General features: G+C 39.1%; 3 protein-coding genes across 3 annotated transcripts; 2 read left to right on the top strand and 1 right to left on the bottom strand.

Moving 5' to 3' along the window:
- Positions 1 to 40622: 40622 nt before the first annotated feature.
- On the top strand, positions 40623 to 63519 carry VPS26C (VPS26 endosomal protein sorting factor C; the record flags this gene model as incomplete). The annotated part of the gene is made up of 8 exons (XM_082014330.1): positions 40623 to 40679; positions 48053 to 48196; positions 49744 to 49893; positions 53558 to 53638; positions 57190 to 57264; positions 61154 to 61304; positions 61633 to 61785; positions 63437 to 63519. The coding sequence occupies 8 exons, from the start codon at positions 40623 to 40625 to the stop codon at positions 63517 to 63519; spliced, it is 894 nt and encodes a 297-aa protein (XP_081870456.1).
- A 3192-nt stretch (positions 63520 to 66711) lies between these two features.
- On the bottom strand, positions 66712 to 133432 carry TTC3 (tetratricopeptide repeat domain 3; the record flags this gene model as incomplete). The annotated part of the gene is made up of 44 exons (XM_082004742.1): positions 66712 to 66901; positions 67465 to 67554; positions 67758 to 67985; positions 68149 to 68269; positions 68731 to 69152; positions 71210 to 71308; positions 71905 to 71998; positions 72655 to 72755; positions 73700 to 73796; positions 74519 to 74587; positions 75904 to 76043; positions 77319 to 77468; positions 80087 to 80987; positions 81342 to 81494; positions 82273 to 82349; positions 83746 to 83802; positions 85485 to 85531; positions 85955 to 86218; positions 87031 to 87345; positions 89603 to 89739; positions 91120 to 91184; positions 91904 to 91996; positions 92680 to 92781; positions 92962 to 93084; positions 94726 to 94852; positions 96546 to 96658; positions 97370 to 97450; positions 98535 to 98672; positions 101323 to 101389; positions 103788 to 103848; positions 108626 to 108680; positions 112234 to 112357; positions 113458 to 113506; positions 113640 to 113802; positions 114497 to 114551; positions 119175 to 119237; positions 121258 to 121352; positions 122138 to 122223; positions 123200 to 123323; positions 125857 to 125910; positions 127919 to 128006; positions 129003 to 129135; positions 130291 to 130336; positions 133358 to 133432. The coding sequence occupies 44 exons, from the start codon at positions 133430 to 133432 to the stop codon at positions 66791 to 66793; spliced, it is 5853 nt and encodes a 1950-aa protein (XP_081860868.1). The 3' UTR covers positions 66712 to 66790.
- A 1465-nt stretch (positions 133433 to 134897) lies between these two features.
- On the top strand, positions 134898 to 138466 carry PIGP (phosphatidylinositol glycan anchor biosynthesis class P; the record flags this gene model as incomplete). Its single annotated transcript, XM_082006832.1, has 4 exons — positions 134898 to 134988; positions 136221 to 136293; positions 136809 to 136927; positions 138336 to 138466. The coding sequence occupies exons 1-4, from the start codon at positions 134907 to 134909 to the stop codon at positions 138464 to 138466; spliced, it is 405 nt and encodes a 134-aa protein (XP_081862958.1). The 5' UTR covers positions 134898 to 134906.
- Between the last annotated feature and the right edge of the window lie 5713 nt (positions 138467 to 144179).

Here is a 144179-nt window from a genome sequence, read left to right as displayed (position 1 = left end):
TGACAGGAAGGGCAGCAGTTCTCCTCTGTCTTTCCCAACTCTCAGGTGCACAGTTGTGCCCCCTTTTCTTGGAAAGCTTCAGTGTTAACATTGACTCTACAGTAAAACAAATCAACTCAACAACCCAATTAAAAACTGTTCCCATCTTTGTCAGGTTCATTTCCTGCCAGTTCAGTAAACTGAACTGGCTCAGCAAATGGTAAGAAAAACTTAAAGCTAGAACAAAAACGCTAACAACGCCTTTTTGTGCCAAAAAAAAAGATGTTAGCTCAGTTTATGCCATATAACATAACTTTACACCAAGGCTATGCCTTCACAAGCTGACCAAACTCAGGGCTACTACTTAGAAGAAAAGAGCAAGTAACAGACGAGGCTCATCTTCCTGGCACTCTTCCATCTCGTGACAAAGCAGTTTAGGTAGCTAAATTGGCAGTAAAGTTTTTACCTTTACTTATATCATCAGGTTTTTGTGCTTAGCTTCTTAAGCTGACCCAGAGTGGAAAAACAAAGCAAAAATGCCAATGAAAAGAACTTGCAAGTATGCTTAACCAAGGGAGAAAGTGGACAGAGACAGTCTCTTGTGATCCAATTTTGGCTGCTGTCAAACATCCATGTCATATTCACCAGCGACATCCAGGCACCAAAGAGGTAGGGGCTGCAATGATGAGGGCTACAAGTCCATCTGTGGCACTAGCTTAATTCCTCTCTGTCTCATAAACCAACTTTGAAGGAGGAAACTACTGTAATTTTTGTATCATGCTCATGAAGTAATCTCCAATGCACACAACACCACAAGGCACTCAAAAACTACGGTTAACAAAAGTCTCCAAAGTAGATCAACAAAAAATGCACAAAATGGGTTTTCTCCTCCTTTGTTCCTTCAATGTAGTAAATAAATACATGAATAAATAAAGATTCCACATTTTCATCACATCATTCACTCCAGAACTACAGCCCTAACATTTCTCACAATATATATCACTGTCAGCTCTGAAAAATTTAACAAACTATGAATCATTCTAACATAATATTTAAGTTAACACAATTCAACATGGTTTTAAGTTCCATCTGTAGTTCATTTACCATGGCCTTATTCCCCAGTTAAGGAACCACTGACCTAGAAAACTCTCATTGAAGAAGGGGATAAATTAACAACCTTCAGTAAATTTTCATATAATCTAGTGATGAAGTCAAAATACGTTCATTTTTCAGATTTAAAATATGAGGTCTTCTTTTTATCACCTTGTTAGCCTCCACCCCTGCCATTAAGCATAACTTTAAAGCAAATCTTGGTATATCCCAAGATATACCAAGATACTACTCCAGAGGCAATACGCTGCAAAATTTTCATGAGTTTTAAATGGTATTATAATCCATTAAGAATTCAAACACCCTATTCAAGTCACATATGCATGTGAATGCATGCAGACACAGGGAGAAGAGCCAGTACAGACAGTGGGTACACATCAACCAACAAATGCTTTACTGGGGTACATTTATTATCACATTGAATAGATATTTCATCAAACATTCATGGCAGCTCTATCTACACCTCTACAAAATATGGTTACAGGTAGCTCATTGGAGAATCTAGAACACTTGTTCTGACAGATAAAATCATTGCCTTTTCTGCTACAAGTTTAAAAAAAAAAAAAAAGGACAAAAAAACCCCCGCAGCATTAAGCCCAGAGCATACTCATCATAATCTAATCTGACCTTCTACACAACTTTTTTAGAATTTCATCCAGTAATTCCTCATGAAGCCTTCATCAATGTACGGAATACCCCACAAAAAGATCTAATCATTTAAAAACCTTCAAAGATGAAGAAACCATGACACTCATCAAGTGGAATGGATTGCCAAGCACCATTAAAACTGTATTATTTCCTGCTTATCAATATAGCAGACAAGAACTTTCTGGTGTGGAAAATGTTTTATGAATCTACCAAGAGGTTGCAGATCCCCTGCCATAAGGTAACTCAACCCGAATTTGACAGCTAAGAGTTCAAATTCACAATCATGTTTACAACAAGTTACCTTTTGTCAGCTTATCCTCAGTAAGTGAACACATACATACCTACCTACACACAAACACCCACCCCCCCCCTTTAGCCCACAACAAACATGAGAGACTGCTTTTACTAAGACAACAGAAAAAGAAGGTTGAGGCTAAGGATGAAGTAGCACACAATTGCTAAACTAATCTAATAATTTGCTGCTACCAAAACAAAAAAAAAAAAAGAGCAGGGGGGGCTGTTCTGCCCCCACTCCTCCCTTTCCCAATCCTCACCGCTCTAGCACTAATTGACCCAAAAGAAAACCAACTATTTTTCAGGTTTGCTTACTGACTTTCTCACACACACAGACAATGCCAAACTATTTGAATAACATGTCATTTTTTAATGTACTAAAGGTTTTAAAGAACTCAGGACTTTTTTTTTTTTTTTTTAAATAACTGCATTATAATATGGTTCTGAATGTGTAGTTCAAGTTTAGTCTGTCAGCTTGGGAGAATGTTGTTTTGAATCGCTTTTTGAGTACAGTCACTATGGAGATGTATGGAATTCATTTTTCAAAATATTCTCTGATGGCAGTCATAAGACAAAAGTCTAAAAGACATCTCTCATCGAGAGAAAAGCCCAGGAAAATTCTCTCTAACAGAGTTCCTTCGGATTAATTTTGTCCAACTGGACTTTTATGAGGCCAAACAGAAAAAGTTGAACCTTTGGGAGAGTTTATATGAACTACACCAATTCCAGCACCCAAATATTGGGTATAAAGTGATCAATGTAATGCTGAGTTTTTTGTCATTTGTTCAAGAAACAGACATTGCACTAAAACTTTGACAATATTATCCATTTAAGTAATTCTAGGACATGCTGAGATCATACAACTTTCTGATTATTTAACAGTCTCTCTGCCAGCATCAGAGGTTGCTAGAGTTCTGATCAGAGGAGTTTGGTTTCTTGTAGCATTTTTTTTCCCTGATAAAAATTCCTAAAATGATTTTAATAAGGCAGATTGCAGGACAGAAATGAGGACAAATTAAAAAAAAAAAAAAAAGGCTTGTACATCCTGACCTTAAAGACCTCCAAACAGTACTGAAGATCACCACGTCTGAGGTATCCAGGAAATAAAATGGCAAGAAAATCTTCAGTGTCCCACTGAAGTCCTTGCAAACTACCAAGAATAGCTTGCTACATGGACAGTCTCCAAAACAAAGCTACTTTTCCAGCAGATTTTTTCTTTAATTTCCTACTAGTGTTACTGAACTAGTGCATTTCATGTAATGATGCGCTGTGCTTTTTAAGAAAGACTGACGTAAAAAGGTAACTTTTGATATAGACCTGGTCTTTTTCCCATTTTGTGAAAGAGCTCAACAAGAAGGTCACGAGTGTGATCTGACACACTCTATGGATGATGCCTGCAGAGGTATCCTTAGGAATAATACAATTTTTTCTAGACACATCTGAAACAGCAGAGAAACATATGAAATCACAGGGGCATAGCAAAAGGGGTAAGAAAAGCATGATTCAGAGTTCATACCAGGTGCACCAAATGGACCGACTGCAGTCTAATAGACTCATCTCTCTATAGCACTTCATATGAAGTTTCCAGTGCAAGGCAAAAAGGAAACAGTGAACATGACAATGTAGTCATCAAGTTGGTCACAATATAGAATTCTGTCCCAATTCATAATACGATATACTACACTAACATCCTCGTTTCCAGCGTAGGTTAGAAGCAAAGCCACATTTAATGGCTTCAAAACTGGAACTTCCGTCTTTCCAACACTCTTCTCTGTTGTTTTTTGTTTTTTTTAAAAAAAAAGAAAGCATCACCTTTGGAAATAAGCCAGAACTCCACGCTGCTAATTTGACACTTTACTTGAACTGAACATAAAGGAGACATAATAGCTTCAGATCTTAAGAGATCTCTATGGAGTTCAGTAGTGCTACACTGAAGCTATCTGAGGGAAGATGGATTCCCACATGGATCTAGCAGCCAAGACCTATTCTCCCTTTTTTGCTCAGAGATATTTTTATTCAAAATATTTCAAGTTAGCTTCATACTGGATTTACAGGAATTACTAGAAAGCATGGAAATATTCTGCATGGTGCCTCTGTGTTTAGGAAAGAGCAAGAGACATGCTAACCTATACAGATTATATCTGCCACAGACACTGCCTGAAAACACTGAGCAGTCTTCCTCCCTTTCCTGTAGAGGTCAAGGAGATGGGCGACAACCTGAAGGGCAACAAAGACAGCCAAAGTGGGAAGTTCTGAAATGCAGAATAGTCAATCCAAAGCAAGTTAGGGAAAAAGAGAAACAAGGTTTTATGAAAAGTGCAATGGAGTGCTGAAGAAAGGGATGGGACAGGGGGAAAGACAGGCACTAAACATCAAAGTAGCTAAACCATTATTTGACTAAGTAACCTCAACTACTCCTAGAAACTGAGCAATGCCATGTTGTTGCCAAGCTGAAAGTCTTTAGTTGCGAAAAAAACATGCATAAGACAAGAATGATGAACAAAGTTTACCGAAGAATAGACTGGAACAAGACTCAAAGCAAAAGAGAAGATGGATAGGATTAAAATCAGACAAGCCACTTAAGAGATACAGCATTTATGAGTAATACTTTTCTTTACTAACCAAGAAGGAACCAAATGGACATTTCCAAAGACAACTACTGTAATTCTGAATAGTGTTTGCCCTATTAGCATGTACACGCTGATAGGAGGCTGCTTGATAACCTGACCACCTGGCCTAACAAAACAAAAATCTGCAAGCTCAGAGAGTGATCTGTTTAAATGTGCTCTCATGTAAAAGTCAGATGTTGTCAATCACATTTTGCATGGAGAAAGCATGCCTTGCAAGGCACTTAAGGTGCTCCTGTCCTCAAGTCCACCCAAAAGCTTACAGAAGCAAAGCAGATGGGCAGAAAAATTCCATTGCTTTTTTGCTGCTATAAAGAGGAAGTGTATTGTCCAATTTTCCATATTTTTATTTGAAGTCGCTTTGAATTATTAAAATATGGATGGATTAATCTATTAAGGAATCAGCACCCCTGCCTACTTTCCCAACTAATGGGTAAATAGTTATCAACAAAATTTAAATAACTTGAACAAAAATATTAGGTATCTGAATACATGGAAGTGAAACAGCAGCATAATCCCAGCAGCTCTGGTCACTTATTTAAGAGGACAAGCAAGCACGGAATTTCCAAGAGTTGTTTGTTTGGTTGGTTTTTAGCATAACCGGTCCAGCCGGTGGCTATGTCAAAACCAGGCTATCAAGAGAAACATTTTTTCCTGTCTCCTTTGTATAGGAGGAACAAGAAAACTAAGCATCTTTACTCCACAATTTAGCTTCTGGTATCAATAAACTATGCCCACATCTTATAAAGACAGCTAAAAAACCACCTTTTATTAGAGTGTTAACTTTAGAAACTTCAATTCATGTTTCAATTTGTCCAATCAGGAACAATACATATTTTGTGTGCACATATCTACCTTAAGGCAATACAGAATTCAAATAAACATTTCAGAAGTGCATGAGATTGAGAAGAAATCCATACATTGTATTGTTTCGTGGTAACGTCTGGGGAGAAAAAAAGAAAACAGAAAATTAAAAACTTTGAGTTTCTTAAGAGGTTTTAGTCTTTAAAACGTGGATCATATTTTCTCCTCCAAAGCATTGTTCTTACAAGGGGGAACAGAAAGCACGAAAAAGTGAGAAAGAAGAAGTAGGAGAAAAAAAACTGAGCAAGCGACAAAAAAAGAGGTGCTTAAGAGAGTGAGCACTGGAAAGGACATGGGAGAAAAAGGGCATGAGCAGAAGTTAGAAAATTGTAAAAAAGAACAAGCGAGAGTGAGGAAGAACTAGAGGAAGAGCACAAGTGAAAAGAGCTCAAGAAAACAGATGCATCATGAGTAACCAGGAGAGTTAGCAAGCAGGAGAGTTGGAGAGAACTTGTTAATCAAGACTGTAGTAGTGCGTGTTAAGAGTGCACACAAGCAGGACAGCATCACAGTGGGAACATTAGAGAAGGAATAAGCATGGAAGATTGAGATAGCAAGCAAAAGTCTGAGAGAGGCAGAGCCAGGGGGGAAGACCGAGAGAGAGAGAGACTGACACAGGAGTGATTTACTACAGGAGGGGTGGCAAAAATTCCTCGGAATGATGTTTGCCATTAAGTAACAGTGCTATCAGAGCCAGTTAACCAAACCCTGCCTCTTCTAGGCACCCTGTTCCTGTCCACCCACACAACCCATTCCATTATCTTGTCAAATGTCTGAGTAGCAGCACAGTGTACTGGGTCTGGGAACCAATCTGACTGAAAAGTAACCCGATTCTCCACCCACACACACACCCAAATGTTATATATATAAAATTATATATTTCAGCCAACTCAGTTTCCAAGTCTGATTCACTGGTTGGTCTTACAAACAGCTGTGCCAACACAAAGCAGGTGGGAACAAGCAGCCAGAGTCTGAAGAGAAGGGTTGCTGCTTAAGTTGTAACTGCCTTCAAAGAACTCCTGTTGCACACTTCGCCTTAGAATGACTCTTTCAACAATTTCCCTCAAAGTGCTTCAGTGGTTCTGTATCTTGCAGTATGAACTTCACATGTTTGCTAATACTCTGTATAACAAACACATATAATGTCATCAGATAAAATACTGTGCATGTCCCACACCCCTCATAGATGAGATATGAAAACAAAGAATTGTTGCTTTTCATCATTTTGCTTCTTTTTTATCAATTATTTCAAGTTTGGCATAGGTACAGTTTTGAGGAGAGCAAGGTAATTTTCAGTAGTCCCAGGAAAACATATACAGATTTGGGCAGGTGGAAGGAAAAAACGGTTTAGGGTAGAAGGAAAGGGGAGAGAAAAATCAATGTTGCTTGCGTTTTTCTATGAATATATTCTTCTTTGCTGTGCTGCCCTTCAGCATTCTCTCAGCACTTAAATTACGTACCAGCCTACAGTCTTATCTCATGCTAGAAGATGGAATTGATCTGGATGAAAAAAGAGATAATGAAGTCTGCTCAAATTCCCCCCAAATTTAAGGAGGTATAGTAGCAGAAGACCAACAGTTTCAATCTTTACTCATCAACTTCTGTCAGTTTGTCTCCCTTCAGTGACACCACTACCAAGCAATGTCTCAAGACTCTGGTGTCAAGTTTGATCAGCTGAAACTAGAACACAGATTATTATTGTAGAAAAGTCATTATTTAAGCCAATTTTCCCTCATGAAAGCCAAGCAAACCCAAGCATACAGAAGCGTGGTTTACCATTCCCCTAACTGTTCACTCTCAAATGGTTGACCCATAAGATTGAGAACTCAGCCCTTCCAGATGAAGTAGGAGAGGCGGGAGCTTCTGTACAAGTAAGATAGAGATGTTTCAGTCATACAAACTAGGCACATACCATACACACCTCTTTCTCCTTCCATGTGAAAAGAAGTTTTATAAATGTCATACAATTACAGACTAAATTAAGAAATGTTTAAGGCAGGCCTGATACACAATTCTGTCTCTTACATATTTTGCAACACCATCTTTATTCACACAGTTAAATGCTATTTTATTCATTGAACAGATGATTATCATGTACATCAGGAGGACAGCACATGGAAAACACAGTTATACAGTAAATGCCAGCTATACCATAAATGATACTATTTACTGAAATACTTCATCAGTTCTTTCTGAAATTGAGGTACGTGTATCAAATAGGGCAAGAGACTGCAACTAAAACATGAACTTTTTTTAAAGACAAGCAAACTCCCTTTGGAAAAATGAGTTTGAACTCTTAATTCCCCCAGATTTCCAAGCAAATCCTAAATTCCTTGAGCAGACCTCTATCTGGACATGCTGAGTCACTCTCCAACCTTAAAGGACTGCTTCTCCAAGTTACAAAGCACTCAGAATATAAACTCAAGTCAAATGCAACTGCAAATACATAGCATCCTGCTATTAAGACATAATACACCTAAACCCTTAACCTCGGCTCCACCCATTGCGTCACTGTGTAACTTTGGGCAAGTGACTTTACCTTTTTTGCTTTCATTACCCCCGCTAAAAAGCAGCTTAGTAATATGTATTTGACTCCTGTTAGCCAGGCAAAAATTGCTTTGTCTATGGAAAGCAACGGGAAGTGCTATACAAAATGCCTAAACTCTCTTGAAACCCCTCTCCCCACCCCAAAAACCAGGAACTCAGTGCCTTAGGTTAGGCTGCCAATAAGCAAGATACATAAACATTTCTAGGTTTGGTGGGTGTTTTTTTCTGTACATTAGAAAAACATTCTGTACTCTGAAAAACATCTCTCTTCCACAAGATGATAAAAGAATCTGTTAGCATTTGCTAGATTCAGATACTAAAATGTTGCATCTGTGCACAAGCCTACAAGAAAGTCACAAATCTGAGACTAAGTACAAGGTCTGGACAGTGCAATTATTAACAACTTGTACCTAAAAAAAATCCCACCAAAAAAATGTATTTACTGCATGATGAAAGATAGTTCAGACAGCCAAAAGCAAGAGTTAATTCTCCCGTTTCTTTCAGTGTTTGACTGTTTGACTTTGGGAATGTTTATAGAAATAACTAACAAAGTCAAATGCAACTCTACAGAGGTACTCAAGATTAAAAAACAAGGAGAAAAAACATGCTTACAGCATATGGAATATAATGCATACCTGTTTCCTCAAATACATAAATAAACTGGCACTGTCAATCTGGGCGCTCATAAGTTTCAGAATATATATGACTAACACATAACTTAGAAATTGTATTCTGGGCCCATTGTACACTTGCTAAAAATGTATCTTGAGTTTCTTCCTCACCTCAAACCACAGATCTCAGATTGTTTTGTTTATGCAAAGAAAATTTTGCTTTAACATACAATGATTAAAATATTAAGATTTTTTTTTTAAGTAGCAGTAGCCCAGAGAAAGAGAATTAAAGCAAAGCATGTAAAGAAAATAACAAGGGAAAATTTTTCAAACATGGTAGTCTAAAAATTAAACTCTTCATCCCATATTCAAACTGTCATATAGAAATAATTGCATATTCTCATATTTCAATAAAATTAGGTAGGAACTAAAAGACCAGAATCTTAACAGAAAGAGTAAGGCCAACAGTATGACAAAATACTGGCTCAGGTATGTAGGCCTAAGATGACACTTTTGAAGTAAAAAAAAAAAGGTAGTGATAAAGACATACAAAATGATGAATGACACAGGGAAGAGAAGTTCCCCCTCTCTCGTAACAGATTTTGGAAACACATACTGAAGGGCCCCAAATGTAAACAAAGGCCAAGGAAATCTTTCACACACACAAAAATTATTTACTGATCTCAATCAGAACATGTTCCTGATGTAAAAAAAAAAAAAAAAAAAATTTTTCCTTTAAGAACTAGAGATTATCTTTATTACATCAGACAGAAGGAGGGAGTTCGACCACACCAAAACCCAAAAACTCCTATGCGTTAGAATGTAAGTCTGAACTTCCTCAGTACTAGGAAAATGTTTAATGACGTGAACTTCTCCAATATTTTCCTTTATCTTAAGATGTTTTTTTAATAAGCACCTAGAAAGCTTCTTGAAATTATTTTTTTTCTGGTATTAAATAAGAGCCCCACATCCTACAAATACTGATAGTCTATATGCACACTGATCATCTCTAATGTTTCCAAATGCAAAGCACCACATGCATACGCTGGCAGAGCTTCAGAAGACCTCCTTAAAATGTCAGTTTGTCACCTATGTACATTCCTTTGCTTCACACACAAAACACTGAGCTGAATGTCCCTGTGTATCACTACATAAATTTTAGCTTCACATTTTACTTCCACTAGAAATAAACAGTGGCTAAACTGAAACAAACATATGTTAAAATATGTTCAATTAGAGAAGTAGCATTTTTATAAATTGTGCACAAGAGAGAATGATTTCAAAACACAATACTTGAACCTTGTTTTCTCATTCCTTGAAATTTCTAGTAGAAAATCAGAATGATACACCTGCTTTATGCAGGTATACAACTATTTCCTTGCATTATAAGAAGAGGAAAAAAAAAAAAAATTTTTTTAAACTATGCTTTAAAACAGAGAACTTGAGATAACACACAACTTGGCCAACATGTTTTCCTTGCTTTATTAACTTTTGTAAGAAATTAAACAGAAATATTTTAGCAAAAATGTGTACTTCTGTTTACTGCAATAGTCTAGCAGTATGCAAATTAAGGGGCACTAGCTATTACCTTCAAATCCACCTTTAGAAATTGTCTCCAATTCTAATGGTTCCTTACACAAGAAAAGGATTACATAAGTTTCTAGTCCCCATCACATGAAGCAAAGCCAATCTTGATTTAAGAATGACAACAAAAGTTGTCAGTGTTATCATTAACCACTAAGACAAGGCAGACAAGTACTTGTACTCCAACAATCTGTTTCCACATGTGCAACTGGATTTCTCAAGGTTTCAAAACTAAGCTCATGAAGTTTTAAAATGTCAATGCTGTGAACATGACTCTGTTAATTTAACTCCATAGAGATACATAAATGAATATTTTGATGGGTAAAAAGGCTGAAAGTAGACTCATATGGAAACGTTGAACTGCACAGCATGACTGCACGCTGCGTAAAATACACAGGTGAAAATATCCCCAAACAAATCCTACAAAGACAGGAGATAAACCCTCTTCCAGGACATCAGATGTCATTAATGATTTCCATTCACGCCTCCAGATTATTAGTTTTTAGACTTTCTACCATTAAGCTTTTGTACAACAGACTATCAAATTACAGTAACTCACAACCCTTTTTATTTCACAGAAAAAAAACCAAACCACAAACACATATGCATTTACAGAATGCCGTAACAAAACTGCTACATAAGAGAACATTAGGAATGAACGGGTATGCATCCCAAAGTCAAGAAAACCTGACTAAATGGAGAAAAAAATAATATTCACTTCATGTTGTACGAGACAAAATGGAAATCAGATCCCAGCTAAAGTCTCTCAGTAGTACAACAATGCAAAACCAAACAATTTTTAACTATGTCCTTATAATACAAGTTTCCACTATAGTTTATAACACAGTATCATATACTCTTTCTACTCAGCCTTCAACATTAATGAATCATTTATGATGCTGTCTCTAGTAGACATTGTTCACAGAAGACATTAATTCACTTAGAAACTAAGCTTGTAAAACGCAGCATGTATTAAAAATAATAAACCATTAGGGAAAGTTTGGGGAGATATAAGGGTTATTCAAAATGAAGCTGTAGTAACTGCATAGTTAACTGACCTCTACGCAGAACTGCACGTACTAGTGCTTCTGATTTTGAGGGACTGTGTACCGTAAGTTTGTAGCCTTAGCATATATAGAACTTTCCCTCAGCAAAAATCTGATTTCAGTGGGAAGACACAGACAGATATGTGCGATCATGTACATGTTCAGCATTTACAGTAATGCTCATTTTCCTGCATAGGGCCTGCCATAAAAATCTCAACTTCTGAAGGCATACTATGACATTGACAGGAAATTCACCCTAAATACAAGAGCACAGAATTCTAAGCTTATGAACGTCTGATTGTGGTGAAAAATGTACATTCAGCTGTGTTATTCCACAACTATGACAATATTTTTTCCTCTTTTTACCCCTTCCTTCAGTTTGAACAGTAAGCTGATAGCACGGACACAAAACTATTTCCACTACAAAGGCAGTGGATGTGCTATGCTCCGATTGGCTCCTCAGCGACAGGTCCACTGGCAAAGTAAGTGAGAAGTTATTACCAATGTACATAGCTCACAGGAACACAAATTAAGATTTGAGCACATATAAGTAAAATACAATTTTGAATGAAGACAAACGCTAGGTACCTGCATTTGAAGCCAAAAACCAATGAATAGGTTTTCAGGACACTAGTTTCTAAAAGTTTCACTGGCAAGTTCAATTTAATTGCTAAAACATATTTAACTATGATTGTGTCAACTAGTCATTCTACTAGTTTGATTTTTTCCATAACTCATCAAAATTCACTCTAAATTATTTCAATTATATTTTGAAATAATAACTCTGCCATCAGAAATCAATCTGTACATTTCCATTCCTCTCTTATTTCACCATCCAAACAGTTATTAAAAAGAAAGAGGAAACTTTTCAACAGGTAGATGTATTAATATATTAACTATTCCTTTAACTGACTTAAAACACAGCCTATTTTTATTTGCTTCCAGGGGAAAAGGGGGGGGGGGGGGGAATAGAATGTTTTGGAACTTTATGTAACACAGAAATTGAAAGCTTAGTTTCTCACAGCTGGAACAAAACTGACACTTAAATGGACTTAACTTCACTTTCATTTACTCAGTTTCACTTTCAGGTATTTAGTGCTACTAAGACCCTGGAAACTTTGCAAGGAGTACGTTTACAAATAACTGTTAGTTTACATTATTTTAATTACAGAAACGTTTTCACTGCTTTTAAGAAATGCTATTTTCAGAGTTTAAATTATACCGGTTATGTCATCATAGAGGGCAAACTGAAATAGCTACTATCTAGACTTCAGAGGCTCTAGAGTATTCACGCACGTATGGACAGGAGCAGAGCTGACTGGGAACTATCTTCCCCACTTCCCTAGCCCTTCAGTGGGTATTCTCCCTGTAAATCGTATAGACAGGACATTTTGGAATGAATGAAGATATAACATCAGTACTTTTCATACTGAGCCATCCCATCTCTGTCCTTGAAAAACTTGCCTATCCTTTAGAGACTGGGGAGGGGAAAAAAGGGAGGGAGGGGAGCAAGAGAGGGGAAAGGAAACCTTATAGAGACAATGGGCTTTAGCCTGTACCATCACTGTGTGCTTGCCTTCCAGTTAAAGAGGACCTCCTTTTTCAATCTGTGCTCTCAGACAAGTAAGTCATAATTAAGCACCCGCAGATAATGGACGAGACTCATAGATGACTATTAGGAGAAATGGAGGTAAACTCTAAATAAAGTTGGAGTAGGTATGAACCAAAAACCTATTCTAAAGTCATGAAATACATTTGTACTAGCAAAACAAGTTGAGTTATTTTTTCAGTCGTGCTCAGATAAAACAGAATCCAACCCAGAATTTTACCTTCCTTCCACATAAGGGAAAAAGATAACCAATGGATATCAATTACAAACTGTTACATTAATTGTTACATGCAACTAATGATTAAGTCATTGCAATTCTATTGGTATATTGTCTCATCTCAAAGAGAGGGTACTAGATAACTGTACATTTAGAGTATGTCTTTCTGGAAGCAACAATTGTTTCTAATTATCAAAAGTTTCTCCAGTGTTTTTAATCCATCGATAGACTACAGTTCCCGTAACTCTCCTCTTGAAGGACCCATGGAAGTAAGGAAGGAAAAGGAGAGTATTCCCCTTCTCAGAATGTCTCGTTTACTTTTTTCCCCACTCATAAGCTTACAAGAAAGGCACGTTTGCCCAGAGAGGTTTTTTCAAAGAGTCTGAGAGCAAAGAAGACCTCTCACTGCATAAACCTATCAAGTCTTTTAGACTTTTTAAAAGTCTGACTAGCAAAAAAATTATTACATAAATTTAAAAAAAGTTTCTTACCAAACTCTTACTGAAAAGAACAGATGAAACTGTAAACTTAACAAATAATCTATTGTACTCAGTTATACAGACAAAAGCAGCAGTTCTCTGTAAATAATCCTATTTTACAACAACAGATCTATTTACAAAAGGGTTTCGGAAGTTATACAAGTCTCCCATGCTCCCATAAAACAGAGATACCAGAAAGTTTTTGACTTGACTTTGGAGAATAGTTCTCCAAATGGTACTAAAAATTACAACAGAAAGACGAAACATGCACCAGTCTTCAATTCTTACTCAAAAACATAAGCTGTAACAACGATTTTCAACCTACAGTCCCATCGCCAGGGTTAAAAACACCTGAAATAAAGAGATTTTAAGAGGAACACTAAGAAGAGAATCTAATTACAGCAACAAAATTGCTTCTTTGGTAAGAGTACATTTTAGTCTTCAAATCACCACCCATTTCAGTTCAGATGAAACTGCAAAATGCCATCATAGGAAATAAAGATACAGTTTTTTATGCATTTTATTAACTAGTCTTTTTGCACTACCATATGACCAGGTGGTTCAGTTTCAAACATGCTACCATAACCTAAAGAGACTTTTTCAATTTATGTTAAGGTCTTGACTAACTAATTTTAAAGTGACAAAAAATCTCACAGTAAGTCCATTAAAGCAAAGCCAAATAATACAGCTAACCCAGACACTTGTTTCTGCACAAGGCCCTATCATAACAAAGACCTTAAAATGTAGTATACATGTTAGCAAGTATGTCCTAATTAAATCTAACTTTAAAATCTTAGATGAGGCACATAGTTTTTACTAGATACCAGTCATGTTCTTCTACTTTGTTCAAACTATCAACCAGTTTGTTAGAAGCCATTTATGGTCATCACGTGTTAATTCCCAGTCTACACAAAACCCACATACTTCAAAAATTGGTAAATCCCTGATGACTACCTCATTATTTTACACAAGAGGATACTACCCATAAATTGACACTGAAATAGAGATGTCCTGGCTGCTATTAGGTAAAATTATCCTTGTTGCAGCTTCTCTATCACTGTCCAACATGGGGGAGGGGATTCCGATGACAAGTTCTAAATCCACCCAAGTATTGATTCAGGAACTGTAACATTGCTGGTCATGTAACAAACTATCTTTCTTACCTATCTGCCTGGAAACAATATTAAACTATTGTCATATGTAAAAGCGTACACAATAATTTAACAGAAGGAATTGCCCTCTTTTCTTGATTTAAGAAGACTGCACTCTTTATTTAATTTTGAACAAGATACACTTTCTTTACCCAAAGAATGTTCAAAAACCATGACTTAAACTCAATAAGCTTCATAAACTTTGACAGGATTTTTAATTCGCAGCAGAAAATATAAATTTACAACACATCACACATATATTCTACTTCAGACTGCAAATAAAAACACTCTAGTTCTAAATAATTCATATAAGCCAAAAACATAAAGTATAGCCTACGAAAGTAGTCTATATATATACACACACCAAGTTCACTAAATATATATAGATAATAGTTAACAAATACTAGCTCACACTCAGAGTTATTTTCAGTGTTGTTATTCTAATTCTACAAAGTATAATTGATTTTCCAAAAATATCCAACCTACAGAGGTTAGGGGAATAGGGGTGTGGAGAAAAAGAGAAACAAGTTTACCAAAACTTTTTAGGGTTGCAGACTATTCCAACAAGAGAAGTTAAATTCTGCTTGGTTACGTGCAGATAAATAAATACTACTACAAACAAAATGTTTTCTTATCTATCACCAGACGTCATCAACGTATTCTTTAGCTTTACACTCCTTTTCTTAAGGAAAGGAGAATGAAATACCAACACAATAATAAAACAAGTTGTTAACTTCTACTTATCTAGACCCCCCTATAATACTATACGCATGGAAGCGTGACTATATATACCTACTGGCAAAAGTTAACAGCACACTCTCATTCGGATTGAAATAGCAGGTTGTCAAAAACATGCTTGTTGATTAATTTTGTAGGCAGATATTCTGCTTTTGTTAGTTTTAAAGACCAACGAATGTTTATTTCCCCCAATGACTGTGGAGTAATAGGAGAACCAAGTAACAGCAGCGATCTAGACACACGATCAAAGAACCCCTACATAGTCTTTGGACAGACGAAACTGAAAACTTCAAAGCCGACTGAGATTCAAAAATACACCAATTTCGAAATTTCAAATTAAAGTATTTTTAATTGGGTTTTCTGATTTTGTGGCGGTGGGAGGGAATGCCACTCCAGAGAAGGAGCACCCTATGTATCAGATGAGGTCTCTGATTTCTTCAGCAAACACAAAGCTAAATTCCTAAAAGACTGCAGCCAGCTATTAAAATACAGAAGTGCCTGTGTGTCCCTGTGCCTATTCCCAACTGCTTCTCCCTCCTCTTCCCCACCCCACCGCCCACCCAGATGACAGTCATCTCACACAGGTACTCCTTCTACATCGGCCTCCAACTTCCCCACCTAACACCCAAGTCCCTCACACGGGTGGTGGCAGGGGCACCTAAAGCCTCCACCACAACAGGTGCCTGCTCAGCTGATGGTTCAACTCCTGACGCCCGCCTCGCCTCCCTCTCCCTGCTCCTAGACCGGGGCGAGACCTCGCACCCGCCCACCGCAGGGCGTTGCGCATAAGAACGAGAGGATCCAAGCGAGTTCCCTTCCTCCATCGCCGGTCCCACGGCCCTTCTTGCCGCTCCGCTTCCCAGCCTGGCAGCGACCGCCTCTCCCCGAATGCCGAGGGAAAAAGGGCCGCAGAGGCCGCGGCCGCCGCTGCCTCCCGGCCATGCTCGGCCTGCCCCAGAAGGGGGCGGCGGTAGAGAGGGCGGGGAAGAAGGCCGGGTCCAAAGCCCGGTACGGGTCCCGGCCTTGCCAGCTCCGGTCCGGGGCTCGGCGGGCCCCTATGGTCCCCCCACCTCCTCTCGCTAAGATGGCAGCGGAGCTGCCCCTGCGCTGCGCCCCCCTCGACCGCGCCGGACCGGGAGGTGGCACCAGCTCGTCCCGCTGCTCAGCTCCCCGCCACCGGCTGAGGCGTCTCACTTACCCGTGCGGGGGGTGGCGGGCCCTGTGCTCCGGCCCGGCTTCTCCCGGCTGAGGCCTCTCCGCTTGGGCGGCGGGAGCAGGCAGGGCGAGGAGTGAGCGCTTCCCCCGGCCTCGGCCAGGGGCCCCGGCGCGGCAGCGCCTCCCTCTTGTGCGCTCCGCAGTCCGGCCGCCCCGCCGCGCTCGGGCCCGCGCGGCTGGTCGGCGGTGCCGGTGCCGCTCGGGGCGCGGAGGGTACCGGCCCGCGGGGTCTGTCCGCTGCGCGCCTTCCTCTCTGGGCGGCGAAGAGGGGGGGCCCGGCCCGGCGGGCGGATCCGCGGCGCTTCCTGGCCGGGCTGGATTTTCTATCGCTCACAAAATGGCGCGCGTTCCAAACCTGCGCAGCGCCCGGCGGCGGCAACGGCAGGGCCCGGCCTCACCTCGGCTCGGCGCGGCGGCGACGGCGGCCTGTGCCCCGGCCAGGCAGCGCGGGGACAGCGGCGGGCGGGCGAGCGGGCGGGGGGAGGAGGAGGAGGAGATGATGGGGGGAAGCGCAGCGCCGTACCGAGCCCCCGGGAACTCCTCGCTCCCTCCCTCCCTCCTTCCCTCCCCCGCCTGCCAGCCTCTACCTCCTCCCTCCCCGCCCGCTCCTCCTTCCCCCTCCCTCGCGCCCTCCCTCCCTCGCTCGCTCCCTCCCAACCTCGCCAACCGACTTCGCCAGGGCGCCGCGCCGCCCCACTCTCCTCCCGCACCGCTGCAGCCGCCGCTGCCTCGAGCCTGTCCACGTCCGCGCCCGCCCGCGCGGGACAAACTTCTCGCGTGTCCCCCGCCGGACCCTGGGGGGACAGGTTTTTTTGAGGCTGTTCTTTCGTTTTCTTGGGCGATAACGTCTTTCGGGGTGGAGGTGGGAAGGAGGGGGAGGGGAAAATAAAACCCACGATTCAGGCGGGAAGAGGGTTTTTTGGTTTTTTGGTTTTTTTTTTTAAAAAAGCCTAACTGACAAAATGGCGACAGGGTGAGCCTGTTTCTACGGCAACTGTCAATCACGCGGCTCGGCTGCCCCACCCTGGCTGGGCGGGAGACGGCGCTGACGTGGGGAAGGCGGGGAAGGGAGCGACGGGTGAAGGGCGGACCCTGGTCGCCTTGGCAACCGCCCCCCTCCCCCCCCAGTCCGCGCCCCGGCGCGTGACGATAACCGTGCGGCCGCGCCGCTGCGGGTCGGGATGGCCCCGGCGCGCCGGGGAGGGGCGGGGCGTGAAGCCGGTAACGGCGCGGGGAGGGGGGAAGGGAGCGGCTGCCCTCGCCCCTGCCGCACGGTGGGCGCCCGGGAGAGGGCGGCCCGCCTTCACCGCCGCCCCACAGCGTTGCGGCGGGGCCGTCCCCGGCCCGCAGGGGGCGCCGGCACCGCGGCGGCAGGGCCGGGCGGCGCTGGAGGCGGGGGGAGTGGCGCCCTCCGGCCGCCCGAGGTGAGGCCAGGCCGAGCAGGCCGGGCTTCCCGCGCCGCCCGCGGTGTGGGGAGGTTTCCCCCCCCCGCCCCGGAGGGATGCAGCATGGTTGAAGGCAGCCCTCCCACGCGGGAGGGGCGGTGTGGTCTGTCCGGGTGACTCGGGCGGGCAGGGGGTCCTTCTCATCCCCCTTCTAAAAATAAAAAAGAGGAGGAGGGAAGCCACGAGGAAGTTGCCTGGTCTGGCAGGCGCGGTGTGGGTGTGCTCCGTGAAGGGAGCCTCGGGTTGCTGAGGGAAGGCTCCTTTCCACCCGTAATTGCGGAGCAGAGTTGCGGCGTCGGTGCAGCTAGCCTAAACCTGTGACAGAATTTTTTTTTTTCTGGAATGCCCACGAAGATCAAAAAGTGGAGTATGGCCTTTATCTAATGCTTTAATTCTAACGTGATACCTTAATCTAGTCATTTTAGTTTACAGCCAGCCTCCTTGGAGAAATTAGGACATATTGCTAACGCTTGTTCCATTTGCTTTTCTTCCTATTTTAATATTTTTTATCTTGGCTTCAAAGGTGGAAATAAGCAGCCAAGGAGAGGGAGACAGGTGCAGCAACAGCCAAAGTCATAGGTCCCCCAAATAACCTAAGCATTGCTTTGAAAATGCAGTATCATCACATGCAGTTCCACCAAGCTAAAATTTTGTTGCAGCTGAAAATAGCAGGGCAGAGTGCCTCCACCTTCAGCCAAGCAGTCCCTCTGCCTCTTTTTTCCTACATTAGCGCGAATGCTAGCATGACCAAACTAACCAAAACACCCATCCAAAATAAAAAGTTCTCTGTATGGCTAGGAGAAATTCTGATGCACAGGAGACAGCAGGACCAAGCGGCAGGGGAATTGTGGGACCACCTCATTGAGTAACAGCATGGTGTTAGGTTAAATCACCCATGAAATTGTGCTGTAAAGCCATGGTAGGTGTCTGAGAGCACCATGATTTAAGCAGTCATTTCTCATTCCCCTCAGCCCCAGAAAGATTGAGAGGTCACTTTGAGCTGCTTTTGACACTTCTCTCTTTGCCTTTGAGTATCACCAGAATGCAGCTCTTACCCTGGGATGAGGAAGGCCAACACATGTGTTCTGCAGCATAACAAAGGCCCACAGGATCATCTGCTTCTACCCAGGGACTCCCAAGTTAGCATCCTCGTATTTTGGCCTAGGGTACCTGCATGCACAGTGTATTGTACAGGAAATCCAGAACACACAGAAAAGCATTGGCTATGTTGCATATTCTCTGCCCAATTCATCAGTAAGGAAGGGAAGCTCTTCTTTTGGGGACAGCGGGGTCCATCCCCATGAGGATTTTGTAAACCTTGCTAAAATCTCTTTGCCATTCTGCGTGAATGGTGACGTGCAGTGGCAGAATAATTTCTCTGTTATTCAGTGTAGGTAACTGCAAAGCTCTTAGAAATTTGTCATGCTATTTACTGTATTAGAGTATGTTACAGCATGTAACTTGTTGGCGTTTGGGGATTTTTCTGAGATTTTTTTTTGCTAACACTTAAAAAAATATTACAGAGTTTTCATGAGTTTGTGCACTTGCTCAGAAGTCACCTACTTTTATTTTGCTGGCTATACCCAAGCTTATGGTATGTGGCAACTTGGGCTAAGATAAAATGTCCATTAAAAGGTGATGGCCTTTTTTAAAATTTTATTTTCCAGCACAAATAACTAAATATTTTTGTTTTGTTAATATTATCTTGATAATGAATAACCTGTACAGTTCTTCTCTTGTACAACGGTATTCTCTTAAATGCCCATTTCATTAAAAGCATGATGGTCTACAACATTTTCTGTTTAGGTTCTCAACAGCTAAAGTGTTGAAGCTGGTAATCATTAAAATTAAGGGACAAGGCCATTGCAAACTGCAGTTCTACCTACCAGAATCCTGCTCCAGCCACAGAATCTGGGATTAGAGCTGGTGTCAGGATGGACTTGCTTGTCTGCATGCACTGGGAGGAGGACTTGCATCCTTTGCTGCTTGTAGGTTTAGGGCTAGGGTTAAGGATCTGAGTGTCTTCCAGGCTGGGCTGTACCAGAATCCTGGAAGCCTAGCACACTGGGTGGGAGCAGGACTGAGATTTATCTCAGCACTGGGAGCTAGGAGTCCTCTTCTGTGCTGCAGATATGGGTGGGGTAAAGGTTGTGTCTAGCGTTTGGGAAGTGAGAGTCTTCCAAGCTGGGACTCAGAATCTTGCTCTATCCAGAGAAGTTTTGTTTTGATTTTAAAACCAGGTCAGCTTCTTGATCTGTTGTGTAACGCATTCCATAAATGGTTATACTGGAGTAACCAAGACGTTAGTATTGCATAGATGTGGGTTGGGAATATGGAGTAGAAGATGAAGGTACACTTTCACTGGTTTTGCTAGCGAACTCCATACAACAGGCCAAAAATAAATATGACAGCAAGAGACATTGCCTTCTAAGAGATCAGCTGTGGAGAGAAGTAGCTGAGATAATAGAGACTGAAGATGGAACAATGAGAAATCGTTTGTGATCTGGAAGAAAGGGATCCAAGTACTTGCTAATTGCTTCTACTTTTTCAACATAATAATGCATTATCATACCTCACCTTTTTTTTTTCTTTAGGAAGGAAGGGACTGTCAAGACAGGGAAGAATTAGAGTTCTTTTTTTTTTTTTAACTGTTCATCAAAAACCACCTAGAGTAGGTTGACAGTATTTAAGTATCACACTTAAAAATAGGAGTTTGTGTACATTCTTTATGAATTAGTAGATAGGCTCCTAAAAAATACTTGGTTTTCTCTTCCTAAGAGACTAACCCCTCAGAAAGAGGAATATTTTGGACCAAAGAGAACAATAAGCAGAAAACTTGAGAAAAATAAGGAAAAAAGTACATAAAAATGAGGAGGAAAGAATACAGTATGGAGAAATGAAATCTAAGAGAGAAAATAATATACAACAGTCTAGAGAAATAGAATAGATGTAAAAGAAACAACAAAACAGTATAAATGTTTTCTTAGTTCAGTAGGTACAAGGTGATGTGATATACAACATTAAAAACTTTAAATTACAGTATCTTAATGGGACAGAAATTTACCTTACAGTCAACCTTGGTTGAGTATTCTGCCACTCCTGTCTTTCAGTATGATTATGCTGAGAAATATAATCCTTCCTGTTTTCCTCGATTTTTGGGGTATGCATTTACATCTATGCTGTCAACAAAGTAGGCTTAGGACCACTGCAGAAATAGTTGTACTTGGAACTCAAAGAATCCAAGAGTTCCCAAAGGTGCAGGTACCACAGAAAGTATGCTATAGGAACAAAGGGTTTCCCAGACTGATGGCTATTATTAATACTTATTGGTGTTTGGGGGCAAAAACCACAGACTTTGTCATCTAAGTGAAGAACAATAGAATATGGCGTGGCAGATTATATTTGAGTATAAAGTAATAAAAAAGTACTTGTGTGTTCCTATTTACTTTCTGTTTCACCAAAGAAATAGACTAAAGAGATCAATAAATCAGAGGGAAAAGTTGAAAATTGCATAACATTACTTTGACCCTTTGAGTCTTCTACCCAATAAAGATTAAAAAGGAATTGCTCATTAGGTCTTCTTAATTTATAATTGCTTTCTTTAAAATTCCTGGTAGTGAAAGCTATTGCACAAGAAACAGTACTGAAGTGGATGGATTACTGGTGTGCTAAACGTGGCACTACTGACATCCACAGCAGCCAGTTCTGCTCATTTATTTGTTGGTTCGTTTGCCTCTGATTATGGTCATAGTCTACAAGTCTGTGTATGATGCCAGATTTTCTTACCTGGGTTCCCAGGTGTTTGAAGCAACAGGTAATTTCTCAGTTGGAAGCAACTGAGAACCTTCCTCACTTCCTGTCAGAGATTACTAGGACTTTGTAACTCTTGAGTTAGGAATGTCTACTCACATAACTAGTATTTTCAAATAGCTTTTTAATTATTCAACCCAGCGTTCTGCCAGTCATAGACTTAAAGCAGTATAGTTGTGTCAATAGTCATTTTTGTGGCCTTCTGAGCACACATTAAATCAGTAACACTATCTCCACCATTTTGGGGATGAAGACATTTTCCTAATTAAGGGACTAAGTATTTCCCAAGTCTATGGAAGCTGTTTAGTATCTTATCAGCTTAGTTCTATCCCCTCCTGCTTCAAACTACAGATACTCATTTTGTTGTTTCAGCCACATCATTGCCTGACAGTGGAGTGTGATCATGGATAATATATCCTGTTTTTTCCCTTTTTAACCTTGCTACATTGAGTGGAGGGGTCCATACATTCTGTAAGTCTTCATTCTGTGACGTAAACCCTAAAAAGCCCTTGTAGCCAAGCCATTTTTTCCTTTGGAGTCAGTGCATTTCTGTCTGAACTCCAGACTTCTTTCACACCAGTCATGGGCACTCTGCCCTTTACAGGGCTTAATGTTTGTACTTTGAATAGATGTTTCAATCTAGAAGATTTGTTGTGGCAGTAGCAATTCAAATAATCCTTGGTATCCTGCACATCCTTTGCAAGAGTGGCCTTCAGACCACTGGACCAGCAGACCCAGCTTAGAAGATCTTCAGCAGGGATTTCTTCATAATATAGAAAAAAAGATTATGATGTCAACTGTTCTGTTCACTTGTGTTTCCCAGGCAAAGCCACTGTATCGGTCAATCCCGTTGGTGCTAGGCCACTATCTGAAGTCCCAAAAGAAGTTCTTCTCTCTGGGTTACATCATTAACACTTCAGAAAATGCCATGGCAGCTCTCAGACAGACTTAATTCTAAATCAAACCATCATCTGGAGTAAGCAGCTTGTGTTTCGCCTGTCAAAAAGGTGCTGCTAAGTAACTAACGTGGTCCATCTCTTTTTAGGCCAGCGAGGTTGCCATGGTAACCCGTTCAAATGTAGATAGATATGCTTTTGAGTCATCATCAGAGCCCAGCTTTGGTAGTACAGGGTTTGGATTGACAGCCAGTACTGCATATTGTGTAGGTTGGCACGCCTCTGGACCAGAAGGCCCAGGAATTGCTGCTGTTGCTGCCGGATGAGGCTTGCTTGCAACTCCACAAGTTTTCTCTGATAGTCTCTTGAATGGCAGTCATGTATTCCTTGGTGTTCTCACTCTATAAAGAGGCGTGCTGAAGATCACACTTCTAAGTATGACAAGTTCCTCAATCCAGTTTCAAAGTCCTTCCTCAAAACAGTGGACTTTCTCTGGGAAGAAGCCTCTGGGAAAGAGGCTGCATTACTTATTTTAGGGGAAATGTATACTTTAAAGTTGTACCACAGAAGTTCTCCTGAAATCACTTTCCATGAGAAATATATTTGTAGGAGTGCAGAAGAGTTTTCTGTTAAAATCAAGCATCCTGAAGAACTGTGATTCTTTAAAAATTTTTGCAAATCAAGTGCTACAATGTCAAGCATTTCCCCTCTGAGAACTCCTCTATATCCTCAGTTTCCAAATTCTAGAGGGATCTGGTTTCCCTGTGTTTGGAAAGATGAAAAAGACATTATGTTAATTTAGTCATAAAGTTTCACTCACATCCAAAAGCACTAGTACAACACAACTCATGTCTCTTTAAAAATTTGTATTTGGTTCTGCTGTTTGTAACACAGCTAAGTTGAATCTACCAACACCTGTTCAATATAAAGCTTTTGCTTTTCTGTAGGAATTCCTGGAAGAGTCAAAAACTGTCCTCAATCCTGTTAAAATTAGGTCCTTCATTGGCAGCTTCCTTTGAAGCTTATCCAGTGATACAAAATACAGCTTCCTTACTCCGTAGTTGTGCAGCAGAACATACGTCTGTCTTTGCTGGCTAAAATGAAAACTTTGTTCTTGTTGTCAGGAGAGAGCTTTTTGTGCTCTCTCTGGAGGAGTATTGTCTATGAAGTTCCAACACATGATATTTGCAGTATCCTGACTTCACAAATCTGTTCAAGAAAGTTCTTAGCAGTATGTTCTGCTAGGTGTCTACATGACCATAAAACCTCCTGCTAGCTAAGAAAAAGAAATTGTGATGAGTTTTAAATTACATTTCTCTAAACCTGCCACTTACGGCATTTCACCATAATAAGAAATCATTCTTCAAGCAGTAGGAGCAAGAATGCTTGGTTGTCTATCCCTTTTTCCTCCCAGATCCCCTCTCTCCTCCAAGTCCAATATATTATTTCAGGTTTTCAGATTCCTTTTGTACCTCAGACACTGAACTACCCCAAAGCTCCAGCATCTGACCCTGCACTACCTGTTGAGCAAGGGGGACTGTCAATGGCGACTTATTTGGGGTTACATGTGTGTGGCTTGGCCAGTTAGCCGACCAAACAGAAGCATTAACAGTTTAGCTTTTCACCAAGTGAGAAATGGTTAACTAATTAACCAGGATCAATCCTCAACCCAGCCACCAATTTTCACAAAACTTCTTTGAACTTCTTTTATTCAAGAATTCTGCCCATGATGGGTCTGTCAAATTGTGAGGTGGCGATCATTACTAGGAGATAAAAAACTATTACGGGAAATGGACTGAGGGTCTAATCAAGAGGCAGTCCACTCAGCCTTCTGAAACCAGAATAAAAAGGGTTTGTTCCTTTCCAATATGGATGTAAAACAAATCAGCTACGTGTACATTACCCTCCTGTAACGTATATTTCAGACTCAGTTCCCTGGCTACCCACACTGTTGTGGCCCTCGAGCATATTCTGTGGCATCACTAATGTAGGCTAACTGCTATGTGGGCCAGCACTCGTCTTTTGTAGGGCACGCTTTTTAGGGGCCTGCAGTTTCACCTTCGTGAGCTATTCCAGGCAACTGGCAAGGCAGGCAAGGTTGGCTCTGACCTTATGCTGAGAACGCCCTTGCCCACCTCATCATGATCTCCACTGCATGCCAGCAGTACGGCCAACCAGGCTTGTGGTGTCAAGTCCCACAGGGATAGTCCGGCCAGAACAGAGCTACTAAAATAGCACGTCGGCTGCCGGGCAGGGTTTTTTTGCTGGTGCGAGGATATCCCTGTAGGTTCCCCAGGCTGTCTGTAACAGCCTGGGGAGGGCAGAATGCCACAAGCACCTGTGGGGGAAGCACTCGTGTGGACACAAATCTGAAACCAGTGTGGGAAGGACAATGTCATACGAACAATTTGGTGCTAGCGTGTCAGCCAGTCCCACTCTTCCTGTGGTTAAATCAGGTCTCAGTTCCCTTTAGAGGTATAATAGGGGAAATGAGTCCAGGTCACCAGATGGTTTGCAATGAGTTAAACTGGCTTTACTCTGTTGGACCTTACAGTTATCCATCCCCATTCTTTTTAAAGAGGCTACAAGGCTATCTTTCTCTTGGTGTTGATGTTAATGACTTCCACCCCAAATTCCCTTGTGCTGGGATTCTAAGATTAAACTAACTGCCAGCTGAACTGCCAGGATGAGTAAAAAAATAAGGATGGAGAAATGATGCCCTCCAGATCTTAGGTAATGACAAAAGCTTGCAAAGGTTCCATCTCCTCAAAAAGAATCTGAGGTAATGCTTCCTCATCTGCAGTCAGGAGGTCTGATCATTCATTTATTCAACACAGATACGTTTGTGAGAAGACGTTAGCAAAAAATGGCTTGAACTGTCTCCCAATCAGTCCAGGAAATCCTGAGCTGGGCCAGATACTTGCGTTTTGGCAAAAAGTAGCCTGTAAGCATTACAGAATAGAGAGCTGGACTGTTCTTTATTAGTGGTTTTCCCTCTGCAGGAGTGTGTATTGTCACGTGTGGTTTTATTAAGGTCAGTTCCAGGCTTTGTGCATTGAGTAAATCTATGGCAACAGAAGACGCACAGCTAGTACACTAGTGTGCTACAGCTGTCTGAACCTCCTGCAGTCACACTGATTTGTTTAGGATGTGTTTACACACCAACAAAGTTGTAACTACAGGTTGCCTAAACTTGTGGTCAAGTGTTATCAGTGTCAATATGTTTGAGTGCATTTCTGAATAAAGTCTTAGATCTAGTTTAAATATAAATGTCTAAAACTGCAATTTGGCTCTTAAATGGTGGTGGTTTAGGTTTCAAGAAGCCAAGTATTTTGAACTGTTTGACTTTATCCACCACCACTGGCAATGGTGGTGGATAAAGACTGAGAGAGTTGAAAGGCTGAGAGAGTTGGGGTTGTTCAGCCTGGAGAAGAGAAGGCTCTGGGGAGACCTTACTGCAGCCTTTCAGTCCTTAAAGGAGGCTTATAAGAAAGATGGGAACAGACTTTTTAGCAGGACCTGTAGCAACAGGACAAGGGGTAATGGTTTTAAACTCAAAGAAGGTAGATTTCGACTAGATCTAAGTAAGCAATTTTTGACAATGGGGGTGGTGAAACGCTGGCACAGGTGGCCCAGAGGTAGTAGATGCCCCATCCCTGGAAACATTCAAGGTCAGGCTGGATGGGGCTTTGAGCAACCTGATCTAGTTGAAGATGTCCCTGCTCATTGCAGGGGGGTTGGACTAGATGGCCTTTAAAGGTCCCTTCCAATGCAAACTATTCTGTGATTCTATGATTCAATCACATTACTTCTGTTATAAATAGTATAGACCTCCTTCAGCTCACTTTATCTGCACCAGTGCTAACTGTGGAAGGGGGATACAGTTATATCATATATGGAAAAAAATGTTTTATATTGGGGATGGTGGAATACTGGCAAGCATTGGTAGCATAATTGAAGATGAAGTGTGTTGTTTGTGTTAGTAAGTGCTGTGAAATCTGTTGAATGGAGGAGAAAATGGACTTCTGCTGTTTCATTTGTTGCTATGTTTTGTGCATTTGCATTGGTGGTATTTCATAAATAGTATTTTACACTGCTTCACAAGAAATCTGTAATTTTTTTAAATTGTAGAATGAACGGGGTAAAGGTGGCAAGTCTGTAGAGATTTGAAAGATTTCATTCAGCAGCAGCTGCACGTGAAACTCACTATGCCAGTGGTTGCACAAAACCACTTCTCTGTTCTCTGTTAAGTGCATTGCCCATAAATTCTTTCCCTTCTGGAGAATAAAATTAACACAACTCCAGATAGCTAATATTTTTATGTCGAGGGCCCATCAAGTTTATGAATGCACAGATTATCATGCTTGTGAGTGCACACGTCATCGAGTTTATAAGAAGAGCACATAACAGTTATGCTCACAGCACATAAAGTTTATCTCTTGGTATATAAAACTCAGTTATGAAAAACAAAAGCTGAAAAATTACTTCAAACCCATTTTTTTTCACCCTTCCAACCTGTATGTCGTAGCAGGTCTTTTCACAATAAGCCTCAACTGAATTTTGTATCTATTGACAGAGGAGTTTTTAAAAGATGTTACCTCAGGTATGTGAAATTGGACTACTGTAGCCGGATTTCAGGCAGAACATAATTTTGAGAACTTCCAGTTAAAAATTGTAACAAAGCTAAATGAAAAGGATATAGAAAATTCAAGGTGCCTAAAAACTAAATTGTGAATGCTCATATCAAAATCCCACTAACTTCAGAAAAAATCCCAAATATCTTAATTTTTTAGGTTTTTGTTTAACACAACCTTATTTTTGCTATAGCCGAGATGCATCTGTAGTAGTATAAGTATATAAAAAAAATAATGTAACATACCTGCTCTGACTTAAGTTTACTCTAGGTGTATCAGTAGTGAATGTAAATCCTAAGTGAATTTGACACCTAGAAGTCTGAATTAATACATGTTTTGAAGAACTAGACTATATTCTTTTAATAAAATACTAATTACATAGTGCCAATTATATACATGAGAGACTAATAAAAAAGCAGTGCTCAAATTTACACAGGTGCTTTATATCTGGAATGGACAGAGTGTACAGTTTTCTTCCCTACATGAAACAGAGTACAGAACATTGTGTTAATTAACTCTTCTCTTTTATATTTACTCTCTCTTCCTGGTACTTAACTACTCCAAATGCTACTCTTAATTGCTAGGTTAATGCCAGTGGTCACTGAACAGAGCACGTACCTCCCAAAATCATTGAAAAGCCAGCTACCCTGATCAAATGCTCAACTAGATGAAATAAAATGTCATGTTTCAGTAGTGCTATGGGGAGTTACTCACTTTTTATTAAATTAGGCAGAGTCCTAATACTACAAAACATCACAGGATGTATCTGAGATGTAAAGCAAGGGCTGATAGTACTAACCCAAGAAAACACAGCAAGAGCAGTATTTATCAAAAGAAGCCTGAGGCCCAAGGCTAGTCTTACTGACACTTCTTTTGCTGAGGCTGAAACACCTGTCTGTACCATCTGACTGTATCATCTCCTATACCCCAGAGATTCCCCCCCCCCCCCGTTTGTACCTATCCCCTCGCCCGCAGTAACCCTGCTCCTTGTCCTCTCATGTGCAGTGAGATACCCGTCTCCTCTGGCCCTCAGCAGCAGCAATGCTGAAAAGACAGAAGAGACGTTCTCCCCGCTGGAGGTGCAGGTGCCTACAACTCGGATGCCACCACATGCCAGAGCAAGCAACTTCAGTTAGCCCACTGCTGTATTAATTGGAGAAGCAGGAACTTTGGAGAATTTAGCAAAATTTCTACTGTGCACGGGCAACTGTGACTCTTTAGACATTCATAATTTTACTTGGGGAGGACAAAAAGAAGGGTTGTTTTCTTAAGCCCTGGGGTGAGAACCAAGTTTCAAAGCCAGTGTTCAATAAGCCTGATGCTGAATATAATCAATTAGTGTACATGGCAAGTAGTCACTGAGACCAGACCCTCTTGTATGTGTGATACAGAGCCACATTCTACGCATGTGGAATACGTTGCGTGTCTTGGACATGCTGTACTTGCATGCATGGTGGTCAGAGCCTTGAGCACTCATAATATGAGATGTGGGGTAAATCTGAAAGGAACAGAAAAACTCTCTCTGACACCAGGGCAGCACCTATATTGATAAATAAAACCTGGTTCCAGAGGACTGACTTTTCAGTTAAAAGTCTAAGGGTTTTACAGAAATGTAAAAGAATGTATTTCCTCCTAACTTCATTCTGAGAAACAGCTGAAACCTTTCTGGCCTTCTTTTTTGGACTTTGGGCTGGTTTGGTTTTTGTGTGTGTGTCCAGAACATTCGGGTTGAGGCAAACATCCAACTAATCCTTGTTTGTTTGTTTGTTTTCCATTGTTTATAGGTTTGCCAAGCTTTAACTACTTAGAAGAAGTTTTCTGTCCTGGGTGTTGCTTCAGGCTGAGTTTTTTCTTTTTCCTTTTATTTTTTTAAAGGAGAAGGAATAGGGAGAAGTTGGGTTTATTTTGGAAAGGATAATATTTCAGTTTGGGAAATTTATAAGCAACTGCAAACTAAATGCAAGTTTAAAAGGCTGAAAACAGCAGCAAAAATATTTCTAGCTTAGATTTTCACAAGAAAGAACTTTTTGTTGTCTTTTTCATGTTGCTTTTCAGGGCAGTGCAATCAGTGTATAATAAATTATGGTAAATATCCCAACTCTGTGTCATCAAGTTTTACCCAAACCCCAGATGGCCCTAAGCATCATCTACTTCTTAACCAAAGAGACAACAATATACAATTCTTTTTACAGGCAACAGACAAGTGTCACTGTATGTGTTCCACAGAAGAAAAAAAAAATGCTTGAAGGTTACTTTTGAATTAGGGAAGTTTGCCAAGCATTTGTTGTTCTTTTTCCCAACAGATTATATAAACTACAAAAAACATGGCTTTCTGCAACAGCTTCCAGCTGTATTGCAAAATTCTGGCAGTGACTTTGCTGCAGTTAGTTCTAAGAGAAAAGGTGTTAAGTCACTGCTTCTTCAGAGCTGACAGAAGCACCTTATAGTTTTGATATGACTCACAAAGTACATCTTGTTTTACGTGTTTCATTTTAGGGTTATAGGAAGAATAAACTTCTTTCTTTAAATAAAATTAAGCTATTCATGAATTAATCCTAATCCTAGTCAAGTGTCAAGGTTTGTTGTCTGACACAGATTTGACATACCTGTGGTACACAGATCACAATTAAGTTTATGTACTACTGGTGGAGCTGTCAGCCCTTCCTAGCTGCCTGATCTTCTAAATACTGTCACCTTTCCAGTCCCCTACTTGTGTAGCAGAGACATGGGAGCCTGGACCTACCACCTCCAAAATGGCACAGCATTTGCAACAGAAACATCAATGGCAGAAGACTCAGTTATGGTTAGAAGCAAAGAGTCCTTTAAGGCCATTACTAAGGGTGTATGGTAACTTTGTCATGAGAGTAATCAGTACTACAGCAGCTTGACATTCATATAGCACTATAAACAATTTCAGCTATATATCACCTAGAGTGAGTAGTGGGGTTTACTGCATCAATATAGATATTTCAGCTTTAAATATCTGCAGCATCAAAATAATGATTTTATTTTTTTCAGACTTAGATTGTTTTCCTTTCCTTAATGGCCCCACAAGCCAAATTTCATCATTTGCATTATGATAGTGCAACATTTCAACTAGCAACTAATGCAAAATGTATTTTCCTTCATGTTATAGAAGAAAAAAACCCCTGATTTTGCTTAAGTTTCCCAGTAACTCTTGAGTTGAAACAAAGCACACAAAGCTTCAGTGCAAAAGGATTTTTTAAGTGATGAAAATGGGGAGATTAGAAAGGATACTCAACTACAACCTTAGCTCATACAGTTCAATGCAGCAAGCATTATAATCTGGTGAATGTGCAAACAGCTGAGGTAAAATGAGTATATTTGATACAGTCTGTTTTCAGGTTACCTTTATGCAAATGAATAAAACGGTTTTAATTCAGGCTGCATTGAAGTATTATGCCATGTTCTACCATACATCTAAATGGAGAGAAGTTCTGAATATACAAAAAAAAAGGGAGGAAACTACAGTTTCTTCTTCTCACCTGATGGTCATGCTCCCTCTTGCATTACTACCTCCCACATTTGCACTCTTGTCTTTTCTGTTTCTCCTGGTGGCAGTGGCCACCTGAAAAAAACAAAATGTTTTGGACAATTCATGGAGATTTCCCTTTTCTTTTTGGAGAAGGATTTTGAGGTGGCCTCTTCTCCTACAAGGAGGTAGCCTTTCTTCCACCATGTGCTCTTTCTTTCTTTTCTTGCTTGCTAAGTTAATTCTCTCCCTCTGCTCAGTGATATGCCTTTGTAGCTAGCAGCTGTCCCAGTCATCACCAGCAGAACCCTCAGACACCAGCCTGCCTTCCCTGCAGAGGGCTGGTGTTAGGTATTTACACACGGATGACCTACTTCACTGCCTAAGTGGTTTTGACACTATTTTCCAGCTATATGGATTAAGATTTTTTCTTCCTGAAGTCATCGGTCTTTCTCCTAACCTTTCACGGCTCTGAAATCATGTCATAACGGTAAACCTCATGGCCTCTTAATCTTTTCTATAGCATTTGCATGAAGAACTGCTATGTTTGGAACTTAAAACTCATCTAGTTTGGTATTTGGTTTCCAGCTGCAGCCTTTAGAGGATGCCCAAGGAAGAGCTTATGAACAAGGTAAGCGTGTTGTCCCCAAGCACTCTCAGTGTCCAGTAATCTGTGGCTTGCAGGCTTCTGCAGTGTGGATGGTGGGTGATGTTTTCTTATTTAACAGCCCTTATATTTAATGGACTTTTCTTCTGTTAAGCTGTTTGGTTGGGTTTATCTCACAAACCTTTAGCACCTTGCAGTATCTTACAGTATCTTGCAGCAAAGATTTCCACAGCTTAAAATCATGTCGAGACCCCATCTTTTTGTACCAGCTTCATTAATATTCTAATATTCTTAGTACTCATACTGGAAAAAAGACAGTAACAGCGTCTCCATCTTCATCTTTTCTCTGCCACGGGTGACTTTGTAGACCTCTGTCGTATCTCCCCTCAGCCATCTTTTTTTCAGAGTTAAGAACCCATAAGTATACCTCAGACAGAACCATTCTGTTTCTTTGGTTATCCTTGTCAATCCTTTTCTGAACCATTTCCAGTTCTATTACTCCCTTTTTGAGATGTGAAGAAAAGAACCGTACATACTACTCAATATAGAGAGAACTATGGATTGATACTGGGGTGGATGTATTACAGTGTTCTCTGTTTTGTTCTCTGTTCCACTCTTAACAATTCCAAATATTTGATTTGTTTTTCTGAATAAAAGGGAACATTGTGCTGATATTTTCATAGAAATATTCATCAGAACACAAAGATCTCATTTGTGAGTGAAAAAACAGCTTACAATCCATCATCACCATATATATATAATTTTTTTCCCCATGTGCACTACTTTACACAACTACATCGAATTTAATCTGCCTTTTTATTATCCAGTCACTCAGTCTTGTAAGGTCTTTCTTCAGTTCTTCAATTCTTCACAGTCAGCCCTTTAACTGCATCACAATTTGTCCTCTAACTTTCCTTTACCTGAATAGCTTAATATCATTAGCAATCTGTGATATCTCACTGCTCACCTTCTTTTTCCAGATCATTTATGGATACATTAAGCAGCACAAGTCACAGCACAGGTCCCTGCAGACTCCTCCCTGTGATCTCCCTCTTCTATGAAAACCAACCTTTTATTATTTCTGTTTAATTTGTTTTATTTCTGTTTCCTGTCGTTTAGCCATTTTTTGATTCATTCCTCTTGCTTCTTACTGCATAAAGGTGCTTTTTTTTTTCCTTTTTTTTTTTTAAGTGAAGCTTTGTCTAGGGATCTCATTGCCACGGGAAACCCCAGTAGCCCTTAAACATGAGATCTCCCTTGTCCACATATACATTAACATCACCAAAGAATTATAGATCTGCAATACTTGCTATAATGTAACAAAAGCTGTATTGTATTCCTCAATAAGTCATATTTATAGATGTGTCCATTGATTGTGCTCTATAGGAGAGATACCACTTATTTTCTCAGAACAGACATCACAACTGGCTCACTCGTGTGTAGTTGCCTGGGTCTTCGCATTTGCCTTCCCCAGCTGGTTAGCAGGGGAAAAGATTTCAAAACTAGGGTTACACACCGCAGTTAGTACTTCAGCTTTTTGACACCCAAGTTCTCTTAGAACTCCTGGATGGAGGCCACCTGGTATCCATGATGTCTTGCTTATTTTCTCTGTTCTCTAACCTTTCCTGCCCTGCACTTATATTTGACATAAATCTCCTAAATTCCCCATAATGCAAAGATCTGGATTTCTCTAAGATGTGGCACTGTGAACACAGATACAAGAACATGAATCTAGTCTTTTCTCCTATGGTCTTGCTTTCTCTGAGTGTTCCTTTTACACCTTGATGGTCTACAGGCCCTATCCACCCTGTGGCAAGCCTCCTGTTCCTGATACTTATGGAAAAGGACTTATGGTTTTTTTTCTTTCCATGCCCTTGCAAGCCATTCCTCAAGCTCAGTTGTGATCTGCCTTATCGTAGTAATGTAACAGAATTTATAAACCCATCTGTTTTCTGCCTTTCCAAAACAGTTTACAAAGGATACCTTCTTGCTTCTAATAACCTCCCTTATCTTGTTGTTTAGGGGTGCTGGCTTCCTCTTCTTCTATGACTTTATAATGTTCTGAGAAGCCAGAGTAGCCCATTATTAGCAAGAGGATGAAAACTAGGTTTCTCTTGAATACTAGAAAATTTAAAATATTGCTATCCAAACATACAGAAAAGCATATCATTAAAAATGCATAGTGTCACTCAACATTTTGCGATGGTATCTCATTGCCACCGTATCTATAATATGTCAAAGGAAAGAGCTATTTTAGGGACCAAGTTACATAGTTTTACTTCTGTGTGACAAGAAGAAAACTAAAAAAGATCTGTGTACTGTCTCAGCTAGCTCCACAGTCCAATAATCAGAACAGTAAGGTTGTAAATACTCAGTCATTAACATACCTTCAATTGCATGCCCATTTACATACTTTTTACAACTAGCAGATAGAAATATCAATGGATGAAAACTAATCCATAAGTTGTAACTTTAGACTTGGAGTTTTAAAAGGTATTTATATCACATTAAAATGTAAACTGCTGAGAGTATTGATATCAGTTAGTGATACCGTTTTTTTTTTTCCAGTCCCAAATCAATATTTAAAAAACCATAATTTTAGAAGTTCCATTACATTCAAGTCTCCTTTGAGGCCACTACAGAACTTTGATATGCAAAGTTTGTTGATTATAAAAGCTGATGTAAAAAGTGAGGTTTATATTGCATTACTAACAGGTACATATGCTTGTTTCCTGGGAAAACGTGGCAATTTCTGCTCCTCTAAGTGGCTGCTCTGACCTAAGTACTGGTCTTAATGACCAAAGGAATAAAAAAATTATCAAGTGAGATCAAAAAAGTGAGTTGATTGATCCAAGATTTTGCTAGCTACATAAGATGTCATAAAAAACACCATGGAGAGTTACGGAATATCCAACTCCCAGATAAATTTTTGACAACACTTTTTTTGTTTAATATGACTATGGATGTTTTCAGTATCTATATAAATATCAAATTATTTTTCAAGTGCCATCAGCACTCAAAGAGTTAGTCAATTTTACACATTAATTATGTGTGATTATATTATTATTATTTTAACATTCTTTAAAAAAAGCTGTTTTTTAACACTGCCTACTTCAATTTATTGCTGCTGGCAGAATATGCAAGTTTCTGTAGGAGTGTGCAACTTAACTTCTACTGTTTTTATTCTACATACTTGTGTCATGCCATAGGCTATCTGGCAACTTACCAAACAGTTCCTTTATATCAATCAGTTCTCACACAAAAGTCTGCAAATTTTACTGTTTCATTTAGAATTTCTTTTTCCACAGCATTTTTAAAGATACCAACTTGCACATCATCATACAAAATCTCACAACACCCAGTATCAACCTTTTACACTAGGAAAAATTCCTGTTTATTTCTATAGGGTTTTTTTCTGATTCTAAAGTACCTCTCACTCAGGATAAGGCCTTGCTTGTCACTGTTTTCTTTTCCTGACAGACTCTTTCAATAATTTTTTTGAATGTCTAAATCACTTGTTTTGTTTTATCCACTGTTGGTTGTCACCCCCTACATGCTTCATAATGTTATTTTCCATATTTGCTAATTCTTTTGAATGAAGTAAAGCTCAGTGAAATTTTCAGTCAGTTCAAGCCCTTTTTAAACTATCTGATGATATTTACTCTGAGGTAGTTCCTTTACAAATTGTGCATTTTTGCTGGAAAATTAGTTAGTTCATTCTTAAATACCTCTGAAATTCTTTGACCAATATTATCTAGTTTATGCGATTACCTGCATTTAGTTTCGTGCCTTCCTGTCACGATTTCCTGCTTTTTCAACACCTCAGCTTCCAGCACTGCTTTGTTGCCTGGCACAGATAGAATTAAGTATCTCTACATTTCCTGTGACGCATCAGTTTGCACTGTTTTTACCCTCTTTAGAGCAGTCCTCATCATGCTGCCACTGAAGTTCACCCAAAAAGCTCTATAAGTTTCAACAACACAGAATCTAGTCCTTGTTCTTTTTACTTTCTAGTGGCTGAATATGGTCCTCTAATTAACATGGACAAAGAATCTACACCTGCATTCTTCTACTCTACTTATGTCTCTTGTTTCCAAGTCTTTGAGCATTTACTTCTTTGTACCACTCTTAATTTTAATGTGACATACCTGGCTTTCTTTAGACCTTCTGTATCGATTTTTCTTCAGCTTATTTTAATCTTGACTAGCTTTTTCCACTTTGACATTAGAACATATAGGTGTTTTTTTATTGTCTTCTGTAGCCTTTTCTTGTTTATATACACCCATAGTTCTTTTAAGTCTGATATACATTAAAGGATAAGTTTTAATGAAAAAAAAATTTCTGTGCAATGGGCAATGTTTTAGAAAACATTGATAAGATGCAATGTGTATATAGCCCCTATATGTAGTACAGAGATTTTAATTTTTTTATTATCTTCCTCATTTCTGAGGCATTCAGAAACACTACCACTTACGTGTTAGAGTGCTGTGATGTGGTATGATTTATCCACCAAAGATAATGAATTTCAATATGCTTCCTGTTGTTTAGTGTATAGTTACAGCTATTTCTTCACCTAACTCCTTTGCATTACTTAGGAGTAAAGACCAGCCTTTCCACTCAGGTGCTCTAAAAAAAATTTTTCAGTTTATCAACCATATCCTTATATAAGACATGTAGTGCTCTAAAAATTGTCCAATACATGAACAAATTTGAAATTACTGTTTTATTAGACTTAATCATCTCTGATGATTGAGCTATGGATGTCATCTATCTGGACTTCTCTGAGGCCTTTGACATGGTCCTCCACAACATCCTTCTCTCTAAATTGGAGAGGTACGGATTCGACAGGTGGACTGTTTGGTGGATAAGGAATTGATTGGATGGTCGCATCCAGAGGGTAGTGGTCAACCGCTCAATGTCCAGATGGAGATTGGTGACGAGAGGTGTCCCTCAGGGGTCTGTACTGGGACCAGTACTCTTTAATATCCTCATCAATGACATAGTGCGATCAAGTGCACCCTCGGCAAGTTTGCAGATGACACCAAGCTGAGTGGCGTGGTTGATACACCTGAGGGATGGGATGCCATCCAGAGGGACCTGGACAAGATCAAGGAATGGGCCCCTGTGAACCTCATGAGCTGCACCTGGGTCAGGGCAACCCCCAGTATCAATACAGGCTGGGGGTGAAGGGATTGAGAGCAGCCCTGCGGAGAAGGACTTGGGGGTACTGGTGGATGAAAAGCTGATCATGAGCTGACAATGTGCACTCGCAGCCCAGAAGGGCAACCCTATCCTGGCTGGGCTGCATCCAAAGCAGCGTGGCCAGCAGGTCAAGGGAGGTGATTCTGCCCCTCTACTCTGCTCCGGTGAGACCCCACCTGGAGTCCTGCGTCCAGCTCTGGAGCCCTCAGCCTAGAAAGACATGGACCTGTTGGAGCAGGTCCAGAGAAGGGCCACAAAAATTATCAGAGCTATGAAACACCTCTCCTATGAAGAAAGGCTGAGAAAGAGTTGGGGTTTGTCATGGACAACCAGGACTGGTTGTTCAGCCTGGAGAAGGCTCCGGGGAGACCCTATTGCAGTCTGCCAGTATTTAAAGGGGTCTTATAAAAAAAGATGGGAACAGACTTTTTAGCAGGGCCTGTAGCAACACAACAAGGGGTAATGGTTTTAAACTCAAAGAGGGTAGATTTAGACCAGATCTAAGGAAAAAATTTTTCACAATGAGGGTGGCGAAACCCTGGAACAGGTTGCTCAGAGAGGTGGTGGATGCCCCATTCATGGAAACATTCAAGGTCAGGTTGGACGGGGCTCTGAGCAACCTGATGTGGTTGAAGATGTCCCTGCTCATTGCAGGGGGGTTGGACTAGATGACCTTTAAAGGTCCCTTCCAACTCAAACTATTCTATGATTCTATGAATAAAAGAGATGATCACATGGTGACTCATGATCTTCTCCTCAAAGTTAGATTTGACTCTGATAAACTTTTTTTTTTTTTTTTTAATATCTTGGGATAAAAGTGGTTAAAAGGGGAAGGGACGATCACAAGTAACAGTTAACAGTAAAAATCAGTGTCAGATTTTGGCAAGCTGAATTGAAGAGATGAGGTTGGTATCTGGCTTGGGCATCTCTCATCACTGTAACTAGTATCAGCTCAGTCCAGACATTTCGAAACACTGATGGCCACATCTGTAAATGTTTTTATTTTAGTGAACCACCTCACTAATCCACCAGAACACACCTTGCATCAGAGTTCATGATCACAAAGGAGATGATACCCAATGCTGGCAAAAAGAACTGCACTAAGAGTGTTGAACCATCAATACAGAGACCGTATTTGGACATGGCGCTCATTGGGAGCCAGGGTGCTCTGGAGCGGTTTCTTCGTGATGGTCTGTGTTGCTAGGCAGATGGGCAGCTACAGCTTGTACCCACGGTAGATTGTTCTGGACATGAGACTTCAGTTCCTAGAAATGAGTAAGTGAAGTACCTTTAAAAAAGTTTCCTAAGAACGATAAAAACTTAATTGTGAAAGCGATGACAGAAAAATCTGCATATGCAGAAGGCAAGTATACTGTCTAGGCTAATATTTTTTTATTTCAAGTTCTCCTTTGTTGAGATAAAAAATAGAAATGAAAAAAAATTCCCCCTTTACCTGCCTTACAGTAACTAATAACAGTAACTAGCTATATGAGGCATGGTACTAATATTCAGTAATCAAAGTTAAATGCTCCCTTCTCTTTACAGTGACCACTTTCCTTCTCTCTTCTCTGAAACAAACAGCCTGCAGAACATGGAGTGACTTCGGTATCTCACGTCTTTTCCCAAAACAAAAGATGCTCCTCATTACAAGGGCGTGCACTCTTTTTTGCCAAGCCTTCCGTAAGCACTTAAGCAGGAAGTGGGCACAGTGATGAGCTGGCCTTCAGTGCTGAAGTGTGCGTAGGGGTGAGGAGGAATAGGAGAGAACCATCTTCTCAGCTTCAGGTAGCCAAGAGGGCTGAATGCAGACTTGGGGTGCTGCAGACCACTTCATGTAAGTTGTGAGTGCTTTCCCCCTCCCCGTCACTTCTAGAGCCCCTTCAGGGTCAAGAATGGTCTCTCTCCACGCTGTTGCTAGGGCACGGTACACCTGCCGCTGAGACGGGCTCTATTTATTTATTTATTTGAACTATGCAAGGCTTAAGAAAATGTATCTTTAGATTGCTACTTCTAAATACCAATGTTTAAAAAAAACACAGGTATTTATACTAGGCAATAAAAATAAAATACAGAAAGCTTTAGAGTCCTTGAAAGGTTTATAAATTCTCTAATGTTTTCTAGACTCATTTGCATTAATTGTTTTCACTGCGAACAGTAATAACAATGCTAGGAGACTAGTCTTCAAGCTCCAGTCAAGAGAAACAGCTCTAGCAATCAGGCTTCAAAGATCCATAATGCCACCAACGAACAGTTCCCCGAGTGTCTATCTTGGGCCATCTAAAGACTTCTTCCACAGACAAATTTGTCTTGACCCTTCAGCTGTGCACTTTATGCACATTTCTTACAGTAGAGCCAATTTACGGTAGCTGCATAGTCCACTTCCAGATTTTTTTGTTCAGGCTTTCAGTGGTTCCATTATTTTTATTGCTAGTACTCAAAAGCCAGAAATCTATCACAATCCCCTGCTCCCCCACCAAGCTATAGTTTAAGAGTGAATTAAAGAACTCCCATCCGAGGTTAAGGATCACTCTGAAGCTGGCTTGAGCTTGCAACATCTCAATGAAACGGCTGTCCTCACTTTTTAGCACGGTAAGAATAATGAATTTAGAAAAGCATTAAAATTCATAACTAGATTTGATACCACTGATGGACAATTTCTGGTCCCACCGAAATCAGAGGAACTACGTACCTGTGGTCCACATCTCTAAGAGACTGAAGCATTTCCCTCAGTACTAAAACATGACCATACGCATTAGGTGCGCACCCGCAACGTTTTCCAGATCAGGTATTTCTTTGCTTCAGGTTTTTAAGACAGATTTTCTCCCTGTGCATTTTACAAGGCACTGCCACCTTGACTTTATCAAACAAGTTGCAGACAACTTTAAGGGCAGAGGCTGGAATCTATTTTTAAATTCCACATGCTGAATCACATGTGTAATTGTAACAGAGGCAAACTCAGCCCTCATATATATAGGTTCTTGTAACTGTAAGGCGTAGGTAAGACTTCAGTGTAGTCAGCAGTGTAACTTTTAACGACTGCGAAGCCCTTCGTTATCGCCCAATGACACCGCACTACCACGGCAGAGGAACGGGGAGGCCGCGCCCGCCGGGGTGGAGTGAGACGCGCCAGTCCGCACCGCCGCGGGTAGGACAGGGCGGGGCGGCCCACCGCCCGACACGGCCACCGCCACCGATGCGCCGGACTAGGCAGTCTCTCCGACACTGGCGACTGGCACCAGGCACACCCACAAGACTACAAGAGGCGGACAGCGGCTCCCCATCAGGCTCAACCACCCCGCCGGGCCCGCCAACGGACAGCGCGCGCCGCTCCGAGGCAATGGCCGCATTACGCGCGCAATCTTTTCTCCTCTCTCCGCCCGCCCACCGAGCTCGACCGTTACGGCTGAGCCGAACTGCGCATGTTCCAACTTCCCGCGGACGCTGCCTACACGTCCCATCAGGCCAGGCGTCACCCCGCCTCCCACAGCGGGCCCTGCCGGCCCTCCAAGCATGCCGGGAGCTGTAGTCCCCGGGGCGTGTCGCGTCACCCGCTTGTTGGCGCCACTGCCTCCGCCCGGCGGGAAGCCCTCCTCCCCCCTCCGTTGCTATGACTACTAGGAAGCGGGCGGAGCCGGCCGGGAAGCGGAGTCACTGTCTGAGAAATGACGCCACTGAAGACCCGGATGTGCATGGGACAGACGCACCCATCTCCCCTGCCCTCGCCGCGGCGGAAGCGGGTGGCTGGGCAAGAGCGCCCTCCCTGCGGGCCAGGTCATGTGACCGCGCACCGCCACGTGACCGCGCGCGGCAGCCGCGATGGGCACGGTGCTGGACATCAAGATCAAGCGGGCCAACAAGGTCTACCGCTGCGGGGTGAGTGCGGCCGCGAGACGGGCCCCGCCCTCACGCCCAACGGCCCCAACCGACGCCGGCGCCCGTTGGCCTCCCTGGCACCCGGCCCCAGCCCCGCGGAGAGCCTGGTGCTGTTGCTGCGGGTCTCCGGCTCGGCTTGAGGCCGTCGCCGCGGGACCGGTCTGCCCGCCCGGTGCTGTGTCCTGGCTCCTGGCTTCCCGCTTGGTCTGGCCGGCAGCCCGGGAACGTGGCGGCCGCTTGTAGGCAGCGGGGCGCTTCCTCGGAAGGCGGAATAATTCGCCCTCTTCTGTCCTTCCCTTTGTAGTGGCGGCTCTCTGCCTCGCGCCGTCCTTTGCCGTGGTGATGGGGCTGTGGCGGGGCTTGCGGGCTGTTGCTGCCAGCGTGCCGGGGAAAGCTTTACTTCTGCCCCTCCTCAGGGCTTTCCTTCTCCGCTACCTCTGCCCTTCCTGTGGCTCCCCGTTAGGTCTCGGCCGAGGACGCCACGGGTTCTCGCTGGCCTCCTGTAGCAAAGCGGTGCTCAGCTCCGGCATGGCTTTGGGATTAAGGCCTGCTTTTTGTCCTCTTTCCCCTGGCTAGCGTGGCCACACTGCGGGAGTAGCGCTAACCTGTCTCTGGGGAGGGCGGCAGAGTTTCAGAAGGGCAGGAAGGAGCCAGGCCCCCTGAGACATGAAAATTTGGAGTTCACCTGTAGGATAGTGTCGCTTCAGTCGTTTATACATGTGTATTACAGCAGGACTGATGCATTGATATGGTTTGCGGGTACGGCCAGTTGCTGTCACAGTCTTGTTCCATTTTTTGTGCTCTGCAAGAAGCCTGAAAGTGTCTTAAGATGTTTCCTGATAGTACATCTCCTAGATAAAGTACTTAGGCAACAGCAGATGTTAATTTTTTTTTCACTGGGCAGGAGTCTGATTTCTTACCTTTTTTCACTGATGTAGGTGTTGATAGTGATACAGTGATTGTGCATACTTCAACTTTTGCAGCTACTTGGAAAAAATGCTGTCTTTTTTAATTGTTGAAGATTTCAAGTGCAGTTGGGAAAAAAAATCACCTGGCTCATGTTTTTGAGATTTACTTTTATCAGTGTTTTTCTAGAAATATTTTATTGTTTAAGCAGAAGTTTTTGGGTGTGTCCTGTCCGTCCCATCCCCCTTTTTTTTTTTTTTTTGCTATGCAGCCACACACTTAAATTATAAAAATCCTTTCCACACACAGCTTTCCCATATGTTAGTAGTTTGGCTGTTATAGCGTATAAAGCATGTTTCAAGTTATTGAATGTTTTTAATGCTGGAAAACTGCTTTAAACGGATTTGAATGGAAGGGTATGCAGCATCCGTTCTACATTTGTCAAATCATCTAGAGAATGTCTTTCATAAAGCTGAATTATCCATTTGTGAACAACACATCCCTTTAGGTATGGTGTCATAGTGGTAACGACTGCTTTCTGTGTCTCACTTTCACATTGTTTTGCTAATGCACGTTATTAGAAGGATCTTAGTTATTTATTTCAGTATCATAATGCTGTGCCCATTTTGAGTTTCTTCATTTGCCTTGCTTTGTATTACTTTAAACTGGATTGTTTGTTTTTTAAGTACAGGAAAGGGATATTTCTTCTGTCTTCAAGCTGAAATTGAATAAGGTATTTATGGTTAGTAAATCTGTCAGTACTGTTTGTTTGCTTCCACTTTAACTCCATGTGAAAATGTTTATAATTTTAATTCATTAACTAGGCCTGAAATTTGGAGATCTGAGTGATCTGAAAACACAATGATGAAAGAACACTGGAAGTACAACATGAATTTTTAATAGACGTTTTGTAGGGACAGAAAGGAATTACAAATCGGTCTTTAATTAGGCATGGGATGTATGCAGGTTTGTGGGTTTTGTTGGGATTTTTTAGAAATTTACTGATTGTTTTATACTTCAGTGACAGTAGCTATGCTAATAATACCTTCGGTCTATGGCAACTTTCATCCCAAAATATGCTTGCATCAATGCTACTTGAAAATGAAGGGATTCCTTTACTAAAGACTGTAGTTCATTCCAATGTATATGTCTAGCCATTCATTTGAAGGCAACGAGGATACTGTGGCTAGACTTGACCTTTTGTTTTCTAAACTTACTTAAAGCTGCGTTTGGATATGGAGGAAGGTGATGCCTAAATTATGCACAGATATAATAGTGTTTTTGTTATACCTATTACATTACAAAAAATTGCTAAAATGTTACTGAGCTTTCTAACTCATAGTCTGCCCAAGCCCATGGTCAATCCAGCGTAACTCTACAATGCCACTCACCGCCCTAGCCATTTAATTTCTGCTGCCTTTCTTGTCCTGACAGACAGATCAGGAAAATGGATAGTATTTGGTTGGCATGACACTCAAAAAAAGCAAATAATAATAATTTAAAAATCGATCTCTTGAATCATGGACATCCTTTTTTGTTTTTCTTGTGAATGTCTTTTCAAGTAGAGTAGAACAGTGAATATTTAACAATGAGTATCAGAATGTTCTTGTGCAGGATGGCCTGCACAAGAGAGATTAGACATAGTGGAGCATCTCCAACAGAGCAGGAAATTGGACAAACGAAATAAAGCACGGTGGTTGAAGAACAGTCTAAAGGATCTCAACTTGTGATTTTAGGTGATAATAGACAAAAAAACTGGTAATGGCAATGGCTACTGATTCTCCTATTCAAGCTCTGTTTTTACACCTCTTGAGAGTGCATAGTCTGGGTGAAATATTCAGGGATTTTTATCAATCTGTGTGTCTTGACCTGTTGTGTGTATGTCAGACAGCATCTTTATAGTTGAGTATATTTGTTATATATCTTTATTACCTCCAAGAGGGAAGGGGTAAGGGGAAACAGATACAGGAGAGAACCATATTTAACAAGTAACTGTTCTGAGAATCTCTTAATGGTAAATTTCATACTGAATATGGCCCTGAAAATGCGAGAATTTTTAATATAAACTTCTAGGGAAGAACTCTGAAAGTTAACAAACTTATCTTTACTTTTATTGCAGAATGGAATTTGAGTCTTGTTAGGGGAAAATGTTGTTGAAAGTACATATGAAAAGGCTGATGAGTGGAGATGATAAGGGTGTGACTAAAGTAAATAGCTGACTAGGAAAATTAAGGCTGAATAACTTCTTTTGTTTTTTGTAAGGTCAGGGTGATGCATGTGTTTCATTATAGGCTTTCCCCATCAGGCCAAGATCTTTAAAATTTCTCTTTGGTGCTTAAATATCACATAACAGAACCTTCAGATACTGTTCCCTGTTGTCTTGGGTTTGGTCAGAGTACTTCTCATCCTGGTACGGTGACCTTGGTTATACTAAATCCATCTGAATTCAAGCATTTTTCATTGTTGCAAAGCAACCTCCTACGCCAAGTGGAACTCATTTCACTCCCCAAGACTTTTTTTATTTCTACGTGGTTGAGTAGGCAACTATTTTGTTCTTTTTAGTTGCTCTTTGCTTCTGTGTTGACTGTTCCTTCTTAAATGGGAGAAATTAGCCACAAAATTTGTAAAATAGTCATGTGTCATGCAAGCAGAGATTGTGTTCCTGCTTTTTAAAAAGGAAGTTGGTTAAAATAACGTGCTGTGATAAACAGTAAGCAATTTCTGTATTCCTTAGTTATAAGTGTCAGAAACTGGAGGAACTAAGCAAACACCTTTATTTTGTCCAGACTTCAATTTGAGAAAAGCTGACTTAAACAGCTTACTTCAAATTGTATGTAAAAAACCCCAAGTTTGCCACTTCTTGGACCAAAAGAGTAACAGCGTTGTTTAAAAAAAAAAAAAAAAGATAAGGGATTTAAGAACAAAAAGACAATAAAATGGATCCTGATAGCATGTTCTATAATAGCAAAATAAGTCTTAATGCAGCAAAACTGTGTTTATGTTCCTAGGAACAGAAGATCTGTGTTCAGGAGACTTTTTAATTGGATGGAGAATTCTTGAGCCATTGATGCTCATTTAATAAACTCTGGAATGCCAGAAGAATGAGGGAACGGGCACAACTAATGATGCGTTTTATTTAGAAAACCCAAACAGGATGACTGGAGTAACTGTGGCAATTAGCCTGAGATTGATAATTAAAAGAATTCTAGGCTGAAAGGCCTGCAAAAATGCATTGTACAAAGAAAGGTGCCATAGTTAGTGTCAGCCAAGACTTTTAATGACAAGTGAGTCCAAAATATACTTAAGTCAGAACTTGCCCATAAGGAAGCCTTCTACTTTTTCTAAAAAAGCAAACTAATTAGTAAATCTGAGCATTGTGGTTTTAAAGCATCTAATGACTAGTTGGTTGGGTCTAGCAGACTTTTTCTATTGGATGTGGTTGGTTTCTAAATAATAAGATGATGTAGTTAAGATTTGCAGGCGGCTTGCGTAGAGGAATAGATGTGGAATGATGGAGGTATGATGTCCTCTGCTGTTGTCAACACCTCAAGAATTGTGATGAGAGATTTCAAGTAGTCTTGAAAACCTGCCTTGTGGCTTGTTTCTTATTTTTTCAAAGCTACCTTGCATTTGGAAAAAAAAAAAATTAGGCTGATTCTTTCTCGTCATGGATGCTGTCAAGTGGTCAGATACAAACTGAAAATACATAATACCTAGCTAAAATTATTTTTCTAGCTCCTTAATGTAGCAAACAGACCTGACAATGTAAACAGTCAGCTTGGATTTAGTATGTATTTTAACACTGTATGTAATTTTCTTAACAATTTAGGGGACAGCATAGTGTGTACTTCGATCCTTCCAGTCTTTCCATGAAGTTTATAGATACTGAATAGCTGTCTAGTTCAGTCAGAAGTCTAAATGTGACTTAGGACTCTCAAGATGAGATTCAGTGATGCACCATTTCATGTTATTGATCGAAGATAGTTCCAAATTGTCCTTAGCCAGACTTGGGTAACTCTGCTCTACAACTGGAGAAATGAGGGATTATGTTGCTGGATCAGATGAAGCAGGTGTTCATTTTAGTTGTGACCTTGAACGTGACTGAAACTGCAAGTGTCAGTCTTCCTGGCAGTTTGATGTGCGTATCTGAATGGTAAGGAACTGACAACAGAAAGCTTAAAAAGCTTGCTTGGCATCATTAACCTGGGATAGTCGTCTCACAAGAATGTTTTGTTTGCACTTAGCATATGTACCTCGCTTCTCTGTCTGCTTCACATAATACGCTGGCTTTCCTGTGGGGGGGATACTCTGCTTAGATGAATAATTCTGTTAGAACTGTATTACCTTAGTTCCATTTTGCAAAGTTTTGTCATCACTTGGTGAAGCCATGAGGTGTTCTGAAAATGGGAGAAGGTAAAAAGTGAATAAAAGTAACTGATTGTAGTTAGTACATTGTAGTATGTGGGTATTAATTCCAGTGGTGACTTTTTCTATACCTTTAGATTTGTGGTGTTAAATGAAACCCTTTTGATATGGACTGAAAACAGTACTAGTTTAGTATTAAGGGATGCCATGTAACTTTTACAAATGGTACATGTTTGCAAATGTTTTGCAAAAGTAAAGTTTTCTCATAAATTGTGTGCTAACCATAAGTATTTCAGTACTTGGTAAGCTTACATTCTTTGATTTGTACTTTTTAGAAGGACAGGTATACTGACAGCTTTGTATTTAGAGAGGACTCTGGTTTTACACAAAAAAGGACCAAGTAGCTCTTCTCCAAAAAGACATAGCTGACTTCTCCCCCTACGTAAAATAGAAATATGATCTGATTGCATATAAACAGTTTAAGTAAATATTACAGCATCTTTTTGATGATAATTCCCTCTCCCTCACACTAGCGACCTTTAAAAGTTATTAGAAAGTGGTTTTGAGGTGTTTTTTAATTTCTTAAGAGACATTGAATGTTATAAGAAAAATTCATATTTAACTTCAAGTCATTCTTCTGCTTTCTGCCCCAAATACATACACCCTTATTGTGTGAAAGTATGTAGGCAGTAGCTCTGGAATAGGTTGTTGCTGTGTGGTGGGAGACTGTTCTCATTTATTAAAGCAGTTCATATGTTCAGGATTGTCCTTGCTTCTTATAGTTCAGCTGTACTCATTTTTCAAAGCAATAACCTAATTGCTTGTACTAATTAAAGCCTGTTAGCAGAGCAGTACAGTATTTAGGTCAGCTTTTCTTCACTGTCCTTTTGTGCTTTTGCCTCCTGTTCCTGGCATTTCCCAATTGCTGCAGGTCCTCTTTTCAGACTTGCAGCATGTCAGCCTTCATTGTGATGCTTGATGTTCTACTGCTGTCCTGCTCTGCTTTAAGCCGCCTGACCCATTTTCTATATTGTCATCCTGTACCACTAGTAAAGACAAAAGGCTGGCCAAATTCAAATAGCGTCTGCCAGAGATGTACATAACTAGACTGGTTTTAACTGGTCAAGTGTAGAGTGGGCAGTCTGAATTATCCTTTGGTTGCAGTGATCTGTAGTTTGGTGTCTAGTTTGCAAGCCTGGTGAAGGTGCAGAGAGCACTGCCATCAAGCAGCAGAGAAGGTTAGCCCCAAGAAACTTTCTTCAGGTTCTCAAATCACTTGCTGCTATTTCCAGATGTGTATGAATGTTTGGCGTGGAACTCTGGATTGGAATGGATTCTCTGTTGTAGGAGAGGGGAAGGATAAACCATGGGGTACGTATAATGAACTGTGTGTTGCTCTTCTGCAGTTAGTCTTTTTTTCAGCGTTAGAGCTTCTAAGTTGATACTTCCAAGAGTCAGTGTTCTTGTGCAAATACAATTCTGTAGACAAAACATTCTTAATAGGATAAGTGATGCATCTCTTGAGTCATACAACTTGTGCCTTCGGTTCAGATACACTTTTAAACTGTTTCCCATGTAGCATGTAATTTGCTTGTGTAGCAGAACAACTATGTATTTGTTTGTTTATATCTATTCCACTCCACTCTTGAGTTTTATCCTCAACTTGGCCATCACTTTTACAGTTATGCCTTCTCTTCCATCTCCCATGGCTGGCTGTCCCACTCTTCATATAAAAATTCCTCCTGGGATTTCATTCTAACATGTGAAATGGAACTTGCCTATTGCCAACTGACATGGTAGTTGTTTATGAGGTTATTTTTCATCTTCCTGGAGAGGAAGATCTTGAAACTTTGGAAAGAAATCGAAGCTCAGATTAGTACTTCTACAAGAAGGAGGAGAATATTTTTAAAGAAAACAAACAATAAGTACAGAGGTCTCTTCCTCACATTGCTTTCATTATTAGTATTCGTCTTTTCTGGCAAGGTTAGACTGTTCTCTGGGAACAGTTTTCTTGAGTTTGAAAATCGGTTAGCGTGCTGAGTAACAGCTGTAGAACAAACTTATGTAAACAAATGTTTGCATGTTGTCTTTTCTCCCATTAGGAAGTTCTTTCTGGAGTCGTGGTCATAACAAGTAAGGACATAGTCCAGCACCAAGGTATCTCGTTAACAATGGAAGGATCAGTAAATCTGCAGCTTAGTGCCAAAAGTGTGGGTGTGTTCGAAGCTTTCTATAACTCTGTCAAGGTAAGACCTGTTAATATTTTTACCACAAAACCTTTGTTTCTTTTCTCAAATTAAGTCTTTCCTTAATGGCTGTCAGGTGGTTATAGCACTTCATGGTATGTGAACGATAGAAAGCAGAGAAATGCTCAGCATTATATAGTGATATATGATGACATTTTGGGCGAGGGACTTGCCTTGATTAGAGTTTTCTTTAGAGCCGAAATACAGTAACATAAATAGTACAGTTACTGGACGATGCATTGAAGGACCACAATTTAAAGAAAAAAATAATAAATGGTGTGATTTGTGGGGGTTTTTTTGTTTTGTTTTTTTTTTAAAGTGCCTGTGTTTAATTGGACTTTTGTGCCAGATCAGTCACTATCACAATAGTTTTTGCAGAGTCCACTGAGGTTGTGTGTTGCTAGGTATGACACAGGACCTACGCAAATTCTTCTGTGGAGTATGAGGCTGTGCACAGACAAACATTTGACTGTGGAGCTGCTGGAAGGCCTCTGTACTGCTCTGCAGGTTGGAAGTGTGGGATCTGGAATCTAGCAGGGCAAGTTATCTTAGGCTCCACACGAACATGGCTGTACTGATTGAAGCAAGGCTGGCTCTGTCTAGAGGCAGTATAGCTACATTTGCAAAACAGTTTGCTTAAGTTAGGATAGCCTCTGTGCAGGGCCTTCTGTGGTCTTCATTTTGTATCTTGGTTAATTCATTTACAGTATGAATAATCTGCCCATGAACAATTGAAAAACAGAAAAAAAACCAGTAGAAGCAATAGATATTCTTATTCCTGTCTAGTAGAGGGAAAATAATACTAAAACTCCAGAGAGAAAAGAAGTGTAATCTTCAAAGCAGGCTTCCCGAGTCGAATCATAGTTAGCCATGGTACCAGAGAGAGACTAGCCCTAAATATAGATCACAAAATCACAGAATCCTTAAGGTTGGAAAAGACCTCTAAGATCATCATGTCCAACCATCAACCCAGCACCACCATGCCCACTAAACCATATCCTGAAGTGCCACGTCTACACGTTTTTTGAACACTTCCAGTGATGGTGACTCCACCACCTCCCTGGGCAGCCTGTTCAAATGCTTAACCACTCTCTCAGTGAAGAAGTTTTTCCTAATATCTAGTCTAAATAGATAGATAGTCTATCTCTCTTTAGGGTGGGAAAGGACTGTGGAGAAGGCAGGAGGGAATAGCTAACTGCTCAACTGACACACATCCTTGTTGATTCCTGCTGCTACTATTAAGGGTCATAATTTAGAAAATGCAACTCCACTTTCCAAAGTGCTTGAGACTCTGCTGTTTAGCTCTCTAACTATGTTTGGTCATTAGTGTGACACAACCATAAAATAGATCACAAATATTTTTCTTGAGGAAAGCATTCTTAATATTTATTTTCGTTGTAAGACTGGAGAGCTGTGTGTCTTGAAGAAATACCTGAGTTTCTAGAAATTCAGGAAGTCTGTCAGAGTTTAGTGGATGTTGTTAGCTCTTGAAATGATGGGGCTGTCATGCTGCTTCAACCTAAACCTCTAAGTATTTATCTTTGCAGCCTATTCAAATTATTAACAGCACTATTGAAATGGTAAAACCAGGGAAATTTCCCAGTGGCAAGACAGAAATTCCATTTGAATTTCCATTGCATATGAAGGGGAGCAAAGTTCTGTATGAGACGTATCATGGTGTCTTTGTTAATATTCAGGTAAGGCAGTCATATCTGTAAAGAAAATCCAAACTTTTGTTATCTGCAGAATGTATTGTAAAGCATCTCTTCCATGGAAGCAGAGGATAAAGTTTTGTGATAACATTTTCTTTTCATAATGCAATATGTTTTCTTTTCTCAATTTGAAGAATGAGCAGAAAGTTAGAGATCCTTTGAAGTAAGTAGCTTTTGAATTTCCCCTTATTAATATAGCATTCTTCTGGTACATACTGCATTTTCTAGATATAACATGTATCATGATTTGTAATCTTAAGTTAACCTTTTAAGTACTAGTTTGTAGGTGGTTTCTAGTTGTCTTTTTTGGTTCCAGTTTCTAGGATTCAACACTTTCCACAGGTGGTAACACCTTTAAAATGTGGCAAAGGAAACATTGTGAGATCCGAGTCCCATCAATGTGGTATTGCTTTTAAAAAATTGTTGTGATGTCCATTCCCTTTTCTTTTCCAGCAAGTTTGAGCTTTTCATTGGAAATAGTTGATGGTAACAATGATCAACAAATCATTGATCAGGTGTAACATGGGATGTACAAGAGAGAATTAAAAGCATATCAGAAAGAGGGCCTTTGGGTTGAGAAGGATAAAATGTATTTGCCATACTTGTTAAATCTTGTACAGTTCTCCTACAGGGTGATGTTTTCATCTAGTTCTGATATTAGTGTGAAAGAAGTTGCATTTACCATTTTATAGATAATCTATATAGTAGTACATATCCAGAGGCAAGCGTGTATACTGTTAACCTAGTACCAGTGAGACATTGTTAGTATAGTAGACAATCAATTATTGCTAATAATACTTAAATTAAGTGTACTGACTTACCAGATCCATTTTAAGACACAGGGATAAATGCTACAGGAAGAAAACTACCTAGCATTCACTCTGTTTTGCTGCATTCAGTTGTGAGAAGTGTCCTCTAACTAGAAAAAAAATCTTTCCATTGCTTATTGTTTCAGGCCTTCCATATGGGGTAATTCTTTAAAGGATGATGGCATAAACAGAGCAGTAACAAGATGTCTTTCCTGAAATACCTTGTCAGAACTACTGTAACATATATCTGATCCCTCCTTATGTTGTAGACAACTACATCCATTCCCTTCATGAAAAAAGGCTGCAGCACAGTGTCCTTTTTGTTCAAAACAAATGTGGCTGTGTGATTTCATAATGAAAACTCAAACCAAAATGTGGAGAGCTTGTAACGTCTGCAAAAACATGAGTTGTTTGCTTTCCTGTGGAGATGAGGAGTAACATTTCCTGCCCAAATCTGTATGTACTACATGCTCGTAAAAGAATCTTGTGGAAACACAATTTTGAAATTTGACCTTTTTTGGTTAAAAAATGTCTTACCATAGGTGGTTTGGTTTGTGTAGTTTGGTTTGTGTTTTTTTTTTCTTTTTTTTTGAGGGAGAGTCATTCTTCAGCCATCTCTTAAATGTAAATATTGTATTAGACAATGCTTTTTCTAAATGAGGAGTGGGGGGTTTTTTGTCTTTCTTTCCCAAGGAAAAAGTTGAAGGAGCCAGTAAATGCAAACATTTTCAGACCAGTGCTGGTCAAGAATTGCTGGGTTGTAAAACTTCCCTACCCACGCACACTTGTAGCTCATTGATGACAGTGTTGGATTTGATGACAAAGTATAAAACTCTTAGCTATTTAGCTGAATTTGAAGTCTTGTATTACAGTCTGGGATTTAAAAAACCCTAAGAAACATACAAAAACCCCCAAGTCCCCCATCTACTAGCTTATCAGAAGTAACTAAAAGAAAAATTGCCTTTTTTTTCGTCTACATTCAGATTTTTTTTAAGTACTACCCGTATCTTCTTTTGAGTCTTGGCTTTCTTTCTAACATTACATCTGTGGTTTGTGGTAGGTATGTAAAAAATGGTGCAAAACTGGTTGAGTTGCTTTCCATAATCCAGATAACTTGCCTATGATCAATATCAGTTGTTTTAAGGTATATTAAAGTATTAAATACTTAATGGTGAATATTTGTTTTGTCATTCCCTCTCTTAGCTTCTACTAAGCTTCTGCTACTACTTTCTTCTACTTAGCTTCTACTTCTTAGCCCTCTACTTAGCTCCTCTTCACAAGCTGGGGATTAAATGTAATTAAAAGGTTAATCATTGGATTTCAGCCAACCTTTAAAGGAGAGTCCTGCTCTTCTGAAGAGGAAAATGTAGTCTTTCCCAGGGTTATTTAAGGTGCAATGATATCTGATAAAACATACATAGATTATAAATTGGGGAACATTAAGTCTGTTTTCTAGAAAATCAGGATTGAACTGCTTAACAATACTTTGCTAGTTTTAAATAAATCAAAGGAAAGGGTTCATTTGCTTCGGACATGTTTATATTTGTTCTCTGTCCAAATCAAGAAATGGGAAAAATAGACTACCACCTATTGATATTTTCATTCGAGTAGCTAAAGGTTCTGTTTAAGAAACACTTCCTAGACATCTGTCCAAGTCCTGTGCAGTTTAAAGCAAGCCTCTATTTCTTGATCTAGGTATTAGTATGTTAGCTGGGGGTTCAGTATCAAGATTCAAGTCTCTGTTCTCATGCAGAGACCTTCTAATTAGACACCAATGGCGAGGCTGTGGGCCAAACTGCAAGGCCTGTGTGGTCCTGCTGCCTCATTGCACTGTGTTTGCTGGTCCAAGTGAAGTGTAGTGCAGTAATAGAAGGTTTGCTCAACAGCGATTGGCTTCAGTGGAAACCACAGTCTGTGATGGGGAAAGAGAGATACTCTGCGGTCTCGTTCTTGCACTCATATTCAGGTTATATGGAGAGAGACACCATGAACTAGAGGTTATGAAGCAGAGTCCTAGTCTGAATGCGCTTGTTTTTGCCAACTCCTCATCTGTAAAGAAGGAATTAAAACCAAAACAAACAAACCAACAAAAAAACCCACCCCAACAAATTTGCGATCTTGTAAGGACGTTGAAAGGCGATGTTATAGATGCTGAAGTGTGTGATTATTGTGATAACCAAAGTCATACTATGTTTTCAGTCACTGGTTTATGGCTCCCTTTTTTGAGGAGAAAGGGGAGGAAATCGGCAGCAAGTTTTTGGACAGTGAACAGCAAAATTAACCTTGTTGCTGTCTGCTGCTGCTTTTAAGTTCATCTATATGGTTAAAGACAGTTCCCCATTAAAAATGCATGTAACTGTTACCACTGTTAAATTCAATCTTGCAATTGATTTAAAATTAGAGGGGCTGTGAATATATCTTATTGATAATCACTTATCCAAAGTATGGTGAAAAGCAATACTGTAATCAGCTCTTAACTGGATGTAATTTGGGTGCTGAAGCCATACAAGAATATTACTCTCTGTCAGTGAGTTAGTCTGTCAACCTCATAGGTTGTTACATAACACAGAAGATAGAGAAAGCATTTGCAAATGCCTATGGATTGTAAACACAAAAATCAGCTTTAATTTGGGAGCATCTAAAATCGTTGTATACCTCTTATCTCCTTCCCCTCTCCCCATCACTGGTACGGACATTGCCTACTAATCTGTTTTAAACAATGCCTTAAATATTGATAACAGTAACATTCTGCACATATGCAATAAAAAGATGAAAAGTTGAGAGAGAGGAAATCTTAACTAAGGTTCTCTTCTTTTTCTCTGCCATTGTATTCTTGCTAGTATACCCTACGGTGTGATATGCGACGTTCTCTGCTGGCAAAAGACCTAACTAAGACTTGTGAATTCATTGTCCACTCACTGGTAAGTGTGGTTTCTATTAACTATATGAAGTGAGATTTCCGTCCCCACCCACTTTAAGCAAAGTTTGGCAGTAAGGTTAGAAAATCAAGTAAAACCATGTCATTTGTAATAGCAACACATGGAATGTGTGTTGGTAAAGGAAGCTAGGCTCAAAACAAAAACATCCAGAAGAGAGAGAGTGTCAGTTGCTTCTGATTAGAATAACACATAGAATCATAGAATAGTTTGTGATAGAAGGAACCTTTTAAGGGCATCTAGTCCAACCCGCCTGCAGTAAGCAGGGACATCTTCAAGTAGATCAGGTTGCTCAGAGCCCCATCCAATCTGACCTTGTTTCCAGGGATGGGGCATCTACCACCTCTGGGCAACCTGTGCCAGGGTTTCACCACACTCACTGTCAAAAATTTCTTCCTTACATCTAGTCAAAATCTACCTTCTTTAGGTTTAAAACCATTATCCCTGTTGCAACAGGCAGGCCCTGATAAAAAGTCTGTTCCGTTCTTTCTTATAAGCGCTCTTTAAGTACTGGAAGGCTGCAGTAAGGTCTCCCCAGAGCCTTCTCTCCTCTAGGCTGAAGAACCCCAACTCTTTCTCAGCCTGTCCTCACAGGACAGGTGTTCCATCCCTCTAACCATTTTGGTGGCCCTCCTCTGGACCCGCTCCAACAGGTCCATGTCTTTCCTGTGCTGAGGGCTCCAGAGCTGGATGTGGAACTCCAGGTGGGGTCTCACCAGAGTGGGGTAGAGGGGCAGAATTGCCTACCTGCACCTGCTGGCCACGCTGCTTTGGATGCAGCCCAGGATATGGTTGGCTGCCTGGGCTTCGAGTGCGCATTGCCGGCTCGTGTCCAGCTTTTCTTCCCCCAGTACCCCCAAGTCCTTCTCGGCAGGGCTGCTCTCAATCCCTTCATCCCCCAGCCTATATTGATACTGGGGGTTGCCCTGACACAGGTGCAGGACCCTGCACTTGGCCTTGTTGAACCTCATGAGGCTCACACAGGCCCATTCCTTGAGCTTGTGCATGTCCCTCTGGATGGCATCCCGTCCCTCAGGAGTGACAACTGCACCACTCAGCTTGGTGTCATCTGCAAACTTGCTGAGGGTGCACTCAATCCCACTGTGTCATTGATGAAGATGTTAAAGAGTACTGGTCCCAATACAGACCCCTGAGGGACACCCCTCATCACCGATCTCCATCTGGACATTGCGTTGTTGACCACTACCCTTATACATCCAACAGTCTACCCATTGAATCCATATCTTTCTTTTCATTTAAAGAGAATAGTACGAAGAGGATTTGGATTATAATATGTTTTTATACTGCATTGAGTTTATTCTCTTATTCATCCTTTCAATTCTGAAACAGTGCTGTGGTTAGATAAATATTATGGTGTTCTTCTAAACACTATTTCAGGTTTTCTGTGCATTTCTTACCAAAGGTTCCAGGCACCCACAATGCCTGTCCTGGAAGTGGGAGTTTGTTGGTGAAGAGAAAACATCTGATTTCTGTTCTTCAGATAACTACTTATGATTTAGAGCCCTGACTCAAAGTATCCAACCTGGGACTGCATCAAGTTGGAAATAGGAAGCCTGTCAGGTTAATCACCTTTGCTATTAAGTAAGCCCATGGTTGGCAATATGCTAAGATAACTAGGTTAACAAATACCCACATCCTGCGGTTAGCAACATGGAGACAGCCTTCCTTGTGTGGAGATACCATTGTGGGATGACATGTGAATGTCTCGCAAGGAATGCTTTGCTTTTTGAAGTTCCTGTGTCAGCTTGGTTTTTAGTTTATAATAACTTTTACACACGTCCAGAGCATCTGATGTCAGTACAGACTGTGCAGGCCTAATTAAGTATCTTTTTCCACCCACAGCCTGCTAGAACATACTGTTTGTATCATTCCTTTGAACTCTTAACAGGACAGTAAAATATTAGACTCTTTTGTCTTACTTATGAATAATGGTGGAAATATGTTATTTTAGTTCTGTAGTACCTTTTTTAAAGATTTAGCTAGGTGCTACAAAGAAGTTCCTGTTGGTAAGATTTCATTATTTTCTAAAATATATTACGCTACGTTTTATTGGTCCATTATTACATAATAAATAAGCCACACTTGTCAAAATAGTGAACAAATTGCATATTATGCAGTTTCCTGGTTTTATTTCATGTTCCGACTACAGCACTTCTTGGATCACAAGTCAGTAAATCATGAATCTTCCAGTTGGTGAATTAATGAGGTTTTACTGAACATATAATTCTCACTGTCAGTGCTCAATGTACCATTTCCCTTAGCTGTATTCTTTGCCAGAATTTGTCATTTATGGGAAAATACAGTCCATCTATATCTGGAAGCTAATAACTTCCATCTTGCAGCTGGGCAGCAAAATCTATTTTTAATTCTTAAGTAGTGAGGGTAGATCCTAAGTAAGAGTTCAAGTTAAGCCCCTTGGTGGTGGTGTGGTCTGCCAACTCCCAGTTACATATGGTTGGGTCTCTGATAATGGATGCCGCGCTGGCTAGTTATTCTGAATACGTAAGGAAAAGACAGCACACATCACTGAGATATGGATGGAGAGAGAGAGGTTGGCGCGTGGTAAGCGAAGCTTGCCTTCCTGCTGCAGAGTACAGGCTGCCATCTCGGCAGAGCTCGGGGCCCATTCACACATTTATGGAAAAACTTCCTGGTTTTGTGATAAGCGGTGATACTGAAGAACTGTAATAATGTGTCCCCAAAATTGCTTCTCTGGTGTGGAAAGCTAACCTGGACCAAGCTGTGTTTATTTTACAGTTAAAAAAGCTGGTATGCTAAGCCCATTAAGTCAATGCCACACTAGATTCCATCAGCTGAGGATCTCCTAATAATATGAGGATGGCTTAGGAGACCTGAGCTGTTATTGAAAGGGCAGCAGAAAGAGTTCAAAGTGCTCAGAGATGACAAGAGGGAGGGAGAGTTTATAAAATACATCTGAAGCAATGGAGCAAGTTCATTTATAATCTCCCTCTCTCCCCCCAGCCCAAATTTGTAAGTATTAATGAAAGAAAACATTGCAAGTGACATACAAAATGTAATTATTTGTAAATACAGAAGTGTGAAGTGTAACCTTTTTCTATAGCATACCATATGCTTCAGATAGGTAGTGTATTTCTTCTTTTCCAGGTGGTTTTGCATAGTCAACCACATGTTTTGGGTTTGATTTCCTTTATTTCTTTTCGGTGTAGGTGAAGCTTATGCCAGAAGCTTACAAATGGAGAGCTTGTTGTGGTGTATTGCAGTGGCAAATACAAAGTAACCAAAACTGACCGTTCTGTTTCTACAGTTCAGATTTGTGATGCAGTGACTTGTATTTAGACAGTATCATAATGTTATTTAATAACAAAGACAGGAAGTCTCAAGTTTTTTATTACATACATGCATACTTTCAATATGAAGACAATCCTGAAAACTAACACATCCAACAGTTGCTTGTCTTTGTTGTCTTTTTTAAATATTCTCTCTATGTGTTTTGTAAATCATAGTTTATAGCTTAATTCTTTCATTACTTGTAGTCACAGAAAGGGAAACTGGTGCCAAGCCCAGTAGAGTTCACAATTACTCCTGAAACTTTGCAAAATGTTAAAGAGGTAAGCGTTTTCTTACTATTTTATTTTAAATGTAATGCTTGTGTGATTCTGAGTAAGAACAAGAGAGGAATGATTAAATGCTGCCCTGGAGATAATAAACTCTTCTCCCCCCTCCCCCCCTTCTCCTTTTTTACTTTTGTAAGCAAGTGATTCTGCCTGATCTCTTGTGATAGTGGTGACTAATAATGTGGAACTTTGTTCAGTAATAGTTAAACATTTTTATGATTTTTCTGAGTGAAAGATGGCAGTGAAGCAAGGGAAAACATTCTATAGCATGTGTAGCCAAGATCCTTTAAAAATGTATCTTTTGATCCTTGGTTATGCCTTTTTTTACAGCCCCATGTGGCTTTGGGAAGCCTGTATGACTTGGTCATTTAGCTTCCTGAACGCTGGTTTCTGTTTGTCGACTGAGACCAGTTTTCTGTTTTTCCAGATTTTCCTGTTGTGCTCTTTTTGTTAGTAAGACTACTTTCCTGCTTTAGCTCTCGCTTCTGCATCCCCAGTTTGTCTTCTATTGCTCTTAGTCCCAAAATTCTGAATTTAGACCTACTCTTCCCCTTGTTTCTCAAAACAGACCTCTTAATCAGCGGTTTGGTTGTTTCATGCTATTGTTGACCTTATTCTACATATTCACAGAATCATTGTGGTTGGAAGGGACCTCTGGAGACTGGTTGGTCCAGCCCCTGTGCTCAGAGCAGAGTCATCTAGAGCAGGTTGCTCAGGGCTGTGTGTAGTCCAGTTTTCAATGTCTAAAAGGGTGGAGACTTGCAACCACTTGTCGGTGTTACAGTGTTTGACCACCCTCACAGGATGGATAAATAAATAAATAAATAAATTTCCTTTATTTCCATTTGTTCCCATAGCCCCTTGTCCTTTCACTAGATACCACCGAGAGGAGTCTGACTCCATCTTCTTTACTCCTTTCCATCAGATATTTATACATATTGATATATGTATATATATCTCCCTATATATATGTGTGTGTGTATATCTATATATATAGATTATGGTGTGTATATATATGTGTGTGTGTGTTTATGTATACATAGAGATGTATATATCTCTTCCTATGTATATAGTCTCCCCCTGAGGCTTCTGTTCTGCAGGGTGGACAATCCCATCACTCAGCCTCTGTATGTCATGTGCTCTTAACCATCTTCATGGCCAAATGCAGCACAGGCTCGACTTGCTCTAGTAAGTCTGTGTTTCTTGTACTGGGAAGTCCTGAAGGCTATCCCCAGTTTTGTCTCACCGGTGGTGAAGAGACAGGGACATTCGCCTCCCTCCGTCTCTTGGCAACACTTTCTAATGCAGCTCAGGATGCCGTAGGCCATCTGTCCAGCCTGTCGAGGCCCATGTAAAGGGCAGCGCAACTACCTGGTTCACCAACCACTCCTTCCCATTTTGTATTGTCTGCAGACGTGCGGAGGACGCTTCCGTCCCATCATCCAAGCTATCATTGAAGATGTGAAGTAATATTGGCTCCAGTATTGACCCTAGTCACTGGTGTACACCACTAGTGACTGGCCTTCAGCTGGACTTTGTGCTACTGATGACAAACTTTGGAGTCCAGCAGTTCATGCTGTTCTCAGTCCACTTCAGTGTAGAATTTGTACATCTAGTCTGTACTTCTGTATCTGGATACTCTACTCATTGGCTTAGCCAAGACTCAGTGATATACATCATGAGAAAGTACTGTCCGTTAAGAGCTCTTAAGTTTAACAGCAGACCCTGTGCATTTTTCTATTTCAAGTCCATAACCACAAAAGTAGGTTCTAAAACTTTTGACATCTCTGATCCATGAGATCTTGGTATTTAATTGTGGAGCTGTCTAAAGAATGACTTTGAATGTGTATGGTAGCACAAGGAGTGACTTTTTTTTTTTTTTTTTTTTTAAATTCCTCTCCCTGTCTCAGAAACATGAGTATGAGTCTGAAGTGACTACCTGGTGAACAGGTAGAAAAAGTCACTGTTTTGGTATATTTAAAATACTAAAATTTCAATTCTCTGCTTGTCTGGAGATTGTGAATGAACTATAATTTCTGGTAGGCTACTAGATAACTGAGGAGGAGGTTTGCAGTAGCCAAGCAAAGCACAAAGAGGTTAGATGAAAAACAAGGATAGAGTTATGTTCTTGATTCTAAGTTTCAGGGCATTATGAAATAGAGTGTAAGTGATAGGTCCTGTGAGAGACGACCTAGCTAGGATTAAAATATGAAGAGTACTGACAAGAGTAGTAAGACTCCAGGGGAAATATACCTTTTACAAAAACAAGTCTTGTAGACTAGAATGAGGAAAATGGCCTCGAGTTCTTCTTCCGCAAGTTCCTTTTATCCCTGTTTCTTCGGTTCCTGACCGTGATACTCTGGGGGATAGCTATATGATGTCCCTGTGAAGTAGGGAAGCAACTCTGTGTTTACTGATAGTGGTGATGAGAAGAACCTGCTTGAGATCATACAACAAAAAAACATTTTTACTAATACATTATTAGGACTTAATGTTTCATAGGTTGGTTTTGTCAGGGATATAACTTCTGTTATTTAAGTTAGAAGGAAATACTCAAGGCCAGGTCACGTTTACTAAACATATGAAAATTCCTCTCTTTTTGTTTCCCCCAAAGATTTGTTTTGAGTGGAAGAGCTAAATTCTGCAGAGGTGTTGGGTATCTGAGTGAAACAGTCTAAACAGTAGCTGAGGAGAACTTTTCTGCCATTGCTACTGGCAGCCAGGACTAAGAAGCAAAACAAACAGATTGGGAGCAAAAAAGTTTGTGACAAGAGAGTTTGTTTGGAAGAAGGGAAAATCAGTTACATGGGTGAGGAAATCCGACGCTCACAAGCAAATGTGAACAGATGGTTGGAAGGTAGGGGCTAACGTCAAAGATGCCAATAACAAAAAATTAAGGAGGGAGAGTAGAATAAGGCTCACAAAAGAAGGGGAAAGTTAGAGCAGGACAGTCAAAGTGAAGAAGGTTGGATGGTAAAGATAGGAGCTGAAGATGTGGGTAGGAAACTCGACTGTTTCAGTATGCTTCCTGCCAGAACTTGACATGTAACTAGAGCTTCTGGCATATGACTTTCTCTGCTGGCAGAGAGTATCTGTGATGCCTGCTGCCCTCAAACAGGGGAGGGCAGGGGGAACAAAACTCTCACTTTGGTCTCTTTTGTGGAAACCGATTTATAGACTCCTCCTCAATCAGCTATTCTGACTGCTCCTCCCTTAAAAAGTAGGAAACATGCTTGCTGTTAAGAAAAATTTAAAAGTGAAGTGTGATCCTGTGTTCAAATTAAGCTCCATTAATTGTCTTTATTAATAGGTGCCTTGGTATGTAAGCAGTATGCTACATCTTGCATTAAACGGAAGATATTTAAATGTCTTCCTGTCTTCCCTCCCAATAGTGGCCATGAGAGAGAAATTTAAAAAGGTGGGAAAATCACTTAAATGCTAGACTGTATTGTAATCCGTAACAAAATGGGACCAGAATGCAGCTCCCTGGAGCACGGCCAGCTAGTTTAACTTGACCATCGTGTTAGTGCCTGCTAGCCTGCCTCCTTCACCATGCTGTTCCTGACTTCTGGATTAATAGCCAAGTTTTGCCAGTTCATCCCAGGAAGAATGCTCCTGTGGGTGGAATGAGTAGGGCAGGATGCCTGTTATGGGAGGGTAGTAAGAGGTATCTTAATGCACCTGCGTAAAGATGCGTATTCATAGAGTTATATTATGTAAGTTACTTGAGGCATTTCTGAACTTTTGAGTTCTTAACTTTGCAACTTTTTGGGATTTCCTATATACTTTGATAACTGTCTTTCTGTAAGGAATTTTTTTTTCTTAGTCTGCTCTTACAATTGTGTCTTTTTTTTTTTTTTTTTCCTCTTCCTAATCTTTTCAGAGAGCTTCACTTCCAAAATTTCTCATCCGAGGTCAGCTCAGTTCTACAAACTGTATCATTACACAGCCACTAACAGGGGAGCTGGTAGTGGAGAGTGCAGAGGCTGCAGTCAAAAGTATTGAGCTGCAGTTAGTACGTGTGGAAACCTGTGGTAAGTTTCTCTGTGAATGGAATGTGTTTAGAATAGCCTGCAGTAATTACCACCTGCACTCTTTCGGCTCAGATATGAAAGATTGTCAAAAGCCATACAATTAAAAAGACTTACAAAAAATTGTTTTGCACAAACTTTAATTTAAATAATCTCTATGATCCTTAACTCGGAGTGCTGATGTGCAAACTTGCAGGTTTGCAAAGGGCAAAACGTTTTTGTCCACATGTACCCCTGCAACCCTGCTGTATCTTTGTTTTCAATTTTGGCCACTGCTTTCTCCTCTCTTTCCCTTCTCCTCCGCTTCCTCTGAATTTCCCACTTTCTCCAGGGTGCGCGGAAGGTTACGCCAGAGATGCCACAGAGATACAGAATATTCAGATTGCTGATGGGGATGTCTGCAGGGGCCTGCCAATTCCTATATACATGGTGTTTCCCAGGCTGTTCACCTGCCCGACCTTGGAAACAACAAACTTCAAAGTTGGTAAGTGCGTAGGACTTTACATTGTGTTGGTGTCTCTCATCTGAGATAACCTAAAGTGAAACTAGAAACGGGTCTGGCAGGTAACGGGATAAATGGCTGTCAGCACTGCAAGAAGAACCAAGGACATCCGTCTGTTTCCCTGTCGAGGTTTCCTAAACAGGATTGTAATATGCTCTAGTTCATATAGATTGAGGAAAATACAGCCCAAATACTTCTAACTAAAAACAGCTGTGCAACTATTAAGCTGCTTCTAATAGAATTATATGGTGAAGGGACAAGAGAAGCAGTGTAATGGCAGGTAATTTTTATTTTCTTCCAAAAAAATTTACGTGTGATTTAAACACTTGAGTAATAATCCAAGAATAAAATGCCAAGATGATCCCTTCTTCCTTTTCATCACCAGTGAGGTCCCCTCTTTCCATTTCCTCTCCTTTTTGTTTCCCATCTTCCTGCTGCACAGACTAAGTAGTAGAAGTAAGGTTGGGCTATATGTGACTTTGCTTTTCTTGATCTACACCACCTGCTTCTTTCTGCTTATTGTTGCCAAAATCCAACATCTTCATTAACAAACACCTGAAATCTAGGATTTTCCTCACTTGTTCAAATAATTACTGCAAATATTCTCTTTACTAGCCTGTTTTTCTTCCTTCAATCTGTTTGTTGGTTGGGTTTTTTTAAATTTTTATTTTATTGTATCAGATTGAAGCTACAAGTCCCTGCCTTTAGAATCCTTCCCAACCAAAGCCCCTCCTACTTCTTTGCTGTATGTCTTGGACCAATGTGCACAACTAGTTTTTCAGCTTTGCGTACCTGTTTTTCTGTTCCCTAAAGAGCATTTTTGCACCTGATATGTACAGTGATCTTCCCCAAAATAGTAATTCTTCTTTTTGCTATTTCTAGCTATTAAATAGTTATGACTGCTGTTAGTGTGGTATCTACTTTTATTTATAACAACAGTTTTAATAAAGTTACAGAGATTCTAAAAAAGGACAGTTATTTTCAGTTTATTTTGATCTCTGCTTCGCTTCATTTATTAACTCAACCTGACTTTGTATTCTGTCTCGATTTCAGACTGATTATAGAGCTGATATTCATGCTGGTTTTGAACAACACAATATAATATCTAAAGAGTAGATGTTCTCTTGAAAACTGTTTTCTATACTTTGCAGGTATATTGTATTTTGGTGTTTAACTTTGTACATAATGCAAGATTCCAAGGCTCTGCTACATGCTGACAGCAGGGCAGGAGTCCGTTCCCTAACGCTTCCACTTTTGTGCTTCTGAAAAAATGCATAGTGGTGTGAGGCATCCTTTCCAAAACATTTTAATCTTCGATGTCTGACCTCTGCCTGTTGTCCAGAAGACTGTATGTCATAGTTTTTCAGTGGTAGGGAAATTAGTCCAGAGAAATCCCAAAGATTAGAACAAGCCAAGGTTCTCTAGGAATTGTCCAAGATCTAGGATGCCTGTGGTGAAGTTCTGCTTGGAGCACCTTGTTCATCCCTGCTGCAGGCAAATCCAGGCTATTGAAAGGTCTGGGAAGAGCTGTGACTGCTGTGTTGGAGCACAGGAACTGTCTGCCTCTGATCCCACTGATAAGTTCAGCTTAATGTGGAACTTTTTTTTTCTTCTTTCTTCTCCCTTCTTCCAGAGTTTGAAGTTAACATTGTTGTCCTTCTGCATGATGATCATCTCATCACAGAGAACTTCCCACTGAAGCTCTGCAGGATGTAGTCAGAGGAGAATCACTTAAGGATTTACTGAAAAAGGACAACATTCCTCAGAGGCAAAGTGAAATTTTATCCATGTCTTGCTGTAACTGAAAGCACAACACTTCATTCTTGTGCTTTCAGTTCTCTATAAATTTTGCTGAGACTTTGCCTGCTGTGTGATAGTCTGTGTGGATGTACCTGTCCAGACAGCCTTGTCAGGTATCTTTTGGACTTCAACCATGTTTTCCCCCATTTTTCTCAAACAAATTCTGAAGGAATGATTCTGTATATTTCTAGAAGTTGTAGAAATATGTACTAAGCTTCTCTCCTCCTTTCATTTTGTAGTACTTGTTCCAAAGTCCTGTTATATGTGGGGTGTGTATACTGGGGGGAGGGTGTGGGACTTGTAATATAAACCCCAATAGTATCTTCAAATGTGTAATAAATGGTGCTACAACAATGCAAGGTGGTGATGTGGGATGAATGTGAATTTAAGTGATGTGAAACAAATAATGATGTGAGATAATAGCAAGGGTATTTTGGTCAAGTTTGGAATATGAGTCTCTTGCGGAGGAATGCTTGGAACAGAAGTTGTTGTTTTGCACATAGCACTTCCCTCCAGTGCATGGGCTCTTCCCTAGGTTAGAAAAATAGCACCCTTTATCTTTGCTATTAGTGTAAAACAGCACTTCAAAAGACAACCAGTCAAAAGTTTTTAGCTTGAAAAATATTCTTTGCATTATACCACCTTCAGCCTTCTACAGCTCTGTTTTGATGTGAAAGAGAAATGCCTGTCAGATGACAAGCAGTGTCACTGAATGGGTGCAGAGCAGGGCAGGCTGGGCCAAGTGCTGGAAAAGCTGCATTAAAAAACCTCTACACTGAAGCACCCCATGCCTTTGGGATGGGACCTGTCACTCACTCTCTGCCCTTCAGTAGGTTAATAGTGCCCTTGTTCAACTTAAGTTCCCTTTCCTGGCATTTACATTTATACTTTAAGGTCAGCACATTACAGTATTTGTAACTATACAGGAGAACTTAATTTCAGCAAGAAATAACCTTCTCAACACAGACAGGTTGTAGATTTGGATGGTGTTTAAGTTAACAGAATAGCCATTTCATTCCAGTTGTGAACTTCCCATATTATGTGGGATGGAGGCAGGCTAAGTATATAAAGTTTAAGTGTAAAGATGACAACCTGAGAAGACAGAATTAAGAAAACTGCCAAAAAAATATTTTCCTTTAGCTTTATCCAGCAGCATTGCTAAGTAGGAAAATGGAATTCTAGGTTTGGCCCTGTTCTGTATCATGACCTGTATTTTAGGAAGAAGCATCTGAAATTCTTATTTCAGTATCTTAGAACAGTCTTGGGCAGGAGGAGGGAAAAGCTATTTACTAGAACTTAAGTTCTCTAAAATCAGGAATGATTTTTAGGGAACAAAAGTCACTGTCTGGTCTAGATGATGCTCTGAGAGTGCCACCTGCTGCTGGAAGCAGCACTACCTGCTCCCACCTTCAAGTGTTACTTGACAGGAGGGACAAGTGTTCATCTTGCCTCTGGCCCCAGCACGCAGAATCGATCAGCTCTCGCTGCGCTGGAGCAGGCCCTCTGCTCTAAGGCTTCCTTAAAGGTGTGAATGAGCCATCCCTGGCAATCACTAAAATCCTTCCAGTTTATGGGAGTCAGGGAAGAGAAGAGGAACATAGATCAAAAACCATCCTGCTTGCTTACTTAGGAATAAAATAATGGGTCCTGTCTGTGCTCTGCATAGGGGAAAAATAAGATTGGCTGACAACAAGCAGGTGCATGTCAGCACTGGTTCGAGGCACTAACAGTAAGTGCATGCTGTCTGACCTGTTTCTGCAGCCAGCCTGCCCTCACCACCTCCAGGTGCACGATGCTCTATTTGGAGAGCACTGACAAATAGGGCACGTATGGCACTGCTTTGCTTGCTGCCGAGTGGGTCAAGGATACTGCTGCTCTGGAAAAGGGGCCTGAGTGCCAAGGACTGACAGGCTTCTGAAAGACTAAGAAGATGAGAGAGAGTAGCATATAGTACATTACTCACCAGTAACTCAGACTTAGCAAAAATATTACACAAAAGGCCACATGAGCTGCAGCAGTAATTTTATTTTTGATCCAAGTGCCAATTAATATACTGACTAATCACAGAATAGTTTAAAACTTCATCCAGAGGATATGCACTTTCTTGGGGAAACAAATGATGCCTACAAGGAGGTAGCTTAATCTCATACAATCAATCTAATACTGCTTGTATCTAAAGCACAGTCACACTTCTATTTTCAGAGGGGTTAAGCTGTACATGCTCCAGTCCTGGCCTCTTGGATATTTGAAACAAATTTTACAGTGATGAAGGTACTGGGGCAAGGTGAGACTTCTAAAGCATTGGATAACCATTCTTTCAGCTGTTTGTGTTCTGTACCTCACGCTGCTGATGAAAATTCATGCACAGAAGACAGATGCAGTGTATTGCATCCTCAAAAATAAAAATCCAGTAATTCCAATTTAAATAAATCAGCTTTTCAACAGAGGGAAATTCAAACCATATTTCAAGATTAAAGAATTGCGCCATAGTATTCCAACTCAATGATACACAAACAGAAAGATTCACATGAATACATAAAACTTCTTGCCTCAAAATATTATTAGAAGTAATTATTTAAGCTATTCGAATTATTAGCTATGGACTTAAGCAGAGAAAGGAGCTGCAATTATCTGAACTGCATTCATAATGATCACAACAAGCCTGATTTGAATCCTGCAGTGAAACTGTAATTGTTTACGCCAGAGGAAGGCAATGGCTTGGCTGTTCCAAATTCTGTTAGTCTGTCATTCAGATCAGCTACTTGTTTGATACCAGAATTTGTTTTCAGTGTGGTGTAAGCTCTGAAGGAAAACCCCTGCTTTACAGGAAGTAAGTGCCATCCTTTGAGAAAAGTAGATACAGATACAGTAGTTTAAATATCCCTTAACCCTACCAGTTTTGTGGGCTGCTGGCCCCAGCTACATCCACTTCACACATTTAGGCAGCCACCAGGAAAAGCGCTGGATCCTGGTGTGTGCTAACTCGATTCTGTAGGTGCTGTGGCAGTACCAGCATTGTACAGCTTCATTCTAAGTTTTAAATATTGAATCAGTTTGAGTCCTGCTATCATGTTCAATAAAGTAAGGGTTCTGTCTCTTTCTAGGCATCATGTTTCTCTTCCTTATCACGGTGGTTATTCTGCAGCCGTTTTGCATCTTGTTATAACACGCTAAAATAAAACAAGGTTCAGGCATATTTGTTCCGTGCAGGAAGTTCAGGAAAGTCTTCGGGTAACAGAGCATGAACGCGGCAGATAGGGCAGGTACTTGAATGTTGCTTAAGCCATGTTCTTATGCACTGCAAGGACAGGAAGATGATGTTGAGGAAACAATGTCTGGTATAAAGAGTTCAGCTTAAGTACGTTAACAATTGCCACTCATAGGTAAGCACTTTTCCAACATGTTCCATGTTACTAAAATTTGCAGCTAGAAAACTGTTCTCCAATGCTGACACTGTGCTGATCAATTGACATTTGCGCCTATTCTGCAAAAACAAATCTGCAGTAAAGAAGTAAGGTAATGGGAAAAGGTCACAGAGAGAAGTACTGAGTTATTCTAACCTAATTCTGACTTTCTTCCTACAGGAAGTTATACATGCAACTGCTATAAGGTGGCAAGTGCAGGGTTTACAGTGAATTATCATTTGAGTTAAAAATCGAAAACTGGGAACTTTCTGGCACAGTAAAACTACCTACATAGCTAGTCGTGGTGTAAAAAGCATGTAGAAGAAAGTAACATGCTGTTCTTTAAGCAGTGAAGGGTAAGAGGGGAGGTGGGTTACTTCTAGAAAGTGGAACAACAGCGTAACTGAACAGAGTTTGTAAGCATTTGCATCTACGTGCTAAGAACAAAAATCCTTACTTCTCTGTGAAAACGATGCCCACATTCTAGTTCGCACGAGTCCCTGCTTAGCTCATCATGACATATTGTGCAAGGATCATCACTGGAGGCCTACAGATGAAATGTTAAGTTACTTGAAAGCCGTTACTCAGCAGATTCTAAGAAGTTAATAATGTTACTCATGTTAACCAAGTATATTTAAGCTTTTGTACACAAAATGAACAAGTCAAGTATTTTTTCCAGCCATACTTTATCTCATGTCTTACTAGAAGTAGCTGGCAACTGTACATCCACTGAAACAGCAGAAAACTTACGGCATAGTCTCTTTTTTTCCATTTAGATCTAGCTGTCGCTCCAACGTTTCCCCACGGCTGGAGGTTTGCCAGAGGTGGATTTTGACTTGAGGCGTGTTGATGCACAGGTCTTGCCTTGGGTGGGCTGGGCATGTTTTCTTCTGCAGGTACTACCCGACTGCGAGTGCCAGTCTGTGCTGGTGGGGCAGAGGGTGCTGACTTCGCGGGTCTCCCTATCACAGCTGGCGCCTAGACAGGTATTGGGGAAGCATTTTGAGCAAGTTCGTATTTCAGAGCTTGACAGCACAGGCAAGTTTGCATTCTTGTCCATCACATTGATGGACTGTGCTGCACTGTTTCCTCTGTGAGAGATGCACAGTGGAAAAGGCAGCAGCTACATACACCACAGTACCTTATTTTGCTGGTCCAGAATGAGTTCTGTCACTCTGCTTAGAATTTCATCTAAGCTCAAACCTGACAACGTATTCCCATTTCTTCTTTGTACGTCTTTTATGAAGCTAGTGAAGTCTGAACTGCAGGAACAAAAAAGATGTAATTACCAACTGGCAATACTACGGCTGTTACCAGCAATTAGAGAACGCTGTAGCTTCCATGTTTGATTCACAGCAGTAGAGCCTTTAAAAGATACTAACTTCTCAAATGAACTATAGTACCTGCTTCCAATACCTCTGAATAAACTAGGATCTAGCAACCTTAATCGTAAAAATCCCCAAACAATAACGGTACTTCTATTTGCTGGTGGTTCTAATTGGGGGGGGAAAAAAAACAAACCAAAACACCTAAGTCAGCACCATAGGTCTATCCCCTTAAGGAATGTCTCGCTGAATTGGAGGAGAGGAGCAGAACAACTAATACCACTTTTCTTGTGACACAGAAGCCATCTACCGAGAAACCAATTCTTTTTGTACTCTTATCACTAGATGTTCAGAATTTCTGTTATCCAACATAACACTACACACATTAAAAAACACACCTGCTATAGTTTGGGAATATACTCCGCAGAGGCGCAATAATATTTTCAAATGCTTTTGGAAGCATTTTATTGTTTGGAAGTCCGGAAGGCCTCTGTTTTATAGCCGAGTCATCTTGGTGGTTCTGGTTTGGCTGGCTGTTCCGAGCATTGCTTCCAGAAATCCCCGACGGGCAGGCTGCCGAAACTTTATCAAAGTATGATCCTTCCAGAGGTTTGGACTGTGTTTTCACTGACCCACCACTTGCAGAACAAGACGTGGAGTTTGCATATGCTGGCCTAACTCTGGCTTGTGTATTAAATGAATCATGTGTTGGACCTTGATCTTCAGAACTTGAAACTACAGGAAGTAAATTAGGATGTGCAGATGGAGAGGAATATGTGACAACGGCTGGATCACTGACTGGAGGTCTGCTTTGTGTTGCCTAGGAAATAAACAGATTTTACGGGAAAAATAGTGATCAAAGTAAGCTGAGCAGAACTCTCAAGCATTTGCAGAATGCACTATGACACATTTGGTCATGCTAAGAAACTGGAAGGTCTTATCAATTTATCTTAATTTGCTTTACCTGGGTAAAAATATTGCACAAAGGTGCTTTTTAATCTGTACTACGTAGAGAGCACCTGTTTGAAACAGGATTGAACAGGACAGCACAGCATACGCAAACTGTTCCTGTAACTGGTTCTTGCTTTGCTGAAGAATGCATGGCTGTTGGACAGCTATAAGCTGTAAAGTAGTATAGCTTGAAGTTGGTGGTAGAAACAGAGCTGACATCAGTTTGAAAATACAAAATTCACTGCTTTGAACTGATTATATAATCTATATATAATCCAGTGTAATTTTTTTTAAACAGCAACACGTCAGCTATAGTCATCATCTTGAAAAAGTTGGAGCTGACATGATCCAGGAAGACTTCTTTTTGCACTAACGCCTCTCTTCCATAAATGGAAAGAACTCCTTAAAATAAGTTTAGTTGCTTGACCCCATGACAGCTATTTGTTTCAGAACGTGACTGCTCTAGGAAGGTTGCTTTCAAACACACAGAACTAAAATTCTACACTTCTTCACAGTCAAAACGGCCAGCTCTTTGTTCTCTGTTCTTTAGTTTAACACCTTTTTGAAGTGGTATTTTACCTTCTCTGTAAAGGTGTTTAATTAAGGGAATTCATTAAACGGGGAGAAAAAAGGCTTTCATCAAGTCTTTTTCATTTGGACTCAGTATTTGCCTACTAAAGTCTTCTCAAAGCTGAAAGAATTACAGATCTCTCTTCTAAAAGGTTACTCCTGTATCACTGCAGTAAACACAGATACCAAATGCAGAACAAGAGGCTCAAAAGTTGCTCTTTCCCAACCTGTAAACTCATGGTAACCTAAGGATGGTAACCAAGTTATCTGCATGTTCTTAAGGGTTCCGTGTCAATACAGAGAAAGGAGATTACCTAGAAATAAGTGGGGAAGAAAAGGTATGCAGGAGAGCATAAGTGTAACTCTGACTTGTGTAAGTCCAGAAACACTGTAGTAACAACCATAAATATACAGTATCAGAACAGAACTTTGAATCTAAATTGTACCAAAAACAAACAAAAGAAAAAACCATGACTTTCTGCAGAGAATATATTAAAAAAAAAGCTGTGTGGCATTAAGTTTTACTTACTGGGTCAATTATCTCCCCTATTTTTAGAGATGACTGAACCCTTTTCTCCTTACTCCAAAGAGTCCCAGACCCAGTGGTTTCTGAATGCTATTTGTCCCCAGGACCGGGCACCAGCTCCGTGCCCTGGTTTCAATGTTACCGCTGAATGGCAGCACGTGGGTTGGTTGTACCGCTGCTGCGGCTAGCTTGGCTGCAAGCGTTCGGTCATTGCCATGTGTCTCCCCACCACCGTGCTGATGAGCAGTTCAAGGACTACTGACCACACCAGCAACAATCGCAGGGTTCGGAAGTAACGGACATGATTTGAGCAAAGCATTTGTGGGACTGTTGGCCCATGAGAAAGTGGTTTTAAATAGTATTTATCAGGGCTGTAGTCATTACGGATGCATTTCCATAAATGGCTATTCTCCATCTAGTTCACAACAGATAGGACTGGAAGTAGATTTTGGTATTCGTAAATCAGTTACACATGTTGGTGTAATGGGGCCTTGTCCCTATGGGTTTTGGTGCTACAGCAAAGACGCCACAGGCAAAAACATTGGTCCTAATTCAGACAGAACATGAAGCACTTTACGGTTAACTTTCAACAGAGAGCTGAAAAACGTGACTTTCAGCCTCTCAACAGGCTTGAGGATGTGCTTCTCACTGGATGGACTCCATCATGCTAACCTGCAGTCACCTTTTCCTTCTGAACATTAACCAGATGTATGGAGAGCCAGACTGCTTTGTATTCAAGTTCTTTATGTACACATCCTGTAACGGGTAGGCATGCTGATGCGAACTTAAAGAACTTCTTAACCAGCTACTATAAAATGTAAGATACGTACTAAGGTGCTGGGAGGAGAAGGAAGATCCACAGTTTCCATTTTAGCGAGGTGGTTCCGTACACCATTTTTCACCATCAGAATTTTTTCTCCATACTCAGCCTGCAGAAGGAAAACAAATTATCCTCCACATCATCACTAACTAAAGCTCACTCGTTATTTAAAATGGCATTAACACAACTACTTTTTTGGCAAAACACCAGGCCTTTCAAATGGAGACATAAGGCTACCATTTGCTATAGTAACATAAAACTATTTAAGTACTTGCACTGATGCTTGAAAGGGTTTGGGAAACCCTTTCTAGTTCTTGAAAGTCAGCCTAGACATTTTACATCTTAACTTTTCATACAGAATTTTGGTTTTTTAAAGAAGTTGCACGGATTTCTTAAGTTCAGAAAGTACAAAAGAACCAAGAGACTAGACTTGTTAATGTGGGGTCCAATTTCGTAGCAAGTGTATAAAGGACAGATTTTTGCCTTTATAAAATTGAACATACTCATTTATCTTACAGCTTAACTATACTTAAATAATCTGGACTTAAAACTGGAGCTTTCTTTTGTAATTAAAAAATGCAGTTCAGTATTTTGAGGACACGCTACTGGTGTTTTAAAAAAGGAATGCAAAATTACTTAAGGTGTTTATTCTCTTTCAATTTCCCAAGTTCAACTTAAAGCTTGTTAAGAGAAATTAAGGCTTACCTCTACTTTTTCCAGTCGTTTCTTTACATTTGAAATAAATACTTCCCAAGAATCAATCTGTGACTTCAACTTAGGTGCTGCTGAAGCCGAGCTGCTGAAGTATTCAAGATTTTCAGTTAAATCAACATTCCCATTATCTTTGTTTAAGAACAGTGGTTTTAGTACAACAGTTCCTTCCCCTACCAACTAAATCACAGTTAAAGACTTCACGCAATTTGAAGTTAAAATCAGTTAAGTTACTGGTGCTTAGATCCCATCCAGTCTTAGAAGTGGACTCCTCAAATGTGGATTAGTATTCTGCAGCAACATAAAGATGGGGAAAAGGAACATGGCGTAAAGTTTTAACACAGGTAACACCAAGGGCTAAAGAAGTTCCTTGTAAGGAAGAAAACAATGTTGCTGCATGCCCAGCGGGTTTTGTTTGCACTCTTCTCTATTGACACTGCAGCCCTTTCCCAGTGATACTGTGCAGAAATAACTGGAATGTTCCCAGTAGCCTGATCTTCCCCGGCTAAGAAAGAGTAAGAAGAGAAGCTTGCTCCTGCTTAAGTATCACATTAAGGAATTTAAGAAGAAATTCACCTTCAGGAAAGCTGCATTTAACTATCATTTTTCTACATACCTTTCAGGCTAACATCCCTTTGTGAGCAGAACAGTCTTGTCTAGTTAAATGACCACGATTAAACATCCAGTAGTTACTTGTATTTAGCAACTAGTAGTACTGAAATTTCTGGTGTAAACTCTCCATACCTGCTCAATGACTTCAACATCTTGAGATTTGCTTCTGCATTGGCAGCTATGCCATTTAACTTGCATACTTCAGTTTCCTTCCAGTTTTTGAGTACTGATATCTGTAACAAAACATAACTGTGTAAAAAAAAAAGTAGTGCAGTAAAAGCACTGCTGTAGCACAAGGAATAAAACCTCAAAATCAATTTTAGGTAAGTTTGATGATACAGAATACAACACACACACAGTTCCTACGGTGAGGAATTTCAAATGGAATTAACAGCCCTGGCAGGCCTTCGGGAGGATAAAAAGACTACACTCACTTCAGCTGACAGTCGAAAGCTTCCATAAATGTTCCATTTGCAACTTACCATATATACAAAAATATATATATGCACACACAATTACTTTAAGAGATTAAGGCAGCCATTTAAATACTACATCGTTGAAGACTAATGTGGACCAACAATCTAATCTTTTTATAAAATCCTGCTGCAGATAAGACAAGCCCTTCTTAAGAAGGGAAACTCATTTATGATATTCAAAGCATTTCCAGTACAAAACATGGTTTTGGAAAAAATCTTAAGATTTATCAGTACTCTCCTCCTTTCAGTGGAACATACAAGTCAGTTGTTGCATTCTGATTCTACCTGATAAAGAAGTCGCTGTATATTCACTAACCATGACTTCATTTTAACAAGGAATTTTTTATGTTCCTATGGTTAATTCTTACTAATGGAGCCTATTCATAACAAAGGTAAGTATGAAACTGAGTTAGTAGTTGAATTTTCTTTGGGGCAGTACTATATGCCTGAAATTCTCTGCACTTTTAATACTGGTCAATAATAGTGATGTGCCTTGATCTGCAAAGTTTTGTAGGATAACATCATGAACAGCACTTGTCAATATTCAATTAACACTTTTGATATATGCTTATGAAAAGTTTTAGATGGTATTAAGAAAGTAAATTGTTAGATAAGACTTCACCAGTTATCTTCCCCACCTACTATCAGTGCAAATTATCCAAGCTCTAGCAAAAGAGTTTTAAGAATTTTTTTGTTTGTACCTCTGCTTTAACAGCTCTTTTCACACACTCTTGGCAGTCATCTTGATTCTTTTTTATAAGCTCTTCCAATTTTACTTTCTCATTAGCAAGTTTATTACTGTGAAATAAAACGAAGTTAAATATTTGAGTAACATTTACAACAGAGCAGTATTTAAAATTTATGGCACTTTTAGAGGTTTTCTACAGCTATTACTTGTCTCTTCTTCAGAACAACATGTCTCCATTTACATTGTACAGCTTGTGCCTTCAGGTATAGCATTATGCTCCTGTAGCCATACTGCTGGCTCCACGGACATGAGCTTGGGATTTCTTAACTACACTTCACTGTGCAATACAAAGAGCTTATTGCAGTTGACTACTGCAGTCATGCAAGTATTATTGTTCTGAGTCTGATCATAAGAATGTATCTATAAATGAAACCTCAACTTCATACTATTTTCAAATGAGTAACTTTTTAAAAATGTTTAGATAACCTTATGTACCATTTACAACTGTAAGCGTGTGAAGACCCCAAGCCACATACAACATTTCAGTTGGTCTGTACCACCCCCAACTTCTAACCTGTGTTCTAAAACACAGTATCATATGATCAAGGGAAATTTATGAGAGTATTTTGAAACGCCAGACTTCTGTTGTTCTACATATCTAAAAGAAAATAATACTTACTTCTCATAGGTAAAAGTGAACTAACTGAGAATAAGAGATACAGGTTAAAGTGCTTATTTTCCCTAAGCTTTCACCCAGAGTGAAGCAGAAAACTCCTATAATGACAAGTCAGTAGAAAAATGTAAATATTGCTTAAAGGTACAAGAGTTTTACCTGGTCTCAAGATATGTATTTAAATGGACATTATACTGCTTTTCCTTCTCATCAATGGTCTTCAAATACCTAGAGTAACCAAACATTTATTAAGCATGTTCTGAGAAATGTTCATTAGCAAATACATGACATGTTCCTCTATCACCACAGTGACAACTATGCAGCAGTGACAACCTGTATGTTTTATATGCTGTTTAATACTAAAAGTGCATTTAAATGTATTCCTAATCAAGCAGTAACTAATATAAAAGCAGGTCGATGATTTTTTAAGAGAGATTTGGCCCAAACTACTCAGACTAAAGATAATACAATGGCTTTCAAGGACAGGAGTCTTCTCAGGTCTGTAAACTGAGAGAGAACATTAAAAATACAATAGGAATTTGTCAAAGCTGATTAGAAGAATTATTGCTAAGTCAGTCAGTTTCATCAGTTATCTAGAAGCTATTTTACATGTTCACCTGTAACTTGCAAAAAAAAAAAAAGAAATCAATACGAAAGCAGACATGTCGATATTTCAGCCCACTACTGTGATAAAACATCTAGCTGGTTACACAGCCAATGATTAGGATGCTTTAAGATTTATGAAGTCTTTAGAACGTTTCAGGAAAAGCTACTGATAGTACTTCATCAAATGATATACAATTTATTTTTCGGTATGTCAGTGATGTAATCTCACGGACGCTTGTTGACTATGGTAGAAGTTGACTGAAGTTGGTTCTTGCTCCTCCATAGTCAGGCAAGCTCATTGCCAGGGGAACAGTTGGGTTTGCTGCACACAGGGTCATGATGGGATTCATACATGGATATTATTGATTTAAGTTCCATGGAATGCCCTGCAGATTTCTGTTTTAGGGTGAACAATGGGTAAAAAAACCCACTACCACAATCCTCAGATAGGCTATGTGGCAGAAGAGACAAAAAGCGTGTAAGAAAAATAGATGCAGACCAGAGTTTGTTTGGGTTGATTGTACAAAAGAAGAAGGAGGAAGAATGAAAATGGAAATGAAAATTTAAAGCTAATCATAATGCTGAGGAAGCAGTGGTAAGTCATGAGGGAGAAAAGTGAAAAAGCAGCACATTTAAAGGATTCTGGAAAATGTGGGAAGATCTTAAAAAGTGAAGGAGTAGTATTTGTTAATTAGGTTAAATAATGTTTTATGTAGATCCTATTAGCAGCAGCTCTAATCCAAAAATTGCATTTAGCTTATTTCAGAATGACATAATCAGGACAAGAAGTTTGAGTTTTCACTCTGCATACATCATGGAATCAATAAATACTGAAACTTAACATAGTCTATCAGAAATAACTGTACTTACTGCTGCTTTAAAAAAAAAAATCCTCAAGCAAAGGGAAAGTAATGTAAATCTCTATTTAAAATTAGTACCTATCATTGGCATCCGTATGCTTTTTAGCTGTGTTCCTTAGTGCTTTTAAGTTCTCTTGATTTTCTTTTTTCTCCTGTTGCCATTTTTTCACTTGTATTTCTAAGTCTTGATGAAACCAATCCAGTTCATTCTTTGATACCTAAAAGCAGAAAATAAGAAAACATTATTTCTAAGAATACTATTTTATTCAAATGCAAGTTAAAGCAGATTGCTGAAGCTTATGATCAAAAGCTAAGCCAGTGAAAATTACAGTAACAGAGTTTTACTACTGCTTAATTTACTGTTAGTTCAGGTGTTAGCATAGGCAACTTATTCATAAATGCTTTCCTGAAACTATCTGCACACTTCATTTACATGGTTGGCTTCAGAATACTTGCAACCCCATTTTGCAGTCAACTAAGAGAAGAAATCCAGCTCCATAGCGTCGTGTACAAATACATACTGAAATCCAGCTCAAAATCAGTACAGTTACTGTTGTATCAGTACTAACAACCAGGAAGTTACAATTTGTAACAGAGCAAGACAGCAGTGAACCTTATGGCTGCCATAACTACTTAAAAAAAAAACCGAAGTAGCATCAGTGCATCATTAGGAAATATAAAAAAGTATTTTTTAAAAAGTGCCTACAATGCCCGTGGACAAGTTCATGCGCTTTGCATACAGCCATGCTTGCAGCTCAAAACTTTTTGAGCTCACATTTTTACCAAATATTCATACAGAAAAAATGATGTGAGACTCCATCATCCTTTATAGAAAGGTTTGCCAGGCTACTTGCAGCCAATGGTAATAAAGATAGAACTCTGGAGCTCTGAAGCTGCAGTATATGTTAGAGTTTACTCCAACACACCATTGAAAGAAAAAAAAAAAAAAAAATTAAACTGAGATTGAATGACAGGCCCCATTTTACTGAAGATTAAAGAGAGGGCATGGGAAGAGATGGCTTTGGTCTTACCTGAATTATTATTTTTGTTTAATAGAAAAATTCCTTTTCATGTAGACAAATGGGCAGCCTGTAGCATCTACAGCTTTAACTATAAACTTAATCCCCTCACAGTGGTAACAGGCTGATAGTGTTCTTTGGGGACGACTCCTCTTGCTCCCAGACATTTTCAAGGAAACAAAGCCTATTAGCAAACCCAACAAATCAAGGAGGAGGAAAGAGTCAGTGTAGTGCTTTTTTAGTCTTGGGTATAACCAAAACCAATACCTATCCACTAGATGGAGGCAACCAATATCCTGTGTGTTTAAGCATGTTTGAAGGAAGATGACACACAAAAGATTGTGATGTTTGCTGAGTTAAGACTTCACAGCAATGAGGACTACCAGTTAAGTTTCAAAAATGCTGTTGATCAATTACAACCAATCTTCTGAGCCACTGGAGTTTGTCCCACTGCTGCATGGATAAAAGCATTACCTCAGTCTCTTCAACACATTTTTTTAGGAGCTCTTTCAAAGCAACGATTTCCTCCAAGCTTCGGCTTTGTAACTGTTCATATTTTTCCTGTGCTTCTTTCAGTTGTTCTTTCAACACTTGATGCTCCTTTTCCATACGTAGAATATCCCCCTGAAAATAAATGTTATTAAAAAAACAATCTAATATCTGTTACCGCAGGGCAGCAAACATTTGTGACATCTAAAGGAAACGGTCTACTGTCAGTTGAGATTCAAAATCTTTAGTGCTGTTGGGGTGGGGTTTTTTGTTGTTTGTTGGTTTGAGGGGGTGTTTAAAAGAAAGTCGTGTAACAGTTTCATCAGGAAATGAACATTCATGTCTGACCATGAATGAAATATGACAAGTTCAAAGGCCACATTTTCTCACTTTTATCTCCTTGTACAGACATAAGACTACCATTAACCTCAGTCTGAGCTGTCTATATGCCCAAATGGAGTATTTAAATTATATTTTTGGAGAGGAGATACTATATTTCCCTAAAACATACTTCAACATCTGAATAGCTACAGAACAAAGCTCTAAAACCTTCTTGTTGTGGGCCTACGTGAAGTTTCCAAGAAGAACATCACAGAATACCCTCCAAAACCCCCCAAAAAACCACCCCTCCCCCTCCCCCCAAGAAACATCCCCAAAACCCCCCAAACAAACAAACAAAAGATCCACAAGCCACACACACACCACCAAACAAACCAAAATAAAAAATATCTGTTAAAACATGTAATTTTCACAGCATTTTTATCTTTTCACTACTAAATTTTTGAGCATTCCTTTAACCTTCTTCATGAGGAATATAAACAAATATGCCGGTAACTTACTTGTTGCATTTCAAATGGATGAAAAGGCAAGGTATTAGTTTCCCTATCAGCTACTTCATGATTTACCTAGAATATAAAGAATCATTAGTCGATTAAAAAGCTTTCCAGTTTATAGATATAACTAGTAGGTCAGGTCTATTTTGGAGCTTTTGTACCTAACCTACAATTTTACAAATCCAACTGCGTTATGAAGTAGGTCTATCTACAATGTGAAAAGAAATTACATAATTGTTTCTGAAATGGGACATCAATCTGTAATGAAAGCACTTTTTTTGTTGTGCTCTTTCCCTAGTTTAACTGACTGTGAAGTGTTTATATTGAGAACAGTTCTCAGAGTCTTCAAACACAGCTGTGCTCTGAATGTCTGAAAACTTCAGACTTGCAAAACCAGTGTCTGACAGCTCACTGAGGAGCTGTGTTGTGTGGCTCCTCCTAAACTCAAGATGTACAGAAGTGCCTCTACTCAGAAAGGACTAGACTCAAGGACCTTCAGGGTCCCTGCTTGTTTTCCTCTAATACCACCCAGTTTATGAAGCTGCCATTCTAATAGGCTATTAAAAATCATAGTCAGATAACATTAAATGCCTTGCTCAACCACACTTTTGCAAACAGAAACGTATCTTGTCGCCTACCGCTCTTTTCATCTCTGCTAACCAGAATTCACTAAATTGAAACCTGTGGCCTCTTCTGTTATCTCTTCATTGCATGCGTTCAAGAACCAAACAGAAGTCCCATTTTAAAAGCCCAGTCAGCCAAGTGACAAAATTCATCTGCCAAGACTGATGGGAAACTTACTTTCAGAAAAGTTTTCTACAGAAAACAAGTTGGAAAAAAACATGTTAACATCTTCCTAATTTGGAAAGCAATAATTAAGACAGCTGTTTATCTTACAGCTATAACCAGCCATTCCTCCCTTAATGACAAGAAACAAATGAAGATATAGAAATCCTCCCCAGAAGTCCCTCTAGCATGTTGGATCATCTCTCAGAGATGCACGTGTGAAACTGCCACATCCATAACTCTGAAAACCTGGTATCTCAATCCAAAATGTTTTCTGTAAAAAAATGCAGATGTGACCATTGTCTCCCTCAGTTACTTGAGGTGTTTTCATGAGCAGTGTATGCTGATCTAACTCTGGGGTACCATTAAGGAATGAATGCTCCGGCTCCTCTTCGGTTCAGCTGCATGCCCTGCCCCTTTCCTGTTCAGCAATGCTTTCTCTGCCTGTAGGATAAAACTTACTTTTTTTTTTTTTACAAAAAAACTTCACGAGGGAAAAGAAAAACATTAGGCAATTTGCCTCTGAACTCGCCCTTACAGCTGGTCTGCCACTGCAAGACCACAAGGGAGGCATCAGACAGCAACTGTTATCTAAATGCTCTAATACTGTGAAAGTTAAAACAATAATTGAACTAATTACAAAAAGAAAAAAGGTAACACAGAAGGACTTTCCTTAACCTCTAAAGCAAAGTTTAAACTGATGTGCACCAGTTCCCTCCTTTGATCCTGGGTCAAAAAAAAGATCTGCAAAAATTTCAGGCAGAAAAAAATTCAGTGACCATCTCTTTAAAGATTTACAAACAATAAACATGAGTAGTTGTAGAAAGTGTCAGCAACTTAAACTGCAAGTTCTAAGGAAGTTCCATGTCTGATAAACACCTCACTATCTTTCCAACTCATGGCCTTTCTTTGGGAGATAAGTGCTAGAGAACATTAAATACTACTTTTAAGATCCCTTACATGTGGGTGGCTAGAAGTATTACTTGCATATTTGCTTTTGAAACATTATACAACATTTGATGCTTTAGGAAGTCATAAAGAAATCATTCAAAAAGGAGTTGCACTTTCCAGTGCTGAACACTGTAATTTATCACTTAAAAGCTCTCAAATAATGGTTCAATTTGAATTTCTTACCTGAACAGCTATCATCCTTGTATGAGGATTGTTTTTCATTAGAGGTATAGCTCTGCTTTCTTTTTCCGTCTTAATAACCTGTATACCACAGTCAGCTTTATTCGTATTATTTGCAACAGCAAAATTGTCTTCATTAAATGTGTTATTGGAGTTCTCCCATTGGCACTGAGGGTCTTGTGTTTCAGTTGGTATAAAACTGCTGAAGACGTATTTTCTGTCTGAAATTGCTGATTCATCATTATCCTGATGAGTTACATGATCAGCATAAATATAAGTAGGTCGCTCGGCAACATTTGAAATGAAAGGCATTTGAGAAGGCGCTGGCAATATTTTTTCATATTGATAACCCCAGGAAGCCTGTGGCAAAAATATACTAGGATTTTCAGAATCAAAGCACTTCACTAATATATCTGAAAACGACGACTCATTTTCTATGGTATCAATATTCTGACTACGCAAAGAATGCACTGATTTACATGAAGTAGGAAAAGACCAGGGAAAATATTGTGGAGTCTCATAACTTGCTACTGTTAAGTCAGGAGATGTTGATATATGGGGTTGCTTATGATAAGACAGTGGTTTGAATTCCTTAGCAGCTGGATTTAACTGTAGCTTGTTCTGGGAAGAATTTTCTTGCACAGCACAGACTATATCATTTTCTTCTTCATTATCTCCAGTCTCATTTCTGTTTGTATTTTCTTTAATGAGAACGGCATGCTTTCTTAAACCGATTAGATTATCCACCATAATGAAATGAAGGGATTTCAGAAGAAAAGATTTCAGACCACCTTCATCTTCTACAATCTTTTGAGCTTCTTCAGGGAAATGTTCATATTCCCCAACTAGTAATTTATTATTTATTTCCATAGGGCCATGTTCTTCCAAGACTTGAGAGAAATATCTTGAAAAAAAAAAAAAAAGAGTTGTCATTATTAATCAAAGTTTTTTCATATAATTCTAAAATCGTATTTCACACTTAATATTTCCACAACAATACTTAAAAGCAAAGAATCTCTAGAACTACTGAAGAACAATCATTTGGAAGTCGGTGTTCTAGCCAAGCATAAAAGTCTTCTGTAATACTAAAAATATGCAATTTTTTTTCAACTTACTAATTTCAAAGCATTAATACATGACTTCATGTACTTACCTACACATACCAGACCACAAATTCTGGGTTTAATACAATATGTTACAACAAATACAAAGTAATATTAAACCCTTTAAACTGCTAAGCACAGAAATGTATACATACCCATATAAGCTCTCACAGGTTTGATCTGGGTTATTATCCAGAGGTCTTTGATAACTGTTACTACTAGAAACGTCACAGAGAGCTTCAAATTCCTCTAGTTGCCTCCGAAGATATTCTGGGATTACAAATGGTTCATAAGAATTTGTGAAATCTCTGTAGCATGGGGGGGGGGGAAGAAAAAAAAGAGAGAGAGAGATAAGAAAGAAAGGAGTAGTGTATATGAACAATAATTCTTGCCTCTGAAAAGAACTGTATTTCTCACATATCCTGAAAATAGTATACTGTGTGGTAACTAGAGAGTGCTAAAAAATATACCCCAATAGCAAATTTCTTTCTAACAAGCAGAATAAACACTATCCCCAAAATACTTAACTGTTAAACTTATTAACTGACCTGTCACTACCTAATCATAATAATAATAAGGCCTAGCTCTTGCCTAGCAGCTTTCACACCTATAAGCAAGAGCAAAACCAGGCTCAGAATACAAGAGTTTGACTCCCAATTAACACACAAATTCTGAGCAATGCGCTACAGATTATCTGTACATCACAACCTGCTTGATACGGCATGGATGGCCGTAGTTCAGCTGTGACTGATGGAGTATGTACAAATTTACCAATTAATTTCTTGCTACGTTAAAATGGAACGTGAAGCAAGATTTTGCTTGAAAGAATAGCTGCTGGCCTAGAATACGTATTGGGCTGCAGCCTGGCAACCATTTGGTTACTTCCTACACTGCTAAGATGTTTAAAATTCTAATATCCCATACACCTGTCTTGGAAGCAGAGAAGTAACAGCTCTATACTAGCTCATATCAAAAACACTTATATGTTAATCCAGACTTTGTGTTTCTAAGACTCTGTCTTCTTTGGTACCTGCAAAGCACTTTGGAGTTCGGGCAATAAAAGCCAAGATGCATGATGGTACTTACAAAGTATTCCCTTCTGCAAATATCTTATCTTCTTCTCGTGGTGCTGTACTAACTCCACTGGATAATACTAAAATAGACTAATTGATAGAGAGATCATTATTTTTTTTATCTCACAAAAGTATATGCAAAATGATCCACTGTAAAGAGTATAAGTAACTTATTTACACTGAACCTTGTTCCACAACTTTATTATGTTCAGATGCCATATTATGAACTGCAAAACTTAAAATTAACAGTACTAGGCCATATTGAGAAAGTTCTGAATTTAAAATTATTAATGTCTTCAGAACTTATTTTGGAAAAAGAAATTGGGATATTCAGCCCAACTTCCCTCTTTTTTTATCCATTTCATCAAAATCCTAGATGTGCCTTAATTTTCACTGAGTTTGGATGAAAAAAAACCCAAAACTATAGCTCACTTAGTTAAAACTTTTGTATAACTTCTTTCCACTGGGCTGCACATCAACTGACTTTCTAAGAACCCCTTCCTTTACATTTGAGAGCCTTCAAGCTTTAATAATTTTACTACAATTAAGTCTGAGTTCTCCATAGTTCCACATGGTTTTAATATGACACCTGCTATTCTTATGTGCACCGTTACAAATGTTTAGCTGTCTTTCAATTTTTATTATCTAATAACTTTTGAAATACAGAGACTTGTATAAATGCATCCAAATCAGAAAAAGAAAAACCTGCCTGATGAGAACAGGAAAAAAATCTTAAGTTTACTCTTGAAATTCTAGTAAAATTGTAAAAAGGTGGGGGCATGGAGGAAATAAAGAAGATTGTATCTGAAGCTTTCAATAAAGTGAAATCCTAGAAAAGCAGGACAAAAAGACAGTGTAATTTTCAGGTAGGATATTACTCCTAGCAAAATCTATAAAATACTGAACAACTGATAACATTTTTCTGTGCCATAAATGGAACGCTCGCATCTTCAGTCACTGATATGCCCATAAAAATTATCAGAAAATACAGCTAAAGACATAATTTCAGATCTATTTTATAAAGTGTAAGGACACATTTTTCCTTCTCAAAATAACTGGTAATGTGTCCTTCTCTGAATTTGCTATTTGTCAGTGCAAAAGAAAATGGAGCATAAAGTATTAATTACATAGTGCAATCAATGTACTGTATTTACAAGTGCTTTTTCATTTCCCCACATGGGAAATTAAGATCAAAACAGTGATTCAGAATGAAGACAGTGGATAGACTGAACGTATTGGTACCCAGTCAGAGCCAAAGTTATTAATAAATAATTTTTTTCTAAGTTTAGAAATACCTTTTATACTGAAAAATTAATATTTTAACAAAACAAAACTGCATTAATTGAGTCTTAACAGCATTATTTTACTTCAGGAAGAACTTCAAGAGTCAGTCTCCATAAGATATTTAGGAAAACAGCCTCCGTACATGTGAAGGCCAGCAATTCTAAAAAACCTATTTGTAGTAAGCAGCTAAAAAGTTACTGACCCTCGAGTCTTTTGAGTTCTTCTTCCTGTTTTTGTTTTTAACTTTAATAGCATTAGTCTGAAACAGAAAAAAATAAAGTAACTGTTTTTTTCATTAGAATAAAATTATGATGCATTTCCAAAACAAGTATGTAAATTTTTAAAAGCTGCATATTAAAATTCTCATTCTGGTTTGACCAGCAAGATTTACAAGGTTAAGCATGCAATCTTCCCTCGCTCCACTCCATCCCCAGCTGGAAAACACAAAAAGAAACAGAGCTTTGCAAGAATTTATCTGTTTTGTTCCTTTTCATAATTTTCCTCTTTAAACACATAGAACATTGATTTTTAAAACCAGAATATTTAGTCTCATTTTAGTATTTCAGATGCCAACTCATTACTTATAGCTGAAATTGCATACCTAAGCAGCTGTGACATCCCACACAACGCAGTTTCATTTGGGGAACAAGAAGCAAACAGAGCTGTCAAATGTTCTGGTCACTTCAATTTTCTAAGCTATGCAATGATGAAGAAACTAAAATGCATCTTCACTTTTTAATAGGACTGATTACAGATTAACATAATGCTACTAACAGTAACTTAGCAACAGTTTATTTTAGGATATAACTAACACTGGAATAGAAGTAGTTTTATTGTAATGGCTTTCATTTCATTCTTAGATTTCCAATTCATGAAATGAAAAAGCAAAGGATTTCCCACCTTATTAAGATGCATTTTTAATTAATTAACTCAAAAAATTTATTCTGTATCAAAAGTAAATCTTGGTTTTGTACAGATAAATTTATCTGCAGGCTAGAATAATTTTAAATGAGAGTGCCTCAAACACATAATTAACCAAAATACATAATATACTACTGCCAATTAGAATGGATTTTAATTAAGATACTAATCAAAAAGTGATTTAGAATGACGTACAGTTGAAGACTTACGGTTTGAATCTGAAAAGCATCTATAAATTGTAATGAACAAATGCAAAAATATGTCTTAACTCACTTCTAATTTACTTTGCTTATTAGAGGAACAAACATCAAATTCCTAGCCTTATAATTTCCTTAACATCTGAAGGTAAGGGTGGGTTATGCCACCTTCCCATTTGTTGCTTTGGACTATAAAATGTACAGTACAATTAGTGTCCAAAATTATGCAGATTCAAGTTAAGCACACTCAGGGAAGAATCACATTTTAAGTTTAGTTGTCATGGTAAGTATGCAGATACAGCTGTTAATAGGAGTCTCTCCGTATATTGTGCACTTTTTTTTTTTAAATTCCCCAATTATACTTTTAGAGAGACATTTTTTAAGGTTAACACCAAACTGCCGTTATCAAGTACTATGTAAATGCTATTCCCATGCACCTTATTTTCCCTAGCCAAAAGAGGTGATACAGCACATCAGTGTACTGTCATCCCCTTTCACAACAGCTTCCTCATCCGCATCCTTGAAATGCTCCTAATCTAAAAGGTACACTGCTGGTTTGTGTTTTAACCAGGGAGAAAACCCTAACCAAGTATTTTATTGACGGAAGTTTAGGAAAAATGGTACGCAGTCTTCAAACGCTATAAGAGAAGAGGGGGGGAGTGGAAGGGAGAAGATAAAAAAGTAAATCTCTAATCAGGTCTGAAGGATGATGATGTATGTCATCATACAGAGATGCACGTCTCTATTCACTTTTGCACATTTGTAAAACACCACATCATACTTCTTTCTGAGCTTATACCAAACAGACATTAAGTTCACTTACCGATATATTTTCATTTCCCTGTTTCTTTAATATAATGGTAGGATCATCTATTGAAAGGATAACAAAGTCACATTCGTAAACAATTTTATGTAACTTATATTTGTGAGCTATGAAATTATAATAATTAGTAGTAGTAGTAGTATTTCACCAAAACATCTCAAAGACTGTAGCTGCAGAATATTTATGCTTAAACTGAAAGATAAATACTTCTTTTGGCTGAACATCACATATGCATAAAGGTAAACTCACGTGCTGGTTGTGGCACATGAAATAAAACAGCAGAATGCAACCTAAAAAAAGGTGGCTTGCCTTGTGAGGCCGTATTGCATTTTAAGCACTGAACACAGATCCCATAAAATGAAGAGGTTAGTAGTTTGCTGAGGTTTTGGCCTTTTACAGAGCCCATCAAATGTGGTGTGACAACAGACAAAATACAATGCTTGTAAGAACGATGACCTTTGCATACTTACGCATTTTATCAAAGAATTCATCTAAAGCTTGATGAAGAACTGGAAAATTTTCTCTGTTGTCTTCTAACAGCCATATAAAACAACGGGTTTTCTCTAGGGGTGGTTTTAAGAAATAATCACAAATTTCTTGGTCTTCAGGACTAGCTGTCACATAGTCAAATTTACTACCATACTTATCATTCCAGAGTGTAGTTAAAATAGAAAGGTCAAGCTCTCTTAAAAATGGTCCATATTGAAGGAGAAAGTTCTTTGTAGCTGTCAGACCTAAAAGAGATGGAAAAAACCATTTCATTCCAGCTTTAGAGTTTTAGTGCTTACAGTGTGATATTCTTCTTCAAAGAGGAACAGTTTGTTCTAAAAATTAAATATACAGTAGCTGAAACATTATGTAAAACCTTTCATGTCTTGAAAATGCAAACAAAAATTATACATGGCATTTATGTAAGTTTTACTCAACACCAAATTATTATTTGTATCATAAGTCTATATAAATTCCTTTAAGGACATGAATGCAACAGAACAGAATTAAGAACCTAAATCTCATCCACAGTTTTGGCAACCTATGTCCATTTTGCCCGCAAAAACAAACTTCTACCTTCATCCCATTATAAATTCAATAGGAAACTACACAGCAAGGCAACCCTACCAAAGAGCACCAAGTTAAATAACTTTGAAGTTATACAGTCAGCTAAACTTTTATGACAAAAACCCTACCATGATTTACTTTCCAGAAAAAAATCATTTATGCAAATACTATCATTTAAGCCTATTCTGGAATTTGAAGACTTAGAAAACTGAACAGATTTATTTTTTTTCTTTCCTACACAGACAAAGCTCTGTTGGTATTAGAATCCTTTAGTTGCAGAGACAAGACAGGTTGTTCCTGTGTTACCAATGGTCATTTTTCTCTAGAAATTCTGGCTAAGGATCAAGTAAATATAAAAGAGGAAAGCTTTACTTTACCATTTAAAGTTAAGAAAGCAAGACTGGAAAATGGGGAGGCTATCTTTTCATCTGTAAACTGAACAATTATGACAGGGTAAGGTCTTCTGCTATTACATAAACATACAGCCTACCCAAGTTGTTAAGATGTTTCAGCCATTTGTGTAATTTGGGATCCACTTCTTCCAGCTCACACAGCACATGGATAAAACCCCTTGTTTTTACTCTGTTTTTTTCCTGAATTAAGTAACTGATGAGCTGCTCCATCACTTCATGTGACATTCTATTAGTTTTGGAATACGACGTGTAATCCTCCTCGCTGATTATAAACCATGAAAGTAATTCCTTTAATAGTTTGGAAGCATCATGAACAGCTGTTTTTATTTGTTCAGCATTTCGACTGATATGCTGCAGGACTTGATCACCAGCATATAGATCTTGAAAACAACCTATAATGCGATTAAAAAAAACCAACACAACAAACAAAACAAGATTTCATGTCTGTTTACCACAATTAAAAACATCAACTTCAAAGTACAGATAATTTGGACTAAGTGGTGTTTTTAATTATTTGTTTTATCACAACACTGAAAATTACAGAATAGATAACTTTCCACGTAAACTAGCCTTAGCATTATGAATTTGACACAACATTGTTTTAAATTTGTTTTACACAAAGAAACAATCCTTAGCATCTTAACTAGATTTCAGACAGAAAAAAAAAAAAATTACCTGCCAGTAAAAAAAAAAAAAAAAAACCAAAAACCACAACTACCAGTAATAGTAGCTTCAAGCAATTGTCTATACAGATTTAACTGTGTCGGCTGCATGCCAGCCCTGATGCTTGGGGGAATTCTGTCTGCATCAGTTCTCAGAGCAAAGGCACACTTTTGAATGCCCAAGTATACACCTAGTAGCAAACCTTTACCCTGACCCTGCCACTGGTTCTTTGTAGAACAAGAGTAAAAAAGGTTACTGGCTCATATAACCTTTCGTTATTTTTCAAGACCACACATTTATAGAAGGCCACTTTCAGAGCTTAACTGACAGCAACCATAGTCAAAAGATACAGATCTGAAAAGAGTTTTTTAAAAACAGACCACTACACATTACATCTGGAATAATTAAGCATTGTAACACAAACAGTTCCAAGCATACTGACAGATTCAATGAAGTCTACTGGTATAAGCCATGCCTTAGTTTATCCTGCAGGAGTCTACATTAAAAACCTCTGTTTTTTTAAAATGTGCATACAAACAAGTGCTCCTCTCCAATTTATAAGCAGATTTGTTCTTATTTAAAGGTAGCTATGGCTGCTAATAAAACAAAACATCCCTTTGTGATCTAGCTCTCCCTACAACTGGCCTCTCAACCTCTCAGACAGCTTGGGAGATTAAATTAGAAGTTCTTTTGAAAGATATCCTCATGAAATTTCCCCAAGAGAAAAAACAGGGTAACAGACAGCTTGTCTCCAAAGACATGCAAGACTTGAATTTTATTACAGAATTAACTCAGGACAAATTAAAAAGGTTAGCCAGCACGAATGCACAGATATTTGCAGAACTGTGTTAAAGTTGCTTCGTGTTGACATATTCCTGCATCAGGTGTACCAACTTTTACCCACAGTACTGCAGGGTGAGTGCTTTTGTCACACCAAACACATTTTTAGTTCTTAGAGGTTTTAAGGACATTTGGGATAGTCAAGAGATATACATGTGAGTGAGTGACCTGCAGTGGATCCAAGGGCCAGAACTAAAGATAAGCTATTGGAAAGAAGAGAGCCTAGACTTAAAAAAAAACAACACAGTCAACTGAGCATTATTTTGGAAAATGACATAGAAGCAAAATTAGTAATCTATGGTGCCAACGGAAAGGACTGCTCAAATAAAACGGTTAAGGGAAAAAAAAACCTAAAAAGATTAGCACGTGAGTGTTTTCTGGAGAAAGTGCCAGGATATGCCATTGAACTGGCAACAGCGTTCTGGAGAACTCACGGTATGGCATGTATGGGATGAAAAAGGGCCCGCAAAGTATTTAATGTGGAATTCTACAAGGAAATTACTGTGAGCAATATTTTAAAGTTAATAATACAGACAAAAATTTGTTAGAAAATTTACAAATCACCTATTTTTGTTTGCACCATAGCTTGCCCTAATACAAAATGCAGTGGAAGTACAAACCTCTAAAATACATTAATACTGCAACATAACTGGAATACAAAAGCTGAAGCATTAACTGACTGCGTACCTATAGGTTGAAGTATTTTACTTCCCCAATCCTCTGAAATACACATTTCAAGTCATTGCAGTTTCTGCAGTTAGGATATAGTTCATTCTTTATCTGAGATGCAGTTGGGTTTTTTCTGTAGCAGTGTCCCAACTTGCTGTGCATAAAGTTTTTTCTGAAAGCACTTTTAAATAGATTAATTTGGAATTTGAGCCTTTGCCCTCTTCAGGCTGCTTCTTCATGAACCAATGAAACAAGAATAAAGGTTTTCTAGAAGGAACTCAACCATACACTAACATCTTACAGTTACTTAGAAATTAAAACCAGAACTGAAATAAAAGTAATCTTAAGTAAAACTGCAAGTCTTTAAGGGCGGGATTATGTTCACTATTACTCCGCTATAATTTCACTTAGGACATTCAGAATGCTACTTATGCTACCTCGTGATAACTTAGAACAATAACCTATACTTCCACATACCACTGTGATCACTGTATTGAGATGCTTCATTTCCCATCTGGTTTTCTTCTATTTTCTTTTTAGCAAAATTCTGTGCCTCTTCACGTGCATGCTTTCTTCGTAATTTTTTTTCTTGTTTAATTTTTAACTTCCTGAGACTGAAAAAAGCAATTATACAGTGAGCCTAACATTAGCTGAGGTAAGTTGCCGAAGCAGTTAGGCACATCTCCGTTATTTCCCATGTCTTAAAATAGCTATAAGCTCAGTTCTACTATAAAATATTATGCTCTAAAGTACAACCATAATAAAGCTATTTTTCATTTAGAAGTTAAGAGACCACTAAAAATCAAGTACGGAAGTGTAAGAATGCAAGATGCAATAATTTCTACTCCAATTAATGTTGTCTGAATTAGGATTAACTGAATACTATAAGTTTTTTTCTTAATTTATAACTCAGCATTTTGAATGACATAGTAACATTTGAATTTCCTTAAATTTTAAAAATTAATTTTGTTTATCCTCTCAGCATGATTCCTCGTTATTTATAACCTTACTTGACCAAAAAGTGTAAACTCAATTATGTCAAAGGTACAACTGAAATAACATCGTTATATGTTGTTTTTATTTACACTTTCTAAACATTCATATAAAGTTGGTTAGATAGTAAATGCTGTGGAACAGTGGTGTTGAACTTATGCCACATAGCAGTATCTCTCCCATCCAGCTAAAAATCTTGCTGAGTTTCTTCCCTCTAGCAAGGGGAAGGAATAGAACAATGCTTGCAATCTCAAACTGAAAATAGAGGTGGTATCCTAATCTAGTTACACTCAACTTGCACTGCATATATAATTAAGACACTCAATCCCTTAAGAAGAATATTAGACACCCATTCTTTTAGCATTCCAATTGATAAGTATCTTAGCACAAATGAAAGACGTGTATGGAGAACAAAAGTAAAGAAACAGTCCTCAAGTTCTGCACGCAGCCTCCAGATCACACTTTCCCCAAATAACATGTTACTTCCCTGCCCACAGACTTCACAATGAAATTAGGTTTCACTTAAAGATGACTACAGCAATTTATATATTCAAAAACTATTGGTTCAAATTGCCAGGGAGTCCATGGTGCAAAGGACAATTTATCCCTCAATACAGAGGTGCGGAAAAGCAGATTTGCATCAACTCATCTGCTGTACGTTTGAAAAAAGTTTCCTGTGACCAAACTTAAAAAGTTGTTTTTAAAGAACTGTATGACCACTAGACAGGTACCAAGAATTTATTCAGCAACACCAGTTAATGTCTTCCTGTGCTCATGTTATACAACTGTAGCTCTGTATCTTCTTTTACAAGTTAATTTAAATGCTTTTATAATTGGATCATATCGTATTTTACCAGGCTTTTTAATTTATCAGAGGCAAAGGGCAAGAACAGCTTTCTGAAGTATTTGTGGTATTTCAGCAATTCTTAAAAAGGTATGAAAAGCAATCTTAGAGAAATCTGTTTTGTTCTCAAATGAGTTTTAAAGAGTAGAGAGCTTACCTTGAACATTTCTGTTTAATACTGGCTCTTGGTGGTTCCTTCTTTTTTGTGATTTTTTGTTCAAACTACCAAAATAAGTGACATCTTATTAATTAAATTTGGGTTACAATGCAACATTGCTGTACTCAAAACCCAGGGACATTTGATGCTTTGGAAAGCAGTAAAAGTAATACCACAGGAGAGATAACACAGCCTACATAAGCCTCATGAAGGTCTAAGGAAAATTATCTGCTACTGCTACAACTCGGTATACAGCAACACGTCTTTACCCACAGAAAAGACAGGGTGAAAGATAACACAAAGTCAGGAAGAACTGAAGGCTGTTTTGCTATATAAAGTTTGCCAGGAAGCAAACTTTGTAATTTTTTTTTTTTTTTTTTTTTTTTTTTTGCATTTCTCAGACCAATACTGCTCTGGGAAGAAGTATCCTTCTTCCTGTGACTCTGTAGAGGGTTAAGAGCACTCTTCCAATGCAATTATTTCATTTAGCAAGATCTGAGTTAAACTAACAGTTCCTTTCATATCACGTAAGGTAAATAAAAAAGAAAGCTCCAGTTCCCGTCCATGACAATTCTAACCAACAGCATAATGTAATGCCTGTTCCACTGAATAACAGGTAAGAAGAGAACAGGCAATTAGTATTCCTAAATAATGCTCAGATTCTGTAGTCAAGATAGCATATTACTTATGAGTTTGCAGTTACATTCTCATCTTCACTTTATCTCCTTCACCAGAGTAAATATTTTAAAGATTGTTTTCATACTATATATGAACATTTACTTACTTCACATTTTACCAGACCAGAAGAACTGTAAATAACTATTTTTGAAATAAGGCCTGTACAATCAGGAGTTAAACACAATTCTTGAAGAAAATCCTGTAGGAGAAAATGATACACACAGCACAGGCTTTTAAATTCATACAAAATCTGTGTTCTTATACAGATTAGAGTTTCTTAATTTTAAGTGACCAAGGTAATTAAAGCTAGCACAGCCCTAAACTCTTATTGGATGAGGAAAGCAAGCAACAGCTGACTTGGCAAGGACTGCAAATGAAAAGGATCCTAGATCTGTCGCATACACCTTTTATTCCCAAAGCTATAGCAAAGCCCCTCTTCCTCCAACTTCACATTCAAGAGTCAACTTTAAGAATATTCTTTTATGAGTTCGTACTCTGCCTGGACTTCCCTTCATTTTATACCGGCTGCTGATACCGTATTTTGTACTTTAGATGTACTCAATGTTGAACTGTTGCATCAACAGCAAGACTGTAGAAGGAATAAAACTTCCATTTGGAAGGACATAAATGATGCAAAATAAACAAGCTAAGCACACTAAGCCTTCACACAGACAAGCCTTTCTTCTCTAGACAACAGCAAGCTTTACTCCCACTTGCATGTCAGACAATTTAGCAAGAGACTGCTTTCCTGACTTTCCTCCTGCCACTGTCACGAAGGTGAGACATCAGGCCGTAGCACTGCACTTATCACAAACCAAAGGAATGCTATAATCTTGACTTAAAAAGAAAAATAAAATGCTTATAGTCTGACAGAGCTCTTACCTTATCATTTTTATCACTGTAGTTTGTTGTTTTCAACTTTTTCCAACAACTGATATGAAAATCCACTCTACATTGCTGACAGCAAGTAATACGTATAAAACCCTAATATTGAGAAAAAGTATGAATTTAACATCTTTTTTTAAAAAAAGATAAAACAGTGCACAACTTAACAGTGGATAGGGTAAGATGGTGTATTCCCGATAGCTCTTCAATATGAAAGGGGGCAGAAAACATGTGAACACAAAGTTTTATTTCCCAAACCCTTTTAAACTAAAAATTTACCTTAAAGTCTGGGTCTGTAAAAAATATTTGGATTTTGGAGTGGCCATGGCATTGCTGATATCGACAAATTGCATCTGGTTCTGGAGGGAACTTGCATTCCTCAATACAATTCTTTAAAATCAACTGAGAAACACAAAATGATGTAAGACAAATTGCACAAAAACCAGGAAAAGATTCGGTATCTACTTACAAATCTCTAGGGAATTCTGCAGTGAAACACGTATCTCTTTTTGAACAGCAGACAACTAATACCAAAAGAACAACTCTTTTCTAGTAAAAGCTATGGGGGATTGTCCTTTTCTCGCAATATTCAAAAGCCCATTTGAGCTGCTATCAGCTAGGCACTCTTAGCTTCCCTGCATGCAGGTTTATCTTGGACCAGTGTTTTACATGCTGACCAATTCCAAACACAAGAGAATATAGTAAGTTTTTCCATCGCCAGAATGATGAGCCAGCTTACACAGATAACGTGACAAAAATGGGAGCATGTGCTCATTTCCACCATTTCAGGAGTGTCTCACCTGGCTTCTGGGTTACACAATTAAGTACATTCCTAGGGACAGCTCAGACCTGACCCTGCACTGGAGCTAGTGAGATCTCCCAGAACAGCGTAAAGACATTACAGTGACTTTACGTAAAGTCAGCTCAAGTCCCACAGGATTGTCACTCAGCCCAGATTAATAAAACATTACTATAAACAAACAGACCACCAGTTACAGCCTTTCAGATATTTGCATTCTGCCCTCCAGAAGTCCCAGACCGCTACTGTATTAATGTGGCCAGACTACTGTAGTGTCAGCTGGGGGTCTATGAGAAATCTTTAGGTCATTTTTTGTTTAGGAATCAACAGTACTGCTGCTTCTACCAGAAACAAAACAGGTCAGTATAGTATAGCCAGGGTCATACACTGAATAATCTGTTTTATGGTTATTTTATATATATATATTTGTATATATATAAAAATATATATATAAAAATGCATGTTTTACTGTGTCAAACTGCCTCCATGCAGAGGAGCTCATGCGTCCTGCCTCTCATGGCATGGTTTATCCAGAAATCTTTCACAAATAACAGTGACTCATTTATAGTTTAAAAACAACAATAGTAGTAATCATTAAAAAAAATAAAAAGCTGTTAAGTGTGAGAAAGCAATTTGTAATGTCAGAATGACAAGTTAAATTTTTCAAATCAAACTGGGAATTTCACTATACAACTCCCACTGCATCGACCAAGAACTATATGGTCAAACTCTCCTATTTGGTTTTAAATATAGCAGCACCGCTGCAATTTTGAGCTTTACATTTTTGCTAATTCAAATTTTTAACTGGTTCTCTCCAGCATTATGTTGTGTATAGTATTCACATCTACTTAAAGTTTGGTAACTAAGAAGTTAACGCATTATGAAACACTTGGAGCAGATCAGAACCATGTTACTACATAGAAATACCCAAGCACAGAACATGACACAGAGCCCCTGCCCTCGTGCTGTGAATGGGATGCTTCCCAGGTGCTCAAATCTGTTCTCACAAGAAGAGTTCCGCTCTACAAAGACCAGGCCTTGTGGCCAAAAACCCTCTAGACAATGAGCAGGAGCACTGGCACCAGCTGTCCCAGGCTGAAACCTCCCTTTGGTCCCCCACCTTTCTTTGGTTTTAACAAGGGGGGGACGTGGAGAGGAGGATGACAACCTTCCCCAATCCCCGCCTGAGAAGGCCATTTGGCAAAACAGTTTTTTACACTTTTTTTTTTTTTTTAAAAACATACCTGTAAATTCTCTGTTCGTGTCTCTTCAATGACCTGAGATGTTGTGGGCCAAGTTAATACTCCAGGTACAATCTTGAGATTAACCATTATTTGTGATTTCACAAACTGATCAAGGGCATCCGAAAATCTGAAGTTTGAAACAGGTACAACATGTCCAGATCGTACATGAATAACTTCTACATGGCCTGCAATACTTTCATGATTCATTTCATGATCCAAGGAAAAAAAACACAGTAACTGTATGCGGAATGAAAGAGCACCTGGTTCATTAAGTTATCTGTTTAAGGACTCTTCAAGGTGCGAGCCAGTAGAACAGCCTGGGTAAGGGGCCCAGAGTCCAGGCAAGGATATGAGGCAGACTGAGAGGGTGAGGGCATGCATATGTTCACAACTGACCTTCAACCCTGATCAGCCAGGGAGGAGGCACAGGACTCTGCTACCTATACTTACGTTTTACTTGAGTTCAGGTAGTGCTAGACATGGGAGCTGCTCTGCCTGGGGCAGTCTGGGTGGCCAGCGGTGTTGGGGTGTGGGGGCACGTGTGTGCGTGTGTAAGGAAAAAAAGTGTGAGAAACAGCCCTTCAAGCACCAAGGTAAGAGGGAGGAGGGGAGGAGGTGCTCCAGGCACGGAGCAGAGATTCCCCTGCAGCCCCTGGAGAGGACCCTGCTGGAGCACACAGCCACTCTGCAGCCGCGGAGGGCCCCTGCCACAGCAGCTGGGTGAGGCCCCACGCTGCGGCAGGGACTGACCACAAACCCCGCTCCACACCCACCCGCGCCACGGGCGAGGAGGAGGTAGAGGAGTCAGGAATGAGTGAGTGAAGCCGAGACTGGGATAAAGGGAGGGTAGGGGGAAGGTTATTTTAGTTTGTTTTTTTTTCCTGTACTTTGTTTCCCACCATCCAGCTCTACTTTAAGACTACAATAAATTGAATTCTTTTTCCTCCAGTTGAGTCTCTTTTGCCTGTGACTGTAATTAGCAAGTGATCTCCCTGTCTTTATCTCAACCTCTGGGCCTTTTTATCTTATTTTCTCCTGCTCTCCCATGGAGGAGGGGGAGTGGGAGCACAGCTGGGTTAGGGTCTGGCAGCCAGCCATGGTCAACCCACCACAGGCTCCACCCACGGGGGATTTTGATTAAGTAGAGCAATACAGTGATATAGCGAAATCACGAGACAAGCACAACATAGCAACTGCAATACACAGTCCAATCAATACAAGCATGATTCCCGTTACCGGTCTCTATATGCTTACCGTCAGGACTCTGGGAAGAAGTACTGCCAGGAATAGGTGGGTTGAAGCCAGCTGAAGCCCTTTGCTCTCAAGTTTATTAGTTGTCCAGTTTCTGCACTTCAAGTTCCGCTGAGCCGCACATAGACTCCCCCCCTCCCCCGTGCTGGTCTGGCCAGCTCAGGAAGACATTCCTCTTTATCTGTCTCGGGGAACCGATGACTCGCTGGTGCAGCTGCCTTATCTAAAACCAAGGTTACCCTCCAGCCTCCCTGGTGTTGAGATAAGCTTTCTTTGTGATACATTCTTCCCTGAGATCATCATTTTTTGCCCTTCTCCTATGAACTCTCCTTCACTGCAGGGATGTGCTGGTCGGTCATATCCCCACGCCCTGGCGTCTGCTCGACTCAGCGGCTGCCATTACATCCTTAGCAGTAACAAACTTGAAGTCGTAATGTACCAGTCTGATATATGAATTTAGTGATTAACAAAGAATAATTAAAAAAAAACCCCAACAACAAACCTCACACATGGTTTCTCAAATAAAAATATTTTTTGTCTCAAATATTGAAGCTTTACATTATACCAACCTGTTTTGTCTGAGGTATACTTTTCCAATTCCATAGTATGCCAAACAACCAAATCTTTCTTCCTGGTACTGTTCAATTATTTTCTTAAACTGGTCTTCAGCCTTTGTCAATGCCTTCAAAATAAATTTAAGACAAAAATATGTGACACTCTGTCAGAAGCTTTTCACTTTTCCTGTCCTTTTTTTTCCTCCAGGAGAGTGGGTCAGTATGTCCTATTCTTTGATCAGTCTTATGAACAGTAAAGGGAATTAGGCAACAATCACCCACAAAGGCTTCCCTTTTTTAAAAAAAGAAACTTGTTCTATAAACATGGTCTCCCTCTGAAATAATGAAATTAAATGATTGAGCTCACTAAGCTAGAAACACCCAGACACTTTTAAATTCATTTTAAGACACTGAATATTTTTAAACATTGCAGAAAGAAAAACCCAAACCACAAAAAAGCCTCAAATAACTCACACTTCTGTTTTAGCGTTTTCCAGAACCAAAAGCATTCTCTTTCTCTTGCTTTAGAAGCAGAATATTTGTGTTAGAAATACTAGTGCATAACTACGTTACAACCAAGAAAAATAGTTGACTATACTTCATTAATACTTAAGAAACTCATTTGAAAGTTGAAAAAAACCATTTTTATTTGGTAGCTTAACTTATCAAAAACCATTAAAAGATCTAGTCTCAGATATTAAAGGGTATGATTTTCCAAAATGTGACAAAAGCTTTCCTTCCCTACTCATTTTATGTCTGTTAAGAAGAGACAAAAATGGATAGCCAACTATCTGAAGTAGAATTTTGAATAAAGGCAATATAATGGCTTAATGTCATACCTCAGGCTGTCCTATTCCAAGAAGAGCAGTGGCATGTCCATAGATGATTACAACATAATTAATAATACGAAGATTCAGTTGCTGCAAATAAAGTCAAATTACAGTAATAGTGTGCACAAAACACTTTGCTTGTAACTAGAACATTACTGTCTACTGTGAATCAGAGATCTTCACTATAACAGAGGTAGGAAACTTTTTTCTCATCCTTCTTATCACAGCCTCTACCCAGATTTATGTTACAATTAGCATAAAAATTGAAGGTTAACTACACCTTTACTGATGGTCATTTGGCACCTCTATGTATTTCAAAGTGATACATCCTGAAACATCTGCTTTTAGAAATGCTGTAACTACAGGCCTTACTACGTTGACTTCATGCAGTGCAGTGTGTCTTTGTTATATTTCATGTTCAGAATTGAGCAGATTTTATTTTTTTTTTTTAAATAAAAATTTCTTTAAAAAAAAAAACAAACCCCAAACACAACCTTTCTCAACCTTTTTCTTCCTAATAAACTGGGTCACAATTCCAGATGGATTGGTGCATTACTTGCTTGGACAGACTTCTTGCTGGCACTGCAACAGCCCTTACTAAAACGGGAGCTTGAAACAGTGACACATGCACACACATATTGTCACACAAACTTAATACTACAGTACAATAATTTAAAGAAATCTAGAATGACAAATGGGTCAGTGCCCGACTGGCTAGATACATATACACAAAATATCACAGTATTTGCCGTTAAAGAGTTATCTCACCTGAAGAATATAAATTCTTTTTATTCTACATCATTATGAATAAAGGTTAAGCTGACGACGGGCAGTAGTTCCTTATCAAATAAGATATTTGATAAGAATATCTTATTATTCTTGTAAGAATATTATTTTGGTAAATATTTTTTAGATTGCATCTAGGAATGCACAGGTATGCTGAACGTTACAAAAACACATCCTATGCTACTATGGACTTTTTTAATCCTGTTCTCAATTTTTCTCATTTGTAAGCTCCTTGGCATACATGTCAGTGAAACACCTGGCACTGTAGTCAACATCACAAGCAATAATTCAATGATAACGATTATTTTGGGGGAAAGAAGGAATGAAACATGGATTGAAAGCATAAACCTCTATCACCCTAATAACTAAGTTATTACTCTCAACTTACCTTTAATTCTGAAGGATTTAGAATGGTCAACAATTGTGAAAAGGCTTGTTCAGCACTGTGACACCGCTGGTCCATCAAGGCTGTATAACCATCATGAACAAGGGATTTAACCTCCTCTGGCAACATAGTTAAATCCACCTAAAATATTTAGGAAAACAGTAAGTCCAAAACAAAATAGTCTTCCCCCCCCCTTTTTTTTTTAGAGCAAGCAAGCTTTGCCAACAGACAACTGTTAAAATTCTGTACTTCCTACAGTTTTATCATAATTTCACTTTTAAAGCAGCAAATCAGGTACATTTTAATAAAACTGTTGTAAATACAACTTCCAGAAAATTAAGATTTTCACAGACCTACTGCTGCTAAGCTCTTAAAAATATCTAGGTTTTGTTCTAAGTTTAGATCCTTTTCTCTCCATAAAGTTTCAAGTTTAGTTCAAGCATCAGTTTAATCCTTCTTACATATAAAAACCCCAACAAAACACAAAAACAGACTTATGCTTTTCTTCACTTGTACACTTCAGTTGTGTACAAACATTTTTGAAAAATCTGAGAACCATCTCCTTCTGCCTATGCTTTCTCTCCATCTAGGTTAATAGTTAACACTAGAAGGTTTCAGAATGCATTGTGTTATTAGCTTTTCACTACAGATACTTCCTGAACTCTGCAGGAATTTCCAGCAGTGAGACTGTAAATCAAGGCAAGCAGTTACAGGATTAGGAACTTCTATTCCTTTGATCTTTTGAAACTCTGAAAATAAAATTAGCTTTAGGAAGCAGATCATTGTGCCAGGGTAGAACTAGTTTAACTATGTTCTCCTGCAACACCTACTCCTGCAATCATAAGCAAAAAACAAAGAGTAACAAGGAGGTCCACTTCTGTACTTTAGGCCACTACCTCATTTCAGTATGAATTAATCCGTATGAATAAATCTGCTTTACAAGCTTTTAGTCAACTGCCCCTTTTTTTCTTCCCCATATATTAACATTTGAGCCTGGGATTCTGAAGACAGTCATGGGCAGGGAAAAACTGAAGAATGGGAAGGTTTGGAAAGAATGGAACATAACTTTTGAGTTGCCCAATTTGTTTTAACATTATTGTAATGGTGTACTTAATTGTATTCCTGTGAACTGAATTAGGCTTTTGAGATGCTATAATGCATGTCCTGCTCTATTTTCCTAAGCATCTAAGAATTTTGATCTTATTTTGTCTTCGTCCTGTCAACTAACCAAAAAGGACAAGCACAAGAAAATACCCATGATACAATGACAGTTATAAACAAAAGTGGCAGGGACAGTGGAAACTAAAAATAGATACAGAAAAGACAAAAACGCAGAAATAAGTTAATGAAAAAAAAATCTTTCAGACTTATTTTAATTTCCTAGAACTATTGATACAAGGTAACGCTGTGTCATGGTTTAGGCCCAGCCAGCAACTAGTCACCAAGCAGCTGCTCGCTCACCTCTTCCTCCCCCGGTGGGATGGGGGAGAGAATCGAGGGGGGAAAAAAAACCCAAACCTCATGAGTTGAGATAAAAACAGTTTAATAGGACAGCAAAAATAGAGGAATCAATAATAATATTACTGATAAAGGAATATACAAAAACAAGTGATGCACTACTCAACAATTGCTATCATCAATCGATAGCCCATCCCCGGGCAGCAATTCCCACCCCCCAGTCAACTCCAGTTTACACACTGAGCACGCTGATACATGGTAGGGAACATCCCTGTGGCCAGTCTGGGTCAGCTGCCCTGGCCGTGCCCCCTCCCAGCTTCTTGGGCACCTCCCCACCGGCAGAGGAGGGGAAGCTGAAAAGTCCTTGACTTAGTCTAAGCCCTACAGCTGCTTAGCAACAGCTGAAAACATCAGTGTGTTATCAACATTATTCTCATGCCAAATCCAAAACACAGCACTATACCAGCTATCAGGAATAAAATTAACTCTATCCCAGCTGAAACCAGGACATGCTGTCAGAGCACATAGTTATAGAACAGATTATATTAATTTAAACTAATAATGTTAAGCTACATGACATATGAAGCTGATTAAGGCAACTAAAAACCTTACTTTTGATACTAGTAATGCATTAGCCTTACAAAAAGTTATTTTAAAGGAAATAAGGGGTCTTAGTGCAGGCAGAACATGCACCTTCTCCTGAATCCAGTTTTGTCTTGTGAGGTAATTAATCATAATAGAGATTTCTGGTATCTACTTCCCCAAATTAACAGAGACGAAATGATTAACTATGTAGGTCCCCATGATTTCATTCAAGAGCTTTGGGATACTCATCATTCATTGCCAAGAAGACCTGAGAAGGAGAATTCTCAATTTATTGTTTTTATAGCATTTTAAACAGCTGCTCAGCAAAATGTTTTATGATCATTTCCAAATATATGTCTCAAACAGAGGAAAACATATTTAGTCAGAACTTTGGGAGGGGTATTATAAATCCCTGAATGACTCCCAGCGATTTTTGCAGGTTTTCTTACAGATTAAGATACAAGGGAACTATATTACTAATTCATAGTTTTAGCTAAGTTATTCTATGACTACACTGAGTTTTGTTACACTAATTTCCTGTGTGAGGTCTTGCAGGAGCAGAAGGAGGAGAAGCAAAAGACTAACAGCAACAAGACGGTATAAACCAGGGTAATCTTTGTCTCCTGATAAAAGTCAGGCTAAGCATGAAGTGTTAGATTTTTGAATGAACCGAGATTTTGGACAGTGTTACTGAAAAGGTGACAAACCATTTATGTTTAAAGTCATATGCTTCTGAATTTCCAGTTACCTGTTGCACAGTACAGAAGAGTTTATCTTGGATGGCTTTAGACTCTACCTTCAAATCAAGATGATCTCTACAAAATAACAGGACATCAGCATCATGAGTTTGTACATGTACTTTGTATGTAATCTGATTTTCAAGAAACAGAAATTTCTACGCTTTTATCAACATCACATTTGCCTACATGCCAAAGATTATTATGGCACACTTTCACAATCAGCTAACAAGTACTATAACACCATCAAGGATTATGGTACTATTCATATAGTTCATATACTTCTGGCTCAGGAACCACTAGGGCTTCAGTGAAGTAGCGGTCTTCTCCATCATTTTATGCTTTCTTTTATGTTCTTCACCTTATTCTCAGCTGGGTACATCTTATGAAGGGGTGGGATAGGTGACTACAGAAGTTCCCTGTACCGAAGGCATCAGTATAAGAAGGTGCTTAGGCCTCTTTCCCCCTCTCTACCCTTTCTAAGTACAAGATCCTTTACCCTAGCACAACCACTGCTTAAAAACAAATAGATGTAGCAGCTATGCATGGCAGGGGCAGGGAAAGCAGAGAAGAGAGTAATAAGAGTTGTTCTTCCCAGCTCTCCCTTTCCACTACTGCAGCAGAAACACCATGCACAACTAGAGAATGAAGAAAGTATAATCAAGAGGCAAAGCATTGCTTAATACTGTAAACTAAATCCTCAGTGCTACAATTGCTAGTCAATTTGTAATATGCTACTATATTGCCTTTTGCTAATATACATTCAGTTCTGTCCCACATTCTAAGGCAATCAAACACTCATCATCTAAGAAAGTCTTTACAGTGTCAGAGGTTTCCCTAGATTTTTCGAAGCCAAGCAACCTGCTAATTACAGAAATGGACATACGATTGTAACTGACCATGCGCCTCACTTGTTGAGAAATAGTGTGTTTTTTATAGGCCTAATAATCTTCCCTGTGAGAGAAGCAATTTTGTAGATGGTTCAGTTAGTTTAAAGAGGATTTGTTCCCATAGTGAATTCTAACATTTTTCCTTCACCTTAAAGTGAAAGGAGAAAGTAGTCAATGGCAACCCAGTTAAACAACACAAATGACCTCTCCCATGACTAAGTTTCAATTGTCCTAGCTACAGTGGTATTCAAAAAGAGTTATGGAAAAACAGAAGGATTGTACTGTAATAAATACAGATTAGAAGATGGTAGGTTTGTGGTCACACTTAGATTAGGACTGGGGATAATCAGGTTCAGCTCCCAGGTTTCCTAAAGGCTTGGACTCTTCTACATGAGAAATTGGCTTTTAAAAATTATCACTTAATAGAAACTTTCATATTTCAATGTAAACAGCTTATTTTGTTGTACCTCTTATCTATTTTTAATCATCCCAAACACAACTGAAAAACACTGGCTGAAGAAGCACGCAAGCAAGAAAGTACAGTCAGAGCTGTATTTGTCTAATTTCACAGCTCAGGTTAAAATACTGAAAGCTTCCATCTCTGCGTGTGCTTAAGTAGTAAGTCATCATTTGCCTCAGTCACCTTACAAGTAATTCAGCAGTAACAGTTCTTTACTCCTTAACTATGTATTAGATGAGGAAATATGTTGGCATCTGGAGTCACCTATAAATACAGCAATTTCCCCAAATCTCTTTGAAGCATGTTGGCCCCAGTATCACTGGAAAGAATTATTTCTTTTGTTAAACTTTGTTTTAAGTGTTATAAACAGATGGAAGCATAAATTTTGTCCATAAAATCTATAGTGCTTGTTATCTCAACTAATTTAATTTTGGCCCCAAACCATCAAACATACTCATTTACATTCGGCATGTTCTATGGGGAGTATTCACATACTTAAAATTAGACATGGATATGCTTTAAGCAAAAATTCAAATCCACAAACAACTAAAGGATTCTAAGTAAAAGCTCTTTTCTAGTATTCAATTCTAAGACTGACTCACAATGCTTTCCTCGCAGTCAAACCTCTTCTTCTTAGTAAGCATATGAAGTGTCAGAGAAGTTTTAAAAAGTATTTGGTACACAGAGTAGAACTAGTACAAAGAGGCCTTGAAAGTAAGATAGAGCTTGAGTTATGTTGTGGTGTAAGTTCGAATGTAACAATTCGAACAAGATCCCTAGTATCTTTTGCTGTAAAAGAAGCACATTTTTTGTTATGGCTATGCTGTGACTTGCTTTTGGGCAACAGTTTTTAAACAGCAGTTATTAAAATTATGCCTTCATTTATTAAAATTCAACTAAACTTTGGAAAATAGTTTTCAAATAACAACTCAGGCTCTTCGTGAAAACTGGAATTTTGTGAACTTTAATGAACTATCTTAACATGAACTATACCCTGAAGAGTATATAAACAATGTAAACAAAGCAATTAGCAGAGAGCAAGAAAAAGCTGCATTAACTCCTTTTTAAGTGCTATATAAAATAACTCAAAATAACAATAAATTTAAAAATAAATAAAATTTCTCACCTTGTCTTTTCAGAGTCACCAGGTTTGGTTTTTGGCTTTCCTTTGTTTTGATGATTTCGGCCTGTAATTAGAAAAATTATTTCAAACAAAATTGTCATCACCTAAATAAAGGAAAAAAATGTATTTGGAACTCGCATTTTGCTTTAAAAATAATAAAACTTAAACATTAACAATATCGAAAACTAACACAACGGGAAAGTTTTTCAAAAAGCCACCTCTGAGTTTTAGAGTATTAATTTGACACTATTTTCATGAAATAGTATAGGATTTTATTAATCCTATAAAAGGGGAAAAGATACTTCAAATAAACAGAAGAACCTTAAAATTCTGTAAGATACTATCTGACTCTACAATATTGTAACAACTATTAAAGTGGACTCCAAGCTAAAGAAATCAGTATGGTATACAAAACCACAGTTAACACTATTCACTATTAGTTAACAAGAATTCTTAAAGGGAATAATAGATCACTACGGATGTTCAAGTTTGACTAGAGAAATTTGAAGAAGGAGCCTGCTACTTCAAAAATACATCGCTCAAGGAGTTAAATTCAATCCACCTTAATCTTAGAAATTTAAACATATGAGTCAGACTGAGATTAATGTCCCTAATTACAAAATAAAAGTGTTTGACGATGTGGAAATACTGGATCACAAAGACAAGAAAGAATCTATCATGTGATACTGATTCATTTTTAAGTCTGAAACTTAACGTCAAACACAACACAAAATTTTACAACTTCAGAGATCTAACACTGTCATTTATTAGTTACAGAGCTCTACAAGCTGAGTAAATGATTCATTAGTAACAACGAAGAAGAAAATGTATTTTAATACTTTATTGTAATTGATCAAACCCAGGAAGCCATGCCATTAACTGCAAAATACTCTCTCAACCTTTTTCTGTGGAATTAAAACGTAACACTAGGCATCTGAACATGCACATGCATACTCATGATTAAGTCAAGAAGTTTTTAATTTTCAAGAGTTTTAAGTTAGAACTTTATAAGGCCTTAATGACTCAACAGCAATAGTGACAAATTCCACTTCTGGGAGAGCTGCCTTGTAGTAACTGGACAATCAGACAAGCAAGGCAAAAAAATGGCATTTCTGGACCGGTAAGGCACTAAGAAGCAGCTGGCGAATTCAGTTGCAGAACTGCTGAGCATCATATGTTGCAGGTGTTCCTTATTACACGTGGTAAGCTGAAGGGGTGCAGAGCAGCAGATTTTTTTGCTAGTTAAACGTAATGGATTTTACAAGGCATATAGGAATGCCGCCTTCTGCCTCAGCTACCCGTTCCAAGAGGTGATAGTGCCAGCTATAATCTTTCAGAAGCAGCTTAGGAGGCAACTGTGGCTTCCTAATATTGGACACAATCACATAGACAATATACAGCCCACCACCTGATTTCAAGCTATTTGAGCACTGGAATCCAAACATAAGGTACAGCTACCTAAATCATTAAATACTGCTGCATTTATCATTATACTTATGCTGAACTACCATAAAATCAAATGCAAAAAGAGTTATTATTTTTATATATAAAGTTTCAGTAACTATCTATGCTTAAAAACATTAATTTCATGAAACTCAGAGAAGTATTTTGTATGATTAGATACAAAATACTGAAAGACACTGATTGGGGAAAAATGCAAATCTACCCATTTGAGTAATCTCACTCAAGCCAGCAGGATGTACTCATTTCTCAGGTTAAATTGTATGCATATGCCCTTCATGCCTTATGCCACAAATAATTTTTCATTAAAAAGTATTTAATGACATAAAATATAAATTAATCAGAACAAAAATTAAGCCTCATGAAGATTGGACATGTTCAGAATTATTTCATGAAGCATTTCTTGAAATTGTCACATAGGAGTCTGAACAGGTGTCTGTTGAAAAAGTTCATATGCATGAAAAATTCCAAAGCTACACTAGTAATCATCACAAATTCCTCATAATAGAGACATTTAAATGATACAAAACAATAATCCTTTTGAAAGCCAGAAAACACTTCAAGCATATAATCATTTAACCATTTAGAAAGAGGTATATTACCTTTTCTTCATTATATAGGTTCCTTTCCCGTAAGGAACCAATCTATCATTAAAAACAAAACCTTAATGAAGATAAAGGAATACAAACCTTCCCTCTCACCATCAAAAGAATGAATTGATCAGCACTGTTTTTTCATTAAATGATCTAATTTTAAGACCCATGCAACAAAAATTATTTCAGAAAAATTTCCTACAGAAACTACTACTCCCACATACCACCCAACTTAAAAAGATACTACTTTCAAATATTTAAAAATATTTTAAAATAAAAGTAACAAGCAAAGCCTGCTGAATTATTGTTAAAATGCTTAAGGAGATATATTAATTCAATAGCAAACATGATTCACTTACCCCACAAACATTTTAAAATATTAGTAGAAGTAGTATTGCTTTTGCTAGACATTCCCATTAGAAGTAAAGAAAGATATTTAACAGAAATGTACACATGCTCAAAAAAATAGTACATGCAGACAAAAATTGAACCTAAAAAGGACAGTAACTTTAAGATAAGATACAGTGGCATAAAGTTCCTTTACATTAAATCTCCTGCAACTCTCAAGCCTTTAAGTGAACAAAGGCTAAGAAAAAGAAAGTTATTCTTCCCCACCCACAATAAACTTGTATCAGCTAGTCACTCAGAGCATAACTCCTCCTTTCAAATCAAAGCCAAATCAAATATTTTCTTCTATATCAGTACTGACAGAAGTATGAGAGGAAGAGAAGGAGGAAGGAAGAAGAGAAAAAACAACATGGAATCAGCACGTGTTTTCTTGAAATCAATACGTTCAACATAACATTTCACAGTTCTATGATCTCTTTAGCCTAGAAGAATTTTCAGTTCTCTCCCACCACTCAGCCTTTCATTATCCCTTTTTCCTCCTCAACCTCTCTAAAAATCAGCTATCCTTCTGACACGCTGCCCCTTCACCAACATCAGCAGTGTAGACAGACTGCAGACACCCTGCCCTTGACCAGTATCAGCAGCACAGACAAACTGCTGACACCCTGCCCTTGACCAGTATCGGCAGCATAGACAGACTGCTGACACCCTGCCCCCTGACCAACATGGGCAGCAGGAGGCTGCCCACGTTATTCATGTAAAGTACAATTCTCTCAAATCCCACTACCGTTGGTGGAGGCAAGGGGCAGCACAATTCTTACCCGCATTCAAAAGGCATTTGCACAATTCGGTCTTGCTGCCAGGTGACCTGGACACCAAGTGTCCCTGGCAGTCCACTGGAGCCCAGGGCACTGCTTATAACCTTGTGCTTGCTATCAGTGATCGGGCAGGTCTCCGTATGGGCATGTAGTTGCTGATCTTTTCCGCTGCCTCAATAAAGCTTTGTTTTATAACATGTCATCAGACACCATTACTATTCGGACCACACCTTCTCACTCATGAAAATGTCTGGATTCACTTAACTGTCACTTGCTTCAAACTCATTCAAAATTCTCTATGGTTTCTGGCCATTTATTTTATCCCTTCGCACCATCTACATATAGTTCCTCAAAACTGATTTGTCTTCCAGAGCTTGACTTCCCCTTCTAAAACCCTTCCCTGATTCATGCTTTCTGCAATAAGTTCCTTCAACACCTTATAGTTGTTTTTTTTTTTTTTAAATTACCCTAGCACATGACAGCTTTTCCACAAATTCGTCTTGACTCTTCTTTGCAACCTTTCACACATTTTCCATCTCCGAATACATCCTTTATTTCTTCAACATGTTTGCATACGTCCAAAGTGCAAAACAGCAAGATCACTTCTCCTACTGCTGATTTTAAAATAATATTTTGTAATATATATTCACTGGCTTCCTAAAAATCAAATTTTGAAGTGCTCTGCACTTTGGCACCAATTCAGCTAAGTATTTAAGTATGCTAAGTCCAAAGAACAATATGGCTGGGCACCAAGGACTTCAGACTGTAGCTTGGTCAAGACTAGAAGGACCCACCGCCAACTTCAGAACACAGCGTGAGCATGCCGCTGGTCCAGATCCAGTAGCAGTATTCCATACAAACATTATAAATAATGGGATTTATTTCTGAATGTCAGGGAAATATCTTATTCTTTCTTTGTTACAGCAGGTTTAGCAGGTGATAAAAAACCAAACAAAATTCACAAAAAGATTTCACGCTGAAGATAAGAACTCCTTGCACTTAACTTTCACCACAGAAAAGTTAACTCTGGCACTGTGGGAGTTTCAGGGGGTGGGAGTTCTCTCTATAAAGGGTTGCGTTTTTTTTTCATTCATTAAAAAAAGCCAAAAAAGCCCATGAACAAGAAGTCCCACCAACTTACACCTCTTAAAGTTGGTAGCTACAGATCCACTCTGACAAACCTCAACCACTTTGTGGCCTTCATCCTCTCTAACCACAGGATTATTTTCTTAAGGACCTATATGGAGCTTTTAGTAATCACAAAGTAATTAAGAATATTGAAACTACCCACACACTTCTCTTAAATTTAGATCCTTTTAGATCCTATACTGGTCTCAGGAGGGAAAGCATTTCTAGCCTGTGACTCAGCATCCTACTTTTTAGTTCCAGTTTCAATTCTGAATTCATCCATATAAAGTAGATTCAAACTACAAAAGCATGAAGGAAAGAAGAGAGAAATACAGAAGAAAAGTAGCTAAGTAACTGCACACTAACAAAAAAGAAGTGAAACATGATAGCTTACTGTTGTGAAAATACTACTAGATACACTTTTGCTTACTAATAACATCAATGACAAGGGAATAACCGACTCGGAATTGATAAATAGCAAAAATGAACTCACTTGGTGGAAACTCTGGAGACCAACCTCTGCTTTCTGTTCTTTGGATGTCAGTCACCTAATGACAAATACGTTAGTTTGGTTTACACAGATAACAAAAAACAAATACATATTACTCACTAACGGTAAACAAAGAAAAAACCTAAACCACTAAAATTTAAACACAGAAATCACAATGGTAATACAGTATATTATGTCCCCAATCAAGGGGTAAAGAAAAATAATTTCATTAATTAAAGTGTATTTGTACACTTATATTTTTCCCCCCCCAAACTCACATCAATTTATATTACCTAAAAGTCTGACAAATACTTGCCTTTTTTGCAGTAGTGCTTGTCCTGAAGGAAGATAAATTTACACAGACCTACATTATGAAGATTTTTATAGCATACAAGCAGGTGAAAGTTTTCATAAGATAGTCAAAAATCTTTAAGCGCTTCTTGTGTGTTCTATAGATCGCTTTCTTTTTCAACAAGTTCTAACCTTCATTTCCTTCCCTTTGCCCTTGTACATTGGTTTCATTTTCCCCACTAACAAGTCATCTTTTTTTGCTGCCCCAACCCGCCTGTGAAACATGAAAGTTTTTTCACATGTGCACATTAAAGTTGATTTGACCTTGCTAGTAGATTCACATTATTTATCATCTTGCTTTCTGTATTACATAGCTTATTTATAACATACTTTACAGGCTAAAGTAAAGCAAACAATCAGAATACTGATGGTAAAGACAAAAGGTACAAACGTTTCTTTTAAATTAGTAATTAGTGTGAAAGAGAAGAGCTGTCTGTAAGCAAACTGGAGATGGATTATTAAAATTTTAATTTCATGCTGTTACAGCAGAACTGTAACAGTCCGCATGCATCTAACAAAGCAAACCACCCAAGGAAATTTATGCACAGGAATGGTTTACAGGCTTCCCATGATACAGGGCATGAGACAGGCACTAAGACAGCAACAGCTGGGAAATTCCACTGACATCTACTAGCAAAACCCACCTAAAACAAGGTAAGCACCAACAAAATCCCCCAGCTTTCAATTTTTTGGGGGTGTGTGGTTCGTTGGGTTTTTTTTAAGGAATAAAAACATATGTACTGGGTTTGGCTGGGATGGTTAATTTTCCTCATAACAGCTTGTATGGTGCTGTGTTTTGGATTTGTCATTAAAACCGTGTTGATAACACAGGGATGTTTTAGGTATTGCTGAGCAGCGCTTGCATAACGTCAAGGCCTTTTCTGTTTCGCACGCTGCCCTGCCAGCGAGTGGGTTGGGGTGCACGACAAGTTGGGAGGAGACACTAGCACAGGTTGCCCAGAGAGGCGGTAGATGCCCCATCCCTGGAAATATTCAAGGTCAGGTTGGACGGGGCTCTGAGCAACCTGATCTAGTTGAAGATGTCCCTGCTCATTGCAGGGGGTTGGACTGGATGGCCTTTAAAGGTCCCTTCCAGCCCAAACTATTCTATGATTATATGACACAGCCAGGACAGCTGACCTCAACTGACTAAAGGGATATTCCCAGACCATATGATGTTGTATGCAGCAATATAAGCTGGAGGAAGAAGGAGAACAGTGGGGGAAGTCCTGAGTTATGTCATCTGTCTTCCCAAGTAGAGGAAGAACATTGGTTAAATAGTTATCTTTAACTGGATTGTATTTAAAACTGAGGTTTTTGTGGTTCTCAAATATCTCTTAATATCATTAAGCGTGATGCAGCTCTGCTTTCCTGGAAATAGCTAAACAACTGCCTGGAAGTAGTGAATGAATTTTTTATTTTGCTTTGCTTGTGTGTGCAGCTTTTGCTTTGCCTTTTAAACTGTCTTTATCCCAACCCACAAGTTTTCTCACTTTTACCATTATGATTTCCTCCCCCATCCTGCTGAGGGGAGGGAGCAAGCAGCTGCGTGGGGCTGAGCTGCCTACCATGGTTAAACCATGACAACATAGTATGCCATTGCACTTTCAACAATTAAGAAACCTTCTAAAAGGCAGAATTAGAGGCTTTTGTTGATTGATTTCTTTGGTTACCCTCTACTAAGATGTATCCTTAATTTAATTATTTTTCAGGAACAAAACTCAACGATGAACAGAGGACAAAGTTTACTCTATTAAGCTTCTGTGATGGATGCACTCGATAACTTGACCAAACTAGTCGTAGTTTGGTTCAGGCTCTGAAGGAGGTAAAGGCCTAGGCCATAACCAGGCCATGAACTTCTCTGGTTCCAACCCGCTCTTTGAAAACCCACACAGGGACAGGGTGACACAGTAAGCTTTGATTTATATGAGCTTGGAAACCGGAACATCGATCATACGATTACCACAAAGAACAGATGGTTCTTCCAAAACTAATTTGGTCAAGGAACAAAAGAAGGTGTGGATACAAGGAGTCTTGTGCTACCTTTTCCGTCACACGTAGTTTCACTACAGGCCACCCACTTTATTCCATAAATATGACAGCCTGCGTGAGCTTTTTTTGAGCTCTCCCACCTAAGTATCTGGTAGCATAGCAGTGATCTCCCCTTGAGTTGGGACACCTCTCAAGGTTACTCCTTGAGGCTGAGAGACCCCTTACCAACTGCAGATCTTTGTTAAATGACCTACATCGCACATAACCTTGTATCACAGGGCATTAAGATCTTGGATTGGTAACTTTGAATCATTACATCCTCTGTGTGGTGAAGCAATAGATTGAACCTTGCCATCAGACTTTGTTAAGCCTCACTTTTACAACATCTTACTTCAATAAAACCACTTTTGTTGCTACCTTTGTCAGTGGTTCTTTAAGCAGTCTAAGTCTCCCCCGTGACAGCTTCACTTTGTCTTTTTAGTCTTCCTCAACAAAAAAGTTAACAGAAGTAATGTAATAGAATATTTCTGCTTGTAAACTCTTTTAAATTGAAAGAATGAATCTAAAGAATTACAAAGGACTACTAAATAACACAAGTACATCTCACATTTTAGCACTGTACTACACTTGTTTTAAACTGAAGTTTAAAGCTGAAGAGATATTTGAGAACCACAAAAACCTCAGTTTTAAATACAATCCAGTTAAAGATAACTATTTAACCAATGTTCTTCCTGCACGAAAGAAATCTGTTTACAGAGCATGAAAATAATGGTCTATAACCATGTGACCTTAACGTCACAACATCAGTGCAAAACCATGCTCCAGCAGAGCAAAAGCCCTGTATATGAATTAACTTTGGCTAAAGCATCTTCCACTGAGCTCCATTACACCAGTATGCATTAACTGAATCCTCTCCTAATACCAAAGGCAAGCCCACATCTGAATGCACATTGACAGGCAGGACTGGACAGTCAATTAAATCAGACACAACTTCCGTCACACTTTCAATAAGCCCGAAGAGACCCCTCTGCTCCTCATAACCTCCGCCTCCTCATTCAAGCAACCACCTCCCACCTCCTTTTAAATTCAAAATTCTGAACATAGATTTGGTACAAATATTACAGGAAAAGTGCACTTGACTGAGAAAGTACACAATTATTAAAACACAGTGGCTGCAAAATTTCAGCCACACCGTTAAATAACACATTACGGGACAATGAAAATCAACACACTGTTAGACTTCTAAGGCCAGCTGTACCATAACTTACCCTGGTATCATGTTTTTGATGACAATGATGATCTTTAGAATCAGACTGTGTGCTCTTTCTGTCTTTTTCTGTTTCTTTTTGTTCTTGAAAGGTTATTAAATGAGATTCTGAAGAACTGCAGTCTCTGATACATAAAAAGAAAGAACCCTAGTCCTTCCAATGTTGATGTCTTTTCCCCATCACACACCATACATGTATCATGAAAAAAATGAAGACGAATACAAGAAGTCTACCCCTCATAGAAATGTAATGCTGTGAGCATATTTAAAGGATTTGATCAAACAGCCATTTTTTATACCTTCAAATTGCACAGTCCAAGGCTATGCAAAAATATAACAACAAAAAAAGTGCAGAGTTTTCTATAAAAGGGACAGGAACTGAATTAGTGCACATTTACTTTTTTCAAAATAAAGAAATAATAATGGTAATTAATTAAAAAAATCAATCTTGCCCAAGGACGCATCTTATTTGTGCAATATAGAAGGGAAAGAAACTTAAGTTCCTCCAGAATTTTCAGGTTTACAAAAAGCTGCTTAGTAGTTTACTTACTGTACTGGTTTTGAATTACTACAAATAGACTAATAAAAAAAAAAAACCAGAAAGATCTTTCAGAAGAATGTTTAATACAAAAGTTACAGCATATATCGTAACTTAGCTGAATCTGTGAATCTGCAATCTCTCTTACTCTCTCTGAGCAAGGAAAAAGCACAGAATACATGTGGCAAAACCAGGTTCCTACGAATTAGGATGCACATTCATTTTCACCCTTGCCAAAATGCATTTCCTAGCACTCAGTTCCTCAAATCAGCTTAATCTCCTAGAGAACTTTATATAGCAAAGTTAACACTTTGGGTATGATTGGGTGGGTATGATTGCACTGACATTTTCAGACACTAAATTTCCTCAAGAGCAAAGAACTTCAAGTTTGAAGGACAAGAAACATGAAAATGTAACTGTTTCCCGTTTTTTCCAACATGGGTAAAACTTAATGCTGAAGGAAACAGCTTGGAAATGGAACACATCTCAACATAGCTTATTTATTTCCCAAAAGTCCTCTTTACTCCTAGGCTGCACTCTGGTTGCAGTTCTGATAAATTTATTCCTTCCATTTTTATTTACTGATAGGTAACAAAATTTAAGCAATAACTACACTATGCATTATTTAAATCTTATACTAAGCATTGCTAATTAAAAAAAAAAAAGTCAAACTTGATACTTGCTTACTTTTTCTCAAGAAGCAACTTCTTTGATTTCTGTTTATGTTGTTTAATACCTACAGAAAATTATACAGGAAAAGGGAAAAAGAAAAAAGAAAAAAAAAAAGGAATTATCTAGTTTCAAAGGAAAGTTACCAATGAAGGAATTTTGCTATATTCAAGGCAGATCTTAAAATCAGAAAAGGTTACCATTGATTTCTTCTAAGGTCTTCTTTAACTTGTCATTTTGTTGAATAAGATCCTTAAGTCCATCAAGAATGTTTTTGCATAGTTCCTGAGCTCTCTCATTAGCTTCCAAAGCCAGTTCGTGTTCCCCCAGTAAAGACAGTGCCTTACAGAAGTGGTAGTGACCCTACATGGACATAAGTTTGAACTTCAGGTGCTTATTCACACAAGTAAGAAAACAATTTATATCTAAAACAGCTGCAGTAGACAATACAAAGTAAAATTTAACATACTCAAAAGTTATCTACTCCACCTGTTTCAGGTCAAATGATGAATAATCAAAGTTTCCAACTAAAGATAACTCACTGGGAGTAACATCTAGCCTCTGGCTTTGGAAAAAGAGCAAATTAACTTTTTCCGCTAATCTCAACTACTACTCTGCAAATTTGTAACTATCCCTTATCTACTGTTCTTTAAGCCAAGGATACTGGGAAATACACGTTGGTCATTAATCAGGATTTTTTTAGTATAAGGACTACATATATTCTTTTTAAAATATTGTGATAACATAGCTACACACAACAATGCAATAAATGTTTTCTTCTGTCTTTACATATGCAGAACACCATGTAAGAACACTTGCGAGCATGTCAAAATAACATTTTTTTATATAAAAATACAAGCAATATTGTATGTACCCAGCTGACTGAAGCAGAATTCTTAGTCCACAAGGTACTGTGTTCATTCTACTGTCATTAGTGCTAAACGCAGATGAGAAAATGTCACATCTACCTGGGTCAAATCTCTAATCAAGACTCTGGTTTCTTATGTTGGTTTACAGTGCCAACAAAAGACAATTTTGAAACGTATATGAAACTAACCTTTGGCCAACTAGGCTTCAAAATAGTGGCTCTTTTTCCATCAGCAAGGGCTCTCCTTAGAGAAGGGAAGGGAAAAAGAGAGGTATTTATTATTTATACAACAGAAAAATGTACAGACCACATGTACAAGGCTCTATAAAAATACAAAGTGAGTAAAAGAACAGTTCATTCACCTGTGTAAAGGCATGATCAGATAATACTTCTTAGCTGAAACTTACTTGGGTTAAAATGTTACAGTTTCAACTATTTCACCCATCAGATATTTATTCCCTCCCTCTATTAGGTTTTCCAGCATTTCTGCATATGTACCTACCCCTTAACTGGATTCTAACAAAATGTTCCTTTATGTGTAAGAAACTTACAACTTTAGGACTATAGATTAGATTATGCTTCAAGAGATATTAGATTGATATTAGATTTTAGTTATCTTGACCAAATACAACCAGAGCTGCTTCAACAGGAATGGAGTATGCTCTCAGCCTGCTCCTTGTACAGCCCCAACCCAGGGCTGGTTTAAAACCCAGCCAAGTTAATCAAGTAGAGACAGTTTAAACAAAAGATGATTAATTAATAAAATGCAGGTGCTTTATTAAAGAGACTGTAGAATATGGAAACTGCTTGCTTTAACTAAGTTTTTAATAGAACATCTTGAGGTCTTTCTCAGAATTATGCAAGGCGAAGATTAGTGGAAGAGGCAATGAAGAAGATGATGATCCGAGGATGACCCTGAAACTGAAATAAGAATTGGAACTAGAAAAGAAGAATTCGGCTGAGACAGGGGATTGTGGTGGACTGTAATAAATGATGAAGTTTGGAGAACTGAAAGGCTGAGTGGAAATTTACAAAGACTTTGGACTTTAGGTAATGGGTAACAGTAACTCCCACAAAACTCCCTACGACTGAAGCCTGAAGAACATGCCCAGCTGACTTTTTATATGCAAGGTGTCGCAGAATAACCAGAATTACAGTTTTGGTCAGGTCAGAAGAGAAGCAGACTATCCCTACAGCTACAGGAGAGAACACAGAGCAGCAGCAACTGCCTCTGCTGAAACCAACACTGCCCAAAGCAGGCAGTTACAGAGTTTATACACCTTTGGGATATACTACTCATTCTTCACTGAACTACAGCTACATGTCAGGATGTAGTAAATTACAACAAAGAGCGGTCACACATTGATTATTTCAGATGAGGAAGCTTACAAATAACTCACTCCTTCGATAGCTGGGTCATGCTGACTCAGTGAGAAAGATGCCTGCAGCGAGACATAACTTGAGAGGCCTGTGTTAACAATTTTACCTCCACAAAAGGAAGGAATATGGAAAAACAACCCCTCTTTTTCACATGAAAGTGTTGATAAATTGCCTAGTGACCACCACTATTTTTTGTAACCATTATAGCAGAAAAGCTGGTACAGAGGGATCTGAAAGAGGAGAATGAAATGATGCTCTGCCGTAATGAAAGCTGTACACTAAAGAAAAGCCCAAGAGAGACAATAATTTCAAGACAAAGAGCATGTTTTACACAACAAAATTCTTCAGATATTTCAGGAAGAATTAATTCAAAGAAATGAAAGCAGGGTAGAACAAAAAAAATTCCCCCCCCCAAATTACAGAAACCCCAGGTAGTAATGGCAGAATTTAGAGATGCAGCAATACATTTAAGGAAAGTAGTAATAAAAAAAAAAGAAAAACCACACACAGCAGAACTAGTGATTAGGATGGGAGAAATGCCACCATGTTCACACTGCAAAGGAAGCAAACACAGGAAAAAAATGCTTGAGTAACGGACAAGATAGTGGGGTATAGAACCTCAAGATACCAAGATATTAAAAAAGCAGTTGAAAAGATTAGAAGAAACTTGAAGCACTCGTCTTGTTCTCTAGCGTGTGCTGTGATGCTTTGTTCTCACCCGCCCAGTCCTTCCTCCAGCGCCACCTTTCGACAGCCGGGTGCAGTGCTAGGAACGTTGCCCCGAGCACTGTCACACCATCGCGACACAAGGCTGAGCTGCCCTGAAAGGTCCTGTCCCTTATCAAAGCCTGGGAGGGAACGTGACCAGTGCCTCTCATGAGGCTCTGAAAACAGGAGGAAGACATGTGCCTCGGATAAAGCCACAAACTCTCCAGCAGATTATCTGGAAAACACTATGTAACCGCATAGTCCTGTAATACCAGCATTGCCATCGCCAACAGCCGGCCATAAGCTCTGTACTGAGTGTGCAAAACGTCAGGACTGAGGCTTCTAGGTCCTGCTCAGCCTGAATTGCAGCTTCACCTGCCTGCAGCTTTCTTTTACTTGCTTTAACTGTGACATCAATTTCTCTAGACTGGATGTCTATGGCTAATTTGTGCTAGTTTTGTTTATCTTTGTGTGGTACTATAGATTTAGATGGAGTAACTACTTGTTACTAGTATTTATACAGAAGGAGGTATTTATGACGCCAAAATGATCATGTCCTGTAAAGAAATACAGCCTGATATGACAGCAGAGGCCTTGAGAAGGAGAATGCAACAAAGGAGTACAGGCACAGGCTGACAAGAGATGGGGCACAGGCTTGGCACTGGAGACCCCATGGCAACAAACAATTCACCAATAGTCAGTAAAAGACACGCCAAATCTGGACAAACAGACTTCAGGAAAGAAAAGGTAATATCCATAATACTCACTTGTGCGAGTCATCCCACCATGTTTCCATGATGGCAACTATATCATAGTTTTGCTGCTGCACAATGGCTTCCAGATCCTCCCGTTTGTTTGCCCGTGCTGCATGCATTGGTGTAGATGCACTTCAGTTGGGCTATTGATCCCACTACCTTTTTTGGTGAGAAGCCCTCATTCCTACATGACCATTCTCAGGTGCTTCTGTGGTTTCTAACACATCAATAAGCCTTACATATTTGCTGCCACATGATCTCCATCCCCTGCCTCCACTGAGATGGCAGACCAAAGGACCTCGATAGCACAGTATTCCTCAAACACTGGCGTGCTGCCCCCAGGCTTATCTCTAGTGAGCCTGGTTTTCACCCTTTCCTCCTTCAAATCTAGTTTAAAGCTCTTTCAATGAGCCCCACTAACTCCTGCGCATAGAACCTTTTCCCCCTTTGAGACAGGTGTACCCCATCCGTTGTCAGCAGATCTCGCGTCATGTAAACTGACCCATGATCAAAAAACCCAAAATTCTGCCAGTGACACCCGTCATGGAGCCAGGTATTGATCTGCTTGGTCTTCCTGTTTCTTCCCTCACCATTCCAACTGGAATGATAAAGCAGAACACTGCTTGTGCTCATGATCCCTGGCCCTGAAGTCTCTCTTGATTGCCCTCGAACTTCCTATTGCAAGATCATCACTGCCTACCTGAAAAATCAATAACGGATAATAATCTGAGGGCCGTACCAGGATAAGAAGCTTTTCCCTCACATCCTTAATCTGGGCCCCAGGGAAGCAGCAGACTTCCCTAAGAAGTGGGTCTGGTCTGGATATAGGGCCTTTTGTTCCCTTTAGAAGGGGGTCTCCTATGACCTGTCTTTCTTTACGGAAGTAGGGTGTAGGCCAACTTAACCTCCAAGCTGGATGAAGCATTGTCCTCATTATTGCTTGGTTCCACCTGCAGAGCCTCATACCTATTATGCCAGGGCACCTGGGAAGTTGGGATAGTCACAGAGGAGACGCACCTGCTGCGCCAGGCAGGAACTTGTCACCATTGCCCCCTATCCCTTGAGTCACTGTGTTCAGCCAGGCGGAGAGAGGAGAGGGAATCCTGTGTATCTTGTCTCCTGTCTGTCTGTTGGGTCTGTCCCAGGGAAGGTTGAGTGCAATTCCAGTAGTCCATCTCTCTCTCGAACACTCCCTGATACTTCTCAACCTACCCACCTCCTCCAGGAGCTCTGTCTCTAAGTGGATGAGCTCCTCTGCCTGGGCACACCTCCCACAGCTGTGCTCACTGCCGCTCTCTGGTACTGGCATAAGAGCAGGGCACAGCCTGCAGCCTGACACAGGGGTGGCAGCGCGCTCCCGTCGGAGCCCTGTCTGGGAAGCTGCGTCAGCCATGGTGGGTGCAGAGCTTAGAGGCCATGGCTTTCTCTGCTGGGTGGGTACCACTGCTCCCTGGCCAAGCTGGCAGTACCCACCCTGAGGAGCAGTGGAGGTATGAGCATAACACCAGGAAAATGGGCAGAGGCTAAGGATCTTGTGGGTAGCAATTTTAATTACAATGTTATTATTTATTTTTGTTTCAACAATTAGATCTGGACTAAGAACAATTGGACTCTTAAGACTTCAATTATACTAACAATAAATTCTTGGGTTGGCTTTACATAAAAGGTATACATCCACCTTGCTCATAAACAAGATTTTTAGCTTAACAACTGGCTTAAGGCAAATAACCCCCATACCCACACCAATCTCTTCTTCAAGAGGTTTAATAAAAATCACAATACTCACTGGTAATGAGGTTTTTTGTTTTCCTGTTGTATAACCTTCCCTCCCAATTTTAAATGGTATTACATACTGCTAACAGATACAGCTACTATTATTCATTTTTCTTAATATCAGTTTTATGAGGTAGTAACATCACAATTACTATATACTTGTTTTAAAAATATTATTTTTCTAAGTATATTGCCAATTTTTAACTGCAGATCACTACAACATTTCAAATTACAAAAAAGGGGTTACTTACTTGTACTGCCTTGTGAGAATTAAACAAAGAGCTCGGTTTCCGTACAGAAGATGATTTGCAGGGCTTAAAAAAATAAATATGGAAAGTTAGTAACATACATTAATTTTGAAAATCTTAAAGGGGGGAAAAAAGTAAGTTTTCACAATAATTGTCTGCAAGCAGTCTAGCACCAACAATTATATACAAGTTTCCTAGAATAGTCCCACTGATTTACAAGTTAAATCACTGAGAATATTAGTTTTAATTATGTAATAATTTTTAAGATTTGGCCCACTAATGCAACTTCCAACCAAATCATTCTCAGCCTCTTTAAAAAAAAAAAAAAAAAAAAGCAGAGCGAGATTTAAACTCCTTTCCCAACTCACTTGACTCTGACAAACATATCAAAGCACACTTCAAATGGTGCAAAGACACGGTGAGTATGTTCCCTACAATCTCACACACATCTCTTTTGTTTAAAAATAGGGGGTGGGGGGACGCACATGACAAAAAACAAAACAAAACAATGAAAAAAAGGCAAAAAAAGGTGTGAAGCACAGAAAAGCTAGCTCAACTATCACATACATCCCATTTTCTTTTGTTCTGGAATTCCTAATTTTGAGACCTAATTAAATCAAACATGTCATGAACACTTCTGGATCTACAACTCCTGGGTCTACAACTTTTTCATAACCCTCTGCCTGACTGGGCAGACTAAGCAGCAGTTCTAAAGCATTGCCCTCAACGTCCCTAACTGAGAAGGAGAGGGGGGAAATCGGTGTATGTAATCCAGCAACCACTTGAAAGCAAGGGGAGCATGCAGCTAGTTAGGGAAGGAGTGTGACAATGAAGCTGATGAAAGTCAGCTTACACTGGGTGAATGAGAAAGAGAAGACAGCACACAGAGCAGATGAAGGATTCCCTAGCTGCTAGACATCACTGAGCTACCCTTCGCCTTCCAGCAAGGTCTTAAGGACAAAGAACAATTTCTAACAAATAGCTGTAACAACAGCTCAGCTCTACAGCCCCTGGAAACCATGAGACTTCCTTTGCTCTTTCCAAGCCACGGGATTTCCTTTGCTCTTTCACTGAATTCTGCTCCTCCCTCCCCCTCATCAACTATCTTGAGCGAAGCCTTCTCAGCCTGGTCCATCATCTCACGTACACTCACTTAACCAAAGTCAGCCTACCCAACTTTTTGAGGAGGATAAAATCAGCTTGAATTTGTGATTGAAATGTATCCTACTATGTGACATAAATACAAAGCAAGATATGAGCAAAGTGGTAATCCTTTCAACTGCACAATTATAAAGTTACAGACTTCAAAATGAAAAAAATAAAACAGTTTGCCCCATCAATTTTTTATGGAAGGTGGGCCTTCAATTTCACCATATTTCATAGACACCAGAACTTCTAAAAGCAGCATTTGCATGACTACAGCACAAGTAGCAATTACACCAAACCAGCATCCTGTAGCTAGTTCACATTACATGCAGACTACAGGAAGGGGGCAAATGCTCTATATGCATAGGACATAAATTCTCACTTAATCTCTGTCTCCCTGCTCCTTTAGAAAGGAAAAGTCTCCAAAGCCTTTCAGAAAATTACTTTTTCTAAGTCTTGTTTAATTTCTTCCCAAAGAAAATTAAGACTGTTACATACAGAGTTGCCAAAAACAGATACTTAAAAATAAATGTTTGATCTTGTTTACTAGTTCTGCATCATAGCTGAGATGATAAGTACTTGCAACAGTTGGTCATACTGTTCCACTGGAAGAATATTTAGGAGGGACGATACCAAAAGTGTCTGCTCACACCAAACAACTTATTTCGTTTCCGATTTACTATAGTCACTGTTAGTCATTTTAGATGAGCTTTAAACCCTAACAGAACTTCTGGGGCAGTAAAAGTGCAAACAACCACTAGTAACAAGAAATAACATAAAGTTAAAAAACTGTGTTACGTGGTGCTTTTTTTTTTTTTTTAAATTAGGTGTCATTTGGCCTCTGAGAGGCTCATTCAAAACTATACAAAATCAGAGTAAAATCTAAATAAACTGAATACATATGACATAACACAATCTGCTTAACCAGTTTAGTTCTTACCAAAACTCTATGGCTTTAGTATATGACATTATAGCACAATCAAAGTTTCCTTGGGAAAATTCCTCATTTCCTTTCTGCTTCATAGATTCACTGTTCTGTGAAATCAAGAAAAAACAATTTGGCAACCACTGTAGTTAAACTCAGTTGCAATGAGAAGTAAAGAAAACATTTGACAAGAGGCAGCTAAGTTTTTATGCTAAAAACAGAATACATATGCATTATTAGTTGTAATTTAATACTTCTAATTCATTGCAATTAATAAGCTTAAAAGTGTACAAATTTAAGTGTTATGCAGGCAAGAAGTCAATGAACAATAAAAAGCAGGACTAACTCAGAAGGTCTCCTGAGTTCCATAATATTGTTGGCATCAAAAGCAAGCATGGGTCAAAATAGCAAAGTAGGCTGGTACAGCACAGCTCAACCAGTTCCCTACTCAGTACCTTTCAGCATAGCTCCTAAAAGACAGAATTGTAGCAAGGAAGACTCAGGAATTAACCAGACTCCCGTAGGAAAAGAAAAAAACAACCTCTACAATTAAAGGAGCACATGGCAAAGAATTTGAAAGCATCTTATTTCTGTGTCAGAAGGATCAAGTCGAACAATCTTTTATCAATATTAACTGCATTTCCTTGAGTTTTTTGAGGGGATGAGGAAGGGAACACTCTCCAATGTACACTGGCAACATAAGCAAATAAAGTTCTGCTTACTAGGCCAGGATCTCTAAGGTGACTATTTATGTCAGGACAATTACTCATTCAGCCTCTTGAAACCTTTACCTTTGATCATTTGGTCATTTTTATAATCTTTGATCATAAAAAACCAACCCAAAAATAACAACAAAAAAAGAAAAGCACAAACACATTCTGATATCTTCTCTCACCTTCCTACAGTTTTCACAGGTCACAGCTTTAAATTCTTCAACTAAATTACAATCTTCCAAAGCAACTTTAGTAATATAACGTTTGCCTGCAGACAAAATCAGAAAAATACAGCGGGTGAAGAAGTTACCAAAGAGAAGAAATAGGGTTTATCTCCTGCTGCTAAGAATTATGCCCTGTTTTCTGACTAGAAGCAAAATTTGACATACCAACTAAATAATAGAAACAAATTAAGCAACTGAAATGGTCAAAAGGAATCATTTATTATTGGATAAGCCCAAAACAACTGGCTGCAGATTATCAAACATTTAAGCACTTGCCTAATTTCAAGCAATCAAGTGAAATTCAATTGTATTTTAAAGAAATTTGCATTTTAAAGATTTGTAAAGATTTGTATTTTAAAGAACTTTAAGTACTTTCAGTACTTAACTATAAAAAGATTCTTCTCCTCACATGGGAATTCTGTTTCTACCACACTGTTACTTACTGCAACAGCTGAGTTAGAATGCATATATGCAAAAAGTGAGACCAGAATACAAGCCATTTAACACACGTCAAAAATAGCAGGCCCTGGAGCTTTTTGTAATTTCAGCAGAAATTATGCTGATAGTGTTAATATCTTATGGTAACTTCCATGAGCTACATAAGCCAATTTTTGAAATATGACTAACATCTCAGTTAATATTTTAATAAAATCCTCTGATAAACATTTAAGAGAAAGACTCAAACAATATTTTGGGCAAGTTTCAACTTAACCCTAAGTTAAAGGAATAAAGGGTGCACATACAGCCCATAATGGACACCAAAGTGAAAAAATTTTCTGAACTGCTGTTCAGAAAGAGCATGTGCATCATAAATACAATCCACATACAGAGATTCAAAGAAGAATTGGCTGGTTCAAAGAAACAAAAAACAAGAAAAAAACCACACCACCACCACCACTATTTTTCCAGTCACTCTTCCAGTCACTTCCAGAGTAATGAAATAATACAAACATTAACTGTCATAACTACAACAGAGGTGACTTTCCTCACTATTGTTTCTGCAAAAGTGTTCATACTTACATTCAGCAAAGAAAATTTCAAGATAGATCCAGCCAAAATCGCCAAGTTTCTCCAGCCTCTGCAGAATACTGACATCGCCTGTGTATCTGACCCAATCAAGTGCATCCCCAACATCAAAGACACCCTATTTCAATTGAAGAAAAGGAAAATAAAGAAAAAAATAGTAACTAAATTCTATACAAAGCAAAGTCCTAAAACAAAAACAAACACCACAAACCAAGAGCTCACTGGCAATATAGTGGAAGCATTCCATGTAAATATAACAAACAATACTACTGTAGCACTTACACTATGCACATATTCCTGATTTGTTAGCTTTTGAAATAGGCAACAGCTCAGAAATATAAGTATCTGGGTAAATACAGCACAGCACAATACAACATATTTACAAAATGAAAACAGACATTCTTTCAAGAGGAGACAGGGAAGACATTCAAATTATAGAATTTGATTTAAAAACTTTTATTGATGACTGCACACAAAATTGCTTCAGTGTGAAGTGACAAGCCTGATTAAAAAAAAAAAAACAACATAACATTCTCCAGGCTGGTAGACATACAGGCCAGAGCTAAGACTTAATTCCATAAATTCCCTTCTTCTCAAACTAAATTTAAATTGTTTGAGCTGCAGAGCTTTATTTGAAGGAGAAGGATTGAGTGAAGAATGCCAGTTGCCTGGGACACTCCCACATGATCTGGGCCTACAGATCTTGAAAAACAATTTAAACACCCACATGACTAAGACAAATATCACTAAAAATACAGGAACTGGGTTATCCAGCAGTAGCATACAGTTGTACCTATTCTGCTTCTCCTATTGCTGCTGTCAGCTATGATAGTGTCTTCTAACTTCAATGTTTTTATTTTATCTTTTGCAGTTAACCTACAGAAGGCAACAGAAACTAGAACGTGGGAAAAAAAGTGACAAACACAGGAAAACTGAGATGTTCACAGTCCAGAGTTTACTACCTGAACAATGTAATGAGTGTAGTTCTACTGTACACTAAGTTTGATAATGAAGATGGATCAGCAGGTTTTCAAACCACACCCTTACTCAGACATTCACAATCCTTCAGAATGTATCAGTAGCACTAATTGAGAATATCATAAAAGATTTCCAGTTGTCTCCAAAGAGGAGCACTTTTGCACCATTTCAGGGATCAAGCTTAGCTCTACTTGTAGCCCCATCATACAGCGAGTTTGCAAGGCCACAGGGGTGCAAATGGTTGGGCTTACTCTGTGCTTGTCCTGACCTGCTCAGAGCTCTTGTTTTCACTTGGTTTTAACTGTAACAGCAATTTTCTTCTGACCAGGTGGCTACGACTAATTTCGTTTACTTTTGTATGGTTCAACAGTACCAACAAGTTGCTACTATGCTGCTATGACTAATATAATGATGCAGTATAGAGAAATGCAAGCCAAATATGATAGAGCATAGGCCATGACAATTGGAGACACAAAATGCAGTTTAGAGGAGTACAGGCAGGGGATAGTAAGAGATGGGGCACAAGCTAACACTGGATAACCAATGGCTATAAACAAGTGGCCAAATTGGAAAAAAAAAAGGGCTGGACAAAATTTGGCAAAACTAGTTTCTAACATACATAAAATATACTATATATAGTAAAATCATATGTAACTTGAACCTGCAGACCAATGAAAATAAAGACCAGGGTGTATGTAAGTGCATTACCAAATATAAAAAAAATGAACCTAAGTAGATCCTAGGATGAAAAAGAAGAAAACATCAACAGCAAGTCCTTGCAGGAAAACACTCCGGGTAGCGATGACTATACCCTACGCACACACAAACACGAGACAGAAGCCATTCACTTTAGGATCCCAAGGAGCAGTACAAGAGTAAGCGCAATACCTGGAAAAGGGTCAGATACTAGGAAGAGTGTATATTGCAATTTTAACTGTATTATGATTGAAGAGGTTTTCTGGTCAGTCGTATTTGTTTCTTCGTTTTCTCTGCTCTTCTGCAATAATGAATTCTGGAAGATTTCAATTATACTAACAATAACTTGTCTTTACAGATAAGGTGTGTTTGTCTTTTGCCTGTACCTAGACTTTTAGTGTAACACACCAACACCAGCACTGAAAGAGAGGACAAAGCAAAACACACCACAGAGACAGAACTGTGTGCTTATGGGAAGGAATGTGGGAATCTTCAAGACTGAAGGCAGAGCAAGCACCGAGACATCTCATAGAAATAAGTCTTCAACAAGAAGCTGCAAATCTGTGAGAAAACAACAAGGAAAGCCACCAGCAGGTACCAAAGCTGATACTGGAGGGCTGACCTGGGCTCCAGCTGCACAACCTAAACCCACCCACCACACTGCAGTAGTAACCTCCAAGAGAAACCATTTATTTTCAGCATGTGAACTACCCTTGAAGTTCTCACTCATTTTCATCCATCTTCTTACACAGACAGTATTTATTTCACAGTTCCTGTCACACACAGATTTTGTTTTATGGCTCAGAGTTGCAACAACTGGCAACCCCAAAGATATTCCAAAAAACTACAGACTCAATTTATTTATGCAAGCATTTTAAAAGTTTTTATATTTGCACATATATATTTGTGTATTTGTTAATTTGTTTGTATTCACACATAAAGAAGCCTTCCTATTAAAAACAATTCGCGAGACTTACATTTTCTATTCTGCTGCCAATTCTCAGTATGCCACCGATAAAAGGTGGAACATTCTGGAAGAGAGATAGAAAACAAATTAAAAAAAAGTTATGAAGATCTGATAACTTTACTTTCTATCAGCTCAGATTCAACTCAATAACATTTTCTGTTCTGCTTGAATGTGGTATCATTTGGACAGTTGCTCTGGTCCATTGCAAAGTTTCAGGAAATATTCTTGTATTCAGTAGCAAATGCCCTACCATTTTTGACGAAAAATAAATAAATGTTGACATGGAAACAGAGAATGCATGGATGCTATGACATCTGCTTAGGAAAGCCAGCCACTTTAACCACTTGTGCAGTTATCTACATACCAAAGAACCAGCTGATACATCCAATGAAAACCATCTAAAACAACAGTGCTTCCTCTCCTGAGATCTTCTGCTCCTCCAAATAAATTTTACTATTAGATACACTATCTTTTACGTGGAGAAGGAGATACAGGCTGAGGAAGTAAGAAAAGGGAAGCAGAGGTAAACAGGGGAATGGGAATATACACAGACCCTCTCGTACAAAGATTGAATGGGAGACTACCAGAGGAGGAAACAGCACAAAGAACCCATCATATGAGACAAAGTGGAAAAACTGCAGTGACATCCTGAAGTACAAGGAGGTGAAAATAGAGCACTTGGATAGCCCAAAGGAGGAAGTAGCAAAAAAAGCATACGGAAGTATGAATCCACAAGATCAATATAATACATGAATACCTAATCACAGGAAGTCATTTAACAGAGTCACACAGAATCACTAGGTTGGAAAGGACCTTCAAGATCATCAAGTCCAACCATTAATCCAGAACCACCATGTTCCCTAAACCATGTCATGAAGCGCCACATCCACACGTTTTTTGAACACTTCCAGAGATGGTGACTCCACCACCTCCCTGGGCAGCCTGTTCCAATGCTTGACCACCCTCTCAGTGAAGAAATTTTTCCTAATATCCAATCTAAACCTCCCCTGGCGCAACTTGAGGCCATTTCCTCTTGTCCTATCGCTGGTTACTTGGGAGAAGAGACCAGCGCCCTCGTCGCCACAACCCCCTTTCAGGTAGTTGTAGAGAGCAATAAGGTCTCCCCTCAGCCTCCTCTTCTCCAGACTGAACAAGCCCAGTTCCCTCAGCTGCTCCCCATAAGACTTGTGCTCCAGACCCTTCACCAGCTTCATTGCCCTTCTCTGGACACGCTCCAGCACCTCAACATCCTTCTTGTAGTGAGGGGCCCAAAACTGAACACAGGATTCAAGGTGCGGCCTCACCAGTGCCGAGTACAGGGGCACGATCACTTCCCTACTCCTGCTGGTCACACCATTCCTGATACAGGCCAGGACGCTGTTGGCCTTCTTGGCCACCTGGGCACACTGCCGGCTCATGTTCAGCCGGCTGTCAACCAGCACCCCCAGGTCCTTTTCCGCCAGGCAGCTCTCCAGCCACTCCTCCCCAAGCCTGTAGCATTGCATGGGGTTGTTGTGGCCAAAGTGCAGGTTAACAGTAAGGTGGACTGGAAAAGTGTAGCTTGGGGTTGAGCACAGAATTTCAACAATTTTTTTTAAAAACACGTCATACCTAAATTTAAAAAAAACCACAACACCACCACCTCTTCCCTTCAGCTGCTGAGATCATTTCTTGTATCATTCTCTCCTCTGCACTGTTACGTTTCTCTTTTAAGTCAGCAACAATAGCAAATTTTAACTATAATTTGTTGAATGAGAAAAAAAAAGTATTTAACTTGTTCACCAGGGAGTGGTGCCATTTTTGTCACTGATATGACCCACTTTCTTAGCAATTTATAAGGGCTCCAGTCAGTCAACTGTATTATTGACCACAAACACTTAAGTTACTCCAACTGTAATACAGCCTATGACACGCTTTCCATTTAGAAAGCTGCAACTCGACTATCAGGTGACTTATTCAGTCCAGCAAAAGGAAATGACTAATTTAAGATACAATCCCAAGCTACATAAGGTACAGAATTAATTAACCCATTATACGTGGAAGCTTAAACAAAATTAAAATATAGTACTTACAACAACTTTTTTAATTAAATCAACAAGGTCTTCCAAAACCTCTAAATCACAGAGTCTCTTCCAATTCCGGTCTAAAATCTGTGAACTGCTTAAAAACAGAACAGGTTATTATTTAGAAAAATAACACTGTGTTACATGGTCTTAATTACCAATATTCATCATAATTACATCTAAGCGAGAGCATGGTTACGAACTCAAATAAAGTACTTCAGAAGAGGAAAAAAAAAGCTGCAAAGCTTTTGGTACTTTTGAAATATAAAGCATCTGTTTAAGTATTTAAATACACTCTTAAGATTCCAAACTTCAGAAACCCATTCTTAATATTTTCTTCTGTATATTCAAGAACTATGCCTTCTGACCTTAACGAACTTGGCCCACTGGTAAAGACATTCCTGCAGACAGTTTAGCCACTACTGAAAGTATACATCAATCTTTCACAGGTAACAAAAAGAAATGTAAAGGCTTGTCTTGGTTTTGGCTGGGATAGAGTTAATTTTCTTCACAGTAGCTAGTATGGGGATGTGTTTTGGATCTGTGCTGAAAACAGTGTTGATAATTCAGGGATGTTCTTGTTACTGCTGAGCAGTGTTTACACAGAGTCAAGGTCTTTGCTGCTGCTCACACCACCCCACCAGCGAGCAGGCTGGGGTGCACAAGTTGGGAGAGGACACAGCTGGGACAGCTGACTCCAACTGACCACAGGGATATCCCATACCATACGACATCATGCTCAGCATATAAAGCTGGGGGAAGAAGAAGGAAGGGAGGGATGTTTGGAGTTAGGGCATTTTGTCTTCCCAAGTAACCGTTAAATGTGATGGAGCCCTGCTTTCCTGGAGATGGCTGAACACCTGCCTGGCGATGGGAAGTAGTGAATGAATTCCTCATTTTGCGTGTGCCTTTTCCTTTACCTATTAAACTGTCTTTATCTCAACCCACGTATTTTCTTACTTTTACCCTTTCAATTCTCTTCCCCCATCCCACTGTGGGGGGAGTGAGCGAGCAACCATGTGCTGCTTAATTGATGACTAGGGTTAAACCACAACAAGGCTGATGAAATTACTTCATGGACATGATTACTTACCTCCAATCAGCTACTGAAGAATTACTTTCACTTTTGAAGAGAAGAGGCCAAAACATGCGTATTTTAATAATGTTGCAATATTCTCTTAATAAGTCAGCTGGCTGACTGCACCACACTTCACAGGGATCAACATCTTCAAGAAAACAGTTAGGAATTAGACTATACAATTCAGGCATTACAAGTAACCAAAGTCCAAATAAACATTCAAAAACATCAGTTATTTCCATACTGTATTCCTAAGTACTATCTAATCAAAACAAGGAAACTTGAATGCTCTACACCTGGCAACTTGAGATTTTTTATAAATTGAAGGGGAGAGGGAATTTATATGGAGGTAAGAATAGGGACATGCTGGCAGGCTTTACACTCCTTGCTCAAGGAATTGCCTGTGTTCTGAATTGTACTGATATAATACATTAGAAATTAATAAATGCAGCCTGCTTCTAACAAGGAGCCTAACAAGGGCTGTGAGCTGTTTAATGGCTATAATGGATGCTATTTAAGATAGAACATGAGCCTCTTTAACTGCACCTGTTCAATTATTTTCTACAATAAATCCAGAGTAGTGTGGTACATAGCAACAAGGTACAAAAAGATCAGCAGTATTCTTTTTTCCTCCAGAGGCCATTATGTGTGTGATACATGGCTCTTTCAAAAACACAATACATTTCCCTCAGAGATTGTCTTTAAAAGGTAAAGATCCTTATTAGACTACTGATGTGTCATTCAGAGCAGAAACAGTATTATTTGAGTTTGAATATATGCAAAAGTTCATTTTACACAGCTGGCTGTGTCCATCTGAGTTTCAGATATTACAGCTTACCATCTGTATAGTGAATACAGTTTTGAAGAACTTGACTTATTGTTGAGCCACCTGCTTTTCTACAACTATTAATTTTTTTTTAAATATTCTAACTGCAAAACTTTACCTACAAAGATCAACTTGAAGGTGTCTTTAGACATATACAGCTAAAACAGCTATAGCTAAAACACAGGTAATGAACACAAGCCTCAAATCTCCATCCTCACAACATTAATTTACTGCATGTATGCATTATTGACTATTTACACTGTGCTCACAAACGTGTAGCACTCTTCTGCACATTACATTACGACAGAAAGATGAGAATTCTTCCAGTGTAAAAGAACATACCAATGTTTCTGCTCAGAAATAATTTTCTACTTACTCAGACAAAATAAGGAAAAAAGTGAAACAGCAATCAAAAGATCCAAGCACAGCACAAGAAGCACATTAGAAAGTTATGTAATATTGGTTTAGTTTACATACCTGTTTTAGGTTTACGCAGTGATCGCTGTATAAACACTCCATGACCCTAAAGATATTTTAACATTTTTTAACATTGCACATCTTGAAAACGTGTTACACTAACTAGAGCAATGATTACTTAACTGTTTCTAAATATTAAAACAATATAAACTGTTTACATCAGGGGAAGGGAGGAACGGAAGTGATTTTTACATTGTCACCAATTCCTTTTCTCAAGAAAAGGTACTTATTGCACAGACTTAGACCAGTATATAACACAGTCTGTGGTTACATCTTCATAAGTAAGTAGCATAATCAAATAGCAAACAAATCTATAAAGCAAAGTATTCAGTACTGAGCAGTCTACTTTCACATTATATGCCCTTCAAGGGGTTTTAGTTTGCATTGGTTCAGATCTAGTCCCATAAACAGAGCACCCAGTTGTAGTTGATGCACATTACTCTTAAAATCACCTTCTAGATTAGTTTCATCCCCAATGAATCCCACTAGCACACTCCAAGACCTCTTCACAACATATGCCAAAACATGGAAGACAGGGACAATTGGGATATTTGCTTTAAAAGCGTTCTCCTGATCCAAACTAAAATACTAATGCATTAATCAGCAAAATTAATTAAAAATTAACTAAAAGTATTTAGTTAACTATTATCAACTATAATTATTTAGTAATTAACTAAAATACTCATGCATACACCATGGACCTAGGCAGGAAAATTGTTTCTATGTACCTACTCATTCTGAACAGAAGCTTTTTATAAAATGTTAATAATGCTCGTTCAGTGCTCATCGGCATCTCATTATCTTCTAAGACCAATCCGAGGCGGGTGAATTCCCCACGCTTTTTCCCCTCATCCCATTTCCTCAAGAATAAAATACTATTGGTATTCCCCATTCTCCCACATGTCTCTGCAGTTCTGACAATGGTTTTCCGAGGAAAACAAGGAAACTTAAAGTCTGCAATATTTTGCACTACGAAACAACAACCCCTTTTTGATCCAATCTTTATCATTCACATTAAGCACAGACAAAAAGCAAACAAACCAAACAAAAACAAATAAGTGAAAAAGCATGTTTACTAGAGTTATCTAACTCAATGGTTTAGTTGTTGTCTTATGAAAAAAAAGTTTACCTGCATATTGATTACAAAAATATCCATAGATTTAACAGTTATGAATGGACAGGAAAACTTTTGATAGTTTAAACAATTTATTAATCACACTAGAATAGTATTCTAAAAAATAGTAACCCAAAATCAGGTACTAGGCAGCAATATAACATTCAAGAATACCTAAGGAAACATGTTTAAAGACAACAATCCAGGTTTTCAAAAAATAATAATTAAGTTTTGAAAATTAGTGCATGTATATTTAAATAAATATCTCTCACAGTAAGTGGAATGAGTGGTTGATTTACTACTTCATGGTTGCACGCTGTATCAATACTTTAATGGGTTTAAAACATAGTACTCCATATGAGTGTCTCAAGCTGAAGAATAAATTACTCTGTTTTGTTTTACAGGTCCCTACAAAGTCTAGTATTTTAACAAACATTATATATGTCTAATTTAATAAACACTACGTATCATGTCGATGTATTGCTGCATTATCATTTCAAAGAAATGCAAAGCTATTTCTGAATATGACTGGAAAAAACTGTAAAAACAAACTAATTACCAAACACATCTTTCATAAAGTTTCTTTAATAGACCTTTATTCTTTCAGTGTCAGACTTCCGGGAGATACTAGCATGCCGTGCAATGATGGCTAACTTGACCTGAGGTCATCGATGACAAGCAAACACATGATTTCAGCCAAAGTAGCGTTTCTGAACTATTACCACATTACATGTAAATCAAGGCTTACTCTCCAAAAAAAGTTATTATAACCCTGACATTTAACAGACCAGGACACTCGATAACAAAGAGGGAAAAAATTAACTATTATTTCAAAATCAGTTAATCTTGAAAGATGACTGAATGTGTCCTTCAGTCCACAGCGTGCATTTTGCTAAAATATCTCAAAACAAAACAAACCACACACGGTCTCTCCCCCTACGCACACGCTCTATACATCAAGCCCAAGGTGGTATTTCCACTAAAGCAAATCTGGAAAACCAAGATTTAGCACTTGCACAGAATCCAAGGGCTTTTTTTCCATAGAACAGCATACACATCACCTTAAGGGATAAAATGTCTAGTATCTTATGCTAAAATAACTGTTAAAGTACTTTATTTTGTCCATAGCACACACAAAAAAAATCTTTATTGATATTAACAATTTCCAATGAGACTCCCTACTTTACTGGTAATGGTCTCTTGTAAAGACACAGCTTTACAAATACGAAATTCAATTTACCTGTACTTTTTATTTCTACATGGGAAGAATAATAATAGGCCAGCTAGTTAGTATTTGGCAGCAGCAACACTTAGGATAAATAACTCACAACTGAATTCTCCAAGCAGCAGAAAGATTAACTACCACAGTGTTGTCTAATACTCCTTAAACATAGCAGAAAGAGGAAAATAAGAGTCAAAGAAAGCATTCCTGGAAATATTAAAACAGAATAGTGCTACACTTTATTTGATAAAAGCAAGAACTAAATAAGCAGAGGCCTTACTACAGCACAAATATCTAGAAAAAAATGTAAGCGATGACAAGAACAAAGCACGGGTGAAGATTCTGCAGTTAATCTGCAGACTTGAACTCCCGTGAATGAAGTTGTGATTGGTTTGCAATTAAAGGAACTGAATCTGTCCCTCTGAGGTATATCATCCTGAGCACGGCCTGGATACACAGCCAACAGGTTCATCAAGTTAACAGGACCTATGCACCACTGTCTAGTTTTACATAGTCATATATGCATTCAGTAAAGCTTGCCTGATAGAGGATACGCAGCCTCAACCCCACCCAGTTCAGTACTTTTGCAAGTGAATAACATACAGTGGTATAAGATATCTTGGCATCAGTTTCAATTAATCAACACTAGCAACTACTCTGCAGATCACATCTAGGTATAAACCCCACTAGAACAGCTTGAAAGTTTTTCATCTAGTTTCAAATCTACTCACCAATTCACAGCAAGATTTATCACCAGCATAAAAAGCCAAGGCTGCAAACTCGGATTCAGATACAGGTTCACCCATGGTACATGATCCTGAAAGAAAAGGACTGTGAGAAATACATGAGGGAGAGGCAAGAGGCAAATAACACTTGCTTTACAGGACTTAAAACGATCACAACGTTAAATGACACTATGCAAGAGTTTCATGGAAGACATATGTTCTTATTTTTATATAGCATAGACTAATCTTGAAAAAAGTAACCTGAAGCATAAGTTAAAAGCTAGTTAAATCCACTAACTCTAACAGCCTTCCAAGTCTCTGGCGCCTGACAGTACTCCAGCACGCTCCCTCACACCTGACGGGCAGGAGAGGGACAGGCAGTTTCCACCAGCCGGGCCAGGGGCAGCATCTCAGGAACTACCGCCACATCCCAGGCGAGCGGAGATAAACACCCTGCCCGCTCCGCCGGGCGGCCCCGTCTGACAGAACCAGCGGCGCAGCTCCTGCCCTGCCGGGCTCCCCGCCGCCGTTAGACCCCGGAAGCCCCGAGGCTCGCCACTGACGTGCCGCAGCCCGACATTTCCCGCCGGGACAGCCCTGCCCCGTCCTCCCCGCAAGCGCTCCCAGTGGAGCAACCGGTGGGGACAGCAACCGGTCCCCACCCCGGGCAGACAGGGTGTCACCCTGCCGAGGGCTCCGGAGAGACGGGTGTCACCCTCCCGGACCCGGCCACGCTGGCGGGGGGGAGATCAGGAACTCGGCGAGGCACTGGGCGGAGGTGGAGGAGGAGCGCCCGCCACCGCCCCAGCGCCCGCTACTCCCTGCCTCACTCACCAGCCCCCGCCTCAGCCACGCTCCCCTCCGGCTCCGCAGGGCCAAGGCAGCTTCTACGCCCGCGGCGAACCCCTCCCACCGCGCGCGCACCAACACCCCCGCCCCGCCGGCCGCCGGCTATTGGCTAGTTACCGCCTGACGTCAAAGGGAACGAGCGCGGCAACCGGTCGCCGATGACGGCCAGCTGCGAACTGACGGGCTCTGCGCATGCGCCCGTTGCCGAGCGTGCCCGGAGCCGACGGGGCGGTCCGGAGGTTCCTTGGGCTGCGCATGTGCGAGATGCGGCCCGGCGGGGAGGCGGATGCGCGGTTGGGCGCCTCCGCCTTCCTCCTGCTGCGGGGAGGGCAGAAGGGCCTACTGGGTGCGGTTTCCTCCCCTCGCCAGGCTGTGACCTCGGAAGGAAAGAAGCAGAGCGGCTTCGCGGGGTGGGGGCTGCGGGCAGAAGGCGCGGGCGGGGGAAGGAGGGGGTCGGTAGAGCCGCGGCTCCTGTGCGTCGGGTTGAGGAGCGGGTGAACCCGCCGCCGCGCGCGCCCACCCGCCGTATGCGCGTGTCCCGCGCCCACCCTCCCCCGGGGCTGAGGAGAGGAGGGGGTGTGCGCGCGCGGGCTCGCTGCTCGCACCCACGAGTACCGGCGTGTTTGCGAGAGGAACTTCCCGCGGAACGTCTAATAGCTCATTGCTGTGTCCTCTTCCCCCCCGAAGTTAAAGGGAGGGGACCAGTATGGTGGAAAACTCTCCAGCCCCATTGCCAGAAAGGGCGATATATGGATTTGCTCTTTTTTTAGGATCGTGGTTTGGCTTTAGTAAGTATATTGGGTACTGAATACGTCACCGAAAACTGTTGCTTTGCTTACGAGACAAATGTAATTCCAATAAGACCATCTGAAAAGGGGCAAAATGGTAGCACGCCACCTGTTGTAAGGGTGCGTGATGAAGGAATAAGTGAGCGTTACTTGCCAGACCTGTCAGTTGTTACAGTGATCTGTCATTGCCTTTTATGATTTCCTCATCTTTTGTCTGTCTTTAACCTTCTTACGGGGTTTTTAATAGTAATGCAGAGTCAAATTATTTTAAAAATTCTCTGCATTCTCATGTTAGTAGCTTTTTAACTTGAATTGCGTACATTTTCACTGTTCAGTAACCATTGTAGGTGGTAGTAGTGCAACATTCCCCACCCAAATACAAGGAAAAAAAAAATTAAGTCAATCTGGTCAACAGCGATGGAAAATCATTAGGGTTATACCAGCATTTCTTTGCTGTATGAGAGGTGGTTTAGCATTTCAGTGGGGATATCTTGCGTGCCCACGCAGGACCAAGGCTTGAGAGGGTGAGAACGCTTCTTCAACACAGGAAAAGTTGGTGCAAATATACTGTAGTCAAGTAATAAACCAGGATCCTACTGCAAGTCTTTCTCACTCTTAGGAAGTAAGTAGAAATGAAAGTAAGTTGGTTTCTGTTCCTCTTGCAGGAGGCTACTGCAGTTCTGTAAGTTGTGTCACTGGCTACTAACCTGTTCCCCTCAAGTTTTCTTAAACCTTAGTCTGGATTTGTGGTTAGGGAGCAAAATTTCTCAGTTTTGGTTTTGTTGACATGAAAATTAGCAACTTACCAAGAATCAGAAAATAGTTCGAATAACTTTTGCTGAACAGTTCCATCCAAGCACTGCAGTTCTACCAACTTTTCTTTCAATCAGACGACCCGCTGTGTGATCATGTTCCACTTTAGTATTTTTTGCATTCAGTGTCATTTGACATCCTTCTACTTTTTTTTGGTTGTTGTTCTGCAGTTCAGCTTACAAGACATTCTTGTCTGTCTACATAGGAAATCAGAAACTAAATGTTAAAGCAAATGTAAAAGTAATATTATATAACCAGCTACAAAACAGTGCCCCCATATTGGGCAGGTTTTGTGTCTGAGAGGCATCATCTACACTGTTTTGGTACAGCTATTCTGGTTTAAATAGTGTAAAAGCAAAATAAGGAAGTCTAAAACAGTATCAGTTGTACTATTACCAGGTTTTTGTTCTTTTGTGCAGTGTTGTATCTTATCTGGGCATATGTTCCCGAGACTTGGCTGTTCTCATTGGGACTAACGTACTGGCCTCAAAAGTAAGTTCAAACAGCTAAATTCTTCAGCATGAGTATGTGTGAGTATAGGACACCCTTCATTATTTTCAAATAACAAACATTTTTTTGAAATAGTGTTCGTGTATTTAATCTAGTTTTTCTTGATGATAAAGGACTGTAATCTTTGTGATAGATAAGTAGCTATGATGAAGAATTTTCATTGTGTAATGAAAGAATGAAAGAAAATATTTGAAAGTTTTATAAGAAATTTGACATTTTGTTTCCAAGAAGTTGGTAAATGAAAATACAGTAAACTTTAAACTGTAACTAAAAAAATAAAAACCTCCTGTAGGGAATCTGTTTGACGGTTTATACCAAATTAGCTACAGTGGCTCTGCAGTCAGCAGTCTTCTCGGGAGTGACCAGGGTCCATATTCAGCAGTGCTGTTTCTTTTCGTCCTGGCTAAGTGTGTGCTGGATTCAACCACTACCTTAAAACTGTTACATCATTAGGCGTTTGTCATTATGATATGTAAATTTTAAAATCTTTTTCTCAGGTACTGGGCAGTTGCTTTGCCAGCGTACCTACTAGTTGCCATAGGAATTGGTTATATATTACTTTTTGGTATTAACATGATGAGTACAGCTCCACTTAACTCCGCGCATACCATTACAGGTAATTTTATTGGTGTTTTTTTTAAGATTTTGATACGTAACTGACAATTTCTGTAAATATATATGTAGCCATATATAATATAAATCGAATTTTAAGCATTTAAATATTTTGATCTAGAAAAGGAGTTCTTGGAAGTACTGAAGTACTAGAGTGAAAAGATAGCCAGGGGCCTGACTTTGTAACCTTATGGCGGTGGTTTCTGACTAGTAAAGTGTACTTTGTTAGTAAAACAGACAACATTAGAGGAACAGGGGTTAGGCGTATAAAGGCCTCCCAGGCATGTACCTTGCATTGCAAACTAGTGAAGAGTGTCATGGGAAGAAGGGCGTGAGTATCTGCCTGGCAGTGGCAGAAGGGGGAAGGCACACAGACTCGAGGTGGTGCAAAGGAGGATGCTGCAGTATTGAGACATGATCAGATATGTTAGTAATTCCCTGTCTAAAAAAGATGTTAATTCAGTTCTTTTCTCAACTTTTGCGTAGTCTGTACTCTTGACAAGGAGACCTGCTCTAGGCATTCACAATATTCTCCAGGCAGCTGCGTCTTCCTCCACGTGAGGAACTCCACTACTATTTGCAGGTGGCCATTTTTGTTACAAAAAATGCAGACTGCAAAACTCAGCAAGAAAGTTACGTCTTGCTAAGACTGCTGAAGTTGCATCGTTTTAAGAAACTACGTACATAGTATTACATTACGCTGAACTGCTAAGGACAAAAAAATCAGTCAAGGCTGTAGCTCAAATGTATTAACCAGTGCTTCTCTCAAGAACTGCCATTTAGTCGTCCCTGTGTTCCTGGGCTACTCATTCACGCTCTCATGTCACCTTCTCATTTGGTGTCAACCCAAGAGTTTGTGTGGCTGTACGGCAGGTGTGATGGGGGACCTACTCTGTTTGAAAAACAACTGTATTTGAAAATTTTCTTCTTCAGTGGGAGCAGTTCCATAATTGTGTTCAAAGTGCACCTGTAAAAATGTTTATGCTGTTTATAGGAATGGGTGCTATGTAGCAATGGGAACAAACAGCCAAGATAAAGGGAGGGTGGACATCATCTCTAAGTGGAAAACCTAGTACGGAGTGTTCAAACTACAGACTGAGCTATTCACTGTGGGGGGGGAGGCGGTGTTTGTTGTTTTTATCTTCGTGTAGTTGTAGTTTAATGTCATATAGCATCTTAAACCAAGCAAAGTCCCAGACGGTGATTTCAGTGTGAGGGTGGGGTTTATTTCTTCAAGGGCTCTGCTAACGTATGTTTATGTAAAGCATTTCTGATGAGCATTTCATTATACGTCAGCAAGATGGGGTTTTTAGCATCTCTTACAGTAGCTAAATTTATACAGTATTGCATTATATAACCTTTCTTGAAAGAAAAATGTTTAATACATGGAATATTCTCATTGCCTCCTGTAGATAACTATGCAAAAAAGCAGCAACGGAAGAAATTTCAAGAAGAAGCAATTCCAGCATTGAGGGATATTCCCATCAGTGAAGTAAACAGAATGTTTTTCCTTCCTGAGAAAGGAATCTGCAATAGCAGATAGTTGTTATTAAGATCTGTTTTAATTAAGGAGTAGTAGAAGTGTTACATAAGGAAAATCAAAACCTCCCCAGCCTAAAAAAAGCCTCTTTCTGCTAGTAGAACACAGCTTTCCCCCCACCCTGAATTTCCAGCTAAATTTATGTTAACACATTTCATTGCGATGGCTTGATTTTATTCATATGCGTGTGCCTTAATAACCTGCATTGATATGAGAATTATGCTACATTAATTTATCTAACCATTCTTGTGAGTTTAAAATAGCATTCTATTGCCTGTAGATCTCTGCTAGTCATTTTCCTCTCAGAGTGAAAGAAATAGCATTTGGACATAGCTTAATTCTATTTCCCATTGAATTCAGGGAGAGAAAATGTTTTCTGCTAGACAAAACGCTTGAGGCTTGCTTTTTTTTTTTTACAAGTTAATTTGAAGTGTATACATTGTAAATATACACTTTTCATTGGTCAATATTAATAAATGTGGCTAATTTTTACTTGTTTAAAGTTAGCAATTTTTCTGTGGTTCTGTAATATTTGTCCTGCGTAAAAGTGTATAGTGGTCCATTTTACGCAATTCTTTACTCAGCAAACTATGTTGATTCCCCCACCCCTGAATTGGTGGGCTTATTAAAATACCAAGATTATGAGAAATAAGGAAGGCGGGTTGTGAAGATTTTCTGAAACAAATCTTGAAATGATGTTTTTTAACCATTCTTAAAAATACTGAAAAAAAAATAAGTTCAAGGAAATTTCTGGAACCCACTATCTTATTATAGTTTAGGTTGTAGCACAAATCACAGTAACTTATGGCAGTGGTTCAGATATTTCTCAAACAGTGAATTTTCTTTTATGTATGTGTTACTGAGCAGAGAGACAATTTTTATTTCCTTTTTTTCCAAGAGTCACAAACCCAGTTATTACTGTTTTTAATCCATTTATCTTCAGTAGTCAAGGTTATTTAGTTTGGTTATAAAGACCAGTGAATAGAGCCTCATTATTGTTTGTTAGGTCAATAAGCCAACTTCAGACCAGCAGAGAATTTAATTAATAACATCACTATTTCATTAAAAGATAATAAGATTTTTTTTAAAAATTGTGTGAAGAATCTTAAGCCAGTTCTTTAGAAATGAGTCAAAACAACCATCAGTTGCTATGGGAAGTCTTAAGACCTGGAAACAATCAATCTGGTATGAATATGAAATTTGTAGCTTCTTGGTCCTCTAGTCTTTAGAAGTTGGCTACTTTTTCCATCTGCATTTGAAGAAAAAAATATACCAGGTATTATGGGTAGGAGAAAGATACCTTCTTAATGACGGAAAAAATGCTTTTCAACACTTCACTCTGAAATAGTAGATTTTAGGTATATTGTTTGGGGACACTTCATAAGAAGTTTTGGTTTTTAGTTTGCCCTAGTTACTCTTATTTCCCCCTCCTGCTATGATTTTTGCCCTTCTATTAATTTTAATTTATGTGTTCAAACACCCATACACGGGGTGAATGCAAGATTTTATGATCAACAGACACGAAGATGTATTTACTCTTTTGTCAATTCTCTAATCACATTGTAGACACTGAAGTATTGACTGTAATCTTTTTTTCTGTGTGATTTCTTCCTGTTTTCTATGTTCCTTTTGCTTTCTGAGAAAACAATTTCTTTTTAATTCCAAATTGACAATGAGTGAAGGCCACGTTTCTGGTATAACTGGATGGAAGGATTAATTTAGTCCCCTGTTAAGGATACCCACATCCCTTCAGGATAAAGAAAAGCTACTGGAAAATGCCCTCAAGCTCTGACAGCACACAAATTAGAGGACTGTAAACCTTGGACAAAGATTGTATCAGTGATGAATCTGCCATTTCATTTAACTGTGGATCTCACAATTATGGGAAAACTAACAGAGTCACCTGAGTGAGTAGGCAAACTGGGGCCATTTGTTTAAGTAAAACTTGCAGGCATGAAACTCAATCTTTGCTTTTCTGTCACTACTGTGTAGCGGTGCTTCAAAGACACTGTAGTGACCTTTTCTTCAACTTTGGAGTGAAGTTTGACCCTTCAGAAATTGCCTCTGTGATCAAAATAAAACCAGGTAACACAGTGTATGTGGGCTAATAAATATGTTGTAGGGAATTGCAGGGGTTTGGAATCCCTCATTTCACGGTCTTGCCTATGACTGTGATTAAGGAAAAGCAACTCTGACAGGAAAGAGAAGAGAGATTCTGCCTTTTGTAAATATACAGCACACTTATACCTATAGGTGTTTAGTGGGATTTACATAGATGTTGCCTTAGATATTATTCAGAAAAAAACGTGAAATGACTGAACTGTGTTGCTAGTAGTGCCTTTCTTTACAAAACATACCTGTTCAAAGACTGGATATCAGATACCCGTTCTTCTCGGAGGAGACTGAGGGGAAAAATAAATAAATAAAGGCAAAACCTGAAATTTGCCCCCATTTTCACCCTTCTGACTTACTGATGGCATACTGTTATAGTGTAACCAGTAGAGTTAGACCAGCTGCATCATTCCTGCTGAAACAAACCAAATGATGAAACTCCAGCCTTGCTTTTTAATGCACCTTCTAGGATTCTTCTGCAGTCTCTGTCATATTGGAGACTGATAGTATTTTACACATCCTGCTATAAACTTAATCTTGTAAGACAGGTTTCCCCCAAATGTATTTGAATGAATGTGTGTGTAAACATGTCATAAAAAAATAACAAAGGCGCACTGTTTCAAATGAAAGGGTTGTATGCCAAAGGAAATAATAGAGCTGAAGTTGCGAAATTTGTGTGAAGGTGGTAGAGTTATGTCTGTCTTCTTTCCATCCTCCCTGTAAAGGGAAGGGTCGTAGCAACACAGATGATGCATTTATCATGTTGAATTTGAGAAGTACTGAAAGAGAAACTTCGGGAATAGTCAGGCAAATGATTTAAAAAGGGAAGCTATCTTGGATTTTGGTCTTTCGCATTGCGCTTATTGAATGCCATAAGCTTGGAGGCTTCAGCACAAATACAGCATGTATGCATATGAAGTAGCAGAAGAGCTACATTCTTTGTGTGTCCACATAATTTCATTTTGTGAAGTTCAAAGATACAAAGCACGTGCAGTAAAATATGCAGGCACATATGAGTAAAAAGGTTGCACAGTTTTGTGTGTGTTTGTGTTTACTGTTCTGACAGATAGGTGACTGGACTAAGAAAAGGAAAGAAAAAGAAACACAGCATCTCAAATTTTATTTCGGTTTGTAGGCATGAAAGTCATGACTTTGCAGGAAGCAATGTTGAGTGAAAATACTTGTTTTAGTAGTAAAATGGAGTTATGGAGGCAATGCAGGTAGTGTGCCTGAAGCTTTTCTGAGAGTAGGAGCAGGGTAAACGTATGTATGGTTTAGTTCCATAATGTAGATCTCTTTCTTGTACCCCAGTTGTTAATCGGTACACCTCTCTGCTGGGTGGTCTGTAAACATTAAAAATGGAACTCTGCCACCAAGGGCAAGTAAAACGTGTACAAGGAAAGAAGTAAGTTGTATCAGGCAAAGTTAGACTGAAAGGATACCTTAGTGAAGAGAAGAGATCATAACTGCAGAAACAGTGAACTTCCCATCTCCTGGCAAAATTTATATATGAGAATGGGGGTGATGGTGAGATAGTCTAAATAGTGTTCGAGTCTTCTTCCTCTTCTCCCTTGCACCAGCTTTCTGTCCCAGGAGGATGTAACAAATCAATCTCAGCTGTATCTGTAGCAATTAAGCTTTATAAGAGTGATAAGAAGCTATGAGATCTTTGCCCTAATAGTGTTTCTCTAATACTTAATTCACATTCATGCTGAAGCTCCCACCTACAGGTACAATGAGAAACTCGCCACTAAAGCTCTTTTGAAAAAGATTTTTTGAATACTTGATTTCTTTACCAAGCAGTTTCTATGGACTTCAGTTTCATTTGTGGGTGTAAGTGATAAAGTATTTCTGACTTACAAGCAGAATAGTTAATAAATTATTTTGTGTAAATACATTTTGTTCCATAATGCACCTTTTCTATGGGCACTTGAGGCTGAGTGTCTGAAATGTTTAATGCAAACTCCTGTTTGCTACTGTACTGTTAGATTTCCAGTCAGCTCTAAAACAACTGAGATGAATGGGCTTTTTTGTGTCTCTCCCTCTATTCATGAATGGAACCATATTCTGAGGAGAAAGTTTTGGAAACATTTAGTCTTGTTCTACCAGTTTCCTTACAGAGAAATTGCCAAAGTAAATTTTGTTGGTATGCTGTGCAGTTTATGTATCAACTTAATTCTCAGCCTTTTGCTAAAAGCAGCTGATAGATTAATCCAGTCTGGAAATCATGATTGTATGGAGTGTAATTAAATGGTAGATGTTTCAGTGAAGTGGGTTAATTTTGTCTCTAGAGCTCATAAAACCACTGTTGTGAAGATTGCCTTTTCTCAGCTGTGGCAATTTAGTCCTGCTACTGTTGTTATACTCTCAGTGTAAATGTAGCTTAGAAAAAAATTGTTCCCATTATAGTTCTTTTTCTCTTAATCCAAATTGTTACTGCATCATATTTAGAAGTGTAAATAATGTCATGCAAGGATATGCTTCCCTTGGATATAAGTATCCTTCAAGAGCTTGTCTTAAAAGAGCTTGGAAGTAGATCTCAAGACTGTTTTATGAACATACTTTAATTTTTACTTTTCACATGAATACATACAGTAGAAATATAAAATTGTAGACATTGTTTAGGTACCTCTGTAGCATTGATGTACCAGTGGAACATTAACTTGTCTTTTACTATCATAATTTTAGACAATGGAAATCGAGAGGTAGCGTTTGCTGGCAGTGTTGCAGCTGTTGAACTACTAGGGGAAGTTCTGCGGAACAGAGATCCTGAGCCAACAATTTAATCTGTAAACTGCTATGTCTCTAGTCTTGTCTTTCAAGTAGTCAGCTCATGATAAACTCATTCTTTGGGGATGTTTGTTATCTTTTTCTTATAAATTATGGGTGATTCTGAGGTCACTGAAAACTTAACAAGGTCAAATTGCACATGAAGTAACAAACCAGAACCGAAACCTGAAAGTTAACTGGAGTTGAATAACAGAGATGCTATATTACTTGACTTCTAGTCTTCTCTTAATTATTAACAAACTGGTAAGGGATTGCAATGCACATTTTATTTAAGCGTGCAAATAAGGGTATGTTGGCACTGTACCATGAAAAGACAGCGAGTTACTAGACAGGGAAAAAAAAAAAGAAAAAAAAAAAAAGCTGGCCTGATGGGAAAAGGATAAAACAGTTTTGGCTTCCTCTAATGACTGTAGTTAAATATTACTAGTCAAGTAAATAGTACAGTAATATTACCTTAATTTGAAAATGGAATGTGACAGTACAGGGGAAACCAAATGAAATGTGTAGCAGAGACTGAGAAATTGAATCAGTTTAGGCCAATACAATGTTGTCAGACCTCAGCAGATATGCAAGATTATGTGTTTTGATAGTTCTAACAGCCTTTGGTAAGACTGTCATCCATTATCCAATTGTATTTTTCTAATAATAGTGTCTGTTATACAGTCTTAATGAAAACACTTCTCTTAAGAATTTAATTTTTTTCTGTTTCAGAGGTGTGAACTTGTAGCAGCATTTGCTTTTGTCATTAAATCTGCATCTGATGTATCCAGGATGTAGCCCATTTACTAACGTAAAAATGGCTGTTCCGTGGGAG

This window comes from Phaethon aethereus (assembly GCF_964289735.1).
Source record: "Phaethon aethereus genome assembly, chromosome: 1".
Classification (NCBI taxonomy): Eukaryota; Metazoa; Chordata; class Aves; order Phaethontiformes; family Phaethontidae; genus Phaethon; species Phaethon aethereus.
This window is presented reverse-complemented; position numbering and strand designations above follow the sequence as displayed.